Genomic DNA, 102,515 nt, shown 5'->3' with positions numbered 1-102,515 from the left:
TGGGGTCGGGGGTTGGGGATTTAGCTCAGTGGTAGAGCGCTTGCCTAGCAAGCTCAAGGCCCTGGGTTCGGTCCCCAGCTCCAAAAAAAAAGAAAAAAAAAAAACGTTGGGGTCGGTCTGGAGAGATGGCTCAACTGTGAAAGAGAACTTGATGCTCTTCAAAAGCACCCAGGTTAGATTCCCAGCACCCACACGGCAGCTCACGAGTGTCTGCAGTTCCAGGAGACAAAACGCCTTTTTCTCACCTGCGCAGACGCACATGGTGCATATACTTATATGTAGGTGAAACACTCGTTCACATAAAAACAAATCTTAAACTGTTTTTAAAGTTTGGGTAGAGGTGGCAGTAACCGCTCGCATCACATTATATTTCTGTAATATCACTGAATTATACGCCTGAGAGTGACTAAAATTAAATCCTGTCATCCACAGCTTGGTATATAAAAAACAAGGCAAATTAAAAAGAAAAGCTAGACACGGTGGTACATACCTAGAATCTCAGCTTTGAGGGAGGGAGAGACGATTTGCAATCCAAATCAAATCTGGGCAACTCAGTGTGAGACCCTTTCCAAAAACCAAATGGAAGATTCAGGAAGGACACGAAGCTGCTCAGAAGGTAATGGAGCTTTCGGCTCAAGCTTGGTGGCCTGCGTTTGAACTCTAGAACCGACATAGTGGCAGGAGAGAAGACGGGACTCTTCAAAGTTGTCCTCTGACATCTGCACACGCATGCACGCACGCACGCACGCACGCACACATACACGGGTCAGGAATAAAGCTCAGTGGCAGAGAGCACTTGTCTATCTTGAACAGGATCTGGGGTTCAGTTTTGAGAAAAAGAAACAAAAACAGGCCATCCCGTCAAACTAAAACAAGACAAGACATTTCACCTTTGGCCCAGGCCTATCTGAAAGCTTTGCAAATTTTACTGTACTAAACGGTTAGAGATTTCCCCTCAGCCTTCTTTCCCGCTTGGCCTCTCCTAGGTCGGCCCTGCATCTTGCTTCAGTGGTTTCCTGTGCTTTGTTAGCTTTTGTCTGCTAAACACAAGCCAGGGTCATCTGGGGAAAAGGCTGAGCAAGTGCCTCTATTAGGGGGCCTGCAGGCAAGTCAGTGGGGACGCCTGGTACCTCCAGATCACCAGGGTCATGAACAGGGAGGGTCTAGAGCCATGGAATTCAGAAAGCATGAGACAGCTGGGGAGAACACACTTCGAAAAGCTTTTATTGGGTTTTATTTCCAAAGTACAGATACTTGAAGCAATTCTGCAAAGACCCTGAGTTTTCACAGGGCTGGTTTTGGCTATCGTAAAAAAAAAAAACAAAAACACGCACACACACACTATAGTTTTCCTGCTTGCCATAGGATCTCTCTGGGAGATGGACAACCCTCAAAGGCACTGATTGGTGACATTGGTAGCTCTGGTCCTTACTCAGGCAGCCAGCTCAGCCAAGGCCCGGTCCAAGGGATCCACTGACCAGTAGTCATCATCCCAGCCGAGGAACCAGCCCACAAAGGAAGGAGGCTCAAAGCCTTGCCTAACGACAGTGATGGGGGTCCGCCTGTCCCGATTCGCTGGGTCCGTCTCGATGTACCGCTTAGCTGCAGACACACAAGGGGAAGGAAACCCAGGGACTCTCAGTGTGCTCTCCTTGGGGAGAGAATAGCCCTACTGATCACCACCAAAGACTACACATGAATTTCCCTCAAAACGGAAGAACAGAAATTTCAGCTTTAATTCCCGCTTCACAAGGTTCTCAGCCCTTCCCTGAGTGTATCATTCCCTTCCCCTCTGGTGATTATTAAATAAGCCTCTGGATTAGCTTCCAGGATTCTGCCTTCCTACTTGGGGTCTCTAACAAGGCAATCCCTAGAGCATGCTGGGAATTAGACACGGCTTCTTTCCTTCTCCAGCAAGCCCTCGGGCATTCTGAAGGGATACATTGATCTCTTCACATCTGCTATAGGTTAGACCTGGAACATCCCTCAGAGCTTCTCTAAGAGGTGGCATCTTCTGCTCCTTGAAGGTGATGAAGGCGAGACCCCACGCTTACATCTCCCCTCCAAGTCCCCATGGCTTTGCTCTGTCTACACTTCCCACTTCAATGCCTCACTACAGGTTCATTCACCAGAGTCAATCAACCTGGGCTAAAACTTCCAAAATAGACCTTCTGTCTTTAAACCGATTGCCTCCGGTCATCACAAACAACTACTGGGATATCACCCCAAGCAGGGCTCTAGCTCAGACTGAGCAGAAGGTCCCCATCCCCATGGATGCTGAGTATTAGAACTGCTCCCATCAACCCCCAACTTTTATCTCACTCCCACCCACAGCCAAAGACCCCACTTCCTACCCACAGTCAAACCCTCCACCCCTCCACAGCCCAAGACCCACCCCCACCCACAACCAGAGACATCCCCCCACCCAGAGCCTTGGGTCCTCACCAGAGGTCAAGGCTTCTGTCTTTTCCTCTTCCTGAGAGTCCTTTCCAACCCAGACAAAGACCTGGAGGTGAGATGTGAAATGAAAATCAGGTGAGAGGGGCCAGCGTCAGTCACTGCCTCATGAAGAACAAGGGTGGAAATGGGTCCTGGGTGCCAGCAAAAGACAAAATTCTCCACAACTAACAGCCTTCAGACAGCAACTGTGAAGGACGGGGCAGAACTGCCAAGCAGTGACCTACAAACATGGTTGCCGTTAACCTGTCGGCCTGTAACGGTGCAGTCTTCCATTCTAGTTATTGATGGTGGCACAAGAATCTGGGCTCCCAGCTTCTCCTGAAACTCGGGAGAATCTAGAAGCTGGGCCATCCATCACCTTCACTGGGATGAAGCTGACGGGTAGATCCAGTTTACCTCAGGCTACACCATTCCTCACGTGTGCTCACCCAAGCCTGCACACCAATAATCAATGCCATACAACGGCAGAGCTGGAAAGCTCTCTTTAAGAGCTCATGAGTCACAGCTTTAAAGGTGTAGATTCACGCGAGTGTAGCATCCCCTGGGCCATCTCCCCAGCTCTGCCATCTACTTTTACTATTTTTCCACGATAATCACATTCGAGAGAGACTGCTATTTATCATCAAACGCCTTAGACGAGAAAATGCCAGACTCGATGGCTTTTCCTTATTTACGGCCGTGTTCCTTACAGAACTGGGAAGCCGTCTGAGTCAGGACTGGTCCTGGGCCCCTTTGACTTGCCTCAGAATCCCCAGCACTCAGCATTTTGCTGGAAGACAGTGATGCTAAGAAACACTGGCCAAGGACTGCCAAGGAGGTGCTTAAGCAGGTAATGTCGCTGACCGATTAGTCACTGACGGCAGCCACATTGTTCAGGCTGCAAACACTGATCCTCCCACTGAGCTGTCCCAGAGCTGCCCCATGGGAGGAAGACATGGGACTTTGTGTTCAGCCATTCTACAGCCTGGAGGATGCTGGGAGCAGGCACTTGACGCTCCCACGGGAATAGGTCCAGAGGGGGGAGAGGTCAACTTGATGCAATCCTTCCTTCCCAACATTCCCAACACAGAGCGCCATGCAGATGCTCAACTGATACTGGATAAATGAATGGATGTTGGCTTCCCAGCTGGGGTCTCCACAGCAGCTACCCCAGCAGATGGCACAAGAGGGCTCAGAGCTGGGGAGTGACATTTTCAAGCCTCCAAATGACACTGGACAGCTTACATCTGCACACGACACTCTACTAAGTTTGACTTTTTGCAAAGACATATTTAAAGCCGGGATTCACACTGCCCTGAAGCTAGGGGAGAGTGACAGTGATGTGGGGTTATGTGACCTGGGTCTCCAGGGTTCCGAGTAGATTCCAAAGGCCATGTATCTGTCAGGCAGGTCCCACCACTTTCATGCTACAGCCGTGGACATGGAGGCTCAGAGAGGAGGTGTGGCTTGCAGCCACTCTTGGAAATACCTGGGGTTGGGCCTTCTATGCCCTCCCCATAGTGGCTCATCTTAGACCTAAGAGTCCAGCTTCCCCCTTTACCCAGGGCTTCTCCCTCTCCCCTCCACTCACCTGGTCCCAGGTGTCCAGGAGCATGACGTCATCAGTAGCCAGGTCTTCCTGCATAAGCTCGCCAGGAACCTCTTCGATCTGGGAAGGGTCAAAGGAGGTCAAGGAAGAAACATCAGCCCCATTGGTTTCCGGGATGAGTTTAAAGAGATGATCTGCCTTCAGAGGCCCTTCCCCTGCCCTGGGCCATCGGACTTTCTCTGGGCTCTGAGGTTCACTGACCCCTGAACCCGTCTCCCTCCCTAGGCACAAGCTGAGGCGTCACCCCTAGACTCACCACAAAGCGCCCAATCCTGTTGGAGCAGGCGAAGAGGCGAGGAGGATGAGCATCCATCTTCTTGTCCTTAAGCCTGGGGGATGTGCGGTAGGCAGTCTTCCCGCCCAGAGCCTCCCAGAAGCCATCTGTGAGGGGAGATCACATCAGTTGCCAAGGGAAACCCTAACCCCATGAGCACGTCTCACCAGACCCCAGACCAAACTGTGCCCAAATCCAGCCGGCTGCTCTCCAGTTCAAGATCCCATGAGGCTCAAGATGGAGGGGAACGGAAAGGAAGGACTGGAGGGGGTAAGTGGGCAGAAGGCACATCGTGGAGACGAGAGCACATGGGGCGGGGCTAATTATCTCCACTCAGCATATGAAGTGGTAAAGGCCCAGAGACAGCAATTCACCTAATACAGCCTGGGAGTGGAAAAGCCAGGAGGCAAATCTTTTTTACGTCAGATTTCCATGCTCTTTCTACAATACCTGCTGACTATGTGCGTTTTGCCTATCTGGGGCCATTTCTACAGAAATGTATCACTGCTGACGATACAACTTCCTCCTGTCCACTCATTCCCACCAGCCACATTTCAAGTCCTCAAAAGCCACAGGGACCTTCAGCCAGCAAACTGGGGTTGGGAGTGCATGGACAGAATACCCATCCTAATAGAGGCCTCTGCTGTTCAGAGAGGCTGCGTGTCCACACACATGTGGACACAGTACGCACAGACCAAGCTGTCCTCCACTGTTTCTGTGAGATACCAAGAAAAGGAGGGAGGGTTCTGAGCATCAGCAGATAAGAGGGCTGAGGGCGGAAGCGGGGCCTTCCTCTCTATAGATCTGAAGGTGAGGCGCCTCTCTCTGTCTGTCACTCATCTCTCTCACAAAAAATGGGCATCATCCCCTGAGGCCCTCTTGGACTATCTACGCCAAGTTCCCCTTTCTCCAGGAGACAGGAGATCATCCATCACTGGCTATCATCCTCATCCTATCAACACACGTGAAGGGTGAAGGCCCGAGAGATGGATGTGGAGATGGAGCCCCGGGCAGTGGGAATCGGTGGGTCCCAGCTCGAACCTGGTTCACTGCCTTCCTCCACCTGCACGTGCTGGGCCCTCAGCACCTTCAGCAGCTCCAGGGCGCCGGTCTTCTCCGCATCACTGGCTCCTGTACCCACCCACAGGTAGGCAGCGGAGGGGGTTTTCAGCACAAAGGCATCATTGGAGTTGAGAGCGCCAGCCTTAGGCATTACCTGGAGGCGGGGTGGGACGGGCAGTGCTCAGCTGATCAGGAGCCAGAAAGAACAAGTCTGCCCCCTCCTTACAGCCTAGGGACCCTACAGGCGGACAAACTTCTTCTCCTGGGAAGTGGAGAGCAAACTTTGGAGACTGAACGGTCTGGCTTATTCCCATGTTTCTCGGATGCACTGTGGTGAGGGAGAATTATCTGGAATTTGGGGCTGCATGAACAGAAGTTGTATGTTCAAAACAAAGGCAGTAATGGACTAATTCTCCACAGTGCCAAGGCCACAGGAGTCTACTAGAACGGGATCAGGAGCGGTGTCCTGGCTGCACAGAAGGTAGACATGTAAAGTGTGTGAGGGATCCCGGAGGGGTAAGGGGCTGCTAGGACAGGAAGCTCTGAAAATCTCCTTCCTCCCCTCCCACCCAGGCCCACCCAACCCCAGGCCACTGGAGGTCTGCTCATTGGGCCTAGAAGACTTCAGGAGGGCAGACCTGCCCATGTTCTGGGACCCAGCATTACCTCAACAGCCCTGGTGGCTCCAGAGCTGCTGGCCCGGACTTGGAAGAGGCGGGTACTGGCAGGGGTTGTCTGCCCACCATCTCGGGAGGTGCCACCCTTGTAGATGATCATGGGCTTCCCACCAAACAAGCTCATGAGGTGTGCAGGCTCTTTGCCTTGGACCACTCGGCTCTGGCAGTGAGAAAGGAGAAAGTCAGCTTTTCTTTTTCTTTTTCCTTGTGTGTGGCTCCGGACCATTCTTCCAGTAAGGCCACCACACTGTGTCTGACTATGGTTGGGAGCACTGTGCAGGGAGCACCATGACCCTGCAGGACCATGGTACTGAGGAGAGAAAGCTGGAGATGATGTCACTGCCCAGGTCCCCTGGGTGTTGTTTTCCCACCATCCACTCCTGTGAAGCCTTGCCTCGCAGCCCCTGAGTCTGGTCCAAGAACCAAGGAAGCCTGAGTTTATAAACATGACCTTAAAAGGAAGGGTGGGCTGCTTGAGTACATTCTCCCAGAATGCTGATGTCAGTCCCAGACACATGAGAGGGTGAGAGCATGCGAAGAGCTTTCATGTCTGAAGACACCGCTGTACCCCCATGTGGCCCCAAGTCCAAACTCTCCCCTGTCCCTAGCCTGTCTTCTTACTCAGATCTAAACATAGCACATGGATTTTCTCATCCCAAATGTGCCCTGCAGGGATCAACTGTGTCATCCCCTGCTGGACAGCCAAGGGAGGGTATGGAGACACTGCCATGTAAGGACAGTGTCTATTTATCTGGGTTCTGACATTAAGTCTAGTGCACAGAAGCCCAGCATAAATATTTATTACATGAGTAGGTAAGCTGATAGACAGACAGACAGACAGACAGACAGACAGATAGATAGATATATGGGTGGGTGAGTGGATGGATGGGTAGGTGGGTAGATAAGTAGATATATAAGTAGATGGATGAATGGGTAGGTGAATGGATGGGTGGGTAGATAAATGGATGGATAGGTGGGTGGATGGATGGATAGATGGATGATGGATAGATGGATGATGGATAGATGGATGGATGGATGATGGATAGATGGATGGGTGGATATGTGGGTGGGTGGATGGATAGATGGATGGATGAATGGATGTGTGGATGGATAGATGGGTGGATGGGTGGGTGGGTGGATGGATGGATGGATGGATGGATGGATGGATGGATGGATGGATAGATGGATGGGTGGGTGGGTGGATAGATGGATGGATGGATGTGTGGATGGATGGGTGGATGGATGGGTGGGTGGGTGGATGGATGGGTGGGGGTGGATGGATGGATGGATGGATGGATGGATGGATGGATGGGTGGGTGGATGTGTGGATGGATGGGTGGGTGGATGTGTGGATGGATGGGTGGGTGGATGGATGGATGGGTGGGTGGGTGGATGGATGAGTGAGTGGGTGAGTGGGCAGATGCATGGATCACTGTATGAATAATCAAGCAGCTAAGTGAGCAGACAGACGAGGCCCTGGCTGAAGCCCTAAGAGGCACTGATCTGGCTCACCTGGACAGGAGTTCCTCCCAGTTCCTCATCCAGCTGGGCAGTCAGGATGGCTGAAGCAGCGACCTCATCCTGGGTAGACTGGGCACCCTGCCTAGAAGAGGGGGAGAGACACAGCTCTAGTTTCTATAGAGCTCTGGGCCTCTTCCTTGCCCTGAGCTCTAGTAACCCGTGCAGCTGCTGGTGGTAGGAATGGGACTGGGATAGAGAAGTGCAGGGACCATGGGGCAAGCCAGAGACAACAGCTTTGTCATTGTGTGTGGTAACTGCCTTGAGAGGGAGAGTTAGGGAGACTCTAGGTCCCCCCACCTCAGCTTCTTGTCAAGGCTGGGCCTTATACTACTGTATCTGGTATACACCATATGTCAAAAAGCCTCCTAAGGATTTTGTATGGTATGTTGAACTTAGTGATATAGGCCTGTAGTCTCAGCTACCTGGGGAGTTAATGGAGAAGGATTGAAAGTTCAAGGCCAGCATGGGCAAATTATTAGTGAGACTCTGCCTCAAAATAAAAGGCAAAAAAAGGGGGGTACAGAGATTATTTATAGATCACTGGCAGTGGCTTGCCTAGCGTGTACCAGGCTCTGGGTTCAAACTCCAGCATCCCCATGTCCCTGCAATAATGAGATCCGTATTTAGCTTTAAAATGCTGACGCTCTCAGCCAGGCAGTGGTGGTGCACGCCTATGGTGACAACACTCAGGAAGTGGAGGCATGTGGATCTCGGTGAGTTCAAGGCCAACCTGGTTTCCAGGACAGCCAGGGCTCCACAGAAAAACCCTGTCTCGAAAAACTGAAACACAGCAGATGCTTTTAAAAGTATGGGGTTGCCCAACAGTCCGTGTGCATGATTCCTGAGCACCACTCTTTGTGGGTTTATGGTCATAAAGGAAAAGGGCAGGCTATGTTATAATCCCAGAAGGCTGAGGGGACTGGGTCCTAAGCACTAGAGATGTCCCACGGGATCTTGGGTTAGGGCCCGGGCCAGGAAAGACTGAAGAATGGAGATCTGGTGAAACGGAGTAGACACAGACAGGTGCACAGTCCTGCAACAGCTGCCTCACAGCGGCCTAGGCTATGAAGGGAAGCCGGCGGGACAGAGCGTATGTGAGAACTGACCAGGGTTTCTTGTTTTGTTTTCTTTTTTTTCTTTCTTTCTTTCTTTTTTTTTTTTTGTTTTGTTTTTAGCAACTCTTCAGTGGGTCTAAAATTATTTCAAAATGAAAACTTCAACGGGGAAGAAATGTGACAACTATTGTTCAGACGAAAGTCTGACGTTGTCTAGCAACAGAGACACCAGTTTACTGCTTGCCTTTCAGTGCTAGAGGAGGGTCCCAGAGCTGTCAGTGTGCGCACAAGTGTGCAAATTTAAAATCTAATAAGATACCACTTTATAAACTATCAGGTTGACAAGGATCCAGGAGTTTATCAACACAGTCTACTGAGACGGGGCCAGGGAAACAGGGTCTCCAGCCTGTAGCTGGCAGAAATACAGGGATATGAAAGGCCCCAAACGCTAGCTGGGAAACGGTAGCTATCTATCAAAATGACAGGTCCATTGACTCCCTGGGTCTGACGATCCACTCCTGGGAACTCACCACAGAGACTTCTCTGAACACCCACCTGCTTGCTAACAGTCATCAACGCTGATGGTATAGCAGACTAGCACCCGAGTATGCCTGGGTGTGGGAGCTTGTCAATAAGCCAGGGTACAGCAACCCAAAGGAATGGCAATTTGTCGGACACAAACCCACAATCAGGAAGCTGTTGGCTTCCAGGAAGGTAATAGCCAAAGGGCCAGCTACAGGGCAATGAGCTTAGTGTGTGCTTACATTATACATTCTTCCGGTAATTATGCCAAAAGGGTAAATGAAAATTGCCAAACTGCTCAAGAGGAAAGGGTGGGGCTTGGCAGATGAGTCACAGGTGTAACGAAAAGTTCAGAATGACACCTTTGGGCTTTGCTTTGGGTCTGGAGCAATGTGATTCTATGCTCTGTTATAAAACAATTATTTAAATAATTATTGTAATTGATATATATATACATATATACACATATATATCAGATCTATCCCGTATTACAGAAATATATATATGTTTGTATATATGTATATATATATATATATATATATATATATATATATATATATATATATATCCGTCCTCTGAAAGGATAAACTGGTATTAGAACTTGGCACTGCCTGGCAGGAGCTGCTGGGTTGATGTGTCTCTGTCCCTAGGTTGGGCATGTCATATTCTGATGACAAGAAGGTCAAGGTTGTTACTCTGCGTAAGAATGGGTCCTAGCAAGTTCAGGCCCGCAGACTCCAGACTCCGTCAGATCAACTCAGTCTCTTCCCTTGTCAGCATATCAGGCACAGTCGTGGCCCCCACACAATCCCCCTAAGACCCAGCAGACAGCCCAGGCCCTCACCAGTTGTAGATGATCTGTCCCTGGCGGCCACCATGGCGGTAGTTGTACAGAATGATGTAGCTGTCACCTCCATAGAACTGGCCGTATGTGGCGGGGTCCACCAGTACCTTGTTGGAACCTTCAATTCTCCAGATCTGCAGAGACAGAGCTGAGGTCAGACACCACAGTGTGCGCTCGGTCACCCTGGGGGAGCTGGAGACCCCAGTATACTGGACAGTGTAGAGAACGGGGCAAGTTTTTCATGGGAGTGGGGTGCCATCCAGACCCAAGCCAAATTAAACAATTTGCCCAGCACACAGAGCTACTGAAAGGCATAGCGAGCTATGATCCCAGGGTTCCTACTCTGGTTCTCCCTACAACACCTGACCAGATGATCTGCCCTTCCCCCTGAAGAGCCCCTCAACACAGCTCTAGATTAGAGATTGAGCCAGGCCTGAGTCAAACCCTAAGCCCCGCCCCTTGAGAGGTCATATGACTTTCGATGGCACCTCTCAGAGCCTCGGTTTTCTCACCTGAAAACTGATGGTGACAACATCCTTAAATGGTGCCAAGCCTTAAATTCTAGTCATGAAGGCGCCATGACACCCCTCCCCCCTTACCAGGAGCTGGCTCTATTAGGCTCAACGGCTATTAACAGGATCGACATTATACCACCAATATTTCCACTCTCCCTGTGGATTTGATGGGACACCTCATTCCTCGGGGCCATAGTTGATGGCCTCAGAATGATCCCTCGGCAGGCGGATCTGTACAGACAGTTCTAGTGATTGGTCATTGGGAGGCTCTGCAGTGACACCTGGTGGTCAAGTGGAGGCATTGAGCCTGCAGTGTGGAGTCTCGAAGGTGATGGCTCAAAGACCATTTTACAATGAGCAAGTAAGGCTCAGAGAGGTTGGGTAAATGACCAGGCTCAACTCTCAGTCTACCAAATGCATTCGCTGCCTCCTCTACACACCGTCCAGTAGCCAGGAAAGAACAGCACCCACGACAGTAATGGTGACTGTCCTATGCCTCTTAGGGAAGGAAACAGTGGACGCTGGCCGGGAATGGACTCTGGGCTCTAAGCATCTATGAACACACCTCCACCTCTCCACCCTGTCTTCCCACTCCCGGGTCCCCTCTCCATCTCTCCCCTAACCGATCACAACGACCCCCACTCCAGATGTTCCAGGTCATGTTTCTGCCTCCCACCTATTTTTACGGCGGGCTTTTAAAGCACGGAATCAAATCTGTCATACATCTACTAAAATCAAAAGAAAACCCAAAATATTTTATTACTGCTGTACTCCATGAACTGCATTCATGGTCTCTCCTGACGATGCCACCGGCACCATCCTCCTCAAATAGCAGGTCCTGCCTGGAATGTGTCCCCTACTCCCCCCACCCCAGCAAACTCCTGTTCCTACTGTGCTAGCCAATCCCAGCCACCCCACTCCCACTGCCCTTCCTGCGTTCCCACAAAATCCCAGAGCTTCCAGTCAGCTTCCCTTCGGAACAACAGATTTCAAGGCTCTAGTATGACTGTGGTCCCCTCCCCCTGCCACCCAGGCACTCCTTAGGAAGAAGATGGGGTCTGGGCACCTACACAGCAGGTACTCAGGGAATGTTTGTTGCCAGAAAACAAAGTGGAAGTAAAGAATCTCATGCACCACGACTGTGGTGAAAACTTGAGAGAAACACTCTCAGTGTGGCAGAGCCGTAGTAGGAAACAGGGAAGGAAGGCATCTAGCCAAAGCCAGCCCAGGCATGGCGATACTCGACAAGTACTTAAAAACTGCTTTTTGTTAGAAAGCACTGGCTCACGGGGTAACTGAAGCCAGGAGGACATAGAATCCTCCATCTTGCTTAGGTCTGGGCCACTCGCTCAGCTCTGCTTGTAGACAGGTTACCTCCTCAGGGGAGTCTTGAACCCATCTCACCTGCCTTTGCGCTTCCAAGGCTGAAGGCGCACGGATAAGTCATTGTCCTGAGCCTGTGCTCACTGGTGAGGGGCTGGTCGCCTCCAGTGATGGTGAACATCCAAGAGATGGGGGACAGAACCTTGGAGTCAAACTGGCCTTGCCTTTCAAACCAGATCTGAGATGATTAACCACACCATCCTTGGCCCAAGACTGCTTCTTCAAACACACGCACCTCTAGCCTCAATTCTCCCCATATTTAAAGGCAAAGCTCGTGCCCATGTCATGAAGATGGACTTGGGTGGCTCTTGAGGCCCCTTTTCTTGTTCTCCCCAGTTTGGCTACATGGATAAAGCCTCAGTCTGCCCTTTAACATCCTTTAGCTGGTGTAACGGGACCGGTGACTGAGCCTGGCCTGTGGAATCCTTTGCCATAGAACTGTGGTTCCGATTACCTGTTTCTGGCCAGTTCCGTCATCATCCATGCCGTGCTGGGCAGCCATGGCGGTGGAGGTGTGCAGTGTAGCAGCATCGAAAGGCACGCGCTCCACGTTGGCAATGTGGCTGGAGAGGTAGCTCAGGCCAGGGCCGTCTGTCTGGTCTGGGTCCCGCCAGTTCTTGAAGAACTGCTTAAAGAGAGGAGTCTCGCCGCCCTCCGGGAGGACTGAAACCTAGGAAGGGAGGAGAGGCTCAGGATGTGGCAAAGCTGGCTAGCAGGGGTCTTAGGGAGCCTCAGGTGCCTGGCTGGTCCCTGAGGAGGATGGGGGACCCTCGCCCCCACTGAACACGCCTCTTCCTGGCATCAGAACCTCACCTGGGTCTGCCTGGGGTACTGCATCTTGGAGATGAAGTCAGAGGCTGTTTTGAGGGCAGCCTTCCGCTCATCCATGTTGGCCTGCTTGCCTGCCAGAAATCAGAGGAACAACGCAAGGTTAGCAGCCAGAGGTCCCTGGAAAGGGGTAGCCAGCCCACCTCCCTACTCTCCTTACACTTAGACAGTAGCCAGGAGCACCACCCCAAGCGCTGAGGGTTGCTACTTCCAAGAGACACTCCCTCCCCATCCTGGCCAGCAACGATGACAACCTCTGTGGTTGATTTACTGAGCACAGATTCGGTGCCAGAACCACACACAAATAACTCCATTTAATCCGCACAACAGCCTTAAATCACGGAGGTCATGGCTGACTTGTGCCCTCTCATATATAAGGAAATGGGGATCTGAGAGCGGTCATAGGAAATTAGCCTGCAGATTCAGTTCAGATACCCAGGCTGCACGCTTTACACAGAAGCCTCCGTTCAAGGCTTCCAAGACTATCCTTCCCCATCCAGTCTGCTCTCTGTTCCCGCCCCTTGAAGCGTCAGGAGAGGCCATGACCAGTCCATGCCCACATCCCTCCGACAGCTAGCCTCTCAAGTTCTTGCCTCTACCCACTTCCCTCCCTTCCCTTTTCCCAGGGTCACTGTCAACGTCTGAGGAAGCACTTGGGGTCTTCTCAGATATCTCTGGGCTCTCAGAAACAACCTGGACCCAAGAGCCTCACAGGAGCTACCCATCCACAAGGATTTCCCTGGTGCCCCCTGGCACAATTTCCTTCATAAAAGGGCCTGCACCTAGCAGAGAGTTCCAAGTCTTATAACATACTATTTAACCCTGTTCAGAATGCTGGGGCCCAGGAAGCACTGGGCCCACAGAGCTCCAAAAAAATTGTATATGTATATGCAATGTATACATATATGTGTATATATGTTTATATGTGTGTATATGTATACATGTATGTATGTGTATATGTATGTATGTATGCACACACACACAGAGGCATTATACAGTGTCTATTAACTTCTTGGAGGACTGATCTTGTCACACAATTGGCAAACATTCATTTGAGCCCGTACAGGGACTCTGGTCCAGCAAGGCCTAAGATCATACAGTGAATCAACTGCAAAATGAGACACTGATTCAAGATCCCGACTGCCTTCATTGTCCCAGCAGCCTCTAGCGCTCTGTTCTCCCTGTGACTGAGATCCTAGAAACCTGTAGTGACCAGGACCCGCCCCATACCTTTCCAAACAAAGATTTTCCCATCTCTGCCGTGGTCCAGGATGAAACAGTCCTCGGATCTCAGGGCGGACTGGGCGAAGGGGTTCTCGTCAGCCACGAGGGAGACTGACATGCTGCCTCCACTGTTGGAGACCTGGGGGGACAGAGAAGGGGATGTGTGAGCACCAGAGGCAGGCGGAGGGGCAGATCAACATCTGGGCCCACCCAGCTCTGCAGCACAGCCCAGGCTTCTTTGGCTTTTCCACCTCGCATGTAGCATAGATGCTACTGCACCCGGATTAGAAGAGTGGGTACACGGAAGGGAGGAGGGGCTTGAGGTCAAGCATGGAGTACTGGCCTAGCACGCACAAAGCCTGAGGTTCTATTCCCCTAGCACCACATAAACCAGGGGTCATGGTGCGCACCTGCAGTCCTAGAAGGCAGTAGAGGCAGGAGATCAGAAACTTATCCTTAGCCAGTAGAGAGTTGAAGGCCAGCCTGGGATACGTGAGACCTTGTCTTAATAAAAGCGCGGGGCCTCTGAGAAGACGTAGAGCTTTCTGGAAAGCTTTTGAAATCATGAACAACGAAAAGAAAAATGACAACAGGCAAACATGGTGTGCCAGCCTCGACCCTGCTGGGAAGGAACTTGGGAGAACCAGAATCACACCTGTAATTGGTGGACAGCAGTCACCAGTCTCGGTCGCTTAGCTGACCAACGAGCCTGTTTGTTTACATTAGGCTAAGGAGAAGCTGGATTAGGGCTGTGGACAATCTGCAAGATTTCCATAAATCTAAGAAATTCCAATATAAGGAATACATTCAACGTAGAAACAAGAGATGTCCGCTACCCAAATTTCACAAGACCGGCTCTGGGTAAGCAGGGACTTCTGAGTCCCTGGGGAGGGAGATTGGGGAGCTGGGGACCATCACACAGCAAAGCCCACAAGTCTCATTCCAGATTCTATAAAGACAGGGAAGGGACAAGGGCTGGCATCTGCCTGGTGTGTGCAAGCCAAGTCCAGCATGGGCCGAAACATGGAAACACAGACTCAAGTGCACACAAGGAAGTCATCACCCCTCCCTGGCTCGTAGTGTAGTGTTTTCCTAAGACACTCTGTCGTCCCTGGCGCCCCAGCGCAGACTCCCAGAAATCCTACAAAATTTTGCAAAGATGACCCTCTGGCTGGACACAGTGGTGGTGACCTGTAACCCCAGGACTTAGAAGACATGAGGATCAAAGCTAGCCTAGGCTGTACAGGCAGACCAGATCCTGACAGTTGATAACAAAACCCACAAACCTAACCCAAGCAAACCAAAACAACAAAAGCTGTTTCTCCTTTGCAGGGAAGGGGCGGGGAACCAAGTACTGCACGGTCCAGATGAGCTTGGCATCCCCTCTTGCTCTCCGGCTTCAGGAGAATAACAGACACCCTGGGACCTGGGACCTCAGTTCCCCAGCCAGAGCAGCCAGGGACAGCAGGGCCTCCTGCCTCCTGGCCTGACCCTGCATGTACTATGGAAAATAATACCCTGGGGCTCACCTTGTAGAGCTTGGCCAGCCTTCGGTTGGCAGCATCTTCCTTGGCTGTGTCCTCGGTGCCCTGAGGCAGATCCGGCTTGGGGCCCAGCACCTGGAGGAAGTGTCAATGGGGTGAAAGAGCATCAGTGAGCATGGCGGTTTCTGAGAGAGCTCCGCAGGAGGCCAGGCCTCACAGACAGCCATGTCCATGTTCCACATGGAACCTGTCTGGCCCTGACATCTTGAATCTACTTCTTCTGAGAAAGAGCTCACTTCTCCTACCAGCTGTCCTTCCCTCCCTGCGCCCCGCCCCCAGGCTGGACCTTCCCCCAGTCGTCTGCTTTGGATTTGAGCATCTGAGTCAAAGGCAATTGGCAAACACCTCACTGGGACTGGAGGGGATCTTACTTACCACCCTCCATTCACAGAGAGGAATGGAGAGCTAGAAAGACTGGCTTGCTTGTCTACACTGCTTCTAGGAGGCTGTCAGAATTAGACCCTCAGCTGTCATCACTACACAGCTTACGTTTTCTCTGTTCCATCCCAGGAACCGTCCCTGGTGTCTGGACCTTCCCCCCACCCCAATAAAATTCCTTTGCAAAAAACCGGAACTAGATGTCCCCAGCAAGTAGGAGCAAAGTGGCACAGAGAAGAGGCTTCGACCCCTCCTTCTCCTGGGGAGCCTTGCCTCTCTGTTGGCAGATTCTCAAAATGTGGTAGCAGAGCAGACAATCCCATCAGTTAACCAAAGGAGCCATAAATAAACAGGCACGTCAGAAGAGGACACTGACGGCTGGGTCTCAATTATTTCGGCTAGTCCTCAAGAACTGTTGGGAGGACCTCTTTCCTAGTCTGCTTCTTTGGAAGACTTGGTCCTCCTTGCTGAAGGGTGTGGTATGCACTCCCAGCGTGCTTCACATCCTGGGGATCCAGCTCAAGATCTCAGGGAAGTTAAGAGTTTCAGGAAGCTATCTTCCTACTCCCTAAATATTCAGGCCAAGTTAAAAAACAAACAAACAGGGGGCTGGGGATTTAGCTCAGTGGTAGAGTGCTTACCTAGGAAGCGCAAGGCCCTGGGTTCGGTTCCCAGCTCCGAAAAAAAGAACAAAAACAAACAAACAAACAAACAAACAAACAAACAAAAAACAACAAAGCAAGATCTTCAGAGGCAGGGACGGGGCCTTACTAAGTCAATCTTCACCAAGAAGGAAGAAGTAGCCTGTCCCCTGTCCCCACCCATTCCCCACAGACACCTGGAGCATGGCTTCCGGCTCGCTACCCTCTTCAGACACATGTACTTGGGCGCGTCCACTCCTCTCGTTGTCCCGGATGCCCTTGGACACCTGCGTGGCCTTCAGTCTTTCAAACTTGTTGCTGCCGGAGCCACACCACTGATAGATATTCTGTAAGAAGACAGAGACCCCAGGAAGTCAGGGTCCAGCCTCTGCCCAAGCTCGCCTGACAGGACAGCAATATGCAGACTGTGGCTATGTGCAAGCCCGTGGCCTGTGCTTGCCCAGGTGAGGGCTGGCAGAGCGCACACACACCACCCAACAAAGTGATCTGCATTCGAGGATACTAATTACACAATGACATCTAGGTCGCTGGCCTCTGTGGCTTACATATGACTTGTTCCTCTGAAGTTCATGTGGCAGTGCTGGGGGGAAAGGACTCTGTTGGCTCTTAGGTGATTAGCAGGATTAACGTTTTTCAAGGTTCAGTTTTTCCTACTACAGAACAGATCACCCTGTATCTTGACCGGTTTACACATAGCCATTTGCCTGTCTACACCGGCCATTTTATAAAGCACCCAGTAGGGGTTGGGGATTTAGCTCAGTGGTAGAGCGCTTGCCTAGGAAGCGCAAGGCCCTGGGTTCGGTCCCCAGCTCCGAAAAAAGGAACCTAAATAAATAAATAAATAAATAAATAAATAAATAAATAAAGCACCCAGTCAGTCTCCAGATGGTGCTGCCAGATCTCCTCAGCCTGTGAGCCTAAATCAACTTTTACTTATAAGTTTATAGCATCTCTGAGCTTCTGTTATAGAGACCCCTGCTGGAGAGAAGCAAAACTGCAAGCGTCATTTGTTTGCAGCATCCACCTACCTACATCTTGCCTGTGTGCTAACTGTTTTTATTATTTAACATTGTGACACAACCTACAGTCACTTGGGAAGAGGAATCCTCAACTAAGGACTTGGTCAAATCAGACTGGCCTGTGGCCATGTCTTGATTGGTCACTGATGTGGGCAGCCCAGCCCACTGTGGGCAGCAACATCCCTAGGCAGGCGGGTAAACACTGTGCCTCCATGGTTTCTGCTTCAGTTCCTACCTGAGTTTCTGCCCTGAATCCCTTCAATGATGGAGTGTGATACGAAAGTGACAGATTGTTCAGGACAGCCCAAACCAGAGACCAACCGAGAGTCCACCAACAGCAGGAATAATGAAGCCACTGAGTCCCTGTAGAGTTGACTCTCACAAAGCAAGAGTGAGCTCCAACGACATGGAGGAATCTCAGATATGCACGGTTGAAAAAAGGAATTCAACATAAGAGAGGACGGTCTCCTGCACATAATTTCAGAAACGTGCAAGAAAACCAAAAAACAAACAAACCGAGTCTATCCGATTGAGAGTTCTGAAGGCTGCCCTCAGGGCAGAGGGACTGGGAGGAACAGCCAATGCTTTGCAGAGAGCTGTGATGCTGTTTCCTGATCTACAGTTAGGAGTTTGCAGGTACGCTCGCTGGGTGAGATACAGAACAGCAGCTGGGAGTATAGCACAGCTTGCCATGTCACTTTAAAAAAACTACACTGAAGCCTAAAAGGCAGCTCTAGAGCACTGGACGCTCTCTCAGGTCATCCGGGTTTGACCCCCAGCACTCACATGGACGCTCACAGCCATCTATAACTCCAGTCCCAGAGGAGCCACGTCCCTCCTCTGACCTCTGTAGGGATCAGGTACACATGGTACACAGATGAATATGCACCTCAAACACCCTTACACATACCACAGGCTCATGTGCACAGAAGTTTTAGGGCACAATGTCTGGCTGTAACCGTCTGCGGGTTTGTGCTCATGCGGAGTATGTGAGAAGCATCACCATTAACCTGTAAGCAGGCCTTGGCATGCGTACCACACACAGCATCACATACTAGGTACATAGGCAACCTGTGATGTTTATGTCGCATGTACACTATGGGTCCATCCAGGTCTGTATGTGTGGGCACTCACTGTAGGGTTAGTGTCCATAGTGGACGAGGACCTTCAGGTTTGCCCATAGCTGCCATGTGCTTAGAGGTGAGTGTCTATATTTTAAAGGGCATATAACTGTGTGTCAGATATCAGAGAGGCTGCATTTCAAGATCACTGTGTGAGTGATGGGAACCCGAGGTCCGTGTACACATGCAAGACAAGCTTGAGTCTACATGTGGTAATCTAGTACCAGACTTATCCAATCTAGATCTGCCCGCCTGACACCTCTGTCAGCCTCTGGTCTCTATCCCCCAAGTATTCATGCACCCCTTCACCAGTGTTTCCCCTCCCCAGAGTCAGACCTGGCCAAGTTCACCACAGTGGCCTTGGGAAAGGGCAGGCAAGACTCACATTTCCCAGGTCCAGAATGAAGCAGTCACCGTTGTTGAAACTGTCCCAGGACACAGGTACTTCAGTGGCACGGACTACACGGCGTCCCTTGACCTGGAAGAGCCTCTGCACCACCACCTCGTTGGGTACCACGTGTTTGAATCCAGATGCCACGCCTCCTTTCTGTCAGGTCAAGGGGACAGTGTTAGTCCAGGGGAGGAGGTCTGGTGAAGTAGATAACAGAGGGGGTACAGGACTGAGGGAAGGAAACTTCCGACTACTGGATAGATACTCAGTGCACCCAGGAACGTCACTCTTACTGTGTCTGATACTGAGACATTCTCTTCTGGGGTTCAGTAAAATGAATAACATTTACCAAAACCATGTGGCTAAAAAGCATTAGATTCCCTACCCACTACATTCCACTGAACCTTACACTCCACCTCAAAGATCTCAGAAGCCACTTCCTGGATCAAAGGACTGTAAACATTCCTCTCCAAAACCAGCGCTCCCCAGGGGGCGGGCACATTGTGGCACACTACACAAGCTATTCTTCAAGGAAAGAGATCAGTCATCAAAGTGTAGGGGATGTTCCTTACTCACTGAGCCTGACTGTTACACAATGAGCACGAACATACATACCAAGGGCTCCTATGGTTATATTCCACAGTCTCTCCCTAGCTCGCCACTCTTCTCCACCTCACCCCGTTCCAGCACCTATTCTGCAAGACACTCCTTGATAAGCGCTAATCCAACCCACTACAGCCCTTCCCATCATGCGAGGATCTCTGAAGGTCGTCTTGGACACCCCTAGCCCACATTACCCTGTCTCCTTCTTCCTGCGGGGGTCCTGTAAGCCCACAGGTCCACGTGAGCCTTCATGCGGGTAGAGGAAAGGGCCAGCCTCCATCACAGCAATGGATGACTTTCAGTAACCATCTCCCCAGTCTTAGCCTCAGGCCTCTCCTGCATCCTTCAGCCACCACCAAATTCGGAAGGACCCTGCTCAGAGGCTTCCTTACCCCAGCTGCGCCCCCGTACCCCCGACACACTGGTTCAGTAGAAAGTCTAAGGAAGCTGTCTGGGATGGCTCCAGATTCAGGTACTCACCAGCCCTCCACCTTACACACTTTTTGCCCAACCTAAGCCAAAGCCCAGAGAAGTGAAGTGATTTCCTCTGGCATGCTCAGCAGGTCTGGGGCACACTCAAGGCTTCCAGCCTTGCTGCCTGCTATGGGTCTCCCTGTTCCATGTACCATGAGGGTGAGGGTCTGGAGGCTTCTATAGGTCCTCAGACCACCCCAGTCAGGACCCTATCTGCCCATCTCCTTGCACTGACCCTAGCCATACAATCATGATGGGTGTAAGGAGGCCGAGGCGGCCATTTTAGGAGGCCCGTGTTAGCCACGGTAACAGTAAGTGGAATGGATGTGTTTATCACGTGATCATACCCACTATACCACACATTCCACATGTATCTCACAGGTGAGGAGAGCAGAGCTCACACATGAAGGGACTCGCCCAAGCTCTCACAGCAGGATGGGTAGTGCGGCCGGCATCAAACCACAGTGTGTTGGAATCTGCAAAATCATGTCCTTCCTCCCAATATCAGATCTTAGGCCCAGGTACAAGCAGTTTTGAGTTTCTGGGGGCTGGAGCGCCCTCTGGTGTCCTTTCTTGGTGTGGGCGTAAAGCCTATTCAGCACCACCAGGCAGCTGTGGTGCCACTGGGTGGAATGACCTCAGCTACACCCGTGGCTTCCGTCTCGACTGGAAAGTCCACAAGTCAGTAGCAAGCCAGGAACTTTTCCCATCATAGAAAGAATAAACCTGAGTTCAGGTGGCCATGATGCCTGAGGCCCAAGAATGGTGTGAAGGCTGGAGGAGGGCAAGGGTTGAGGCAGTCGCTGGGGATGAGGTGAGGAACAGACACTGGGCAGCTACCCTAGCATTCTGTGCTTCCTCCACAGTCACCCACAGCACCCCAGGGTCACATGATTAAGCAGCAGTCAGGCTGGGCAATGCTGCCCATGTAGGACTCACAACAGCCTCTGAGGTAGGAACAGTCGTGGCATGAGGCACCAAGATGCTGGTGGGCCTGAGAGTCCTGATGCATTCATTCTACTCACTGCTGCTGACCCAGAGAATGACACTTGAAGAGATACACATACACACATACATGCACACATATCGACATACATACTTACATATATACATACATACACACATATACACACATACATATACACATACACACACATACACACATACACACATACACACACATACACACATGCATACATTTATACATACACACATGCATACACACATACATACATACACACATACACATATACACACACATGCGTACATTTATACATACACACATACACATATACACACACATACACACATGCGTACATTTATACATACACATATACATATACATACATATATACATACCCTATATACACATATACATATACACACATACATACATATACATGCATACACATATACATACATATACATACATATATACACATACAGATACTCACATAAACATACACACATATATATACACACATACATAAATATATACACATACCCACACATATATATACATACATATACATACATATAAACTCATACCCACACTCACGTACATACATATACATACACACATACATACATATACATATATACACATACATTTACTCACATAAACTCATACACATATATATACACACACATATCCCCACACACATATATACCCATACATACATACATACATATACATATATACACATACATTTACTCACATAAACTCACACACATATATATACACACACATACCCCCACACACATATATACACATACATACATACATACATACATACATACATACATACATACATACACACAATAAATAAAGCCAGTTCTCAGAAGATACCAGTGGATCTACAAGGGAAAGGATGGGAATTTTTAGGATTTTTTCTATTACTTTTTTAAACTCTTGTTTTAAAGGATTGATTGTTGCTGTCTAATCTAATTTTGGGGTGAGACAGAAAGAGATCAAAATCTTTGAACAAAATTCTACAGGGTGAGCTGTTTAAAGAGCCATTCTCTGAATTAATGTCATGAGGGCTGAGAGAGAGGTTTGTGGAAGAACTAAAGTGACCAGCCACCATTTGGTCTTCGCCTACAGGGGTGGGGGTCCCAGGGTCGTTCACTTCAAAGAGCAGCTTCTCAGTCTTGGCTAATGTATATAATGTATGTCAAGCTTGACTTACTGAGCTAGTGAGATAGGGAGCAGGGCACTACATATTTCCATAAAAAAAAAACCTAAAAAGTCAAACCACATACATAACTAAAAAACTCCTTGGCGAGGCTGGAGGAGTGCATCCTCTAGCTCAGAGCCCTGTTCCAAGCAAATGTCTGCTTTCTAACTGTCTCAAAGTCCAGGGCTCCCAGACTCATGGGCCCAGCTTCCCTTTGAACAAAGGGCTTAAAAAATCCAACCTTTTCAGGGGTGGGGGGTACGGTCAGGGCTCTGGGGGAAGGTGAAGGGAGGGCGAGTGATAAGGGATTGGAACATAAGGGCAGCTCTCCCTGGTGGCTCCGTGTCCCCTCTCTGCCCCTTCTCTTACTTGGAGACAGAAGTAGCTCCCAGGAGGAGGCTTTCACAGAAACAAGTCTTGTGTGACAAGCCTGGCTCCTTCACATCTATAATAGATGAGGGTGGGGAGCCCGAGAACCTTGGTCTGGGTCAGCCAAGTGCGGGGGCGGCCGGAGGACCTGCAGGACTGCAGGAGGTGGTAAACAGGGCTGGCTGTGGGTCTCCTCTGTCCTGCAGGGGACAGTTTCTTTCATGACTGAAAGACACAAATCTGACCCTGATTGGGACCTACCTCTCAAGTGGTCCTCAGAGCATGGTCCAGAACATTCCAGAAAATCCCCTTCATACAGGAGCGGCTAGTTAGACATGCAGGGCTTAGATGGAGGGTCAGGGACTCTTGAAACATCCACTCTGGGCTGGCTCTGGGCTGACTTAGACCTTTCACGCTTGCGTCTGAATTTCCTTCGCATGACTCTCCAGCTGTGTGACCCTGGGCGGGTGCTTAACATCCCTGCACCACACTTTCCTCAGTTCCACAACGGGGTCAGTACTAGCCAGTGCCTCGAAGTCGGACATGAACTGAGTACATACAGTGCACAGCACATTCCGTGGAAGGTGTGTTTGTAAGAACACCCTACTAGCTTGTAGGTTCATGCCGCAGGACCTCAGCCTTCCCGTCTATGAAATGGGATTATCACCAACACCCTAACAGCAACGGTGAGAATGAAATGGGATCCCATAGAAAAGCTTCAATGTATTGAAACTACCACTTCACACCTGGGTGCCCGTAGCCTGCTCTGCACTGCTCTCTGGCCAGGTAACCTGCCCTGGTGTTCATGACAGCTGTCACATTTATATCTGCTCAGCTTTTCCCAGAGCAACAGGTAACTGAGGCAGATGGATGGCCCTGATCCTCGTGAGGGCTGACTATGTGAATCCTGTGGACTCCCCTTCTCCTCCTGCCTGCCTTCAGTGGATTGACTCTCCGAAGACTGCCAGTACCCTCAAATCCTTAGAAAGGAAGCGATCTGCCTCACGTGGACCCCCAGAGCTCAGTGCAGAGCCTGACAGAATCAGGGCGGGGCTGGACTTGAACACGACTTTCATGGCTGACAGTTGTGACCCTTCTGAGCCTTGTGTCTCCTCCCAGGGTTACCTTCGGGGATAAAACAAGGTCACATACGTTCCCAGTACCATCTGCAGCATGACAGCCACACGAGGGAGTGATACAGGTCTGTCTTCTTTCCCTTGTTCCTTCATATACATGTGTGTGTACCAGTCCATGTGAATGGGCAGGCATGTGTGTGTGTGTCTGTGTATGTGCACAAGTGTGTATATATGTGTATATATGTGTATATATGTATATATACATATATATGTATATATGTATATATGTCTGGCCTCAGACACAGTATCTAGCAGAGGATCACCTTGAACTCTTAATCTTCTGCCTCCATAATTCTGGGTTCAAAAGTGTGCACCTCTCTGCCCAGCTTGATCTAGGAGCTTGAAATCACCTGCTAAGTGAATAATCGAAGGAGAGACTACACAGATCTTTCTGCAGCCCAGGGCTAGGCATCCCAGCTCTCCTTCCTCAGAATTGCACGGATCCCAAACAACAGCAAGAGGAAGGCTAGCTGCTCACCTGGGCATGTTAACTCAGCTGTTCGGCCATGGTAACTCACCAAATAGAGCTGGGGAGATGCCAGGGGATGCAGCCCAGCCCCACCCTAGGTGGCTGATCCAGGACACACCCTGCCTTGTTATCTAAGCCTCACAGGCACACCCCATCACTCAATCCCTGCCCTCTCCTGGGAAAAGAGGAGTCACTTCTGCACTGACAAAGAGGACTCTGAAACCCAGACAGGGTCAGTGACATAGGTAGGGCATGTGTCCTCCTTAGAACCCGGTCGTGGGAGGCAGGGTGGCTTAGTGGGAACAACACTGGGACACAGAGAGCCGATGTGGGTTCTGGTCTTAGCCCCTGCATTGACTCACTCTGTGTCCCTAGTCCAGTTAATTGATTGATTCTCTGTACTTTAGTTGCCCCAGCCCCTACAAAAGGAGAGATGGAGGCTCATCTGGGTCATAAACTTGTGATCCCCTCTCTACCCTACACAAAGAGAGCTGGGCTTCATAAATATCCAGCTTCTCTTGAGCCCTTCATTGTCCTTCTCTTGTCCCCATGTGGGACATTTCCCAGCGATCTCTTTACCAAATCCTCTCCCTGGCCCTGTAGAGCAGGTGTAACTGGCTCTCCAGCAACCACAGAGGAAAGGCGGGCTCCGGGTATCAAGGGACGGGGTAGAGGATGCACAGTGTATTGGGGAACAGTTTCCTGGGTTTCTGGCTTGGTTTCTCTCTGCCTGAAAGCTTAGGGGAAAAAAACAAAACATGACTTGTAAAAATCCAAGTTCAAGAGGAAAGTGAGGGGAGTGGGGAGAGGGATGTAAGTGAAAGGGGCCCGTCGAATACTTACCACAGAGCCCTCTGCCAACAAAGCCCTAACCATAACCAGTGTGGGAGCACAGGATTGAGACTTGGCACGTTCTGTGGGCGGATGTGAGAAGGTCTCCTGTGGGCTCACTGTGATGCTGTGAAAACTCTACCAGGCTGTAGAGAATCTTTTCATTGTAAGATACGGAATCAAAAGCTCATCCGAGGGATGGGGGAGTTTGGCTCTTCTAAGACCACAATGGTAAGGACCCAGGGTTCCTAGCTGCTAGACTCTCAGAGCTTGGCACTTGGCCTGTCTGTCCATCTCTCTGCAAGGCTAAAAGACGGTAAGCCCTGGCATTAACCCAACCCACCTTGTACTTAAGTCCAGACTTGAAGTAGCCTTGGAATGTGGACGACTCAAAGCCCTGAACCTCACGGTGCTGTACAGCCCGGCCATTCAGGTAGTCATCCAGCTGCACGGTAAAGATGGCGGCAGCCCCGCTCTCGTCCTGGCTGCACTCGTTGCCTAGGGAACAGAATAAGGTCAGCATGAGACAGGCTTCTCAGCCCTTTGGGGAAGAGGCCATGCAGAGCCAAGAGCTCTACTCTGACCTGGCTAGAAGTTGAGCTAGTCCCTCCCTGCTTTCCAAGAGCCTCAGTTACTCTATCTGTATAATGAGGAGACTTAAAACAAACAGATCAGAGCCAGTGTTGGAGACTCTAGGCTCCTGGCTCTGAAGAGAAAATGAGGGAGTGATTAGAGCTGAGCCAAGGAAACACAGAGGTGAGGGGGTGGGGAATGTAGGGTCTCCATGACGTCTACAAAACTTGTTTTTCCTCTTGAGGTAGCATAGCTGTTGACAGGTCCATTCTATAGAAAAAACACGGCTGGTGAGTTGCTGGAGGGCAGAGCACAGGTCAAGGGGCAGAGCTGGGATCTGAACTTGTCCAGGCTAGCTCCAGAGCGTAGTGTCACGAAACCATTAACAAAGGCCCGACATACATAGCACTGAGTTCAAAGATTCCAGGTCTATCCGTGCTGTTGGGGGTTAGGGGTGGGTGGGGCTGAGCAGGAGCCCTTCACTCACCCAGCCAATAGTGGAGGTCATACTGCAGATTCCCATTCCTCAGCTGCACCGTCTTTAGGATGACATAGGCGTCACCCGTGAAGAAGTCTCCATAGAGGTTGGGGGGCACAGGCACCAGGTCAAACTTCTCCACACGCCAGATCTGCAGGCCAGGCTCCTTCCCTGCCTTCAGGAATTCGGGGTGCTCCACCACCATGGTGCTGGGCTGCAGAGAGACAGGACAGAACCTGAGCAGAAGTGTAGGTGTCAGCAAGGAGAGACCCCAGGCATGAGGGAGGGCAGGTTCCAGCACCAAGAGTGACTCACTTGAGCCTCGTGCTCTCCCTGTGGTAGAGGAGAATCAACCCCTTTCTGGGAGTTAGGAAAACACATATTCTAGTCTTCAGCTCTGGCCAAGCCATGCTGTCTCCCTTTCTGCTCTCCTGCTTGGCAAGGTGACGGAGGAGGCAGAGGGCGCTCTCCCTTTTTGGGGGGACAGCTAAGGCACAGAGAGGCAGGCCATCTTTCAGAGATTCCCCAGTTGGGAAACAACATAGAGGGATGGTCCTGGACCCCAAAGGCAATCTCTGCATCTATGGATAGACGCTCCCAGATGGCAGTGACAAATCTCCCGGTCCCCAGGGACTCTATCTGCTCTCTTCCAGCACCTTCACAGCTTAGAACTCAATATCCGCTCCTACTCTGCAAATGGGGAAACCGAGGATCAAAAGGGATGGGGCCCGATCCTAGGTCCCATGTCCTGTTTGGTTTTGTTCCTTGGAAGGGGAAGGGTCACTTCAGACCCCTTCCATCACAGCCCAAAAAAGGGATTGGCTTAGCGGGCCCAAGTGGCCTCCTGCGCTGCCTGCCTCCTCCCTCCTGCCCCGCCCCCCATCCCACCCACCAAATTTCCACGTCTTGGAAAAGGGGAAGGGATGGAGCCTGAAGTCTGCGGGGGGGGGGGGGGGGGACCTGTTAGGAAAAGGTCGAAGGTGGGAAAGGCTGCCAGACATGCTCTGGGTGTGCCAATGGGACAGCCGGTTAGGTTTGCACGCCTAAGGGGGTAAGTCAGCAGGTCACCTCAGACAGGGGATGGTCTGGTTGGAACAAAAATCAGGCAGAAGAGGTCAGATGCGGTTGAGGAGAAAAACTCAAGACAGGGAGAGGAGAGGAGAGAACGGAAAGTGGGAGGGGTCGGGGAGGGTAGGGGACAACAGTCAGAGAGGAGAGTCAAACAACAGTCCTGTCCATAGTCTTTCATAGGGAAAAAAGAATGGGGAAGGGTCAGACACAACAAACAGCAAATGAAGAGGAGTCTGACTAAGAAGGACCAGCAAGAAGGGCAGTAGAGACAGCAATTAGACATGATAAGGGAGATGGGATCCGAATCAGTAATGGGGAAAGATCCAGCCAAGGTGAGGTTAGCCTGCAGGGAGGGAAACAGTTTTAGCCGGGACCTGCCCCCGCCCCCCCCCCGCCCCCAGGAGCCCGGAAGCAGCAAGACATACTTACAAAGCAACAAAAGAGTTTTTCCATCCTACACCTGAATTACTCCCCTTTTCCTAGCGCTGTATCTGCAAGAACTTACAATAGACAATTACTCGGGGAGCCCTGGGGACCCCGGGCACTCACCCGCGTCTCAGACACCCGACTTTGGGGCGCCCTCTCTTGGGCCCTGCCCCGCGATGCGGTGGCTGCATGGGACGGCGACAGTGCGCACAGCGCCAGGACGAGCAGCGCAGAGCGCAGCGAGGAGCAATACGGAGCCATGGTGACGGTGAGGACCCAGACTGCGGCCGCCGCCCCTTGGTTGCCCCAACCTTTAAATAGCCGGCGGTCCCATCCCGCCCTAGCTGGGGACCGCCCCGCAGGGAGGGCCTTGCGGCCCGCTGGGGAGGCGGGTATTTGTCCCGGATCTCTGAGACATCTGGGTTCCCTTCCCACTGGCGAAGGACCCAACTGGGTGCGGTCGCCCCCTGGACCCTAGTTTCTAAGCGGGAGATCCGGCATCTGGCAGATACAGCAGGTGCTAACTCAGTGAGAGCTGTTTTTCTGTGGACCCCCTTCTCATCGGTCCAATTAGCAGGTCAAGGAGACTGAGAACATTCCCAGGGGAAGGGGCAGCCTATGGGCAGAGGGCAGGCAAACACAGGCCCATGCCCAGGGTGTATCGAGGGTCTGATTACAGAGGACGAGGGAAGGGAAGCTGGAAAGAAGGTGGGGTACCCCTAGAAAGTGGATTTTATCAGGTGTATGTAGAAGCCTTGAGTTCTCTGGGCTCCGTGGTCTAGGGAGCCCACCCTCAAGCCTGTGGACACAACCCTGGACACAACCCAGAAGGGTGTTTAAAGCTTACACTGCTTGCAGGATCATTCCTGGTGGCATAAGCCATCTTCACCTCTCTAGATAAGAAGTAGACTGTGCGTATTCAAAACACATAATACAACATTCCCTACAGAACTGCTACCAACGGACAAGGCTATCCATTGAGGCATTGTTCGAAGAGAACTGGAAAGGACCCAAAATATTCTGGGGACATAAGTGATGGGACTGTCACACAATGGACCACAATGCAACTGTGCAAAGGAAAAAAAAAAGAGTCAGAGCACACAGTAGGCACACAGTAGGCATGGAGAGACCTGCAGGTGCGAGAAGCAAATTGCACAATGACGCCTCTTCCTTTGTAAAGCAAAGAATCTACAGTTGATGCACAGACCCCTTGCAAAGTCAGTAGAGGCTGCACTTAAGGCTGTCTCTTGGAGGCGACAAGGAGAATGATGTCACCTTGGACACTGCCGTGGCTGCCTGAAGCTGGAAAGAGTGCTCAGATCGCTGTAAGTGGCACAAGGACCCTTTCAGGATGGTGGGAAACTTTTAATACAATGCCCAGGATGATGATTGTGCAACCAACTCACGCCACAGAAGGAACTGTGCACTTCGCCGAGTGGACTGTGCATGCCACACACGTTACCTCCTGAGACACTTCCTGAAACAGCAGCTTAAAGCACAAGATCTAAAACGTGACACGGATCTATCCGGCCGGCCGGTGGTGGCGCACACTTTTAAGCCCAGCATTTAGGAGGCAGAAGCAGACTGAACTCTGTGAGTTCCAAGACAGCCAGGGCTACCCAGAGAAACCCTGCCCCACTCCACCCCCAAAACAGCCAAAGAAAAGAAATATATCCAAGAGAGCTTATTTATTTACTGAGAACTGTAGTCTAGAAGGAATGCTTTAAGGATATGCTTAAGGGGATACTTGCTTCTTGGCTGACTCTGGAAATGACATATAGTCTGAGCTAGCATCTGGCCCCGCTACACAGCCCCCTCAGAAACAGGGAGCAGTGTGGCCCCAGCTTACCGAGTTGGTGATTAACAGTTATGGCTTGGCCTCGACCCCTGGGGTCAGTGACCACCAGCCCAGGGTCCCTCAGGTTAATGATCACAGAGGTGGTGCAGCTGTGCTGGCTAGTGGCTATGGAGTTTGGGCCACAGTGATCAAGACTCTACCCCTGCCTTTTAACTCCCCTCAAAGGCATTGGTGAAGGAGACCCGGATGGGGCAGTGATACTCTGCTTCTGCCCGGTAGAGGCTCATGAGTTCCAGGGAACAAGGGGGGGTTAAGTGAGGATAAAAGGAGGTGTCCCCCTCTTAGGGAAGAGGCTGCCACAGACTTCCTGGATGCCTCTAGGCAACTCATTGCCTCTTTCTGGGTCTCGGTATCCACACAAAGGGCAAGGCCTCAATAGTCTTCACTCTAAGGCTCATTTCTGGCCCCAGATCACGGCTGCACCAACCTACTTGCTTCTGTGCCTCAAGGTCCCTATCTGCAAAATGGGGACACTGAACCAGCTCACCTTCACAGGTCCTTCTGAATCAGAACACCTATGACCCCTGGTGCAAAAAGGAGGTTCTGAAACTAGAAATAGCATGTCACCTCATCTCTAGATGCAGTGGCTTAATCAAGCCCCAGCTGCTGCCCCATAGGACCCCAAAGCCTGGAACCTCTCACTGTGGAGCGCCAGGGAGCAGAGGCTATGAGGGGGAAAACGCCGTCTTACTCTGTTCCCTGCTGAGGGAAAGATGTATGAATTCAGGGGAGGAAGGAGATTCAAGTGCATGAGAAAGAAAAGAAGAGCAATGGCAGAGGAACCGAGAGTCAGGCCAGTGGTGCGGAAGGAGGCACTGCTGATATTCAGAACCTTGTCTGTCTGGGAGATGAAGAAAGAACCCTGCCCTGTCTCACCTGGGGAGGGAGCAGCACAGGAAAGGCTGCTGTTGCTAAAGCGGTCCAAGCCTCTCCCAAGCCCTACCACATCTCCCAGGCTGGGGTGATGTCTAAGAAGATCCTCAGGCTGTGGCCACTGGGTGGAGAGAGACTGTGGCACCTCCACTCCGAGACACTCAGACCTGGGGTGGCTGCTCTGATTCGAGTGCAGCTCTGTTGGCCATCACTTCAACCTGTGTGCGTCCTGGTCCCTGATCTTTGCTGTGCCTTAGAGACCCCCTTGATCTCCCATCTTGGCTGTGTGTGAGTCCTGCTCAGTGCCCCCTATACACCAGACGGCTCTCAGTATCTGTCACAGGATTGAGGGGCCCTTCCCTCCCCTGTGGTTGGATACAGGGCCCCACAACTGTCTCTTGACCCCTTCCTTCTTCCATGATTAACTTCGAGTCAATCTGTGGATCTCCGTGGGCCTCCTAGGATGGCTATCAGATGAGATGTCTCACTCTCACCCTCCACCCTCAGCCTCAGTGTACAAAAAGACTTGGCAAGCTGGGAAGACGCCACCCCTGTTCTGTTCCCTCACCCTAGACATTGCAGCTCTTGATCTCCCAGGCAGCCAGCCATTCGCTGGAAGTGTGCTCTCTCTCCCCTCCCTCTCTCTCTCTCTCTCTCTCTCTCTCTCTCTCTCTCTCTCTCTCTCTCTCTCCCACCCCTCTCCCAGAGCTTGTGTACTTTTAGCCCATTGCTGTTCTCTGGTCCCCCTGGGAGCACCCACCCTTCTGGCCTAGGATTTTGCCAATAGGGACAGTGGTCAGTAAACAGAGAAAGCAGTTATGAAACCCAGAGAAAGCAAACAGGGCCAGCACAAGTTCTGGCAAGCCCCATGGACTTGAAAGCACACAGGCCTCAGTACCTGTAGCCAAGGCCTCAGTTTCCTCACTTTTAAAATGAAGAGGATGGTGCCCAGCTCGTGGGACACTCCACCCAAGGCCTGACATCTGTTATCTCCCAAAGGCTGCCTATGATGGTCTGTTCTCTTGTCTCAGAGGCCTGAACTGAGCAGCACATCCATACCTACTGGATGACAGTCTAGAAGTAAGACCACAGGTTGCAAATGGCTCTTGGGCTCAGGTTGGGCTGTGCATTGTGGAGTGGGACATTTTCCTTTCTGAGCCCCCTGTGACTCCACTGTATACAGGGAACTATGGGAATAAATAGGAGCAAGCCACAGGACTGCCCGCAGTAATGGTCCCTGGCCTCTCTTCTCTTTGTAGCTAGCACCAAGCAGAAGATGATGTTTCCAGGCAATTGTGCAGTGTCCACAGACTAGACTTAGACCTCAGGTCTGTGGGCAACCACACCAGACCCAAGGCCTGGGGCTCATGGAACAGAGTTCCCTGATATGGCCAGCTAGGCCTCTGCCCTGGCGATGTTGGTCCTGGGTGTGGACAGCTATTGGGAAGATGTCCAGTGGGGCTTGGTTGAATCTATCCCAGGGACTGAAGCCACTGACCCTCTCCCAGAGCCAGCCCCACCTCGTGTTGTGAGCCAAGTCAGGACATTAAGAGGAGGCTTGGCCCTACTATTTCCTCCTTGGCCTGAATCCCTGGAAACAACCAGATCTGTCATGTTTGAGAACCCAGGACGTCCTCCTCCAGGACTCATTATAGCAATCAGTTTCCCTATGCTGAGACAAACACTCTAGCCCTGGGAAACTTGGGACTGCAAAGGACTGAGTCCTAGCCCCTTGTTACACCCCTGAACTCTATAGCAACCCCTGAAGGAGTCCAGGCACAAATGTATGTCAACAGCAGGACAAAGGGGTCCACGCACTGGCATGGTGACTTGGGCAGGATCAGCAGGAGGCCTGGGTAGGGTGCAGATCTGTGCTGCACACAGAAGGCAAGCTCTGTGATGCCTCAGCCAGAGCAGAAAGGAACAAAGAGATGATGCTAGAGGCTGCTACTCCAAGGAAGGATTTGGGCGTGTGACTGGGAAGCATTACCACTAGCAAAAGTTAGGGGTTAAACTGCCACTTAACTAGCTGAGTGGCTCTGAACAAGTCACCCTAGCTCTCGGAGCCTCCGTTACCTTATCTGTGGGTAGGGATTTTAATATCTCCTTCCCAGGAAGGTTGTGAGAATTTAATAAGGGGAACAGACATGACTGCTCGGCTGTTAAGAGAGCATAACTCTCTTGCAGAGGACCTCAGTTTGGTTTCCAACACCCACATCCAATGGCTCACAACCACCTGCCCCAGAGGATCTGACACCCCATTCTAGCCTCTACAGTTACCTGCACTCACATACCTCATACACACACAGAGAGAGAGAGAGAGAGAGCGACAGAGACAGAGACAGACAGAGACACAGAGACAGAGACACAGAGACAGAGACACAGAGACACAGAGACACACAGAGAGGAGAAAGAGAGAAGAGAGATATGCACACAGAGACACACACAGGGACATACATGCACACACGTGCGCACACACACACATACACACAGATACAGGCATAGACACACATAGACATAGACACATAGACATTCATATACATAGAGGGGGACATACAAATAACTTGAAAATTAAAAGAGTGAACCTTAAAAGATTTTAAAGTGGCGGAAACACATTGGGACTTAGCATAGCTTGGTGCACCTGAAGCCCCTGTAAAAAAGGAAGCTGCTAATTTTGCTGGGTCAGTTGCTTGGGTGAGTTTCTATCTATCTGGGTCTCAATGTTCTTGTGTGTAAATTAGAGGTAAAAGGGCCCTTCCCTGCCAAGGATGCTGGTATGTACCTGTAATGCCAGCACTCAGGAGATAGAAGCAAGTTTGAGGCCAGCCTGGTTTACATAACAAGTTTCAGCTCACTCAGGGTTGCTAGCAAGACTAGATCTCAAAACAAACAACAAAGCGTGCATGCATGTCGTGTGTGTGTGTGTGTGTGTGTGTGTGTGTGTTTAATGCTTGCATGTGTGCATGTCGTGTGCGTGTTTAATGCTAGTGTAAAATGCAAGGGAGACCATTAATTCGAAAGATCCAAGGACTGGGTTTTTCATAAAATGAATGTACAAGGACACTGGGTCATAAAAGCAGGCATCTGAGAGACATCTGCACAGCCACATCCGTAGCTGTCCTGCCCATAACAGCCAAAACATGGAAGCAAACCATGAACGAATGAGAACACAATCAACAAAGATATTGCAACAGAGGAACAGTAACCTTTGCAAAGATCACATCGTGCTATAGGGATGACCCTGGAGACCTCTACACCAGGACCAAACAGCAAATACTGCGAGCCCACTTCCGGGAAATTCTGAGAGGAACCAGCTCTATGGGGACATTCGGTGAAATGACTGTTGGAAGGGAAGGGAAATGTACAGCTACTGCCCAGAGCAGGCAGAGCTTCAGTTTGATGAACCAGCCTGCCTCCATCTTTGTTTCAAAAGCTGTCTTGTAGTAAAGACAAACTAGGTTCACTTCTGTTTATGATTACACCTGTTTCTATGACCTCGACTACAAATGGTTCGGTTCTGCCTGGCCCAGGAAATGGTAACAAATCATGTTTTTGTTTCAAAAAGTTAATAAAAATCTTGCAACCCTGTCTTTGTTTCAAAAGGTCGTTATGACTACTGTGTTTTGACTCTGTTGTTACCACCACCTTAAAAGGATGACTGTTAGGAGGTTGTTAGGACTAACTTTCTATGCTTGTGTTCTGCTCCCGTAACTCTACATATTTTACCCCCAAATCCCTCATTTGGAAACCCCATACCCCTGCCCCGACTATAAAAGTCCTGTCTTCCTCACAGCCAATGCTGATCTCTTGAACCCCGCTTTTAGAGAGAACAGCTCATATACACAAATTAAAAGGCTTGCTTTAATTAATTTGGCCATGATGATTTGAGCCAGTGGTCTTTCTCTTTACATCTTTGTGAGTAACAAGTTCTGCAAGATGGTTGTGAGGACCTACAGTGACGGTGGGCATAAGACAGACAATGTATCGAACACCGTGGAGCCCCGTGTTTTAAACGTTTACAGTGCTGGGTCTTGTTACATCTACTTTGCTCAAGATAGAAACATCTGCTCGTTTAGAGGATCCAGTCAAAAGGAGTTCCTTGACAGGAGTGACCAGCCCTTCTCCAGGACTGTTCAGAACTGTTTGGGACACAAAGACAAACAAAGAGAAAAGTGAGCACTGCATGTGGCCAAGTTGATTCACCAGGATCCACTGGGTCTGGTGGACACTCCCCAGGCCATGACATACAGCGGTATCAGCCAGAGGGTGTCACCATATCCTGCTAACGGCTCCATACGAGGCTCTCGTATATGCCCACACCCTCCACAGCTGACTACCGCCACAGTTTCCTCTGTGCTGGGCTCCAGCCCCAGCTTGAGCTGTTAGCCTGATGCCACTCTGCTGCCTGCAGACAGAGGTCCCAGAGAGGACAAAGGGGTAGGCTTGCTGAAGCGGTAAGGGATGATAGGATCCAGGAACCCATGCCGCGTCTCCATGAGCTCCAATGTCACAGAGACTGACAGGTGACGGTTGAGTGGCCTTTTGGCCAAGAAAACACCAGGCCATGTTCAAGGAGGAAACTGAAGGAGCCCGGGAGACTGGGCGCGTGGTTCCTTTCTACAGTGATCTAATTTCCTTTTGTGTAAAATGGGGTGAAGACACCTACTCTGCTGGATGTCTGGTAGGACTGACGATGCCCCTGGCTCTGGGTGTGCTACTCAACCAGTGCTTAGCAACTGTGATGTCCAAGGACGGCCCTCCAGCACCTGTCCAGCCCTTACGCACCTTCAGTTCCCTTGCCCCACACCCATCCTTGCTGTCTACCCCAGTAATTCCATTCCTCTATGAATCTGTCCTCTCAAAAGACCCTAACACTCACCAACTGAGTGTAAGCCGGAAACTCGACCACTCTAAACTTCACTGCCCTCGGACATAAAATAGCCAGACTACATCACAGATTGGCTACATATACTATTAGTTTAGAAAAAAATAGCAGAAAAATCTCCGTGAAGAGATAGAGGAAGGTCAGAAGCTAACAAGAAACCGAGCAAAGGGATTCACAAGATCTCATGTGTCAACAGGACTGTGGTAACCATGCTCCAGACCCTTCCGTGTCCCCCATACAGGACTCTCAAGCATGTCCTCTAAGATCTGGTTCCCACAGGCCTTAAGCATTAATGCTCCCTGACCACCAGACAGACCATCCTCGGCCATCTACCCCAGTTCTGTATGACCTCAGCTTCCTGCCCCCCACCTCCTGGAACCTGAGGACCTGGCTTTCATTCTGGGTATGTGTGACCTTGGAACTGCCACTCTTGTTCAGAAGAGACAGAATAAATCGGTGAGTCCAGGTACCCAGAGGACTCCAGAAGCTCCTCCTCTGATCCACAGCCTCCCCTTCTGCACCTCCCACAGCAGCTGTTAGCAATTTGCCGTGGGCCCCAACAACTCTCTCCCCAAAAGCCTGGAAGGCAGTCTCTCTCACACCAGCAAAGCAGCCAGGGAGCCAATCAGAAGGAGGATCTGGGGAGAGGAAAATTACCAGTGCTGGCCCTCACCAGTGCTGGCAGGACTGGCTTGGAAAGAGAGGAGCTGGGGGCCTTGCCGCTCTTCCTGAACACTGAACTTGGTCCCATGCCTTGACCCCCCGCGTCTGAGCTACCAGGATAGTGGGTGTACTTGGGGTCCCAATACCCCTCTGGAATATGCCTATTCTATGGCAACTAGAAACAAGAGGAGGAAGCAGGCAGGCTTTTGTACTGCCTGCTCGCTGGGCCTCAGGTCCCACCATGATAGAGCCTACTGGTACCTAGGAACACATAACAGGCAGGGCTCAGGGACCAAGCTCTTGGGACCATGCCTGTACATCTTATATGCTGCACCATACCCAGTGTCACATACATAGCATATGACTACATCGCACGCCAGGCCTTGCGTCCCTTAGGTTTTGTGCTAAGGTCTATTTTGTATGTCTATGTCACTCTGGCCTTCAGTCACGACCTGTACACATCGAAATGTGCTGTTGCCTATGTCTACTGTACTGTGCCTCAGTCCTGGGGGGAGATGTGCTACATCTGTGTTTTTGACCCATACATGGTGTTCCTCGCCCCAGAGGCATTCCTAAGGGGCAGGTACAAAGCACTGTCACAGTTAACGCCACACCCACCAGCCTCTGTCACCATGAGACCTTGCCAAAGCAACTTCTGTCAGTGCCTCACCTTCCTCAGATCTGAAATGGAGCCACAGTAACATCTCTGGCAGAATGGCGTAGACTGCACTGAAGTAGGTAATGCATCCCAGCACTTGACTTACCAGGTAAGCACTTTGAAACGTTGCCTGAGTCTGTGCACCGTGCACTAGGAGCCCATGTGCCTGTTGTCTATAGCGAATGAAGCGCTGTGCATGCTGGCGAAACCCTATCAGCCCGCAAGAGGGTGTGGTTATCCCTTATACTGAATCCTAGGTTCAGAGAAGGATGACAATTTACCCAGGGCCAGATAGGAGAGGGAGCAAGAAGCTAGACACAAAGGCTAATTAACTGGGGGGGGGGGGGGGGTGGAGCACTGCAGGGGAGACTGGAGGGAGCACTGGAGGGGAGACTGTAGGGAGCACTGCAGGGGAGACTGTAGGGAGCACTGCAGGGGAGACTGGAGGGAGCACTGGAGGGGAGACTGTAGGGAGCACTGGAGGGGAGACTGTAGGGAGCACTGCAGGGGAGACTATAGGGAGCACTGAAGGGGAGACTGCAAGCAGGGAGCACAAGGGATTTTGGGAGGTTGATGAGAATTTTCTCTCCATTTGCGATGACTTGACCCCAGCACTCAGGAAGCAGAGGCAGGAGAATCTCTGTGAGTTCCAGGACAGCCAGGTCTACAAACCCCCAAATTTGCTAAAAATAAATAAATAAATAAATCACTGAGTTTACAGAAATGGGGGAATTATATATATGGAAATGACATCTGCATTTACTCTGATCAGTTATGTAAAATATATTTCAGGAATGTTGTTTTGGAAACAAAAAGCCCTAGTGTTTGGCTGGAGAAAGCAACTTTCCATGTCAGCAACTTAAGACCGGCCTGGACCAGCTGACAGCAGAGAGTGGCTGGGAACATGTTTGCAAACAAGGTAGGCCAGCACAATCCTGGGGGGAGGGGTGCTTGGAAATTGTGCAAACTCCCAAACCTAGCCCCAGCCTTGGAGTGTAGAGATCTGGATGGGCCCAGGAACCCAATTCTAAGAGTCAGACCCTGGTGGGAACCATACGGTAAAACTGTAGTTGGGGAAACTGAGGCTAAGCAGGAGAGGGGATCTGTTGGGTTTCCTTAACCAAACAGCAGGACAGCTGGGACTAACTGGTCCCCCTTCCTGTTTTCATCTCTCCTTCCCCTCTGCCTCCTTCCCAGGGCGGGCCTGCTCCTGCCAGCAGCTGTGACTCAGAGCTCTGAGTCATCCTGTGGCACTACAGAGGGAACTTCTTAAGGAAAACAATCCCTTACACAAAACTCCCCTGTTCTTGGGAACAGGATAGGCCCAGAGGGATGGGAGGAGGAGAGAGAAAAGTTGGGGCAGCGTGGGAAGCCAGGACTGCCCAGACCTGATTGCTCTTAGACCCTGACTGCAACAGTGCACTGTATAAGGAGCCTCAGTTCCTCACCTGCAAATAAGACCTCCTATTGCACACAGACGCTCAGCGTGCAGCAGGCACTGTGGCAAGAACTTTGTGTGTGTGTGTATGTGTGTGATCATGCATGCAGAGGCTAAAGATCTTAATTTGGGGGGAGGGGGCATGTTTTCTCCTTGAACCGGGAGTTCACATATTGGTTCTGACAGTCTAAGCCAGCAAGCCCTGGGGAATTTTTGCTTTCCCTTCCTGTCCCCCCTCTCCTCCCTCTCCTCCCCTCTCTTCTCTTCTCTCCTCCACTCTGGTTATACAGGTGCCAGGGATCCACAGATGTGTGGGGCCAGCACTTTACCTCTAAGCCGTCTCCTCAGGTCCATGATGTGAACTTCATAAGCATCATTTTTCTGAATCTTCACTCAAATTTATGTGTGTCATCACCCAACTTAGTAAATGGGGACACTGTGGCTCAGGGAGCTTCAGTTGAAGACTGCACAGTTAGGAAACGCAACGCAGAGTTTAAACCCAGGGCTACTTGATTTTTGACGCCTGCCCCCCCCCTCCTTTACAAAGCACCATCATGGGCAGGAGAGATGGCTCAGTGGTTAAGTGCACTGGCTGCTCTTGCAGAGGGCCTGAGTTCAGTTCCCAGAACTAAATGGCAGCTCACGACCATCTGTATGTAACTCCATTTGCAGGGGATACAATGTCCTCCTGGCGTCTCCTCAGCACCAGACACAACACAGTGACGGAGAGACACAGGCAGAACACATAAACTAAAAATACATCTTTCTTTAAAGATCTGTTTATTTGTAATGGGTAGGGGGTGTTCTGTCTGCATAGATCACCATGTGTATGCATTGCTCTTGGAGGCCAGAAGAGGGCATCAGAACAGGCAGAGAGCCTAACTGTTAGCTAATTGCCTGCCCCGCCCACCCGAGTGGGCTTCACTGAGCTCCCTCAACCCCTACTACCTGCCGTTCCCGGTAGGACTTTTCCTCAGCCGTGGCCAGGCGGGGCAGAAGGGATAAGGCCCTTGACATAGATAGGCCAGGCTAATCCCACAGGGCTATGAATAGGACCCCCGTGGCTTGGGCTGAAATTGCTATGCCAGGCCCAACTCCACAGGCCGCAGAGTACAGGAAGCCATTGTTCATGCTCCTCAGAGGCAGCAGATTTGAGCAAAGAGCCACACCTGCCTAGAGGGGATCCTAGCCCTGCGCCTGGGCTCCTCCCCCCACCCCCTTCTTATTTCCACTGCTTCTGCTTGGGACTCAGTTTCCCAAACTGAACTAGGGGGGCTGGGGTCAGTTGTGTGCCCGTGGGCACTTCCAGCCAGGTTGCTCTTGGTCTGCCTGTGACACCCTCTGCTTTTCACACCTACTTCCTTGTGCCCTGCTCCCATCAACTTGGAAATTGTATTCTACCATCATCATCATCATCACCACCACCACCATCACCATCATCATCATCTCAGTCCTGGGAACCAACCCCAGGGCCCAGCCCATGATAGGCAAGCATTCTTATTAATTGAGCTACATCCGTAGACCCTGTTGTTGTGTTATCTAGGATTTTTCAGAACCTAGCCATCCTGAGTGCTGAGAGCCCGGGATGAAGAGTTGAACAAGTCCTAACCAGTTCCCCCATGCTTGGTCTTGGGCCAGACACCAGGGCTAATGGCATTTCCAACCCCTGCCCCCCAAATCTTCCTAGTGGCCTCTGTGAGCTCTGCCCGGAACATCTTGCTTCTGGTTCAGATTACAGATTTATAGCCAAAGAGGATTCCCCAGTGGGGCAGCTTGTGACCAGGGCAGGGCCTTCACCAACAGTAAAACCAAGGCTCCCCATTGGTCCGTGTACTTAGACCATGCTTCTCCGCTCACTCCCAGACACCATCCAACTCTAGTTCATGGATGCGGAAAACCAAACTGAGAGGGACTGGGGTTGGAGAGACACGGGCTCAGAGGTTCTCCTAGAGTCAAGTCAGCCTAGCTGGACAGTGAGGACAGAACCCAACAAGAGCAAAGAACAGAGAGGGACAGGCTGGCTAGTCGATATTCCCCTCCCCCTCCCCACATCGTGTGTGTGTGTGTGTGTGTGTGTGTGTGTCTGTATCTGTATATATGTGTATGTATGCCTGTGTGACAGTGCATGTGTGTGTTTCTGTGTCTGTCTTTGTGTGTGTTTGTGTCTGAGTGTATATATATGTCTGTATCTGTATATATGTGTATGTATGTATGTCTCTGTGTATCAGTGTATGTGTGTGTGTATCTGTAAGTGTGTATGTGTGTGTATGTGTGTGTGTGTCTGAGTGTGTATGTATGTCTGTATCTGTATATATGTGTATGTATGCCTGTGTGTCAGTGCATGTGTGTGTTTCTGTGTCTGTCTTTGTGTGTGCTTGTGTCTGAGTGTGTATGTATGTCTGTATCTGTATATATGTGTATGTATGTATGTCTCTGTGTATCAGTGTATGTGTGTGTGTATCTGTAAGTGTGTGTGTGTGTGTGTGTGTGTGTGTGTGTCTGTGTGTCTGTGTCTGTGTCTGTGTCTGTGTAGTGAAGGGAAGTAACAGGGCTTCACTTCTCTTTTGCCTGCTCTGACCCGCTCTCCTCTTTGCCTTCCACCAATTGGCTACAATCCCATCAATCAAGTCACTGCTCTCCTCAACACCCATCTATGACTTCCAGTAACCCAGAAAACTGAAACTTAGCTTTCAAGGTCTCACTAGACATCCTTGTCACCTCCTGCCACTCCCACCTCAGTCTCCACCCATGACTCACTTGTCCTCAGGCACATAGGGCTCCTCCAGGTGACCAGCCCTTTGCACATAATCTTCTTGCTTGAAACACCCAACTCCCCTTCTCAGCCCAGACTAATCTCAGGGGCAGGAAAAGTTGACTGGCTCCTGGGTGTCTCAGAAGTCAGCAAATGCACTCTGGGTGTCAGACACCATTGTCTCCCTCATGAATTAGAGTGGCTCTGCTCTCACAGGATGGTTGGTGCAGCTCACCTCCCTTTCCAATACAGAAGTCAGCAACGGTTGCCTGGGAAAGGGGTGGGGGGCAAAGAGCCGAGAGGATCTTGGGAAAGCACTCTTTTCCCAGGACTTTTCAACACCAGGTCTCACAGGAAGAAGCATTGGGGCACTTCAGTGAAGAAAACCCTAAAGCAATAAGGGTCTGTTTGTCCGTGTGTGTGTGTGTGTGTGTGTGTGTGTGTGTGTGTGTGTGTGTGTGTGTGTGTGTGCTTGTGCTTGTGTGTGTGTGTGTTTGCATGTGTGCTTGCGTGTGTGGTGGGTGTGTGTGTGTGACAATAAAGTGCTCCAGGTCTCCCACTAGGACCCTCCTGAAAGTCCTCAGTAGCTTGGAGTAAAACCCACAGTCAAGGGCAGCATGGCCTTGTTCCCTCCCCCCCCCCCCCACCCACACACACACTGTTTCCCATTCCCTCTGAGGGATGCTCTCCCTCCCTAGTTCACCCTGCCTTCCTGCACTCAAGCTTCTCTGCCCTATCCACCTGGCCTCCCTCCCTGCTCCCCTAAGCCATCTCCCCCTTCTCAGATGAAGGAAAACTGATTCCGGTGGCAGGAATGATTATCGACACAAGAGCCAGGATGCACGGAAAGGATTTAGTCTTTGCCCCATTTTCCAACACCCAGCTCAGAGCCTAAATATCTGTCACATGACTCAGGGAGTGAATGGATTCCAGAATCCCGTGAGCATTTAAGTCTGGAAAAACAAAAGCCCCGAAAGTCGTCACAAAGGGTGGGGTGGGGCAGCTCAGGGAAACAGACAGTCCAGCCTCCCCACAGCAAGGAAGAGAATGTTCTAGATGAAGAGAAAGGAAACAGCATGCCAGAGACTTGCTGACAGGACCCCCGGGTGTCTTGCTCACACCGAGTTCATGGAGGTGAGCATGAGGTGGGTGCAGGGCTAGAACAAGCAGGCCAACTCAGAAGTGGTCATACCTAGCTAGACCCAAGCAGGTCAGGTCGTGGCCCTGTGGTGTTTGCAGAAACTGGGCAGGCAGGGAAAATGCAAGGGCCTTGTGACAGGGCTAACAAAAGTACACACAGAAAAGGATACTCCTTACTGGTAAAAATCTCTTGGAGGCAGCTCCCTTATGGAGCAAAACAGCACCTCAGAAACCAGATGTGGTTCTTCAGTGGCAGCTGGGGCTGGCCCAGGCCTCTGTCTGGGCCCAGAAAACCTTCTAGAAACCCCTAGCTCCAAGGACTCAGTGTCTAGATAACCATCAAAGGCCCTTTCATCTAGACTTTAAGAGGGACAGTAGCTAGGTGCCCTGGAGGTCTGAACAATGCAGGCACTCACTTCCTGCTGCTTTAGGCAAGCAACAGGGACATCACAGGCTGGTCACTGATGCCATGGGCGGGAGAGCCTTCTCTTCATACAATAAGAAATTTTCTTCTGTTCAGGATTGAAATGCTCTCACAGTGACCCTCCCGGCTTTCCAGTCCACAAAGGCCTGTGGTAACTACAGACTTATCTGATCCCTTCCACATCCTTGTTAGATATGTGTGTAGCTGGGGTAGGGGGAGGAGGGTGGGGTAGGGCGAGCCGTGCACCTGCCTCACAGGTAGGAAAAGCTCAGGAGTTCCTTGGAAGGCAATCTGGGTCTCCTGACTTGTAGCCCAGCTCTCTGCACTCCCAGGGCCCTGCAGGCTCACCCTGGAATCTGATAGGTGGGCCCGCCCACCCAGCCAGGTGGCCATGACTCATCCACCCTCCCTCACACTTCTCAGGTGCCTCCTAAGGTCAACAGGTTTAGTAGCCACAACCCAACTTCTCTCACCTCTCCACAATCTGCAGGGAGACTCCCTGCCTCTCCTCCTCATGAGGAATCCACCCCACTATACAAGGGGTCCCCTGAAGGCTTGAGAATATAGCAAGCAAGAAGCACAGTCGGGGTGGGAGCGGGCATCTGGACACTAAGCCCACCTCATTCCTCGCACTCAGGGCTCCCCTCACCTGCCTTCCCCTTAGTGAGGAGCAGATGAGTTAATGAATAAACAGAACCAGCCATGGGGGAAAGTTTTAAATCCACAAAGGCTGCTCAGGCGCTTCTACTCTGGAATCAGCTAGACTCCCCTGGACACTGGGTGGACGGTGGCTCTGTGTTGTTCTACCTACCTTACAGGCTGTGCAAGAAGAGAGCCACTCCTTGAAGAGACGCTATGACAGCAGCTGAAGAACGGGGAAAAGAGGAGTTGGTGGTACCTGGAAAAGAGTCCAGGAATCTCAGTGTCAGTGTCTGAGGTCATGTGGATAGATCCCTCCTACTTACATACCTCTAGCCTTGAGGCACTCTCTTCCTGCCAGCACTGCCCACACCTGCTGCTAGAGGGTGGGGCTGGTTAAGAGGGTGCCCGGGATGCCAGGCTATGAGCTCCTTGGTGTAACTGCTTCCTCTAAGGCTGTGGTAAATGCCATGCCCAGAGCACGTTAGATGAGGGGCTGAAGGACCATCCATTATCCTAGACCCAAACCAATGGTGGGTTGTACAGCTGAGTCCTCTGGCCTCTGTCAAGAAGGCGGACGACTCCCGCCCACTCTGAAAGATCTTGCTACCCAAACCAGCTTCTCCCAGCCAAGGGGAGAGTCAGGATGCTAGCACCGAGGGGCCTCACAGGCCCCTCTGATGAGGAGACAAGCCCCTTCGTTAATCACAGCAGATAAGAGACATGGCTGATGATTTCTGCAGTGTCGGTCGGTAATACGGATATGTACAGCACTGAACGTGGAGCCACGGATGGAGAGGTCAGAGGTCACAGTTTATCTGGGTCTGGGGGACTGGATCTCAGCGGCCCCTCTGTAAGCCTTTCTCAAATATCTTGCAGAAAATCCCTAATTGCTAAGAGTAGGTAAAAGCATGCCGCGGGTCTGGTTTTGGAAATGACAGCCGTGCACACTGTACTCCAGTCCAGACTCATCTGTTCACCTGAGGGGCTGCATATGTTCCCAGGCTCACCCTCTCTCCTCATGCTTCATGTTCAGCAAAGGGTACCACCAGCCACCACCATTGGTATGCAAGCATCTGCCATCCACACAAGGGTCCAGGCATCACCCTCCCTCAACCTCCAGCTCACTCTGACTTCCAACCACTTAGCCTCTGACTACACCAGAACACACCTCGGCTCTCCATCCCGACTGCCACCCCTCAGCCGGACAGCCCGGCTCTGACTCGCTCGCAGTGCCTCAGAGAAGGCCCAGACCAGTCCCTGGGTTGCTCTGCTGGGCTCTGAGCGGCCGCCGGATGAAGTGCGGGACCCCTTACCAACTTGTCAATGTCTACTCTGTGGTCTGTCATGGCCAACCCCCTGAACCACAGTTCTCCTCTGCAGGCATCTTCGGTCTGTGCCTGCCAGACTCCAGCCGGACACAAGTGTGTTCCGTCTCTGTATCCGCTGGGTAGTCTTTGTATGCACTGTTTTCTTGAACCCCCTCAGCACCCCGGGTCGTTGCAGCAGTGTATTTCTGTACTGGGCTCTCCCCGTAGACTAAGATCTGTTTATGCTATTCCAGACCCTGGCCCACTGCAGCTCCAGGTGTGCCAACGGCAGAAGCCAGTGCTTGAAACACATGCTTAGCACATGTGCTCACAAGCACATTCCCACCCTGCTTGCTCACAGTACCGATGCTGCCATCTATGGGCAAGAAAAGCACTTTACTCTCCTTGAGATTGCGAGGGCTGGGTTTACAATGAGCCCCAGCTACATCTGCCTTTGAGGGTTTCCCTTCTGGAATCCTAAGACTGTAACCACTCAAAAGCAAACTCTCCAAGCGCCCGTTGGTATTAGCCAGGTCTCCACCCACACACTCCCAACGGAGCAAGAGAGAGAGAGGGTTTCTGCCGCAGTCCTCGCCAGCCCAGCTCAGGGCCTCTGGTTCTGAGTCTACCTGCTGAACACCTCAGACCTCAGGGAGAGGAGAGAGAGTCAGGCTGTCCACCATGGAAAGACTGACCTCTGGCCAGGCTGCTGAGAGGGAGCGTTCAGCCTGTGGGTGGCGGAGGCTGCTGTAGTGGCTCTTCCCATCCTAGAAGGCCCCTCCCGGAGTCATCAGGAGAACTTTTGGGCTTGATGGCCAGTCACACCACAAGGATTCAAATGGCCATCTCCAATGACAGCAGTTGTCACTGTCCAAACACCTACTACATATCAGACTCTAAAGGCTATACAGTAAGTCTGCCTGGCAGATACTACTACACACGCCTTGCCAAACAAAACCCCAGGCTCAGGGAGGTAAAGTAAGGCACCGTGAATCTGGTCGTAGCTAAGACGTCGAGGTAGTTCCCACCAATTCAGACTGCCTATCGTAGGCCTCGCTTGTACCTAATACTGAGCTATGAAAGCTCTGCCTCCTGCTCACTGACAGAGACACCTGAAGCTTTGGCTGCCGGGTTTACTCCAAACCTCTGTAGAGGACAATGACATACCCAATCTGAGTTACGGCAAGCCCCTGCTGTCTCTTGGGTTTCCCCCTTTCTTATTTACTTGTTTGTTTATTGACTTTTAAAAACCATTCTTAGCTCAGGGCCGTGCAAAAACAGGCTGAGCCCCACCCCCACCCCCGCCCCAGGCACAGTTAGCTGTCACACATCGACTGAGAACATGTTGATCTCCTTCAGTATAAAACCTTCTGGTGGAGATGCTTATCAAAGCCACATCTCGGGGCCCTGCATCTGCCTTCTCTCCCTTCAAATGGCTTCCCACCGAGTCAGGCTCTTCTATCAAAGGGCCCTACCTCTCCATGACTTAGCAGAGAACTACCCCCAGCAGTTGGTCACGTTCTAGAAACAGTGGAATAAAGCCTGGCCCAGAGTTCAAAGAGAAGAGGAAGCCCATAGGATGGGTAGAAGGAATACCAAGGGTGAAATGTCAAAAAAAACCTGGGTTGGGGGCAGCTCGTGGATGGAATGTTTGCCCAGTGTGCACGAGGCTCTGGGTTCTATGCCCAGCTCCAAAGAAAAGAGTACCCAGATCGGCTATTAATGCCTTATCAATATTTTAGATATCAATATTTTAGATATTCATTCTAAACTGACCATCAATTGATAATCTGCCCTCCTTTTTTTTTTTTCTTTGAGACAAGGTCTCACTTACCCGAGGCTGGCCTTGAACTCAATACACAGCCAAAGGTGGTCTTGAGTTTCTGATCTTCCTTCCCACTATACACGGGTGTGCACCACCTCGACCACTTTCCACATGTGTGCACCACCACACCCACGTCAGCATTCCTGGGATCTAAGTCAGGGCTTCACACATGCTATTTGAGCATTCTACACCGTCCTCAGTTTAGAACCTTCCAATTCTGTACGACCACTGGAGCAGCAATATCAGCACTGGCTAGGAGCTCATTAGGATGCAGATTCCAGGTCCCAGCCCAGCCCTAAGGAACCAGCACCTACATTCTCACCCGAATCCTAGGTGATCTGGGGATGTGGTCAGTCTGGGAGGTCTTCAGAACATCGTTTCTGTCTCCTTTCAATATTGCTAAAAAGGAATCTAACTGCATCTTCCCAGATGACACAGTGTCATTTCCCTAGATCCAGCCCCAACCAGTTATGGAAGCAGATTTGGGAGAAAAAGAGAAGGCAACATTCTCATTTCACAGAGGAGTGGGAGCTGAGTTACAGACCAGGTTAGACCAGTGGGCAAATGACTTACCCAAGCTCAGCCCAAGATGAGCCAGGGGTATGTTCATGGCCAGATTCCCCGATCTTTCCAAACCCTTAGATTGAATAGTAACCAAAATAATTTTGATTTGGATGCGTTCTTTTGAAATATCCAAAGTGGGGCTGGGGATTTAGCTCAGTGGTAGAGCGCTTACCTAGGAAGCGCAAGGCCCCTGGGTTCGGTCCCCAGCTCCGAAAAAAAGAACCAAAAAAAAAAAAAAAAAAAAAAAGAAATATCCAAAGTGATAGCACCCAGGGCCCTCGGTGGGTGTTCAAGACACACTTATTCTCTTGCAGCATGGGAACCCCGGGCTGAGGAGGTGACAGTCTCTAAGCAGCTGTCCCATCTATATGGGCCGGATTTGGAGACTTGTCAGGTGAGGAGACAGTCAGTAGTGGTACCTTGTGCAGAGTCACCCCAGACACAGAGTCTCAGGATTGATACCACCATCCCGAGTGTGGAGGCGGAGGCAGAGACTCCAAGCTTGGCATAGACACTGGAGGGATGCTTGAATAGTGGGGAAACTGAGGCCTCCAGAGCTGCCAGGGCCTCTAATTAGAGCCAAGCATCTTTCTCTTCAGCTGCCAACCGCTCTGTGTGACTGGGGCCTAGGAACTGAGGTTCTTCTAGGAAAATTCCATGTGGGGAGAGAGGGTGGACCACCCACAGGAGCCCTGACTGCCAAGAGAAAACCTCTGCATTTATGTTTAATTCCTGCCTTTTGTTTCTTTTTTCCCCTCTACATGTTGCCACTCTGCTAGGAGCCAGCCCGAGGTAGACTGAAAATCTCCCTCTCACCACAGCTTGAGAGAAAGCCATGAATAAATAAATTTTCCATCTCTCTATAGATTCCGTTATATTTCTCGTAACATGAGGGACCCTTTTGAGAGATGGGCAGGATAAGAAGTCCCAGTTCTCTGCAATATGAAAACAATATAGGAACGTGCAGATGTATACAAAGGAGTGAGAATTAACGTTTCCCTCACAAATACTACCGGCCTTCAGGCAGTCACCACAAAAAGAATTCAGCTTGGTTTGACCGCAAGGCCTCTAGCAACAATGTTTCCCACCCTTGAAACTGTAAGAACATCCCAGGAGCCTCCTGGTGGCAGGCAGAGCAGACGCCACAGACCTGAGGGAAGTAGGACTGGCATATAAACCATGGAATATCCATTTAAATTTGAATTACAGATAGGCACAGACTTTCTTTATACATATGCCCCCGAATATTGCAGGGAAGACGGTAATACTAAATAATTATTCATTCTTTATCTGAAATTCTAATTTAGCTGGCTTCCTGTTTTCTTGGTTGCTAAATATGGCCACACTAAGGGCAGAGCTTGAGATTCAACATTTCTAAAAAGCTCCGAAATGCAGCTCTGCCGAATCTAAAATGCCACATACTGCCATGAGAATGGAATTTTATGCAAGCATGAATCCTACAAGTTTTGGTTTTTTTTTTTTTTTAAGACCATTTAAAGACTCAGGCAGGCAATTCCTAGCTTCTAAAGGTGTGTTCCAGAATGAAGTGCTCTCATACTTTATAGAGAAATACTCTAGGAGAGTGCAAAGGACACAGGGCCTAGGCTAGCCCATGAAAAATCTTACTCAGAATGACATGGCTCAACTGCTTTCCACTTCCTGACTGGAAGCTTAAGAAGCCAAGAACATGTGACCATAGAAAAGAAAAAGCAAAAAACAAAACAAAACAAACAAACAAAAAACAATGGCCCTCACCCTTTTGCTTTAGTCCCAGGATGTTTTGAATCAGATGTGAAAACAGAAATTCCAAGAATCTGAACGACGACCTACACTGGTGAGGTACCCTGTTGGCTCTCCTCAAAACCCTGGGAATGGGCTGGGGCTGGGGCTCTGTTAGTAGAATGCTTATCTAGCATGTGGCTCTGGGTTCAGTCCTCGGGACTGCATACAATCAGGCACCGTGGTACATGACTGAAAGCATTTGCTTTTGGGAGACGGAGGTAAGAGTTCAGGTTAACCTCAGCCACATAATGACTAGCCAGCCTGGGCTATAGGAACCCCTAAAAGCAAACACCAGGAAGCTGGTGTTGAAATCCTAACTTTACCCTTGAAGCCAAAGCCCAGAGAGACAAACTGCTCAGGACTGACTGGCAAGTGCAGAGAGAACCAGGTTCCCTCTGCTTTTCGGCCTGGAATCGACTCTACCTTTTTCTGATGCTAGACTGTGCAAAAAGATTTGCTGAGAGCGTGAACTGAAGTCTGATGCTTTAGGAAAGTGGTCCCTAGACTGGAAGTCTAGGACAGCTAGATTTTTGATAGCCAGCTACAGTACTCCTTCAAGAATATCATTTCCCCACCAGCGGTGCTAGGAAGGGACCCCGTTATTCTTCTTAAATAATGATTTGTCAAAATGTAACAAAAATTATAAAATGCATAATAACTGAGCTAGGAGCTCCATTTGTAACAATGAAGGAAGAGCTCAGGGACAAGAGGTAGCTCAGTGCGTGGAAACACTTGCTGTCAGGTCTGATGACCCCCATATTAAAAAAATTACTCACTAGGATATCTATGGACAGAAAGTAAACAGGAGATGGACAGGAGGACAAGAAGTGGACAGGAGTTGGACAGATACATTTGCATACACATACAAACTTTGAAACAAATCTTTTCTAAGAAAGAAAATGCCAGGAAGAAAACATACCTAAACGTCACAGAGGTGGCAGTTCCAGATAGTTCTTTGTGTTTGTGTTGTTGGTTTTGGTTTTCTCCTTTAAAAGAATCCTTTAGAAGAATTCAAAATGTTCTATCACAAGCCCTGGTTATCATGAAGAAGGAAGGTCGTTGGGGAGACAAAGCACATCCCCCCCCCCCCCCCCCGCCACTAAGTCACGCTGCAAATTTAATTAGTATTTACTCAGCCCAGCCCAGCCCAGCCACAGCCTCTACAGCAAAGAAATCAAGAGCTCCACCCTCAAGGCTGACTTACATGGAATGAATATATATATATATATCTTTTGCTTGATAGGTATTTGACCCAAATGATAGATCTGTTGAGGTTGGAAAGTAACAAGACACCCTTTGCTTAACCAACTTAGCAAAATAAAGGAATCCACTTCCACCAGCCTGGCTCCCCCTTAATAGTTCCCCAACAGGCTCTATGGCTCAAACCTTTCTGGGGTCTTCTTGGAAAAGTCAGATTCAGAGAGACTCTGTAACCAGAAAAAAAATTAACAAAACAAAACCGAAAACTGATCAGATGTGGCGGGACACATTTTTAATACCAGCACTCAGGAGCAGAGGCAGGTGGATCTTTCTAAGTTCCAGGCCAGCCTGGTCTACAAATCAAGTTTTAGGGTAGACAGAGCTGCATAGTGAGATCCAGTTCTCACTCCTTAAATGAAGTACTGAGTGCAGGAGGTGCCAAGACACCTGGAGAAGCTGCCAGTGAGAGGCGCTAACTACAGACCAGAAGATATGGGAAGGGACCTCTGGGCAAGGAGACTCAGTGTTCTGGGCCTCAGTTTTCCCATCTGCAAAGTGGGTTACATAAGGACACCATCAGGGTCACTGTAAGGTTAGGTCACTTCACTCCTCTATGAAGAGCCTCGGTTTGCTTATCTGTAAAATAGAGCCAACATTTCTTCATTCCTAACACTATCTTAAAAGCAAACAATAATAAAAGCTGACAGAAGGTGAGCACACGGCAGCAGCCTGCGTCCACCATTACTATTGGAGATCAAGAAATAGTGAGTGAAACCTCACTCTCAACTTCCAGTCTGCAAAATGGGGCAACTGGTTCTGCTCAAGATTCTAGTAGATCCACAGAACTTCTGCAGCTGACTGCGTCTGGCTCACCCGCTTTTCTCCATAATCGGGTACGGTGCTGGCACGGTATAATGCACTCTGACTCAGAAGCCATCACAGCTGGGTAAGCCTGACACTATCCTGCCACCACGTAGCATGCAAGGGACACTGGAATCCATTATAAAAAAAAGCACGCAGGAGCCAAACCTTACCCTTCATTTTGTCAGCAGCACAGACAGGACCCCGACCTAGGCTTTTAGCTGCCTAGCCTCACCCACCACACCCTCTGCTTTTCTCTCCCCTACCCTGCAATTGCCCGTGTGGTCCCAGGCAGGGCTGGAGCAAGTAGGCACATCTCAAGAAGAGGGGGAGGGGAGGCCAGAGCCAGCAGGAACTAAGCCTGCCTGTGGTCTCCAAGTTCACAAACCACATCAGGCTGAAATGTGACACACGCTTATTCAGCTGAAGGGAAGGAGATATTTTTATTTAACCTCCCTCGGCTGCCTAAACATTGCTCGCCCAGCCCTGCCACCACTGCACATAACTCCTGGGACCTGTTTCTCTCTACTTCAGCCCACATTTTCTCAATTTTTGGAGCTTTTTTGGGGGATGCCTAAGAGTTTTGTCAGACAGTAGAAAGGAAGAACCAGTTCTGGCTGGGTGCCTGGCTAGCAAAAGACCTTGCCTGTGTCCAGGGGCATTAATTTCCTAAAATAGATAGGAGTCTAATCCACATTCTGCGGACCTGTTGATAGTAAAGAACATATGTATTTATAAATAGTCCCCAGGCCTCTCCAGTGTTCCTGAACTGTGCATACCAAGTCCCCAGCACACATGTAACAGCTGTTGGGAGGAGGGTGGAGGGGAAGCATCTGCATCTCCAGTGCTGACGATGGGAGGGATAAGAGACCCGTGGATTCCTGGAGCTCATTGGCCAGTCAGCCTACTGAATTGTTGAGCACTGGGCTCACTGAGAGAGTCTGTCTCAAAAATTAGAGGGGCCAGAGAAGTGGCTGGGCAGAGTGACCACTTCCTGCTCATGCCTGATGAGCAGAGTTTGGTCCCTAGTACCCATGTAAAAGTGGAAGGGGAGACCAACTCTATAGAGCTGTTCTCAGACGTGTGAGCCCAGTACGCTCGACCCCACACACATATCACACATCCACACGGAAATAATAAATTAATGATAAATACAAACTTAATAAAAAATAAAAGTGAAAAGTGATAGGAGGTGCTTGAAACTGACCTCTGGCCTCTGCAAATGCACCCATGGATGTATGCCCCAGTGCACACACACACACACACACACACACACACACGTACACACTCGCACACACACATGTACACATGCATGCACACACATGCCTAAGCTAGCACTTGTAATTTCTCTTACTCTCTCTTGCCCTCTAACCTATCCATCTCCGGTCAGCAAATACTCAAAAGTTGTGGGCACCAGGCCAGAAGAGTTTCCTTGAAGAAAACCAGAGATCAATGTCTCAGCAAAGGGCTACAGGCCAGAATGATATCATCTCTGTGCCACACAAGATGTCATCTAAGAGCCAAACTGCCCACCTGGAGTTAGGGGGCGGGACCCACGGACTCCAGATTACCAGAAAGAGCCAAGTCCTCCCTCCACGTTACAGTTCTCCCTGCAACAATGTATTTCCTTGCATAGACCACTGTTCACAGTGGGACAATCAAGACAAGGGAGCCTGTGTGACTGTCTCTCACATCATAGCAATAGTCTTTCATTTAAAAAGAAATTTTAAGAAGAAAAACAGCAACATTGAAACACTGACAATAGCAGTATCTACCTAGTAGCCTGGTCTGGTTTCAGATAAAACTTACAGCTCTGACCCTGAGTCTGAGTTTCCAGGGTCTGCTATTGATCAGCCCAGAAGGTATTGCCCTGGGTTGGATCTGTCTGCTCTTGTCCACCAGGCCACTTCCTCAGGGCCTCCCTAATCTCTAATACAGCTGCTTCCCATGCACTCTCACCTCAGCCACTGTGTCAAGGAGAGTTCTTAGTCACTGCCCTGGTGACAAACCTTTCCCAGCATCCTACTGCCTGTGAGTTCTGTCTTCACCTAGCACTCCCAGTTCCAGCACTCCAACCCTGCCCTCTCCTCCATTCTAGCCATGAGGGATGCTCAGAAATCCTCAGTGCCTTTGCACAAACCTCCCTGCTTCTTAGAATAGCTCTTTCCCCAGGCCTCTTCCCCTGGCAAAGGATTACTCATTTCCAAGGCCTGGCTCACCCAGACACAATTAGTCACCCCCTCTTACATGGCTGAAGTAACTTAGTATGGTTTAGATATGTCAAGATGGGAAGTATTGAGAGCTCTTCTTGGAGCTCCTGAGCCCCTCCAAGGTCAGGACGGGAGCACAAACCAGAGAGAGCCACATCAGGGTAGGAGGGAAGGAAACCAATTGACAGACAAGCGCCCCCCCCCTTGCTCCCTGTCCCCACCCCTCCACTCAGTGAGTCCCTAATAAAAAAGACTATGGAAAATTCTGGAGTAAATTCCCTCCCCTGGATCACACAGAAACCTTTGCTGCTGTGTAATTTACACGAGTGCCAAACCAAGCTCCCTTGGCTGTTTATGATTTCCCTGGCATTTATAAATAGGGAGGCCCAAGAAAGGAAAAGAGTCTGAAAGAAGCTGGGAGCTTGTTCTCATCTGTGGTCCTCCTTACTTTAAAATTCCCCAAGGAATAGCACCCTCATCCCCAACTGTATGGGACAGGGTGGGGCTCTGGCCTCGTGGAATATACAGGAGTCTAAGGTCCCACAGGACTCAGAAAGAGTAGGTTGGAGCTGGGTCTAACCCCTGCCCTGGCTTCACTCGGACCCTTGGGTCACATTCAGAGAACGGGTGCAACTCCACAGAGAGGAGTTGGAACTAAGTGGCTCAGAGGCCCTTGTGACCAGGTCAGAAATATGGTCTGCAGGAACCGGAGAGGCAGGTTAAGTCTTCTGTTAGTCCCAGAGGCCAAACAAAGCCAGAGGCTATGGCAGTCCACAAAGGAACACCACGAAGGACTCCTGGGTCTTTTAAAGGATTCATCTCTGCTTTATGGAGACCTCAAGGATTGAATAAAAGGGTGGATGTCTGGGCTGAGGAGAACTTACAGTCGGATCCCCTGCTTGCCGGCTCCCCAGCTCCCAGACCTCCCAAGGCTGGGGCTTCCCCTGCAGGTCCATCAAGCCCATAAATCCAGAGTCCTGGACCAAGGGGAAGTTGCTCTAATAAAGTTGGGGGAGGGCAGACGTGCAAAATGATGGAGGCCCAGAGATAAGGTTCTAATTACTCAAAAGGGAGTTGATGTTCAATCCGAAGTTTCTTTTCCAGGCCGGAAGAGAACACAACATGGGAATGAAACAGCTAAAGCTTTCAGGTAAGTCATGTAAGTCAGGTAAGTCGGGCACTTACAAGGAGGAACTTTCTAAGAGTTTTGGGCCCCAAGGAGGAAGGATTGCTCAGGAGTGAAAGTAGGCTGCGCGGACTGTTCGCCTAGCCACTGTTCAAACTATGCGTGAGCAGTCAAGTGCATGCAGGGTCAGACACCCCCCAACCAACGATGACTCGAGCCCATTGCCCTGCAATTGAGGGGTGGGGAATCAGGGTATGGTCTGGTGCCTGCAGCACAGCGGATCTAGGCGTGGCGGTAGAACCACTCCTCTCCGCTTCTAGCCCCGGGCCGCAGTCCTAGGTCGCCTAGAAGAAAGCCAAAGTTGAGCGAGCACCTCCTTTCTCCCGCGATGCTCGCGCGTGGGCCGAGCTCCAGGTTCATCCGACCTCGGATGGCCACGGGAGGAAGAGGAAATTCAGCTCGGCCTACGACCCCAAGACCCCAAAAGTCCCGGGACCCCGGAGACCCGCCTCCCTACCTGCTGTGGCGGAGCGGGCGACGGCGACCGCTGGGTCCAGCTGTGTGCTCAGCTGGTTCCTGGCGATGGGGCGGGGTGCGCTGTGCGAGCCGCAGGGTGGGCAGGGCACGCGCCGGAGCCGCCCTCGAGGCGGGCGGGGCAGGCTCGGGGAGGAGCGCAACTGGGAGGATGTAGACTCCGGCTCCAGGCTAAGCATTCATCCAGTGCACAACCGCTTCCTCTGTTCTGAGGAAGGTGTCAATCAAGCTCTCTGCGGTTCATAGAAGGAAACTGAGGCTCGGAGCATGGAAGGCAGATCCGAAGGGGCTTGAGGTAGTGGGAAGGAGACTCAGGATTTCACCAAGGCTAGGCCTGGGACAAAGAGTGCACTGGGCGTGGGTAGCCTGCGGTGCAAAGCTAACACTATAAAGGGAGGGCCTTCGGAGGCAAAGCCCTCCGACTGTGAAATAGCTCCCCGCAAGAAGAGCCGTGATGTGCAGTCAGCCAGCAGCTTGCCCTACTGAAGAAACTGAAGGAGAAATTTTTTTTCCTAACGTCACACAGAAGTAATGAAGGAGAAATGCCACGGCAACCCTTCTTAAAATGTGAACAGTAGCTAGGCGTAAGAGTCAGGAGGCCTACACCGGAACTCCTGACGTGTCCAGCCCACGGACTCTGGGCTCGTCGAAGCCTCAGTGCAACCTCTTGTCAGATGAGAGGGAAAGATGCTTAGCAAAATGGCAAACCCGGTGGATCCCTCATAAACCAAGGTTCGCATTAGTGCGAAGGCAAAATACTCTCTGGGGCACTGGTCAGAAAGATGTGTGTGAGAGTACTTCCGTGCCCGTGTGAGACGGGATTTCCCCCATGGCGTCAGACACCATTTGGAAAATGGAGCATTTATAATGGAGCGGAATGCTGCAAACGCAGCTTCTCTAGGGAAGAATTCGCCTACCACACCAACGTGAAGCTCTAACACAGGTAAAAACACCCTGGGATCCCATAATTACAAACTGACAAGGCTGGTGTTTCAGTAACAGAGAAAGCAAGACCTCAGAATGTGTTTCCTAGTTTGGTCTTTCATGAGAAGTAGCCAGGAAAGCCACAAGGCCTCCGGGGAATCCCAGGCTGGCTCTTCCTCCTGCCTACTCCTCTTAGCACAGCATAAGTCATTCCTAAGGTAGGCATCACGACGTGAGATGAGCAAGCCACAGAAAGGGCTGCGGAGCTCTCTTGGCTCTGGCTCATTTGTTCCATACCCTGTGTCATACTCTGCCGTTCTTCCTGGCTTGGCCAGCACTGCCCAGTGGCCACATGAAGGGACGCTCACATCCCTCTCAGCTAATCAGTTTTTTTCAAAGGCTGCCTGTGGCCCTCCCAGTATGGGCTGAAGGCAAAAGTACAAGCTGCTTGGCCCTGCGCGCCGACTCTGAGCCCTGGCACGCTTACACTTTGGAATTACCTAACGCATCCTTTCCAACCCCAGCAGTGTCTTCCAGACAAAGGGAAGGAAATCTGAACTCTGTGTCTCCCTCAAGCTGTTGGGATATAGGAAAGACTAGAGAACATTTTGTTCAAGCCCTCCTGTCAGAGAAGAGGTGACTGAGGTTCCAGAGTGCAGAGGGACTGTACCTCTGATCATTCTACTCAGTCGCTGGAGAAGCAGAGAACCGTCGTCCAAAATGACTGCAACTAATTCTAGGGATGAAGATGGAGTCATAAGGGGATGCTTGCAGAGGAAGGGCCTTCACGCCCTCGTGTTCACAGATGTCCAGGGGATATTCTAAGGTGCCCGTTCAGGTCACGTTTGCTGTGCAGGTGTTCTAGAAGTCCCTTCAGCTCCATGTCTGTCTTAGTCAGACTGTTTCTATTGCCGTGACAAGGCACTGTGACCAGAAAGTAAGTTGGGGAGGAAAGGGTTTATTTGGCTTACAGTTCTACATCACAGTTTATCATTTAAGGGACTCAGAGCAGGAACCTGAAGACAGGAACTGATGAGAGGCCACTTACTGGCTTTGCTTCCCCATGACGTGTACAGCCTGCTTTCTTGTAGAACTCAGGACCACCTACCCAGTTATGGTCCCACCTACAATGGGCTGGCCTCTCCCCCATCAATCACTCACTAAGAAAATGCCCTACTGCTGAATCATATATATATATACATATATAAATATATATTATATATTATAATATATAATTATATATTAATATATATTATTACTATTATATATAATATATATTAGCTGTCTTCAGACACACCAAAAGAGGGCATCAGATCTCATTACAGATGGTTGTGAGCCACCATGTAGTTGCTAGGAATTGAACTCAGGACCTCTGGAAGAGCAGTCAGTGCCCTTAACCACTGAGCCATCTCTCCAGCCCCTTATACCTGGATCTTATGGGGGCATTTTCTAAGTTGAGGTTCCCCCCTTTCAGACAACTTTAGCTTGTGTTGAGTTGACATAAGACAGCCAGCACAGAGTCTCATCCCCTTTCTTTTCTGGACTCCTTGAAGCTCAGCATCAGTCCTGGATCCTCACCTGCAGACAGAAGAAAGAATCTTGATGTCTTCTTTTTGACAGAAGACCTCACCGTGCTCAGAATGAAGATGTGGGAGGTGAAGGCCACACATAGGTCAGGCAGTAGACAATCGGAAGTGTTCACTTCCTTCTTGAGACTGCCTCTTTTACCCACAGACATGCTCTCACTAGGAACCCATATTTGTACTATATTCCATATTTATATCATACTCCAGCCAGAGTTGCAGGTTCACAGTACCATAACCTGGCTCCTCCTTCCCTCATCTGTGGATGCAGGGATGCAGTTTCAGGGGTGGAGAGATGAGGGGTGGTAGCTTAGCTGATAAAATGCTTGCCTCACAGGTAGAAGGCCCTGTGTTCAACCCCCCAGAGACAGAGCTGGAGGAAGGCGGGATGGCTACAGCAACTCACTCCAGCTCACAGGAGTTGATTAGCAAATCTCTCAGAAGGTTTTAAAGCCAATTTCAAAACAATTCACATAGATAATAGTTGTGTGAACTTAAAAAAAAATTACCCGGGTAATTCATTCTCAAAGCACGATTTCCAAGTTAAATTTGCTATAGTTCACTACGGACTAAACTCTTTAGGTCATTTCAGCCATTTCCCTATATGGCAGAAATGCTACATGTAACCGGGCACTAATTCATGTCTCTTTCCAACTCAACGATCCCAGATATCATGCAGGTAGCCAGAGAGCAGCCAAGGCAGAAATCAGAAAAAGCTTAAAAGTCAGGGCTGGAATCCCTGAGAGCCTACTTCCAATACCAGGACACTAGTGCCTACTCTCAGGTGCCTCCCTGCCTCGCCCCGCCCCAAGCCTCCTTGCCCCGCCTCTCCCTGGCCCTCCTCTTTCCGCCCCGCCCTACTTCATCCTGCCCTGCCCCGCCCCGCTCCTCAGCACTGGACTTCCCGGCCTCCCTGCCTCTCAAAGTATCAGATATTCTTTCATTCTGCCAAGCCTGACACTGCAGCTCCCACCTCACACAGCAGGCTCGGTGATGGTGACATTCACAATAAAAATAACAATGAGAACCACAATTATAATAGCCACTTAATATTTCCATTGAACCTAGTATCTCAATTAGCAAGCTAGGAGAGCCACAGAAGGGGATTTGAACTCAGATCTGTCTTTAGTGAAAACTCCTTTCTGCAGGCAAAGAGAAAGGCAGTTGAGGAGCAAGGTGCTTTCTGTGTCTCCTATACAGTATCAAGAATTACCTCATGTAGGGGCTGGCGAGATGACTCAGAGGCTAAGGTACTTGAGGCTTTTGAACAGGACCTACGTTTCTGTTCCCAGCTCCCACCGTGGGTAACTCCAGCTCCTTCTGATGCCTTCTTCTGGCCTCAGCAGGCGACTGCTTCACGTGCACATAATATATAATAAATAGTTTAAAAAAGAATGATCTCACTTAGTGTTATAGCACAACGTTAAGCCCCTCCTTGTCCACTTCAAACAATAACTGAGAACAATTTATTCTTTTTAAGCCCCACTTCTCTGGGTTTTTTGAGGTAGGGTTTCTTTGTGAGACCCTGGCTATCCTGGAACTCAATCTGTAGACCGAGATGACCACAGACTCCGAGAACCACCTGCCTCCGCCTCCCCAGTGCTGGGATTCAAGGCATGCACCACCTCAGCTGGCTTCGTTTTGGGGTTTTGTGCAAAGCGGGGGATAGAACCACTGAGTGCTCCACTCCACTGTTTAACTACATTCCCTCCCTTCCTTACTGTTTGCATGGAGGGTATTTGGAGTTATTTAAAGACTGTGGCGACATTTTCAGATCACTTACAAAACATGCTTCAAACAAAGAGTAAAACAGGCATCGGTGGCCTTTAATCCATGCACCAGGAGGCAGAGGCAGGCCAGTCACTGTATGGACCAGCCTGGCTACACAGTGAGTTCCAGGCCAGCCATAACTACATAGTGAGACCCTGTCTCAAAATGGATAAAAAAAAAAACCCAAAAATTCATAGAAACCCCTTAAACACACCTCCCCCCCCATTGTGTTCATTTGAAAAGCTTTAGGAAAGTTAAGTTATTCATGCCAACACCTGGGGCACAGAAACTCTCTGGAGCATCATGGGAAACCTCGTGGGAAAGGCTTGGAGGTGCTAAAAGTGGGTGAGCTCTAATGCCAGTGTGTGCAGCATGCTCAGTGCCTGGACTGAATTATAGACCAAGCTTACAAGAAATAAAATGCTCGCCCTGCTCTGGTTACTATTGCCTCCAAAACCTAACAACAGATCTTTCGGATTGGCAAAATCCTACTCCCACTTCTCAGATGGAGAAACTGAGGCTCAGCGGCAAGGCGATATCTCTTATTTCTGTTGCACACCTGGAAAATGGCTAAGCTGAGATAGGACTCGGGTTTCCTTCTTAGCCCAGGAGGGAAAGAGGTGTAATGGTTTGAATGAGAGTGACCCCCATAGGCCCAGGTATTTGGATAATTGGTCCCCAGTTAGTAGAACTGTTTGGGAAGGATTCGGAGGTGTGGCCTTGTTGGAGAACATGCGTTGCTGGGCATGGACTTTGAGGTTTCAAAAGTCCACACCATTCTGTATTAGCTCTCTCTCTAACTCACAGTTGACTTAAGGAAGTGAGTTCTTAGTTACTGCTCCAGCACCATGTCTGCCTGCCTGCCTGCCTGACCCCATGCTTCTCGCCATGATGGTCGCACTGAAAAGAGTTTGTGGTGGAAGAGTATCTTGGTGATCCTGGGCTAGGGAATGCCACGAATATTGCACCTCAGAACAGACCTCATACAAGAGATTTATTGGTGGGGGATGGGAGGGGCAGGATGATACAAAATGGCTGCCTCTGAGCAAGGATGGAGACAGCGGTGGACCAGGTTGTGATGGTGGGCTTTATAGGGGTCATGGAGCATGCACATATGGAAAATAGGTGTCACATTAGCCATTAGTGATGACAGGACCATTGGCATTGAGTCACTGAAGGCAGGGAGGAATCTGGCTCTGCAATGTGGGCAAAGGACTTTTGGGGCTTCTTTTTTTTTTCCCGGAGCTGGGGACCAAACCCCAGGGCCTTGTGCTTGCTAGGCAAGCGCTCTACCACTGAGCTGAATCCCCAACCCACTTTTGGGGCTTCTTAGTATGCCAAACACATGTACTCACCCTCTGAAACAGTAAGCCTTAGTAAACTCTTCTATAGGGAAAGAGAAAAGGACAGAGAGGGAAGGAGGGAGAGAGAGAGAGAGAGAGAGAGAGAAAGAGAGAGAGAGAGAGAGAGAGAGAGAGAGAGATTCTAGTGGAGGACATGGGCTCTGCTGGCCTCACAACCCATGTCTGCCAGGGATTTAGCAGGAAGAGCTGCCTTTGTTTTAGATGAATCAGGCCAGCTGTTTGTGAAAGGCCAGCCCTACTCTTGGGGTGCTGCATTCCAGAAAGCATTAAGCTGTCCGTGCAGGTCACCAGTGGGAGGAGGGGTGGTGCTTTGTATACAGGACTGTACCATCCATCGGCAGACTTATATCCTCAGCACACAGAACAATGGGCTTTTCAGACGTGGCGATGGGCTTCGGCGTCGCAACGCAGTCAGGCCGGCCAGACTTTACCTTCTTTGGTACCGAGAAAGAAAAAGGAAAACTTTGATAAAATGAAAAACCAGTAGAGCAGTTGATGGGGTTGAGACTTTTTAGTCAGTGGTGATCTAAGGCTGAGGATGGTAAAGCGGTTGACACACTTCTCACCATGACACTGAGGCTCGAGTAAGCACTGAGGCTCGCGCTCCACATGTGCGGTGCGCCAGTCACTCCAGGGCTGCAGAGGGGACAAGAGAATCCTTCCTGAGGCGTGCTGGCCAAACATGTAAACCTCAGATTTAGAGACACCCTGTATTTAAAAACAAGCAGATAAGTAAATAAGAGTGTGTGTTTGCCTGTGTCTGTGTTTATTATTGTCGCTATTATTATTTTATACGTATAAGCGTTTTGCCCACATGCATGCTTGATGCCTACGGAGGTCAGAAGAGGGCATTGGGTCCCCTGGAACAAGAGTTGCAGACGGTTGTGAGCCACCATGTAGATGCTGGGAATCAAACCCCGGTTCTCTAGAAGGGCACCACAGAGCTATCTCTCCAGCCTCTGGAATTTGCTCTTTAAATCGTAGTTTAATCACAGCATAAAATACACTGGTGGGATGATCCGACCTTAGAGGGACTCATGACAGACTCCGGGAACTTGATGTGTCCAGTGCTGGGAATGGGTGGGATTGGTCAGCACTGTGGTTATCACTGTCCAGACAGACCGGTTCCCAGCTTGCCTGCCTGGCATAGTGACCACAGGTGAGCTGAACTCTTGAGCTCTGCAGCCTCATCTAGTCCCCTTCCTGCTTGAACTCTCTACACTCTCTAGTTCCTTGGCAGTGTACCCAAAAATCCCCGAGCCTCCCTCTCCCTCCCCGACCTCTCTCGGGACTACTCACTGTAACATGCCACCCACTGGATTTACTTTATCTTTCCAGACTCAGTGTTGGGGGGATCCCTTAGGATGCTTTCTCTGGAGGTGGGGCACCCTTTAGGATGTTTTCTAGGAGGGGCCCCTCTAGAAGGCTTTCTCTGGAAGTGAAGAAGGACACGTTAGACCTGAGGAAAAGCATTTCCATGACTGTTCGATTAAAGCAAGTTGTACTTAGAAGTGTACAAGGCACCCACCAGACAATTGTCATCCCCCCTGCCCCACCCCGCCCCTCCCAAGTTGGGGTTTCAGTGAGCAGCCCCTTCCTGGTTTTGAGGTCCCTTTTATGGGGAAGGGTTAGGTTTGATAGAAAATACCTGTTGAGGTAATTGGCTGCTAGCACCTGGACAGGCGTGTGAGTCTCAGGCTGGAGGCTGCCGGTGGGTAGATACTTGCAGGAATGTGTCACGAGGAACGGAAGGAGCACCGGAGGTGTTCAGGAGCTTAGCAAGGCAAAGGGCTGGGTATGCACCATGGGGTCACGAGTTCAGCAGAGGTTGGAATACATGGTCTGCGGGATGCATTAAGTTTAGGAAACAGAGACATTCCTGTAAGGTATGGAGACTTAGTAACAATGTGTGACAATGTGGCTCCTGCTTTGGTTTCACACAGGAACCCTTCTCAAGAGGCCTTCTACAGGGAGATATCCTAGGAGGCTTTCTCTGACTCCTTTATGGGGTCTTATTAGCTGTGCCTCTGTGTCCCCAGGGTTCCCAAACACATCTCTATCCTTGTAGAACTAGGCTCACCCGTTCTGTTATTCTTCCCCTCAGAATCCCACTCAAATCTCTTCTTGTTGGTGGTTATCTATAATGATTTATCTGTCTGCTTCTGCCTCCTCCCTTGGCCCATAAACTCCCTTGGATGCAGGACCAGATGTGTCTTTCTCCTCTGCCTGAGAAAGCACTGTGCCCTGGGTGAAATGGAGTCTTGGGCACACACCCACTGAATGGAATTGACAAGTTAGCTGGATATCACATTGGGATTCCAGATGTACCAATGAGTTTATCACAGGCAAGAACTTGTTCAGGACTATTCTCTCAGTGCTGGTACAGAGCTCAGAACATAATAGGAGACTAGTAAATATGGAAAGAAGGGATGGACAGATGGGTGGTTGGATGAATAGATGAATGGTTAGGTAGATGGATGATACATGGATGGATGGATGGATGGTTGGATGGTTGGATGAGTGGGTGGATGGATGGATGGATGGTTGGATGGTTGGATGAGTGGGTGGGTGGGTGGATGGGTGGGTGGGTAGATGGACCAATCAATGGGTGAAATGAAGCTGAAAGAATTAACATGAATGCAGGACAATAAAAATGAAATGAAGGGTTGGGGATTTAGCTCAGTGGTAGAGCGCTTGCCTAGGAAGCGCAAGGCCCTGGGTTCGGTCCCCAGCTCCGAAAAAAAGAAAAGGAAAAAAAGACGAAATGAAAACATTTATAAATAACCTGCTGGACGATCCTCTCATTGCTGCTCACTACTAGAAGGCTTCTCTTTGATTCTTTTGCTTGTACTGCTGCATGGAGGAAGCTTGACTTCTAAAGGAGTTGGTCCATCGAAACCCAGTGACTAGAGGAACCTTTTAATGACTAGGCAAGGCATCGACACCAACTTACATTCATTAATAACACCGGGATAGCCTCTCCAAACGTCTGCTTCTTAATCTCCTAGATTTGTGTCCAATATAACCCTATAGTTTCTCCAAGTTTTATATTAAAAAATAAAAATGTAGCCTGCTTAGATGTCTTCTTCATAGCCTTTGGCTTTAAGTAGTCATATGTCCCCAAGCTGCCCAAACTCAGAGCACACCATCTAATATAAGACTGTCATTAGCTGGAGACCATGTTGAAGTCAATGACCTGTGTTCAGTGGCCATGAGGGTGCCTGTAGTTCATGCTGCGTCTGAGAGCAGTATTAATGTCCATGGTCTGTGCTGCTGTAGGAGGCCATGTTGATGTCCCCGGTTCATGTTACCACTGAAGGCCTTGTGAATTCCTGTGGTCTATGCTGCTACCTGAAGTCAAGTAGGTGTCTGGGGCCCATACTGCTGCCAAGGTCCATGTTGATCTCCATAGTCTGTGCTGCTGTTGAAGACCGTGCTGAGGTCAGTGGTCCATAGTCTGCGACAACACCAGAGGCTGTGTGGATGTCTATGGCACATGCTGTCACCAGGAACCATGTGGAAATCCATGAGCTATGTTCCTGTTGACCATAAAGGGTAAGGAAGCTTCCTTTGCAGAGATAAGGATGACTGCAGACTCAAGGTTGAGAACGAGAGACACGGAAATCGTCTGTGACAACCTCTCTCCCCCACCCCACTCCACCCCCTAAAAGGAAAATCTAGACAGGAAGCCATTGAAGAGAGTTCATACAAATTTGTGATTGGGATCCTAAAGTGTAGCTCTCCACAGTTTCTGACTTCTGGTTGGGGTTTAAGGAGCTGGCCACTGGGAGTTTGACCATGTTCCAATGAGTGCATGGTCAACACAAATTAAACTTGATCTATGTCTTTTCTTCTTCCGTCCCCCTTCTGTTGTTTTGGGGGGGGCAAGGAAGGTCATTGGGGTTGGACCTGGGAACACTGGGAGGTAAATGTGATTGGGCCGTGTTATGTGAAAGTCCCAAATAATCAATAAAAATATTATGTTTGGGGAGGAAAAAAGACTGATCAACCACAATCATTAAGCACAGAGCTGCCCTGGAATGTTCTGGTCGGGTAGACGGGAATCCCACAGATATTTCTATTTTCACATAGCTGTGATCCTTACATTTAGAGAGTTGTACACACAGGTTTTTTTTTAACCTCCTACTTGCATTATTTAACACCTTTCCCCATGCCCTGCATTCTCCTTATATTTCTCTGACTGAGTCACTTCAGGCTCCACACGTCTTACCTGCCATCACTTGCACTCCAAGCATGTCTCAATTCTGGTCTGGAACTTGTTCTCGCTATTCACTCACCCGTCTTGTGAGAGGGTGGGCTTTGAAGAGAGGGCAGGCTGTGAGGGGAGGGCGGGCTGTGAAGGGAGGGCAGGCTGTGAGGAGAGGACAGGCTTGAGGAGAGGGTGGGCTGTGAGGAGAGGACAGGCTCTGAGGTTGTGTATCTTTCTAGAACACCTGGCTCTAAGTCATCCTTGTCATCTTGGATCCTTAGCTCTCTCACCTGAAAACTACAAATTACAACGTCTCATGCAGTACGGAATACGGTGCAAGACTGATTTTTTTAAAGCTTGTGTGATATTTATTTAATTTAAAAATTGCACTGATGGTTGGTTGATTGATTGATTGATTGATTGATGGTTGAGTGGGGGTACACAGGCTTTGGGGCACATGTGCAGACCAAAGTCAACTTTCCCCTTCCAACACAAACATCCAGAGCATTGAACACATGTTGTCAGGCTTGCTGACGATTGCCTTTCTACCAGCTGAGGAATCTCTTCAGCCGCACGCATAACATTTAACACAGCACCTGACACGTGGCTAGTTTTAGTACTATTACTGTTCTGAGAGGTGTGATTGTTGTTGTCTATTGTCCCTTCTCGTAGGGTTCAGACATCAGGGTTGTTCATTCCTTAGCATCGTTATCCAAAAGGCTTCCTATTCCTTACCTCATACATTTAATTCTGCAGAATCCATCTTTAGACACACTATGCCTTTCTTTTCTTCAGATTAAGATTTCCCTCCTCCGATTAAACTTAACTGGGGGGGGTGCTCTGTAGTGTGAATTCTAGAATGTTGATTCTTTAAAAAAAAAAAAACATGGAAATAGGAATGTGCTTTTTGTCTTAATCCTAGGTGGGGCTGCTTTATAGCACCATGACTGACTATGATTTGCCTCGTGCTCTAGCAGAGGTGTGATTTTGTCAGCTGCTGATAGACTTTTCAGAGGGTGGACAAATGCTAGGGCCCTGAGAGGTAGGTGTGAGTTGTTGGTTGTTGATTGGCTGTGGTCAAGGTTTGTTAAGTAGCCTTGCTCAAAGAGGAAGCAGCAGGGAGAAATGGCATGTCCTGACGGCAAAGATCAAACTTGCCTCAAGGAACTCAACACCCCTGGTCTGCAGGCAGTAGTCTAACTAACATCGATCCCCTTCCAACCCCTGACTTCACTCAGAGATCTCTTTCCTTTCTTCTCTATCCTTTTTTCTCTCTTATCTACTCTTAGGGGGTTGAAGTGGTGGAAGAGAAAGGGGTAGAGAGAGGCAGAAGAAAGAAAGAACCCAGGGTTGGGGATTTAGCTCAGTGGTAGAGCGCTTGCCTAGAAAGCACAAGGCCCTGGGTTTGGTCCCCAACTCCGAAAAAAAAAAAGAAAGAAAGAAGAACCCACAAAGTAGCAAAAGCCAGCTGCAGGGCTTCCCCTCTCTGCCTCATGAACCCCTGAGTATTAAGGATGACCTGAAAACCTTCCCACCCCATGAAGCCTCTTCGACATTTGTGGTGGTTTGAATAAGGAATACCCTCTCAAGTCTCAGGCATTTGAACACCCAGTCCCTACTCGGTGTCATGGTTTCATGAAGTTTAGGAAGAGTGGCCTTGCCGGAGTAAGTGCACACTGGGCATGGGCTTTGAGAGCAAGCGGCTTTGCCTACTTCTGATTTGCTCTCTCTGCTTTCAATGTGATCTCTCAGCTCCCTATGCCTGCACGAGGCCGGCTACATGCTGCTGTGCCTCTCCACCATGGTGGACTCTTACCCCTCCATCTCTCCTATGGCTGCTGACCTGCCCTCCTCCAGTTACTTCCATGAGTCTCACAAGGTCTTTTTTAAAGCCCCCCGAAGACCACTTTCGGGAACATAATTTCTTGCAGTAAACCAGTATAAGCTGGCAAAAGGGCAGCTAGAAAGTTATTTTCTTGACCCAGCAGTTCCACCTCCAAGACTGTTTTCTGCAGATAGGCTCACACACAGTGAAAGGACAAACTGACAAGATTAGGCAAATGCTGTCAGAGCAGCAAAAAATTAGAAATTGCCATGTGCCCCCCAAGGAAAGCTTAATCCATGCCTAGAACACTCTTGTATTGTTAACAAACAATAGGAAAAAGTCCTTGGGTAGTTCTTAAGGGACACTCTCAAGATTAGCTAAGCTTTGGGACATACAACTTTGATTCTAGCACTTAGGAGGCAAGGGCAGGCAAAGCTCTGAATTTCAGATCAGCCTGATCTATCCCTGTCTTGGATAAAGAAATCAAACCAAAGATATAACTATAATAGTAAGTGAAAAAGAAGTTGCAAAAAAAATTGTGTGTAGAACTGAAACACCAGCATGCATGTTAAAAATAAGGAAAACACTAGGTGTATGCTTGTGTGTACCTGCACAATCTGTGTTGGAAGGACACATGAGAAACTGGTGTTACAGGCACTCCTGGGGAGAGTACAGAGTGGCTGGCAGCTGGGGGCAGAAAGGTTGTTATCTTTTAATTATGTGCATGCGTCTGTGTGTGGTTATGTGCACTTGAGTACAAGTTCCGAAAGAGTCCACAAGAGGGCGTTAGACCCCCCCCCCCTTGAAGCTGGAGTTAAAGGCTCTTGCGAGCTGCCCAGCATTGGAGCTGGAACTCAACTCAGGTCCTCGGCAAGAGCAGTACTCACTCTTAACCGCTGGGCCCTCACTGCTGCTCCCAGAGGGAGATTTGTTTTTCCTTTTTATGTCTTTCTGTTGCTTTTAAAATTTAAACCATGCACATATATTCTATGATGGTGATGATGATGATGGTGATGGGGATGATGATGATGGTGATGGTGATAACCTATTGTGGACACGAGCACTGCTGTATGCATGGTGCTGTAAGGTCTGCCTGAAAGACTCACATCTGGGAAAGCAGAAGCCTGGGGAATGGCAATACAGCTGCCATAAAAGTGAGGGTTGGGCTCTTTGATTTCCAAAGTAGTTCTGATTTTAAGTAACTTTTTACCTCCCCTAGGGTGGACCCAAGAGATCTGGAACAATAGGACATGGGGGGAAAGAGGATAGAGAAAAAGCTCTAAGTAACAATAGGAGGCAGAGCTGAGATGGCCCCCTGTGTGTGTATAAAGCAGTAGGGCTGGCTGCAGAGAAGCCATCTTGTGCCATTGAGGGGCTGAGCCTGCTGTTTCCCGTGAGGGTTGGAGAGACCGATACAGCTTCAGCACCAGAGCTTAGCTGATCTCTTTGCCTCTTTGTCTGCCTAGCATGATCACTAACCCTCACGAATGGCAGAATACGGAGACAACCGACTCTTAAAGCAGAAGAACCCTCTCCTTCCTCCCTTTCTCGGTTCCTGATTTAACCAGTATCAATCTGTCTCTGGGTTTAATAGGTTGCTGTGTTCGTTGATCTCCTCCTTCTCGGGAGAAACCACTTGACGGAGCAACTTAGGAGAGGTTTGCCCTGGCTCACAGTTTATAGGGAACAGTCCCCATCGTGCAGAAGTGCGGAAGCTGGAGAAGCGCCATCTGGTGGTAGCTGCTTGCAGGTGCCGCCTGTCAGGTCTTGGGAGATCAGAATGTAGAGAGTTCAAGCTAGTACCAGGAGCAAGTATCAGCCTCCTGCTAGTGAGGTCCACCTCCTAAAGGTTCCACAGCCTCCCAAAACCGTGGTACCTGCTGGAGACCAAGGGTTCAAACACTATACAGGACACTTCTCATTCAAACTGTAAGCCGTCAAGTCTTCTGTTAAGCAGAGCCAAAAAAACTAGAGGCAGGAGGAACTAGAAGATGCTGAAAAGAAGAATTTTTCTCAAGGTCATGCGGAGGGGAGGGCAGGAAGTGAAGATAGAGTGACAATCAACGCCCAGGCAGCCCTTAGAGCTGATCTGGGTCAGTTTAGCAAGAAGTAGGTCAGCTGAGACAAATGACTGTCTCGGAGAAGGGATTTGGGGGTCCAAGCACAAGACGCAGGCTAGACCCAAGTCCCTGACACAGCCATGACAACAGAGAACCTTCTGTTGCCTCCATCAAAAGTACATGCACGCCCTGTGTTCTCTGTGGCTAGTGTCATGTCACTCCCTATCACTGACAGTTCCCCAGATGAATGCCCACGGTGTGGAAACAGGCCCTCCCAGTGAACAACCTACTACCCCAGGAGTCACTCTGGTAGAATGCTCCAGTCCAAATGCAAAACAGGAAACAGAGGCCCTGGGCCCAGTGAGATGCTAACTTTGTAACTAGATGCCCAGACTCAGTGTGAGAAGGGCAGCAGCAAAGGTGTCCCTCTTAGTAGGGACACTTGGGTGACTTCAGACCAAATGTGACCCTGAGCCAGGCCAAGAGGGGAGAAGGGTGAGCCAGACCAGGAGGGCTGGAGGGTAAAGGGTAGATCAGAGAAGGTGTGGTAACCGCTGTCCCAGGCTGGCTTCTGCCCTTCGGGTGTCCAGCACTGTCGCATGCTGGGCTGGACTGGGCGGCATGACGTGTAGCCTGGGTTCCACAGGCTCTCCATCAGCAAGAGTGCTGGGGAGAAATAGCCTTCTCCAAGACAGTTTTCAGTGGTAACAAGGGCTATATAAACCCTGGGGTGTGTGTAGGGGTTTTCGGGGTGAGTGTACATGATTGGTTGGTGCACGGGTGCTGGGAACGTTTCATTTGCACGAAGAGGAATTCCAGGTGCTTGCTGGACATGCCCTTATAGGGAGAGGGGAAATTAAACCTTTAATTTGGCCATTAGACTACGTACATGACTTCCTCAAGGGTTGCAGAGGTGGGGAGCAGAAGGCCCAGAAGAGGGAAGAAGCTGTCCTAACTCACGCTGGTCGCAAGATGAGATTTTCAGGGTTTGGATGCGTCTTGCCCTCACTCTTGCTCTGGACTGGCTACCCAATCACATAGCTTTCCCACCCTTACAGGTAACCTAAATGACTGGATAGGGAAGGGCAGCCCAGCCCCTGGGCTGGAAAATCTAGGGTAGGGGGTAGGATACTCTGTAACAGGTACTGAGAGAACCTGGTGGCCAGGTCTGCTTTGATATTTTAAGTAGGAGCCTTAGCAGTTGTCCCAGGTTTGGGGCCTACCATCCCAACCTTTTTGTTGACAATAAATGATAAGGGCGATACAATCTTTTCTATGGCTATTTCCTGGTGACATCAGAGTATTTGCTGTTGAGAGCCAAGGAACCTGGAATGCTGGCCAAGACTGGGAATAGAGAGAGAGCAATGTAGGCTCGTTCGATCACTGTCCGAGCTTTGCAGAACCATCTGGGGCCAGTGAAGTGCAGGTTGGATCACTCTAGAGCCATCTTGAATACAGAGGCTCAGGCTGGTTGGAAATTCTGTCAGAAGTACCTAGGGCTGGTGAGCTTGGAGCAGTTTGCAACCTTTAGTTGACTGAAAATCGGTTGGAAAAGGTAGAGATAGAAGATAAAATTAAGGAATTTAGAGGAAATATTTTATCCAGGGTGTGCATTTGAAACTGAGGGGAGTCCCAAGACCAAGGGAAGAGAGGGAGGGAAGAAGAGGGAGATAGGGAGAGGGTGAGGGAGAGGGAACAGGAGAGGGATCCAGCCCCAGGAATAACTGGGTCGGGGAACCTAGGAGTACTTACCTGGAGTCTGACTTCTGAGGGGTGAATTCAAGTTGATCCCCTGAACCTTACAAGATTTTAAAGTTTATAAAAAGAGATAAAAGTTTTAGATATGGGCCGGTGAGATGGTTTAGTGGTTAAGCACACTGTCTGCCCTTCTGGAGGACCGTGAGGGGGCGGGTTTCAATTCCCAGCACTGACAAGGCAGCTCCCAACTGTCTGGAACTCTGGTTTCAGGGGATCTGATGCCTTTACACAGACATACAAGCAGGCAAATGCCCATAAAATAAATTAAATTTCTAAAAAGGTTTAGTTCTGTTAGAGTTCCCACTATATGTAACCCATACTGAAATCCAAGCTGTAGAAAAGGCAGTAGACTTAAGCCTTTGAGGATAGTGAAAGCTTGGGAAACTAAAATTGATTTGGGGTTAAAGGATTCTGGGAGTTTATCTCTTCTCAGAGTTTTGTGTTTCTCAGCTGGAGACCAAGTAGCTCTAGGAAAGTGAGTCTAGAGGCCTGATTTTTACACATGAAGAGAAGGCAGGTGTAGCCTGGGGGGAGGAAACTGGGTGCTTGAGCTGTTAAAGCTCTGAGAAGGATCAATTGTAGCAGGAGATATAATCCGAATGGCCTATGTATCAATTAAGATGACCGAGACTTACCCAACGCCCAGATCTCTGCCTCAGGCTCCCGTGGACTTGATGGCTTCCTTGGGAGGTCTTTGGCTGTCATACAGGAGGACAACATTTAATCTCAGCTACCACACAGAGCAGCACCAGCCTTTGGCTACCAAACCCAGGTCTGAGAGATTTTCCTGTGGAGAAGGGACTAGGGAAAACTGACCTTAACCATGCAGAGCTGGCCAATGAACAACTCAACAGTGTCCACAGCTTGAGAAGAGCATGGGCAGCTGATGAGGCGTGGGGCAGTTTCCCCCAATGGTTAGTGTTGCCACACTTCTGATATAGTCTTCCTACCCACCTATCTTCTTTGGAGACAATAGGGTTCCCAGTAGGAGCTGGCATATCTATTATGGGCGGTTTTCTTTCCTTCCTTCTTTCTTTCTTTCTTTCTTTCTTTCTCTCTTTCTTTCTTAGATTTATTTATTTATTATTTTTTATATATGTGAGTACACTGTCTTCAGACACACCAGAAGAGCTCATCGAATCCCATTTCAGATGGTTGTGAGCCACCATGTGGTTGCTGGGAATTGAACTCAGGACCTCGGGAAGAGCAGTCAGTGTTCCTAACCACTGAGCCACCTCTCCAGCTCCCTATGGGAGGTTTTCTTATTAAATACTTAAATGCCATATTCAGCAGATTTCTGAAGAGCTAAAGAATCATCTGTTAAGTGTACCTGACTTCAGGCTTAATCTCGGAAATGTATTAATTGTCCAAAATTGTTCCTAAAGTAATAATTGGGAATATATTAATACATAAAATATTGTGCATCTTAACTATCTTCAACAGTTTAAATTGGTAGTTTTTATAAGTCTAGGATTTCACAGCTCTATCCCTGTTGAGTTTGAACTTTAAAAATCTGAGTTGAAGATATAGTTGGATTATCTTTAGCATCAAAACAAAACTTTAAACCATCCATCCTGCAAACTCTAAGCTATAGAAGACAGTCCATAGGTGACTGGGAAGGTTTCTGATCCTTTTACAGTGTACCATTCTAGAATATCACAGTTTGAGGTTTTTTGTTTGTTTGTTTTCATTTTTGTTTTTTTGGGGGAGGGATTGGCATGCCTTAGTTTTATCAAAATAGCTAAAACTTAGCAAAAATGAACAAGGTCAAAGGGGCTAGACATATTACTATGAGCCCAAGTAGACTTAGGAATTATAAGTCTTATCAGATACATGTCGCTACTTATCTAACACTTTTTAGAGGCCTGGTGTTGAACGATTAGGAAAGACAGTTAGATGTAAGTCTCTAAGGCAGCTCTTGTCAACTTGAGTAGACCCTTATAACCTTACATTTTTTTCCACCATACAAAAATCCATACCAAACCAAAATATTTTGGAGACCCGTCGCTCTGTCCTTATTCTAAAGGGAGAAAGAGAAAAATGCTCCCAGATCACAGAGGAAAAAAGTATCCCTTCCCATGTGACCCATGCCCAAGTGGGGTGTGAGGAACTTCCTGGCACCCGGGCGTGGCTTCTGTAGTGATTGTAGACAAAGCAGGCAGCTCGGGTGACACCCAGTAAACGGACGGGAGAGAAGGCCCAAAGGGAGACAGTGTCTTAGTAGAGAGACGCAGAAGTGTGTGGCAGGCAGAAGCCCGGAGATGCAGGAGGAGCGCCCAGGAGTGTTCCTGAGAGGGTTGAGAAGGCTCTAGGAGCTGAGGAGACACTTAGCCGCAGACACAGAGGATTTGTTAGCGCTGGAGGAGGAGGTGGGAAGTACCTGAGAAGGCGGGCTCTAGAATTTGGGTCAAATTTGATGGACGGCAGAAGCCAGCAGAAACGAATGCTACGGCCATAGCTTAGGAGTCAGATCAGCAGCTTGACTAGGAGAAGCCGAGTTCCTTAGAAGGGAACTCATATACCCCAGTCCTGTGATTTTTGTCACCAGATGAATGGAAAACAAACAAAAAGGAAGGTGGAGAGGGTTTACGGTAGATAAAAAGGGAGAGCATGGCCAGGGGTGGGACAGCTGCGAGAATCCCGAGTGAACACGAACTTGGGCCAGGCCATGTGAGGTGAGGAGAGAGGAGAGGAACAGATCTAGAGGCTAGGAGGGTAAAGGTGTAGGCCAAAGGAGGCAGGGCAACCAAATGGCTGGATTATATACGGAAAGACAGTGGGGGATGGGCAGCACAGCCCCTGGGCGGAGTTTAAAGTAGGGGGCAGGATATGTAGGCTGTGCCCTGTAACAGGTAGGAACTGAGGGATGCTGGGAGAACCTGGTGCCAGGTCTACTTTGATATGTTAAATAGGCACCTTCGTTAGCAGTTTGTTCTGGGTTTGAGACCTAACGTGGCCACCTTGGCCATTGGTCACTGGGACCCCCTTTGGTCTTCAGAGCAAGGCAAGAAGGCTAAGGTACAACTCAAACTTGCTCTTTTGTGCTCTAGCTCAGAATCTCCGTGGGAGATATCAGTTCCAGCTCATTGGTGGAACTCCGCAATGGTGGAACTATGACAAGCAGGAAGCTTCTCTGTTCCCTCTGGCACTTAAGACACCTTAAGACACGTTAATCTAGGTCAAGTGGCGGTGGCGCACACCTTTAATCATTCGGGAGACTGGCGGGCAGAGCTCTGAGTTCCGGGCCAGCCCGGGCTACAGAGTGAGTTCTGGGACAGCCAGGGTTACACAGAGAAACTCTGTTTCCAAAAAAAAAAAAAAAAAAAAAAACACTGAAACCAACGAACGAAACCTTTTCATCTGTCTCAGGAGCCCTCCGATTTTGTATTCCACTGAAATCTCCCAGACTCATAGCAGTGAGCTTCCCTCTCATGTCCCCGAGAGTCTCCCCACCATTCCTCTGCACATCAGGTCTCTGAATGCATGTCCTTGCTCTTTCTCCCCTCTCCATCCACTGACTGTAAGCCCGGTTTGGATCCTGTCTTCTCCATCTCCAATCCCTGTAGGGTAATATTTAGTTAACTGGTGTAGTGTGGCCCCATCTCTTTGACTAGACTCCCCCCTCCCCCGCCCCGTTCGCGCCTTGGTCCCACGAGACCGACCTCTTGGTGTCTTTCCAGCTGCCTGGCATAGAGTGGGCACTGGGTAAATGTTTGCTGAAGAACTGTTCCTGCTTTAGAGTTTTAACAAATGGCGATGAGATCATCTGTGAGTCTCTTACCCTCATCCGCATCCCCAGTAAGCTATAAACTCCAGATGAAGAATGAGGTCTTAGTCATCTCCATTGGCCGCCTACCACCCACCGGCCCTGGGACTCATGTCAGGAAGTGTTCCATGGGCTCGGTCCATTCGTTTTATATTCAAGTGTGGATTATAATTTTAAGGTAATTGCAAGTGGGTCTTTAAAAACAATGAGCGTTATCTTTGTGCATGCTGTACCTCCATTTAAAAGTCTCTCTTAAAACGCCAACAGGAACAATAAACAGGGGGACCATTTGGAGAGTAAATTTCATGAGTAGGAAAGTAATTCTAGCAATTGCAGTCTCTGGTGTGTGAGCTTTGAAATGCTATCGGTAGCTAAAGCTATTAGTGGTCCCTTGGGTGGAGTCATACCAGCCAGAGCCAGAGCTACAAGGGACCCGAGGGTACAATCGTCCCAGCCTCAGGATAAGCCAGAATGTGGACTCAGCCCTCTGTTTCTCTCTGGGCCTAAATTTTATTTTTCTCACTCAATAAGCCTAGGTTTTCTTCTGCTCCGGAAACAACTATTTGAGCTGTCACCAACAGCAGGCCACTTTGTTTCTGATTCAAGATTCCAGAGAAGGGCTGTGCTCAATACCTGGGTGGAATCTGTCAGCTATACCTGTGGCCACTACACTCGACTTTGTTTTTACAAAGAAACTAACTCCAGAGGTCAAGAACTGGGTAGAGTGGGGGCAATCCCTGTTTATAGAAGTCAGGACCTATTCTTGAGAAAATGGCTTCAGAAATAGATCTCTAACTATAGGCATTTCCATGCAAACAATGGAAGACTCCTCAGACATGGGTTTAAGCCAACAGAAGTCTTTATTAGCCAGCCGGCAACTATGCTGGCTGATGAGGATCCCAGGGTAGCCTTATGCCTTTCCCAGGGTGAGCTTTCAAACATAAAACCACACCCTGGGTTGACATACTTGAGTTGACAAGAACAGTTAGTCAGAAGCGGAACTACAGACGCCACAAAGCAAGAGTAGTACATTTAGAGACTTTCCCAGAACTGTGGACTTTGATGGATTAGGTCTTTGTTTCAGTGCTGGCAGGCGGTGCTGTCCGATGTGCAGAGGATGGGCCCGATGTGGCCCAAATGGGTACTTACATCATGGACTCAGTGGGGCAAAGGTCTGGGAGCCTTCCAAGGTCTGCAGCTCTGTTACAACAGCTTTCAAAGGACTTCCCACCCCTTGCCATCCCTCACACGCTGGCATGGACTTCCAAGCAATCCGGTCATCAGTTCTGTCTTATAACTCTTTTAACTGCCTCTTCACAATCTCCTTGCCTTGGATCGTACTTTATCATCTTTGGTCAAGACTGTTGCAACATCCTGCTAACTGTCCTGACACCTCTAGTTTCATCTCACCTTTATCATCTACCCCATAATAGCCTCCAAAAAATCCTTCTTACAAACACATGATTCTGTCACTTCCCTGAGTCAAGCTCCTCGGTATCTCTGAACTTCTTGGCATAGCTCTAAGGCTCTCCCTGACCTAGTCCCAACCCCCTCTGCCCTCACCAGGGCTTCTCCCTAGTTGCTCCCCCACCAGTCTTCTGAACTGTCTGCCCTCTCTGCTGCCTCCGATGTCCTTTCCGTACCACCATCTCCGCCTGATCCTGCTGCGAACTCTTCAAGGCCCATATGCTGTCTCCTCCATGAGGTCTCTGCCAGGTGTCCACTTAGTTCTGGACACACCACTTACCCTGCTGTGTTTTCTCACAGGAGTAAGCGTGTCTGTCTTCTCTCGAATCACCAGTTCTGAGCCTGTAGCCTGGGGATTCATAGATGCTATGGGAGGGATGGGGTAGGAGGGAAGGGAAGGAAAGAAAAAAGAAGGGAAGAGAAGGGACTGGAAAAGAAAGGTGGAGAGGGGACAGGAAAGCAAGAAGGAAGAGAGGGAAGAAGGGAGAGGGAGGGAAGGAGGGAGGGGAGGGAGAGGGAGGGAAGGTACTTACAATGTTCTCCTCTATCACTGACAAACACGGGCACAATTTGGTTCCTCTTTGAAACACAGTCCTTTTCAACATAAAATAAGATCTATCCTGTTTAATGCACAGCCTTTTGGGGATCAAATGAAGAAGACACTGTAGAAGCATTTTATTTGTTCCCATGCAAATATCGGTTATTGTGAACTGGTCTGTGTTTAGCACTCGGTCTCCTTGACCAGGTCTTAGCAGAGTGCTTTTTCATTGGCTGAAGTCCCTGCAGTAGGTGGAGCATAGGGGGAAAGAGGAGCGTTTGATTGGCTGTGTTTAATCAGTGACTTTCCTGAAATCTTGGTTTAGGTGGCGCCCTCGTTGGTTTGTTTATATTGCAGTGTAATCCTTGGGCACTCTACAAGTCATCATTCTGTTTGGATGCCTTTTGTACTTATTTCAGACCATGCTAGTTCTTCTTTATTCAAATGAATAGGACAGATGAACCACAACTACTTAAACCCAGGCAAACGTTTTCAGTTGGCTTCTCTCTCAAACTTCTGGGTGAGTTTAACTGAAAATGGCTAAGGCGGGGGTACATCTTACCTGGCATGGGCGTGGCCCTGGGTTAAACCCCCAACACCACCTTGTGCTGGCCCAGTGGCTTGAAGCTGACATTACAAAGGCCGGTGGTTGAGAGCTGCTGCACTTCACTTCCTATCCGTGTGGAGCGGGGCTTTCACAACAGTGTAACCAAGACAGAAAACACACAGGAAGTAGACATGCTTAGAGTCAGGCTAGAGCTACTATGTCTTTCTTGTCTGATGATTTTTTGAGAAATGGAACCGTGTGGAACAAGGGTAGACGGGTACTGGGCAAGAGCATCCTTCGGTAGAAGCAGATGGGCCCTTGCCTGCTGGTCCAGCAGTCGACGAGCATCTTAGGTCTGTTCGGCTCTGTCGGGCTCCTCACTACCCACAGATTCCCTGACCAGAAAATCCTGCCCGTGTTCTGCTAACAACTTCTGAGCGAAATCCAAGAGCAAGAACCAGAGGGGAAACTCTCTGGCCCTTCCTACCGGCCCTGACGCACAGGCTGCAGTCTTGCTTGCTGGCCACAGCTATTAGCCCAGGGGTGACAGCAGTAAAGCAAAGCTAAGCTCAGCCACAGACACTTTCCTTTAGCCAGTCTCCCCCTCCAAGGCTAGATCTGCTCTCTGAGGTCCCATCTTGATTCCCTAAAACTTCCTGTTCTTTGGCTAAGCCTGGTTGTTGCTGTTGTTGGTGGCCTCTGCTTCAGGCTGTCACTCACCACCAGAGGTGTGTCCCGCCTGTGCAGGTAAGCGGTAGGCTTGTTCCTTTTCTCTTGCGAATGAATCGCCTTCTGTCTCGTGGGTCCAGCCCAACTCCAACCTCCTGAGGGTGGAAATGTCTTTATTAGCACCTCATCCACCACAGCTGGGGTGGATGCCCCCGTGTTAAGGGAAAGCGGCTGCAATAGCAAGCCCCTACTCCCAAGGTTCCATGTGTTAGCATTCTGTCTAAGCTCCACCCCACAGTTATCTGGCAACAGCCAGGCAAACCTGACACTATAAAAGGGGCTACTTGTCCCCTCCTCTCCCTTGCTCTTGCTTCCTCTTGCTCTCTTGCTCCCTTTTACCCTCTTCCCCCTTTGTCCCTTCTCTCCCCATTCCCCTCTCCCCTTCTCTGCATCTCTGCATGTGCTCTTCTCTCTCTCTCTCTCTCTCTCTCTCTCTCTCGCTCGCTTGCTCGCTCGCTTGCTCTCGCTCTCGCTCTCTCGCTCTTTCTCTCGCTCTCTCTCGCTCTCTCTCGCTCTCTCGCTCTCTCGCTCTTGCTCTCTCGCTCTCTCGCTCTCTCGCTCTCTCGCTCTCTCGCTCTCTCGCTCTCTTGCTCTCTCGCTCTTTGCCCTACTGCCCTCTTAACTCCCCTCCCCATGCCCTAAATAATCTCTATTCTATACTATACCATCTTGTGGCTGGTCCCTCAGGGGGAAGGGATGTCTTAGCATGGGCCCGCTGAGGCACCCTGTTCCCCCAGACCCCCATAGAACATATCCTCCCTCTCTTATCCTTTTATCAACACAACATTGGTGTCAAAACCTGGGACATATCCTCTCTTTATCTTTTTATAAACACATCACCATGTGCATGGCTTTTTCAAAAAGGCAATACATCACAGGGCTAGAGATCCAACTAGTGATTGCCAGGGGCTGGGGGAAGGGATGACTTGATGTTAAGTGTGTCGTTATGGTGTTAGGGTGTGTGATGAAACTCTTCTGTCTTGATATGGCGTATTCCCAATTGCACATTGGTTAGCACTCATATAATTGTACGTTTTCATTTTAATTATTTTTATTTATATGTGTGTGCGCACGTATGTGTATGTATGTGCGCCATGTACATGCAAGTGTCTGACATAGTCCAATGAGGGTGTCGGATTTCTTGGAACTAGAGCTTCAGGCAACTGTGAGCTACCTGATGTGGGTGCAGGAATGAACCCGAGTCCTCTGCAAAACAGGAAGAGCTCTTAACCACTGAGTCAGCTCTCCCGACTAAATGGTGTTTATTTATTATTTACTTTTGAAGATTTTCTTATTTAATTTATATGAGTACACTCACTGTCTTCAGACACACCAGAAGAGGGCATTGGATCCCATTACAGAGGGTTGTGAGCCACCATGTGGTTGCTGGGAATTGAACTCAGGACCTCTGGAAGAGCAGTCAGTGTTCTTAACCGCTGAGCCATCTCTCCAGTCCAATTGCCTATTTAAAAGAGCAAATTTGGGGTTGGGGATTTAGCTCAGCAGTAGAGCGCTTGCCTAGCAAGCGCAAGGCCCTGGGTTTGATCCCCAGCTCCAAAAAAAAAAAAGAAAAGAAAAAATAAATAAATAAAATAAAAGAGCAAATTTTACTATATATGTTACACTTCAGTAGGCCTGTTTGTAAAAACAAACGAACGAATAAGTAGATGCGGTGGGGCACATGCCTATAATCCTAGCTACTTAGAAAGCTGAAAAACCAAGGGGTTCACAAGTTTGAGGCCAGTCTGGCGACTTAGAGAGACTTGGTGTCAAAGTTAAGGGAAAAGGAGAATGGGGTGGGGGGAGGGGGCAGCACAGTGGCTCAGTGCTTTACTGTAGAATCTTAACTTAATATGAAGCCATGGGCTCAGACGCTAGTACCACCAAAAACAGAAAGGGGGTGGGGAGAGGAAGGAAGGAAGGAAGGGAGGAAGGAAGGAAGGAAGGAAGGGAGGGAGGGAGGGAGGAAAAAGAAGAGAAGAGGAGAGGAGAGGGGGAGAGGGTAAGAAAAGGGAAGGGGAGGGGAGAAGAAGGAAAGGGAGGGGTCCCACTCAGTTTTTTGTGTACTAGAGTCTGAGGAGTATGGAGAGGAGAGGGGGAGGGGAGGGGAGAAGAGGAAACACAGGTAACTTGCTAGTTAGTGCCCAAATCCCCTCTGACATCCTAATTAGCAGTCACTACAGATACCTATATCCTCGTTCTCAGAATCCATATTACTATATAAAACCAACGGGAATTTTGCTGGTATGATTTAAGACTGTCAATGTGGAAGTGTGTCCTGTAATTACAGTCTGTCCCCCGCCCCCACCCCAGTGAAATTATAGGTATCCTTAGAAACGGGGGCAGAGGGAGACTTTACGGAGGAGAAAGCAATTCGAGGACAGGGCAGAGAGACATTTGAAGAGTCAGGATTGCCAGACTTGGAGTTACACAGAAGACGGAGCCATGAGCTAAGAAATGTTAGGAGCAGACCGCTACGAGGCACAAAACTTGAGAAATGCATTCTGTTGCAGACTTATCAGAGGGAACACAGACTAGCGAGACTTCAGACCTCCCACACCTTGAATCACCTGTGTTGTTTTAAACCAAGTTTGTGGGAATTTGTTATGTAGCAGTCACAAGCGAGGGTACCCTCCCTCTGTTGGGACTATGATTTTTGAGGCTGGGTGTGACCCAGTCCATGCCTATAACCCCAGCATTAAGGAGGATCCTCGGGTCAGGGCTAGTATGGGCTTTGTGGTGAGTTCAAGGTCAGAGACTATCTTTAAAAAGAGAAGTCAGAAAAAACGAACAGATACGCAACTTGCCTATCTTTAGTTTTTCACAGAATCTCACTAGGGAGCCCTGGTGGCTGGCTCAGCCTCGGCCTCTGGGTTTAAAGGTAGTTGCAGCAAGGCCTCCTATTTCTAAGAACGAGGAAAAAGTTTCCAGAGGCCTGGAATCCTCATATCTCAGGTGCCCATTCCTAAACCAAGCACTTTTAAGAGTAATCAGGCTCCTTTGCCCTTGTACAAACCAGACTGTTCTATCCAGAGCCTCCCAGCCCCAGACCGTGAACTATATCAGGATTGTAAGAAGGAAGAAAGGCCCATTTCGGGGCTGGCTATCAACAGTGCCTACCTCAAAGGTTACTTGCAGGGATGAAACAGTGTTTCTCAACTTAACAAATGTTTCCTATGAGTAAGAAAACATTTGGGGGGAGCCGTCAGTTCCAGTTCTCGATCTGCCTCCTTCCTCTCTCCCTCTCTTACAGGAGAGACAGCCCAGACAAATGCTTGTGAGTCACCACCATTAAGTGGGGCCGGAGACACAAAGCCACCTTCCAGATAGCCATCTCAGTTGCAAGAAAGCGCATCCCTACAACACGTACTATCCGTGCTTTAGAAACCTAGTGAAATTCAGAAACACTGAGATTCAGGCTAGCAGGAGAGTCAATGAATCTTGGCATTACAAATTCATCTTTTTTTTTTATTAAAGATTTATTTTATTTTATTTTATTTTGGTTCTTTTTTTCGGAGCTGGGGACCGAACCCAGGGCCTTGCGCTTCCTAGGCAAGCGCTCTACCACTGAGCTAAATCCCCAACCCCCAAGATTTATTTTATTTATATGAATACACTGTAGCTGTCTTCAGACACACCAGAAGAGGGATGGTTGTGAGCCACCATGTGGTTGCTGGGAATTGAACTCAGGACCTCTGGAAGAGCAGGTCGGTGCCCTTAACTACTGAGCCATCTCTCCAGCCCACGAATTCATCCTGACAGACCAAAAAGGACAGGACCCTACCAAGGGGTTCCCCAAGCAAAAGAGAAAAGAAAACCTGGTGGCTTTTGATGCTCTGTGATCTGGACATCGGCTTAAGCAGATGAAGGAAAGTTTTGTTTTTCCTGTGTTAGCCGTTCTCTCTGACACATTATCCTACAGTTTTAGAATTGCAAAAGCCCTGAGGGTACTAATAATGCTAATTGCCACAAATAATAATTTAAGTGTTCATTTACTGAGCATTTACTAGGATCTAGACCCTGTGTAGTATCGCACTTAGTCTTACGCCTTAAGCCTTCTCAGTGAGGTGCATGCCAGCACCGTGCGCCCCTGACAGGCTCTGGCAGCTAGGAAAAGAAAGGGGTGGGCTCTCCAAGGTAACCCTCAACTCAGACTCTATTTTTGTTTATGTGGGAAAGACTTTCCCCCTCGGAAAACTCATTTAGAAACAAATGTCAGGGGTTCCCATTCTTCATCTTTACTGCCTCCGAGTAGGTTGTTTTTTAAGGTTCTTTTCTATTTGTTGTGGTTCTATCCCGGGTCCTTGCACATGCTAAACACATGCTCTTGCCCTAGCCCTGACAGTTGCTGGGCTGTCTCTCCTGTAAGAGAGGGAGAGAAGGGGGTTGGGGATTTGGCTCAGTGGTAGAGCGCTCGCCTAGGAAGCGCAAGGCCCTGGGTTCGGTCCCCAGCTCCGAAAAAAAGAAATTAAAAAAAAAAAAGAGAGGGAGAGAAGAAGGAGGCAGGAAACTCATAGGAAACATTTGTTAAATTAAGAAACTGTTTCGTCCCTGCAAATAACCTTTGAGGTAGGCACTATTGAATGCCGGCCCCAGAGTGGGTCTCTCTTCCTTCTTATAATCAGTTCAGAGTCTGGGACTGGGAAGCTTTGGACTGAACAGTCTGGTTTCTATGAGGGCAAGAAAGCATGATTACTCTTATAAGTGGTTGGTTTGGGGCTGGGGATTTAGCTCAGTGGTAGAGCGCTTACCTAGGAAGCACAAGGCCCTGGGTTCGGTCCCCAGCTCCGAAAAAAAGAACCAAAAAAAAAAAAAAAAAAAATAAGTGGTTGGTTTATAAGTTAACTTGAATAATAATTTTGTTTCTCTAATTGATCTGTTTTGATGATGATGATGATGGTGGTGGTGGTCGTCGTCGTCATCATCATCATCATCATCATCATCATCATCGTCATCATCATCATCATCACCATCATCGTCATCATCATCATCATCACCATCACCATCATCATCATCATCATCACCACCATCATCATCATCATCATCATCACCATCATCATCATCACCATCATCATCACCATCATCATCACCATCATCATCATCATCATCATCATCACCACCATCGTCATCATCATCGTCATCATAACCATCATCATCATCATCATCATCATCGTCATCATCATCACCATCATCATCATCATCATCACCACCATCATCATCGTCATCATCACCATCATCATCATCGTCACCATCACCATCATCATCACCATCATCACCATCATCATCATCATCATCGTCGTCGTCGTCGTCATCATCACCATCATCATCATCATCATCATCACCATCATCGTCGTCATCATCATCATCATCATCGTCATCATCATCACCATCATCACCATCATCATCATCATCATCATCACCATCATCATCATCACCATCATCATCATCATCATCATCATCATCATCATCACCATCATCACCATCATCATCATCATCATCACCATCATCATCATCATCACCATCATCATCGTCACCATCATCACCATCATCATCATCATCATCATCATCATCACCATCATCATCATCATCACCATCATCATCATCATCATCATCATCATCATCATCGTCATCATCATCACCATCATCATCATCATCACCATCGTCATCATCATCATCGTCATCATCATCATCACCATCATCATCACCACCATCATCATCATCATCACCATCATCATCATCATCATCACCATCATCATCATCATCATCACCATCATCATCATCATCATCATCACCATCATCATCATCATCATCATCGTCATCATCACCATCATCATCATCACCATCATCATCATCATCACCATCATCACCATCATCATCATCACCATCACCATCATCATCATCACCATCATCACCATCATCATCATCATCACCATCATCATCATCATCATCATCTCCAGTGACTTGCTATGAAAGCCACCTGTGGAAACTTAGCCGTGGGGAGAAGTCCACTTCCATGTGCCACTGAGTGCTCCCACAGCTCTGCGTTCTCCAGATGACTGGTTCCTTTGTGAGAGCCATATTTAGAGATGTGGAAGTCCGTTGCAAATGAGTTTCTTTGTGCAGCCATCATCTATGATGCTTTTATTCAACCACCTCCTGCCTCTGCACCATTGCCTGGTGGCACAGTTTCCAGTCTCCCTTCTCTGGAAGGACATGACCCTCCCCAACTTCCATTAGGTCCTAGGAAGATTGTCATTGAGTCCACTTCTGTGCCCCAAAGAGGCCCTGGCTCTACCATAGGCCAACCTGGCAAAGATGCATGTCTTGAGGGTCAACGATGGCTAGAGGGTACAGGTGCTTGTCACCAAGCCTGACGACCCGTATTCAATCCCTGAATTGAATCTCCTTCCAGGTGGAAGAAGACTTCTTTTGTTCAAGGGGCAAGGTCCCTTGACCTCTACACAAAACTGTTGCACCCCAACACACACACACACACACACACACACACACACACACAGAGGGGGGGGGTATAAATAAGTAAAAGGAATGCATGTCTTGAGAGACACTGCAGTTGACCAGAGGACACTGTCCTTCTTGAAGATGCCTGGGAAGTGTGCCTGGGGCTGCCCTGTTTCTGTCTTGCCCAAGGTCTTATTTCAAGTTTCCTTTGATCCCAGTGTTACAGGTACAGATCTGGGTTCTGAGGGCACCCGCTGGAGTGTCCAGGTCTTTATGTTTCTGGAAAGGATTGCACGAGAATGGGTGGCGAGGTTGTCAATCAGAGACAGCTGGGCAGGTGTAGCAGCACTTGGCTTGAACCCCCTTGTTCAGGAGGCAGAGGTAGGAGGATCTCTGTGAATTCAGGGCCAGCCTGGTCTACATAAGGTGTTGCAGGCAGCTACAGCTTCATAGTAAGACACTGTCTCAAGCAACAATAACAAAAATAAAGTTTATTAAGAAAGACTAAGCACATTCACGAATGGGAAATGAGTTAGGCTCATGACCTGTGCTTAGGCTGTTTACTGTGTGCCTGCTTCTCTCATGTTTGTGAAACCACGGGCTCTTCTTGCACATGCTCTGTTGCATGTAGCCCAAGTAGAGAAGCATTTCCAGTCTCCTGTCAACTAGCTGTTTTCTTTCATTCCTCATTCTCTCTCTCTCTCTCTCTCTCTCTCTCTCTCTCTCTCTCCCACACACACACACACACACACACACACACACACACACACACACACACACACACACACATTTCTAGTATATGTGGTTGAGGGTGGACAGACAAGTGTCCCTGCACACATACTAGTGTCAGAAGCTTTTTCATGTTTCTTCCCTCCCCTCCCCCGTTTTCACGTTACGGAAGTCATTTTTCCTGCCTTGCCTCCACTCTGGAGTGCTGGGATTACAGACGTGAGCCACTACCTCTGGAGGTTTTTTATGTGATTTTCCTGGTTCCCAACTGGCTTCTTTGATGTTATGGCTTTCTCTAGTCCCCACCCTTCTGACACTGAGGGACAAGTGCTTGCTCTTTTCTTTGGGTCAACACCCTATATACAAAACTCTCTGATTTTCTTTTTTTTTCCCCAAGACCCAACAGCAAGGCTAATATTGCCAAGAACTGTCCCGCAGCCTTCTTACCCAAAGTGGCAGGATCTATAGCTGGGCGTGCGACAAGCATTTTGCAGTGTCTGTTTCAAGTAGGCAGGAAGAGAGACACCAGGCCAATTGAATGTAGCCACGTGACATAGGATGGCTTTAAACAATCTCCCTCAGGAGAAAGCACCTTTAGTACTCTTCATGCCTTCCTACACCCTGCTGCCTAAAGTGCCATTTTGATCCACTAGGCTGATGTTATGTAGAGTGTCCTTCACATGCTGGGTCAGTGTTCCAGCCTGGACTGTTCACCCGGACTTCTTTGAGAGAAAGAAACGTCTGGCTTGTTTAAAGCTCTACTGCCTGGAGTTTTCTGTTGTTCCATTTAGCCAAACTGAGTCTTTGGCTAAACAAAGATTTGTAGAACAAATCTGGCTTTGGTAGAACAAGCCAGACCCACCTACCAAAGTGAGTCAACTGCTCTAGCACTCTGGGCTCTGCTGGTCTCCGGGTTTGGGACTCCTTTTGTTAACCTACTGCTGTGAAGCGAGCTTCCCCCAAACTTTTTGGCTTAGCATGCTGCTGTTCTTCTCTCTCGCCTGCTGGGTTGGCTGGAGGGTCACTGGGTGGTTCTAACCTTGGGTCTTCGATGAGGTTGCAATCCTGTGTCAGCTGGGTTTGGAGGTCTGACTGGCCTGGCCATCAAAGATGGATTCTGCAAGAATATGCCTCCAGTTCTCTGATGCTCTTCCTGTGGCCTGTGGCCTCAGCAAGACCTTTGGGGGTGGGGACAGGTAGGGGGGGATCTGAGAGGAAGAGGAAGTTGCTTGCTTTGTCAACTCAGAACCAAACCAAACTTCTTTTCTACCACAGAGTGTTGGTTACAAAGTCTGGGGTCAACTTCCAGTCAACTCAACAAGGAACAAAGCTACTCTCTCAACATAAAGAAAAAAAGAGACTTCCGACTACCTTAAATCTACCACAAAGCCCTTGGGAGAAAAGCTGCTACCTAGGGACGCAACTGTGTTTGAGATGTCCTCTGGCTACATGGTCTCCGAGGATCACAAAGCACGTCATCTAAACCAGGAGACACTATCAGTCACTCTTCTGCTGCTGTGACCAAAACACCATGACAGAAGCAACTAATACGAGTCAATTTTAACGTGTGGGTCCAGTGGGGTAAGAATCCATCAGTGAGGAGGCATGGCAGCACGTGGCATAGCTGGGGAAGCAGGGAGCCACGCGCCAGCACATTCAACAGCAGGCGTAAGCCAAGAGAAGCAGTGGAAGCTTTTGGTTCTTCCCCCACCCCCCCACCCCCCCTTAGGCTGTGGCTCACCTAAGAAAAGTGTATTACCCAGAGACAAGGGAAAGTCTGCTCCAGTGTGTAAGAAAAGCAGGGCCCTTCCTGCTTCCAAAACCCAGTCTTATCCCCACATTACAACTTCCTCAATGAACACAATATCCTCCAGACATGTTGCTAATTTCCTAAGTTCAAAGTTATTACCCAGATGTCTCCGTTAACAGACAACTTGCATGTGCAGTCAGTCAGCTAAGCCCGTCTGGCTTTAGGATCAGTCCCACATGTCCTGAGAGCATCGTTTTTGCAACACAAATTAATCCCCTAAGAACATGTGACTTTTAAATGCACAATTTTTCCTCCTTCCCCTCTCCGATATTGTGAAGAGGCCTAGCATTCTCTCTCTGAGCCCCCCTTTATGACTCCTTTAAAAGAGTAGACAGTCTGGGGGTTGGGGATTTAGCTCAGTGGTAGAGCGCTTGCCTAGCAAGCACAAGGCCCTGGGTTCGGTCCCCAGCTCTGAAAAAAAGAAAAAAAAAAAAAAGAGTAGACAGTCTGGAATATATTAGAAAGCAAGAAAGTATTCAGGGCTGTTGGGGCCGGAACACAGGCACCAGCCAGTTCAAAGCAGATTGCACAAGTCAAACTTGAGATGATTCCAACAGAAAACTTGTGGTGGTTCGAGTAAGAATGGACCCCACAGGCTCATATCACCAGGGAGTGGCGCTATTTGAAAGGATTAGAAGGATTCGGAGGTGTGACCTTCTTGGAAGAACTGTGTCACTGGGAATGGGCTTTAGAGTTTCAAAAGCCCAAGCCAGGGCCCAGTGTCATCTCCATTTCTCTCTCAGCTACTTCTCCAGCACCATGTTTTCCTGCCACCATTTTCACTGGCATGATGATAATGGCCTGCCTAAGCACCTGAAGCTGTCAGCACCTCCCCCAATTAAATGCTTTCCTTTATAAGAGCTGCTTTGATCCTGGTGTCTCTTCACAGCACAGGAACAAGGGCTAAGACAATGAATGAATTAATGAATACTGACCACTGTGGTGGGTTGATTAGGAGGGACCTCCACAGGCTCATATATTTGAATGCTCGGTCATTAGGGAGTGGAGATACTTAACAGGGATTAGGAGGTGTGGCCTTGTGGGAGGAAGTGCGTCACTAGGGATGGGCTTTGGGGTTTCAAATGCCCCAGCCACACCCAGTGTCTGTAGGCTTATATTTTTCAAAACCCACTTTTTTTTTTTTTTTAAAACCCACTTTTAATAAGGGTTCACAAACACTTCAACCCTCACCCACTTCTAGCCCAGCCTTCAGAGGTAGGGGAGGAAACATGGTAAACAGCATAAGGGGATGTGGACCTGTTTAGAAGTCGTTCCTTGGGGCGATTCCAGCAGGATACCAGCAGTCCCGTTTCATAGTGTTAGGATACCAAACGGAAATCAGCAACGGTGGTAAGATCTAACAGAAACCGCCAGTCCTCTGTCAAATCGGCACGAGTCAGGGGGAGCGACCAGGACCAGCCAGGACTCCAGGAGAAGTTTTCTGCCGTGCCTCTCTCAACAAAGATCAGCAAAGACAAAGACTCGAGACCAACCAATGAAGCGAGGCAAGGTTAGCTATGCAAGCACGCTGTCATTGTCTGTTGAGTCCTATTTATACCCTCTCCAAACATCATGTGCCCCTCCCACAGGTCTTCTTACCTTAGCAAAACAACACGTGATTCCGTATCACGTGACGTATCCAGAAACTTCCACCTCAAGTGTCCTTCATTTTTGCCCGTGGATCCAGATGTAGACCCCTCTGCTACCTCTCCAGCTTCATGTCTGCCTGTTCGCTAACATGCACGGTGCCAAGCTGATGACAGAATAAACTTCTGAAACTGTAAACAAGTCTCGATTAAATGCTTTCTTTTGTAAGCGTTGCCATGGTCATGGTGCCTCTTAACTGCAGCAGAACATTGACAAAGACAAACCGCGAAAGATACACTTAACAAAAAAGGACTCACAAGTTGATAGTGTTATTACTCTAATGGGAGATGGGGGAGAGGGAATTAAAAACCTCATCTTACAGCTACCGCAGTGAATTCAGGTAAGGTGACGTATGCACGATGCTCGGCATCACTTGAGAAGTTGTTTAGGGACCAAACAATCAGCCTCAAAGTTGAGTAGGGGACGCCATCGCAATAAGGATGTCAAGTGGATGCTACTTTTAGCAAGCGATTTAGGGTAGGCCCTCAATTAGAGGTTGACACCATGTGCTTCCCGATGCATGTGAAAGATACACCTTCGTCATGGTCACCTAGGAAACATGCATCTAACCTACCAGGAGTGGTACACTGAGGACAGATAGCTGGGGCTCCTGGGCCAAATAAAAGAAGAGACGGGGGTGGGGGTAGGAGGAGCAAACAGAGTGTAAGCATTTATCTGTTTGCTTACTGTGGCTTTGATACACCAGTGAGCTTATACTCCTGCCACCAGGGCTTGCAGCCTGTAACAGACGATATCCCTGAGGGCTTGGGCATTCACATTAAACTTAAATTTATTTTCTTTACAGCAAAGTCACAATTTTACACTGACTCTATAGAGGAGAGAATTTAGATCACAAGGGGGGGGGGCACTGCTTACTAAGATAACAACAGCAAACTGAAAAGCTATAACAGCACAACCCCAGCATCCAGGGCTCCCAGCCAAAGCGTTTCTACTTCACCATACGAGTCATGAAGAGGGTAGAAGGCCAAGCCAAGGAGACTGGCCTCAGGAATATGGCACAATTCAATAACAGAAGGACAAGGCTGGGCTTTAGAGGTGGGGAGAGTAGAGTCCTTACCCCTAACCCTAACCTTAACCCTAATCTGGGGTTGGGTGTACAGGGGGACTACCCTCATGACCTAATTTTCTCCCAGGCCCTTGCAAAACAAGTCATTTAATTCCTTGTTGAGGGAAACTGGCTGCTTTTTTTGTTGTTTGTTTTGAGGAAAAACTTGACCAGAGGGTAATTGTTATGAGAAGGGATATGGAAATTCTACTTGAAAGGAGCAGCTAAAGGGAAAGGCTGAACTTTACATGGCTTTCCTTGGCGCTGGAGTTGGGGCTGGGCCAGGGCACCTCTTCTCAGGTTGCCAGCAACAAGAAGGGACAGCTGAGCCCTGAAGGGGTCAGGCCACCTACTCTTTATTACCTGATGTTGTTCCTTAGCTTTAAGGGCCCCAAACTCAATTTTCACCATGTTTACTATTTTACGTAGAAACTTATTCTCTTTAATATCATAACTATTTTTATTAATGTCTATGTAGCCATGCCAATTGTTTTCCAACTGAAAAAAAAAACCCTCGATTTTTATGGTAATCATCATTTCCATGAAAATGAGTCCAAAGAAAACCAAACAAACCGAACAAGGTGATTAAATCCTACCTGGATACTGTTGCCAGGCTCCATCTTTGTTGAAAAAGGAGATTAGGCATGTTAGGGGATATTTAAACTCTGTTAGAAATAACCCGATGCTTTCCTTGATTTAATCAGAGGCCCTGAAAGGCAGATGAAAATGGGATTAGTGCCTCACTGGGAGGTTTGGTTACTTAGGCTTTGTGTGGGATAGCTAAAATTAGCCAGGGGGGAGCACAGTCAAACTTCAGAAGGTGCTTTAGCCAGGTCCAGGGATGGAAAATAAAACCACGACCACATTTTTGAGCCAAATTTGAAACAAGCTTTAAATACTGGCCCTGATGATAGACTCTGGTCAAGAGTATTAGGATCCCAGAAAAATGGCAAGGACTCACATTTCGCAGAGACTTATAAAACAGAAAGTCTATGAGGCTACATATTTCCCACAAGGTCCAATCTGACGTACTTCCTGCCTATATAACATCCCCCACCCCCATGTGTGATCACGTGCATCTGGTGCACTTGAGTCAACCAAACTTTAGGGGAGTGGAAACATGCGCTTATACGAATGGTTGGGTTTGGGGTGGAAGCCAGGAAAACTCACTTCAGAGACAGAAGCTTAAACATGAAGACTTTGTATCCTCCGAGCGCAGGGAGGTGGCCAGTTTCAGATCGGAACCTCATCCTCCAAGAGTGATTGTACAACATTTCTATAGAACAGAAATTCAAAGTGAGGGGGAGCCGGGTGGGCTATTTCATCGACAATCACATTTTGACCCAAGAGGTTAAGCAAGGAGGTTAACATCGGTGACTGGGTCTTCTCCAGGTCACCTGGTTTCCCAGTCCTTGATTCAGCTTTTCAGTCAGCTCCGCTCCTGAGCTGCTGGGGCCAGTGTGGTCCAGAATTTAGAGTGATAAGGGAACAAAGGCGTGGGCATGCTACTCATGGTCAATTACGGCAAGGCAGGCAGCACGCTTACTGCTTGTGCGCCTTAATTTAGGTGACGGGATGACAGCAGTTCCGGTCCTCACATCCTTCACTGGTTAACAAACACGGAGTACCTGGGGATGCAGGGTAGGAGTTGGTTCTGGAGCCCTGCCAGCAAGATGGAGGCTGTTCCTGAGATGGCTGGACTCAGGAAACTGTTTCCTAACAGGAGAACAACAGCCCCAGCCATCTGGGAAGTATCTGCCCTTGGGCCAGGGGCAAGGTTAGAGGCATTTGGTTTTATGGATCTCCTAGGCACAGTAATCAAAACCTAAAATATAGCGTTAGCTCTCACACTCTCCCGTCCATTGGCTGAATGGTTTCATTGAGTGTTCGGTTCTTGAAGCAATGATCTCGGGGAAGTAAAACGCTTGACCCACTGAGTTCTCTGAGGCGAGGATGATAAAGACTAAAGACAATATTATCAGAAAGGCTTTGGCAAAATCCCCCCAATCTGAACCGGTTGGATGTACTTTGAGGAAAGGGACAGGAGCCCGGTCCTTGCTGTTATGAAGAGACAGAGAGGGTGCTTCAGATAGAAGTCAACGGCGGAACTCATGACCAAGAAGCTCTTGTTCCCAGGGGTGGGTCTGTGGGAAATGAGCACCCTGGGATTCTCAGAAACAGCGAGGAAGTAAAACTGGGCTTCAGGGGATGTAGCTCAGCAGTGGATCACTTCCGCCATATCCACAAGCCCTGGCTAGATTCCCAGTAATGGAAGGGGAAGCAAATTAGAACTGAGTGACATTAGGGTTTGGTGGTCATTCGTGTTGGGTGCTCAGATAATGCTGCGGCCTTCCAAATATTACTGGACTGAAGTCCACCTGCTTCCACTCAAAAGACAAGGAAGACAAAGGTCTACTGAGGGCAGGAAGGCTCATGTGGTGGTCAGAATGTGCTTGGCCCATGGTGGGTGGCACCATTAGGAGGTGCGACCTTGTTGGAAGAGGTGTGACCTCATTGGAGAAAGTGTGTCACTGTGTGGGCAGGGTCTGAGGTCTCCTAGTGCTCGAGCTCCACCCTTTCTTCCATTTTGGAACAGCAGTGATCTGGTTTTTTGATTTCGGGATTATAGTTTAGAGATTACATGAATCTCAGAAGAGAATTTGAACTTTTGATTCTTTTTTTTTTTTTTTTTCGGAGCTGGGGACCGAACCCAGGGCCTTGCGATTACTAGGTAAGCACTCTACCACTGAGCTAAATCCCCAACCCCCTGAACTTTAGATTCTTAAACATTGTCAAGACTGTGATAGACTGTGGGGACTTTTGAAGTCGGACTAAATGCATCTTGCCTCAGGTTATGGCTACAAGCCTACGGGGCCAGGGAGTAGAGTGTGTGATGATTTGAGTAAGTTTGGCACCCTTTGACTCGTGTGTTTAAATGCTTGGCCCATAGAGAGTGGCCTGTTAGGTCACGTGGCCTTGGAGTAAGTGTAACCTTGTTGGGGGAAGTGTGTCACTGCGGTGGCCGGCTCTGAGGTCTCCTATGCTCAAGCCACACCCGGTGAGGCACACAGTCTCCTTCTGCTGCCTGCAGACCAAGATGTAGAACTGTCAGCTCCTTTTCCAGCACCACGTCTGCCTACATGCTGCCACGCTCCCCCCACGACGATAATGGACTCACCTTCTGAAACTATAAGCAAGCCCCAATTCAATGTTTGCCTTTATAGGGTTGCAGTATCTCTTCACGGCAATAAAACCCTAAGGCACCCCTATGTGTAACTTTTACAGTGCATTTTATCACAGCACCGGGAAGAGAAACTAAAACACAAGGTTTGTGATCGCTGGTGGGCAAGCTTAGAGCAAAGAGGGGCAGTGCGTCTTCTGGTGTTCTTTGAGGAAAGGTTAATTAGCAGTTACCATCTAAATCATTTAGGTACAGACCTTCACAATTCAGACTACCAGGCAAAAGGGAGGTAGCAACCCTGGAAAAGGCAACTCTCAAAGAAGCAGCCTGTCACACAGAAGGTAGCCTCTAAACACCTGCTAACTGGATGGCCCTAGGAGACGACTGAAAATTTCTATCTTCGTCGTGTTGCTACCACTGTGGCAAAAATGCCACCAGTGAAACAACTTGGAAAGGAAAGGGTTTATTTGGCTTATGCTTTCACATCCCTAGTCTCTCATGAAAGGAAGTCAGGACAGGACTTCAAACTGGACAGGAACCTGAAGGCAGGAGCTGATACAGAGGCCATAGAGGGGTGCTGGCTGGCTCTTCTTTTTTTTTTTTTTTTTTTTTTTTTTTTTTTTTTTGGTTCTTTTTTCCGGAGCTGGGGACCGAACCCAGGGCCTTGCGCTTCCTAGGTAAGCGCTCTACCACTGAGCTAAATCCCCAGCCCCATGGCTGGCTCTTCTTGTAGAACCCAGGACCACCAGCCTAAGGGTGGCACCTCCCACATTGGTCAGGGCCCTCACACATCAATCGCTAATTAGAAAATGCCCTACAGCACAATCTTGTGGAAGCATTTTTTTCAACTGGGGTTTCCTCCTCTCAGATGACTTTAGCTTGTGTCAAATCGACAGAAAACTCTCCAGCACCACCATTGCCCTCCACTTTACATGTAAGGAGAAGGAGGCCCTTAGTTATTAGGTGATCTCTAGGAACTGCACAGCAGACACATATGCTTCTCCACCGTCTAATATTTCAACAACTACTCTCTGTGCTTAGTCACAGATAATCTCCAGGCCAAGATAAGGATGAGAGTGGCTCGTAAAAAGGAGGAGGAGGAGGAGGAGGAAGGGGAGGGGGAGGAGGGGAGGGAGAAGGGGGAGGGGAGGAAGGAGAGGGAGGAGGGGGAGGGGAGGAAGGAGAGGGAGGAGGGGGAGGGGAGGAAGGAGAGGGAGGAGGGGGAAGGATTAAGATGGAGATTTAAAAATTGTCCATTGGAGGGAATGAGATGGTGTGGGAGAGGGGGACTTTAGCATTTCACTTGGAGTTATAACAATGCATTTGCACGTTATTTGAGTTTATTAAAAATGTAGGAGAAACTGTTATAGACGAAATCATGAAACCTCATCCCAAGATGAACTGGAGTCCTCACTCCTAGTACCTCAGACCGTAACTGTATTCTGAGGTAGGCTATGCTGTGGTTGCCATTTATGTGTCTGCCATGAAACAGGTTGCCAATCAAGCAACTTAAGAGAGAAAGGGTTTATCTGGGTTATATATCCAAGTTACAGCCTAGCACTTCGGGAAAGAGTCAAACAATCTCACGATATCCACGGTCGAGAGAAACTGTAATAAATGCACCTCTGGGGTCTTCACCTAGCTTTCTCCTCTCTCACCTCTTGTCTAGGGGATGACGCCACCCACAGTGAGCTAGGTTAGTCTTCCTATATCAATTAAAGTCAATACAAGGCCCCACATCTGTGCCCAGAAGCCACCTGACCTGTATAATTCCTCACTGATACTCTCTTTCCAGATGATTCCAGGTTGTGGCAAGCTAACAAAACTAAGCCAGCAGTCAGGAGACAGGGGGAGAGTTCCAGAAAAGCCAAGGCGGCATAGTGAGATTCTAGACTTGGTCTTACAACAAAACAAAATAGTGACCATCAGAGTCTTTAAAGGGATGAGTTGAAATGACGTCATAAGGGTGTGTCCTAATCTAAGGGTCTGAAACTGTAAACCTAATCTGACTGCAGGCAGGAAATACAGCAGGATGTGTGCTCGTCCCCACTGGAGGAAGGCTGCAGTGTGTAGCCTTGTGGGTTTACCTTTTTAAGTACCTGACCAACATAGCTCCTGGGCATCTTCAGGAGACCCTAGGTTGGACTTGGCAAGAGTCCATCATCCTGGACAGTATTTAATTACAACTTGCTCCAAATTTGGCGCAAATGCGCCCAGCAGGATTAGTGGAGCCTCAAAAAAAGTATGAGCCAAATTAATTATCTCAAGTATTTTGTTATTGCGATGGATGTACATTATACACATAACAAGCTAACCGGAGAGAGTCAATTTCCATCCTCTAGGAGCCCCCAGCCTAGTCAGAGAAGCAGGGTCTTACAGCCAAGTATTGTTAATTCCAAGGAAACTGGAGTGAGGTGCCTGGCAAGTATCAGAGAGGAAGTGGTTTTAGAACTGGACCCTGAAGGTGAATAGCAAGGAAAACCAGAGTCTGGCAGGGTTGGGGGTGGAGCTAAATCCAGAAAGGGAAAGGGAATGGGGATGGAGCCATCCCATAAAGGGTAAGGAAACGGGCTGGAGAGATGGCTCAGCGGTTAAGAGCACCGACTGCTCTTCCAGAGGTCCTGAGTTCAATTCCCAGCAACCACATGGTGGCTCATAACCATCTGTAATGAGATCCAATGCCCTCTTCTGGTGTGTCTGAAGACAGCTACAGTGTACTTCTATATAATAAATGAATAAAAAAAAAACTATGGCCTTCAAAAAAAAGGGGGGGGTTGGGGATTTAGCTCAGTGGTAGAGCGCTTGCCTAGCAAGTGCAAGGCCCTGGGTTCGGTCCCCAGCTCCAAAAAAAAGAAAAAAAAAAAGGGTAAGGAAACTCTTCCGTTATAGGAACGGTGACCTCTAAAAGCCAGTGTATTGGACCATCCTAGGAAATGGGCAGAATGATTCGTGGTCTCTGCTTTCCACATAAGGAAAAAGAGAGGCAAGCGAGGCCTGCTGTGAAGCTCTCGCCCGGGTCAGAGGGAAACAGGAATGCAACCCTGGAGCACAGGGATGGTGTAGAGGACTCCAAGGTTATGATAGTCACCATTATATCCGACATCAGCTTAAAAGAAAGACATTGTCAGCTCACAGCTTTAAAGGGTTCACCCCTAAAACCGCTGCTTGACCTTGCACACTTTGGTAGAACATGAACTGCAGTCAAAACAGCGAGCACCAATGTGGAAGAACATTTTAACACGTGTCGTGCCTCCTTCCCAGACGTTTGAAAGTCCTGACACCTGCTGTCTGAGAGTTGAGTTTGTTTGGAAACAGGATCTTTTTGCTGGTGTAGTTAAGAAATAAAATTCTGTGTGATCATACAAGAGTAGGCTGGACCCTTCATCCAATATGGTTACTGTCCTAGTCAGCAGCTCAAAAAGAAGCAAGGAACAAGGTGGCCCAGGGACACCAGAGGCAGGGACTAGAACTTGGCAGCGGCAAACTGAGAAACAGCTGAGAGTAATGGACACCCACTAGAAGCTAGATGTCCTGAAGGGGTCTCCCAGGTGGGGGGCAGCCCTGCTGACTCTGATTTCGGATCTCCAGCTTGCAGAGCCCCCATGAGAAGACATCTCTGTGGTTTTCGCCTACCAGCTGTGATACAGCATCTCTAGGAAGAGAGGAGGAGGAATCTACATTTCTTCCCAGTGTTGATTGGCTGGAGCCCAGGGCATTCACCAGCCACATGACACCAGCTCCTTCCTGGTGCTGATGCTGTAGCAAAAGTCCAGGAAGAAAAGATCAAGTCTTGTTTAATGCAATAGCCATCAGAGAGGGAAAGTCAGAGTCGCTGGGGACTTACCTCTGAACCGGCTGCTGGCAGAGGGGGTAGGGCTGGGTTCGGACAGGAGCTCTACAGGAATGGTGAGACGCAGGACAATTAAGGGAAGAGTGCAATGAAGGAACTGTCTTTGTGTCTTTTCCTGTTGCTGTGATTAAATACTCCGATAAAGCACCTTAGAGAAGGAAGGGTTTATTTTCCCCTCACAGTTCAAAGAACAAGTCATCAGATGGAGAAAACCCGGGAGCTGAAGCAGCTCGCTGCATCACATGCGCCCACCGTCAGGAGGCAGAAGGGCGAATGCCCACAATGAGCTTTCTCCATTGCATACGTCCTAGTATCCCCTAATGAGGGAACGTTGTTCCCACCCATAATTAAGATGAGTCTTCCCACATAAATGAACAGTACCCCAACAAAACCCCACAGACCCATCTCCCAGGTGGTTTTAGATCCCTTCAAGTTGTCAATTAATCCAAAGGAACAATGTTCAGAACTGGTTACAATACGGTCTTAGTCTTTGCTCTCAGAAAGAGCTGTTCCTTGTTCCACAAAAGAGGGTAAATGACTGTTTGTCGTTGCATCCTGTGCATGGCCACAAACCTATAAGGCAACCAACCTTCCCTTACGGATGAGAACGTGGTCATGTGTTGCGGAAACTAACACTTATCCCTTGCCTGTGAGGTGCCGGGCCCTACGCGGAGCATGACGGTCATGCTCTCACTGAAAGTGCGCAAACCCCTCTGGGGTAGGTACTATTTTAATCCTTAGTCTATGGTGTCTACCACAGCCATGAGGGAACCAAGAGCCAGCAGGTCAAGTACTCGCCCGAGTGTGTAATTGCGGAAGCCCGATCATGAATGCAACACTGTCTTTGCTCTAACAGAAAGCCCGAGCTTGCAGCATAAAAAGGGCTTTCTATCTTTTCATTCCTTAATGAATGACCCCCACTTTTCATGGGTGATGGAGACGAGAGCCGGAGTCCAGAGAGTAAGGCATGGGCTCTCTCTCCTCCAGCCTGGATCTGGGTCCTGATCCGTGAAATGTTAGGGCGGTACTGACCAAAGCAGAAGGCAGGTTCCTTTGTGTGCCGAGAGGTCTATACTTCTATGCTTCCCCAGGCTTGGGAAAAAGTCACTAATTATTAATCAGAAAGAGAGCTAACTTGCCAAGATTTCAGCAAATGGCAGAGCCAGGATTTGAATCCAAGTACACCTGACTCCGAAGCTTCTCGGCTTACCCCTAGGCTGGAGAATAAGAGGCGCTAACAAAGAGACTCAGGGGAACACAGATGCGGAACAAGGTTGTGCGCCAGCAACACCGAAGGGCCTAGTGGACACCGGCCCGGCCAGTTGGCCGCAGAGCGACCCGGCGCGGATAACCTACGCCCTCTTGTGGACAAGGCCCGAAATGCTCCGCTCCCCTGGGTTTTCCATTTTGACTTCAGAACAGACTAGATGCAGGAGTAGGCAAGGGAGGAGGGTGTTTTACTCAGCTTTGGAAGGCAGTGGCTTCAGGTACCATCTCCTCCACCTGCACGGAGACTGCTGGCCGTTCCGGGAAGCCCAGCTGCGCTGGGTCCACTTATTGACTAAACAGAGATTTTGTTTTGTGTTTTGGTTTTATGTCATGTCGGTACTTAATAGCAGCAAAATACGGGACACCCACCTGAAGTGGCCTTTCGTGTGCAGTGGGGAAAAAGTGGAACATAAAATACACGAAACATGGAACAAATAATGTCGGCAGGAAGAAATTCAGTTTCCTTCATGTTCCTTTTCTCTTTCACCTTTGCCGCCATCTCTGGAGTGGGGAGAGATCTCTGGCAAACCCAAGGCATGAGGGAATGCTGTTTGCCTGTGACTGAACTCTTGGTCCCCAGCTGGGAGTGCCATTTGGGTAGAGAGTGGAGCCTCTGAGCGGTGGGACCTGGCTGGAGGAAGGAAGTGCATTGCTGGCACTCAGGCAATGAGGCTTAGAGCTGGGTCCCCTTCCTCCCATCATGCCTTCCCTACGATGAGTTGGAAGTCCTTGAACTGTGAGCCAAGATAAAATTCTGCTTCCTGTAAGCTGCTTCGTCACAGCGATGAGAAAGGATGCCTATGCAGAGAGTTTTTAATGCAGCGATGCATAAACACGTTTGAATTCATTTGCCACAGTTGTTCTAACACAGCTAGGTCCTCAACTCTGATGAAGCCTCTGCCTCCGAGGCTGCTCTGTGGGCTTCTGTGGGCATCCTCAGGGGTTGCAGCTAGATCCTGAAGAGGAGAGCAAGGGGTGGAAAGCCAGAGCCTCCGTGATAGAGCCAGGGACCTTTACCACCAATCCAGTCAACAAGACTTCCCTTCCCACTTCCCCACTCTTATTCCACAGGTGACGAAACTCAGGCCCTGAAACATGAAGAAGCTTGCTTGAGCCTTAGAATGGATGAGCTACTGTTAGAACTTGAGGAAGCAGGAAATAAAATGTCCAAGAGCCATTACCCGGTCTCAATGTGGAGAAGACTTTGCTGTGTGGCTGCTTGGATCTCTGTTTTCTTATCAGCACAACAGAAATTTTAAAGGTGTCCATGGCCTCTTCTCCATCTGCCAACTATTACAACAACCAAAGCAGAAAAACAACAGGGCACAGAGGGCCTTGAGGGGACCTGAAGAGAGGAGGGCCCCAGGTGGAGGCCAGCCATTTCTTCATAGCAGACGGAATGTCCAGTCAGCTCAGGGCCTCTCCTGCTGCACCTCACACCCTTATCAGCAAAGAGCAGAGAATACCAGATTCCACAGAGACTTCTTTAGCTCTTTTATTCAAGTTTTAACTAAAACCGCCAAGTCATAAAATCTTCAAAATGGCTGTTGCGTGTCCTCCTCCTCCTCCTCCCCCTACCCCTCCTCCTCCTTCTCCTCCTCCTCCTCTTATCATCAAGCAGCACTGCCATCATTTCTTCCCATTACAAAGGCGTTGAGAGGGGAAAGCTGAGAGGGATAGAGCCTCATTCACCTGAACCTGTGGATAACCTGTGGCCCTAGGGTTGAGAAGCATTGGATTGCTGCTAATCTCTTCACTTCCTGGATAGGGAGGCTGAGACCCAGAGAGGGGTAGCAACTTCCGCGGAGTCCCATCTGGCTTCTGCTGCTCCTCAAACCTCAGGTTCATTTATCCAGGTTTATCCAGGTCACCTCCTCACCCACCCCCACCCCAGTCCCTAGTTAATTAACAGCAGGTACACCTGGAAGCTACTGTTTACTGGCGGAACAGGCTACAAAAGCCACCAGTAAGTTACATAGTGGTTACAGAATCTGTTATGTGAGTTCAATTACCTAAGACTTAAAGAATCTGGGTTATTTTTCAAATTTAAAAAAAAAATGCTACGATACACTTTTTGGGGTAGTAAAATATAATCTATAACATTTGCCATTTTAACCCTTGTAAGCATTTGTATATGTCCGTATATGTGTATAGGTATATGTGTGTGTTTGTGTGTGTGTGTGTGTGTGTGTGTGTGTGCATGTACATGCAAGTACATATAGAATTCAGAGGACAACCTTTGGTGCCACCCACTTTGGTCTTTGAGGCAGTTTACTAGTCTGGAATTCATTACGTAGGTGAGACAAGCCAGAGAACCCACATGTACTAGGATTACACGTACATGCTACCACAGCCAGCTTTCTGTGTGGGTGCTGGGGGTGGAACAGGGGTTCTCATGTTTATACGATGGGCCGGCTAATTTTTACTGTCCACTTCACACTCTTGGGAAGGGGAAACCTCAAATGAGCAATTGTGCAGATCAAACGAGCCCTATCTGTGAGGGATCGCCTTGACTGATGATTAATGTGGGAGGACCCAGCCCACTGTGGCCAGCATTGTCCCCGTGCAGGGGAGTCTTGGCTCTTTAAGAAAGGTAGCTGAGTGGCTGCCCGTGGTGGCACTTGCTTTTAATCCCAGCACTTGGGAGGCAGAAGCAGGTAGCTCTCTGAGTTCCAGGCCAGCCTGGCCTAGTTTCAGGATAAGGAGATACGTAGAGAAACCCTATCTCAAAAAACAAAAAAGAAAAGAAAAAAGAAAAGAGAAAGAAAAAACAAGTCAGTTATCTGAGATTGAACAAGGGAGTGAGTCATTAAACAGCTATTTCATGGTTTTTATTCCAGTTCCTGTTTGAGTTCCCTGGAAGACGGACTATGACCTAGAAGCAGACGCTGAAGTACCCTTTCCTAAGTTACTTTCGGTCACTGTATCTATCACAGCATCAGAAAGCAAACTAGGGCACAGGGTCAGCATGTTACCGACTGAGCCAGCCCCTGGGCCCCATTTAAGCACCTTTTAAGTGTATACTTTAGTGATGTTAAGTAGATACACACTGTTGTGTAACTGTTGCCACTGTTCAACTTCAGAGCTCCTTCATTACTGAAGACTGAAACTTTGTATCAATTAAGCAAAAGCTCCCCGGCTGGGCCTCCCGGATTCCTGCTAAGCGGCTCTTTATCACCTGGATCTCTGTGTATCTTACCGAGCTTACGGAAGTGGAGCCATACAATACCAGTCCTGTGATTGACTTTTCCCCCAACTAACACACTATGCTCAAGATTCAGCTATATGTGGGATGAATCTGAATTTCTTTCCCCTCTGAGACTAAATAACATGGCACTGCATTTGTGTATTTGTGTATAAGGTCTGTGAGTGGCCTTAAGGGCATTAGTAACATACTCCTGAGGTCTGACGAGGGCAAGGTGCTTACATAGTGTGGCACTATACACTAACATGGTCGGAAGACTTCCTGTGTGCAGAGAAAGGATGAAGTAGAAAAACTACACTATACCCAGGCTTGGTGGTGCACGCCTTTAATCTCAGCACTCGGGAAGCAGAGGCAGGTGGGTCTCTGAATTTAAGGGCAGCCTAGTCTACAGAGTGAGTTCCAGGACAGCCAGGGCTACGTAGAAAAACCTTATACCAAAACCCAAAGACAGGCAGGCAGACAGACAGGCAACACTGTTATCTTCCCCAAGTGGTAAGGAAACTCCCTCTTAGGAGTTTGGGATTTCACAGTTTATAATCCAGATCTGTTCTTCCCATGCAAATTCCCACCGATTCTCTGTCAGGTTCCCAGGACAGATGTTGCTGGGCCCAGTTTGCAGAGGGCAGCTCTTAGCAACCACCTGTCTCTTGGGCTCGTGTGTGTAATTGAAAGGGATGGAGTCTACCGTGGCAGGCTGAAATGCTGTCCACCTATGTTCTTCATTCAACAGGAGAATTATCCACCCTAACAACTCTCCCAACCTGAGGTCACACCACGTAACTTGTGCTACTTTGGAGAGAAGACTGATAATTCAGTAAATTTCCTGATCTTTCCCTGTGACGTCTGGCAATGCTCCAGAAACAGACACAGAGCGTGCCATCCATGTCCTAGAGTAAAGATGACATGGCACTGGGAGGCAGTTGACACATCATGGGTGCAGGGATGAGCAAGAAATAAATGTTTGTAGTTGTTATAAACTACACTGAGATTGGGGATGGCTTCATGTGTCACACCACAAAACCTAGCCGTTTGCTAACCTAGCTAGGAAAGCAATGTCTATTCCTGAGGTAGAGAGCTGCGACTTCAAGTTCAACAAAAATCTTGGCTCTGGGTGTGTGTGTGTGTGTGTGTGTGTGTGTGTGTGTGTGTGTGTGTGTGTTGTGGTGTGTGTGTGTGTGTGTGTGTGTTGTGGTGTGTGTGTATTCCTGTATACGTGCATGCATCTCTGTGTGCTCACCTGTGTGCATGTGTGTGTGTGTGTGTGTACATGTGTATATATATGCATATATGTGTGTATAAGCCTCTATGTGTGTGGTACGTGCTCTTGTATGCATATGTCAAGAGATACAGACGATCCTGCAGGGACTGTCCCAAATGTCAGCTTTTCAGACAGCGGAGCCTGTAGATACCTCCTTCCCAATGTCTCTCTTTGCCTATTTGTTTCTCTTTGAACCTCCTTCTGATCTCTATCAAATTCCACGATAGCAAGGGTGGGGAGAGGCGTCTTCTCCTTTCCCAGTTTATATAGCAGGATTGCTTCTGCAGCTGCTGATGGGCTCTCAGATTTAATGTCAGCCTGTTTCCCGGGCAGGCATCCATGCCTGCTGGGTCCCATGCTAGGAGCTTTTTACATTCTCCCTCCTTCTAGCTCACTCATCACTGGAGGAGTTTGAGACCACTACTTTGTCATTTTGCAGACAAGGAAATAAAGTTCCTTAAGGAACTTAACTGAAGCCTCAGAGCTACAGAGAACAAAGCTGAGCTCAAATCCATTTATGATATTGGATCGCTCTGACTTGTCGGTTTGGGGACTTTTGCGGACTTGCTTGGTCTGCTATTTCTAAGCCCCACTCTTTTCATCAGGATGGTAGAAGGGACTTCTTTTCTCTAGTTCCTGTTTCAGTTGTGGGGAATTTTCTTTCTGAGGATGGCCCTAAACTTCTTCTGTTTCACACACTCTCGGGGAGATGAGGGACTGATTTGTCTGCTAAATCTGAGAATACATGGCCGCCCTCAGCTTAGCCTGGCCCTGGCTTCTGTTCACCATTTTTGGAACTTGCCTTGGTCTTTGCAGACTGAGGTTTGATAGCGGTACATTCTTGCTGCTTGATCTAGTATCTTCTTCTTCAACCAGCCCTCTGCTTCTTTAGGTTTTATTTCCTCAAGAAGCTCAGAAGACAAAGAGAGGACACTGACTTAGAGTTCTGCCGCCAACCCCAAAGGGGCAGCCTGAGGGAATTACCTTGGTGAGAGAACGACTTCAAGCCCTATGGCTCACCTCCCCCACCCCAGTCCATTATGACAGCCTCACCCCAACACACAGAGAGAGAGAGAGAGAGAG

General features: G+C 49.2%; 1 protein-coding gene and 3 long non-coding RNA genes across 17 annotated transcripts; 2 read left to right on the top strand and 2 right to left on the bottom strand.

Annotated features, from left to right (window-relative positions):
* Positions 1-1,197: 1,197 nt before the first annotated feature.
* Gsn (gelsolin) lies at positions 1,198-54,461 on the bottom strand. 14 transcript variants are annotated; one of them, XM_087651493.1, is made up of 20 exons: positions 50,721-50,874; positions 49,873-49,913; positions 49,406-49,519; positions 43,178-43,264; positions 26,188-26,392; positions 25,471-25,625; positions 19,063-19,224; positions 16,714-16,863; positions 15,483-15,572; positions 13,960-14,092; positions 12,715-12,803; positions 12,356-12,571; positions 10,004-10,137; positions 7,574-7,664; positions 6,051-6,221; positions 5,364-5,538; positions 4,305-4,429; positions 4,031-4,108; positions 2,446-2,506; positions 1,198-1,602 (listed from the first exon to the last, which is right to left on the bottom strand). In XM_087651493.1, the coding sequence occupies exons 5-20, from the start codon at positions 26,381-26,383 to the stop codon at positions 1,433-1,435; spliced, it is 2,196 nt and encodes a 731-aa protein (XP_087507619.1). In that variant the 5' UTR covers positions 26,384-26,392; positions 43,178-43,264; positions 49,406-49,519; positions 49,873-49,913; positions 50,721-50,874; the 3' UTR covers positions 1,198-1,432.
* On the top strand, positions 34,101-47,562 carry LOC147995432 (uncharacterized). Its single transcript, XR_015684264.1, has 4 exons — positions 34,101-36,721; positions 37,405-37,531; positions 47,019-47,098; positions 47,484-47,562. It is a non-coding gene; the product is annotated as an uncharacterized LOC147995432 (long non-coding RNA).
* Positions 54,462-54,540: 79 nt separating the features above from the next.
* LOC148006415 (uncharacterized) lies at positions 54,541-84,188 on the top strand. Its single transcript, XR_015684265.1, has 2 exons — positions 54,541-55,360; positions 82,916-84,188. It is a non-coding gene; the product is annotated as an uncharacterized LOC148006415 (long non-coding RNA).
* On the bottom strand, positions 74,522-87,354 carry LOC147995431 (uncharacterized). The gene is made up of 4 exons (XR_015684263.1): positions 87,214-87,354; positions 78,277-78,420; positions 75,678-77,053; positions 74,522-75,493 (listed from the first exon to the last, which is right to left on the bottom strand). It is a non-coding gene; the product is annotated as an uncharacterized LOC147995431 (long non-coding RNA).
* Between the last annotated feature and the right edge of the window lie 15,161 nt (positions 87,355-102,515).

This window comes from Rattus norvegicus, chromosome 3 (genome assembly GCF_021556685.1).
Source record: "Rattus norvegicus strain SHRSP/BbbUtx chromosome 3, alternate assembly SHRSP_T2T, whole genome shotgun sequence".
Taxonomy (NCBI): domain Eukaryota; kingdom Metazoa; phylum Chordata; class Mammalia; order Rodentia; family Muridae; genus Rattus; species Rattus norvegicus.
Note: the sequence above shows the minus strand (reverse complement) of the source record. Positions and strands in the feature narration are given on the sequence as shown.

Excerpts from the sequence above, each read along its gene's own strand:
- Gsn (XM_087651484.1), bottom strand. The coding sequence starts at position 27,702 with ATGGAAAAACTCTTTTGTTGCTTT. Across the intron at positions 19,225-25,470 it reads AGTCTGGACTTAAGTACAAG|AAAGGAGGCGTGGCATCTGG; the intron begins GTGGGTTGGGTT and ends TTGACCTGACAG. Across the intron at positions 10,138-12,355 it reads ACGGAACTGGCCAGAAACAG|ATCTGGAGAATTGAAGGTTC; the intron begins GTAATCGGAACC and ends CTGTCTCTGCAG.